Here is a 141,607-nt window from a genome sequence, read left to right as displayed (position 1 = left end):
TGCCACGGCATCTCTAGAGGAAGGTTAGCGTCTCGATAAGCTGTGACTTCTTGTCTCGTTGTCTGCTAAAAACTCTATCAGATAAGTGGAAATCCTCCCCGTAGAGGGTATTCATTCTAGATTTGAAGTTTTCATGACTGCAAGGATCCATCCTCTTTGTTTTTTTTGGTAAAGTCACGTAGGAAAAAATAAAATAAATAAAAAATAAACACTAAATTAAATCACGGCTTTCGGGCGCAACACAAGCGTCCGTCTTCAGGTGGGGACACACACAGCGAAAGAACAATTGCTTAAGTATGCCCCCCCCTCCCCGCAGCGAAATAATCCCTCGTCACAGCCATCTCTTAGGCAAATTTTTATTTTAACAAAATATATAGTGTTTATTACAAAAAAACATTACATACTTAACGTTCAGTAAATTTAAATCATAAGAATGAAAAGCCGTGTTTGAGTTAGCACGGTGTAGGCTCTCATACAAATCCTGTTCAGTATTAGTGCCCTTTCACGCTCTCCACCCTCAGCCAATGAGCGAGCGCTATCATAGTCGAGTTGGCGCGGTGTTCGCTCTCCGCCAATGAGCGCTTTCCTCTAAAACCGGGGTGGGGTGGGGGCCGTGGAAGCCAAGTCACAGATTGGACTGCACCACTGGGCGGAAGCTGCAACTCCCATCTTGTCTCCCAGCGTTGCCAAGATCACCATATCAGGGTCGCACCATGCACTGGTGAGTAGACTTTGTTATTTCGAAATTTAGTACCATTAACAGTATTTATAAGTCATGTTTATCATCCATAATATTGTTCCAATAACCCAATTAACCCCTGTGTTGGTCATAAGTGATAAATTACGATGTCGGAAACACATCTGCATAGGGTGTATGCTATAACCCCGTATATAGCCCCCATTCACCAAGCGCTTTCCAGGCACGCATCTCCCGTGCTAAACGGGGTATGCCTGTACCCCCCAGATTAATCTACCCAGCAGATCGATCAATTATATTATAAATCGTCTACTCTAATCACGCTAGATCAGGAGATTAGAAATGGGGTAAACCAATTGTTACACCTTTCTGCCTCCACCTGTGATGGGGTTTTGGACTCTCGGACCTGAGACGGAAGTCTAGGCATTATTAAACTAGAGAGTATGATCCCATCGGTTCATTTGAGGCTGCACGGTGTAAAAAAGAATCCTCGGACGAGGTCACCCGCAATATAGTGTCCGCTTAAGGTGGTGAGGATTCCAGACCCTGTGGGTATGGGCCAGGAGGAGACACAAATGCCATATCCAAATATGAGCTAAGAGGGGTGGAATTTCAAGGCACCAAAAAAACCCATTTGGTCGATACCATGCGACTGGAGGCAGCGTGAAGTTTTGAAGATGGTGTGAAAGACCAGTTGAAGGTATAGGTATTGTAAACTTTGCAGAGGATAAAGTCAGCAATGCGTGGCTTCAGAGTGCCACTACATCGCTGCATTACAACTGCGGAGTAATATATACCCAATAAGGGAGAACCTGAAGAGAGGCAGGGAAGGAGCCCTGCGGTCCTGTAGGAAATGCTCGCCCCGACTTGAATCCCTTTCACACATACTTGGACAGTGTCCAGCGGTCCAGAAAGCCAGGAATGCACTCCGCAATAAAATGTGACACCTTGGCAGTAGAAGCGGTGGAAATGGGTTGTTCGATCTACAAGGAGCCCTATTTGAGAATTGATAAAGGTGATCTACGGGAAACTTTATCTGATTGTTGCCAGAGGTGACCACACACTCGTCATTGACGTGACCGTCCAGTTCGAGCTCTCCTGTAGCTCCTTGGCTGAAGCCGCATCTGACAAAGTTGCATATTGTTGTCCTTTTCGAGAGCAGGTCATGAAGTTTACCAAAACCAAGAGCATCAATTTTGATGTATTTCCAGTGGGGGAAAGAGGAAGGTGGCTTATTGGGAACAATGGAGTTCTCACCTCCATTGGATTCACAGGCTCACGAATAACCGCGGCAAAGTTACGCCAAGGGTGCGAGGTAGGGAGAGTTTACAGTACGGGGGCATGGAGGCGGCGTCGTTGCTTTTTGCAGATGACGTCCCTTCATTTAGATATCATTTGTGTCAGCCAGGTCGCTTCTGAAAAATGTGTAAATACCAGTGGGCTTTGCCTGGTAGGATGGGGATGGTTTTGTTGTATTTGTATGTGTTTGGATGATTTGTTTACCTGTCTTGTACTTTGTACTCATATCGTGTTTGTGTGTACTGTGTATTGTTGTTGTAACGTGATGGCCCTCGTGCCCCTACTGGACATCTGGGAAAGAGAGCTTTATAGCTCATCGGATTGCTCCTGCCGTATAAATAAATGTTCGGAATCTGAGATATGATCGGTACTATGAGCCCTGACCATCCCACAGCATGGAGCACGCACAGCCTCTGACACCAATTGTATACAACTTGCCGTGTAGATAGGTTTCTTGATCCTTACATCCAAGCGGTGTAGATTTTTCACAGCCCATCTATTAACCCAGAGCTATAAGTGACTAGTAGTGCAGATAACTGGTTAGTCATTTGCAATTCATTTCGAGCCGTTGAAGATTTCTTGGTAGCGTCTTTACCCTCCCGATATATTCCTCACTGACTAACTGCTCCCCCGCATGTCTGCAAATCTCCACTGTGCGGTCATAAAGGGCACCTCTCACAAAGGGCTTGACAAATCAAACATACTCCCGATCGCGCACGCTCCCTCTCCCACGTGCATCTTCATGTGATACTTCAGGGTTGATGATTTCCTGAAGACCCTCTCGCAAACGGGGCACTTGTACGGCTTCTCCCCCGTGTGCGTCTTCATGTGGCTCGTCAGAGATGAGCGATGCACGAAGTCCTTCTCGCACACAGAGCACTTGTGTGGCCTCTCTCCCGTGTGGCTCATCACGTGGGTCCTCAGGGCTGCATACTGCTTGAAGTCCTTGCCACACGCCAAGCACTTGTGCGGCCTCTCCCCCGTGTGGTTCATCATGTGAATCTTCAGTTCCGACGGGCGGAAAAACCCTCTCTGGCACACGGAGCAGCGGTGGCTCCACTCCCCCGTGTGGCTCTTCACGTGCCTCCTGAGCTGCGTCGACTCGTTGAACCCCTTGCCGCACATGGGGCACCGGAGCGGGCTCTCGCCTGTGTGCATCGCCATGTGGCCCCTGATGTCCGAATGGCGCCTGAAGCCCTTGCCGCACACCAGGCATCGGTGCGCCCTCTCACCGGTGTGCGAGGCCGTGTGGTTCTTAAGGTGGGACAGGCGGCCGAAGCCCTTCCCGCACAAGGTGCATACGTGGGGCCTCTCGCCCGTGTGGATCATCGCGTGGGCCTTCAGATCGAACGGGCGCTCGAAGCCCTTCCCGCACACGGTGCACACGTGGGGCCACTTGCCCGTGTGGATCATCTCGTGGTTCCTCAGCTGCATCTCCTTGGCAAACCCCTTCCCGCACACCGGGCACTTGTGCGGGCTTTCGCCCCTGTGGACCATCATGTGCTTATTGAGGTTGGACACGGTGACAAATGCCCTCTGGCACACGCAGCACTTGTGCGGCCTCTCTCCCGTGTGCCTCATCGTGTGGGACCTGAGTTCCGACGGGCGGACAAAGCTTTTGCCGCACACCGAGCAGCCGTACGATCTCTTTCTGGCGCAGGTTGTCGTTGTCCCGGTGGATTTTGTCGCATGGGAGAGCGTTTCCGGGGCACCGTCCATGACCATCCCTGTCACACAAACGTTCAGACAGTTGTTGGTTTTTTTCCAACACCAATTTGGCGTCACGCCGTGAGATGGAAGAATCCGTTTGGATGCCCCCCCCCCCCCTCGCAGAGTTAACATGAGAGAAAGGCCCACGGAAGCAGTTATCACCAAACCACCTTTTGAAGAGCCTTTTAAAATTACCTCTGATCTAGCACGTGGAAAGGAGCACTTTTCCTACCTGCCCTGCCACGTGAGTGACGGTTTTATTCCTGATGGTAAAACCAATATTTACATTACCAGAGAAGTAATGTGGCCAAATTAATTGTTGTAGACCCACATTTTAACCCAATGAATTTTTGTTGTTGATGCAGTCATTGGTGAGGGGGCTGTGAACATCAACCTACGATACTTAAACTAAATTAAACCTTTTTTTATTTTTTATTTTACCAGGTAAGGCCGCAAGAAGTGACCTGCCTTTCACAAGTGGAGGGAAAAACCGGAGGACCCGACTAAAAATCCATGCAACCACAGAGAGAGACAGGCAAACTCCAAATATACAGCAGGCGTCAGTGTCGGGATCAAATCCACAACCTCATGTATATCAGGCGAGGGAGTTAACATTTCTAAGTCACCACAGCACCCCCAAACATACACATAGAGCTCCCCTGTACACTTATCACTTAAGTCCTCCAAAGCCATCTCCATCTCTCCACCACATCGACAGGTTGGAGAGGCCTCTGTACCAGACCTCACCCCTCACAGCGACCAAAATCCATCGGAATTCCCTCCCCTCCCTCACCATCGTCGTCGTCGCCCACCTCCACTTCGATCTCCGCCACGCCTGACGATCCCAAACAGTCCCCCCGCGACTCTCCAGGTCTCACAGATGAACCGTCGCCAACCAGCGGATCTTGAGGGTCGACCTCCACAATGTGCAGGTCCCTTCGTTCGACCTCCCGTGTCTCTCGTTTGACATCCCGCGTCTCTCGTTTGACCTGAAGTTCTCGGCCATCCACCTCTCCGGTACGCACGTCCGCCCCTTCGGCCAAGAGATGAAACATTGCAGGCGAACAATGAACAGGTTATATACATATGGAATACCTTTTTTTCTGCCAGTATACAAAAAAAAGAGATGAAAATAAAAAATAAGAAAATTAAAATAACTCTTTTTGGCAATAATAAAATAAAGGATTTGTGTAAAAATGTTCAAACACCGGAGGGATACCTTTTTGCAAGGCATCAAGTCTGCATTAACCATACATACTCGTGTCGATACATGTGTAGTGTAATAGCGCCGTCTGTTGTCCAGCAATGGCAACTGCGGTGGCCGAGCAGTACACACGCCGATGAGCATATACACGGGTGTGTCGCCAGGGCGGAGGAACTGGGGCAAGGGTCAGGGAGGACCCCATCTGGAAGCCCCTGGAACCCGCTAGTGAGAAGGGAGGCGTGGCCAGGGAAGAGCCAGGCTGTGCCGGGTAGCATAAACGCAGCGGAGAGCGGGAGCTCGTGGCTGCCGGTTCTGGGAAGTGGACTCGTCTCGTCATCGCTGTCGTCTTCGCCGCCTTCATCACTGCCGTCTTCGCGAGATATTGCGCGGCTGGATAGTTGTTGGCTGTCTGGGTCGGCGCCGTCGGTGAAACACGGTGAGGATTGTGTCAAGGCTAGGCTAGACGACTTGGGAGAAGCGAGGGCGAATCTGTGAACCTGAAAGTGTTGAATAAAGGTGCCTCCTCAAGAACCTTGTCTCCAGCTCCACTGACACTACACATGCAAACATGCTCTGATAATAAACGCATTGTCTTTGAAGCTGATTGGTCTACACCAGAGACAGCGAATGCCAACAGGTGAACAGTATCAATTTAAAGCTTTCGTGACTGCAGGGATTCATCTTCTTGGTTCTTTCGGTAAAGTCACGTAGAAGGGAAGTAATAAAATAATAAAAATAAAACATAATAAAATAATTCTCACGACGTTTCGGCCACAACGTAAGCAGCTGTCCTCAGGTGAAACCAGGTCTGTCGAGGCGACAGCGTCTGAATGAAACAGCACACGTGCTTGGAGCATATATATAAGCTCGGTTGGAAGGGGGGGGGGAAGGGCGACTTGACAAAAGAATTAGCATATCAAGAGGAATTTGCATATTTATGGGAAATGCAGGTATGTGATTATTACTACTTATGTCCGTGCATTATGCAGGATTAGCAGCATCCAAGGGAGGGGATATGGGAAATGCAGGTATGTGATTAGTGCTACTTTGCCCGTGCATTATGCAGGATTAGCAGCATCACAGGGAGGGGATAGGGGTAGCATTAATAAAGGGAAGAAGTGTTAATAGTATGTAGCTGCAGTAACTAAAACCACCACGTAAACAACTAAAGTATAAACTACATAGTATCATCATTATACTAAATATACTCTACAATAAGCTGAGTTACTAACAGTAAGTAATACATTACAATTCTACGTCGTAAAAATTATATAATATGCTTCCATCTAAACTTTGTTCTCTTACATCACACGAGTCTACACCGTACTATATACTGCCATAGACAAACCCAACATTAAATTATATACTGTATTGCTATAAACCACCCTTATACCATATACATTTTAATATAACACTATGTATTATTCTACCCACCCTAATGTGTATCACACTGCTATATGTTTACTATACAATTACGATACTATATATTACTTTGTACATTGTATTAAGCATATGAATGTTATACTATTTGTTATTATACACTGTACCATTGACCGTCGTGTCAATGGGCGAGTCGTGGGGGGAAACTTGCAGCGGAGCAAAGAATCCATTCCCTGCGGAGAATACAATGCCAGTGAGTGGAACGCAGTCTGAAAGTCACCGTGAACGTGAACACAATCAGTTAAGATCCGAAATGGTTTATTACGTCCTTCCAATGATTGCTAAGCCAGAATCCATCTTCTCGGTTGAAATTGTCTCTGTGTTTGTATATGTGGATCGCCTCATGAACGAATCTCTCATGATAGCCAGATGGCTTGCAGATAACCTCTGTCTTGGAGAAGTCAATGTCATGTGAGCCCAATGAGTTGTAACAGTGGTCTGCCACGGCTGAGGTGTTTGTCCTACCGTGTTTCAGGTCTGCTTTATGTTCACGGATGCGGTCCGAGACATGTCGCTTGGTTTCTCCAATGTAACTGCTACCACAGAGGCAACTTAGTTTGTAGACGCCAGGGTACTGTATGTCTGGAACCACATCTTTTACAGACGGGACCAGATCACGGATTTTATGTACTGTGTTGAATCGGACCTGGATCTTGTGTTTAATCAGGATTTTGGAGATCTTTTTTGTGACCCCAGCAATGTAGGGTAAGGTGATGGTCTTGAAAGGCTCCTCAACAGGATCCTTCTTGATGGTTGGAGTGATGGCTTTGCGGATTGTGTACTCGGAGTAACCATTAGCCTTAAGAGCTTGGCGTACGTGTTTGAGTTCACTGGCAATGTGTTCCTGGTCGGTATAGAGTCTTGATGAGGGAATTCTTCTGGGATGGATGGTTGTGGGAATCCGGTTTTAGGTAAGCATCCGTATGGGTGGCTTTCCTGTAGACAGCATATTATATTTTTTACGACATAGAATTGTAATGTATTACTTACTGTTAGTAACTCAGCTTATTGTAGAGTATATTTAGTATAATGATGCTACTATGTAGTTTATACTTTAGTTGTTTACGTGGTGGTTTTAGTTACTGCAGCTACATACTATTAACACTTCTTCCCTTTATTAATGCTACCCCTATCCCCTCCCTGTGATGCTGCTAATCCTGCATAATGCACGGGCAAAGTAGCACTAATCACATACCTGCATTTCCCATATCCCCTCCCTTGAATGCTGCTAATCCTACATAATGCACGGACATAAGGAGTACTAATCACATACCTGCATTTCCCATATCCCCTCCCTTGGATGCTGCTAATCCTGCATAATGCACGGGCATAAGTAGTACTAATCACATACCTGCATTTCCCATATCCCCTCCCTTGGATGCTGCTAATCCTGCATAATGCACGGACATAAGTAGTACTAATCACATACCTGCATTTCCCATAAATATGCTAAATTCCTCTTGATATGCAAATTCTTTTGTCAAGGCGCCCTTTCCCCCCCCCCCCCCTTCCAACCGAGCTTATATATATGCTCCAAGCACGTGTGCTGTTTCATTCAGACGCTGTCGCCTCGACAGACCTGGTATCACCTGAGGACGGCTGCTTGCGTTGTGGCCGAAACGTCGTGAGAATTATTTTATTATGTTTTATTTTTATTATTTTATTACTTCCCTTCTACGTGACTTTACCGAAAGAACCAATAAGAGGTGAACAGTACAAAGACAAAGCAAGTAGGAGAACACATATTGCTCAGCTGGAACAGTTTTATCTATAGGATACCTTTTTTGCCAGTATCCAAAAATCCTAAATTAAAACCTATTCTTATTTTTCATCACAATCAATAGATTCACGAGCACGGACACTCGTTGCACGTAACGTTGTGGGTTTACTTTCCAACACACGACAACCGGTTAGTGCTGTACTAGTGTAATAAAGGACTCTTAGGCGATGTAGCTCTCCGTCTGTCCTTTATTGGGTTCTTGTCTCGCACCCCGCGATGTCCCCGGTCAGACCCGCACCTCTTCCGTCGCGTGCCCCCGCACGCCGTTCGAATCCTCCGCTCTCTCTGCAGCCACACCGCTGCCCGTGTGCCCCGCACACTCTGCAGCCACCCCGCTGCTCCGTGTGACTCCGCACACTCTGCAGCCACTCCGCTGCTCCGTGTGCTCCCGCACACTCTGCAGCCACTCCGCTGCTCCACGTACACCGCTGGCCGACGGTGCCGTGACTCCGACCACGTGGCAATTGGTGCCACTCCTCCGCCAGCACCCCGCGTGGCTTCTCCTATCTTCACTCTCTCTCGACTCCCGATCCCCTTCCGGTTCTCACCCTATATCCTCCTCCTCACGTGACCCTGACTCCTCCTCCTTTTCACGTGACCCTGACTCCGCCCCCACTCACCCCGACGACCAGGCTCCACCTCCCCTATACTCCGGCCCGCGTGAGTGGTGCGGAGGCAGCGCCCACCCTGTCCTTACTCGCATTACATGACCCCCCCCCTCTGATGAAAAACCCAGCCGTCCCCGGCTGCAACAGAACAAAATAATGCGAGCAACAATACAACAATCAGGCATCACAAGACAAACGGAGATTATAACAACAACAATTAACGAAAGGAAATGGACTTGGAACGTGTGCGGGTCGCCGGCCCGTCCCGAACGGGGGGCGGCCCCCGCACAGATCGCGACCGTGACAGGGTTTTAGGAGCGGCGGGATCGGAACCGCCCGCCACTGTTGGAGGCCTGTCAATTCCAGAGTCCCGTTCCCCAGAGAGACCCGTCGCCGGGGTCCCCTGCAAATGCGTCCGTGGCGGGGTTGGAGGGGCAGCGGGGTCAAGTGTCCCCGTCGCCGTGGTAGGCCCACCCGGAGCAGGAATCACTGTATCCGTCTGGGTCACGGCCGGTCCGTCTGTAGAAGGCACGACAGGCGCGCTTGCAGTTTGAACAGGCAAAGTCAGTGGCGCGTCGGATGCAACAGACACCGGCAAGGCAACATTAGGAGATGACGCATCCGTCTGCGGGGCCACGTAGGGTTTCAATCGAGACGTATGGACATACCAGCGCCGCGATCCGAAACAAACACGTGCGGACTGCGGACTAGTAACCTCAATAAGCACAACCAGCCCCTGCCATGGTTTGTGCAACTTAGGGGAGGTCCCCACCCGCACCTGCGGGCAGTGCAGCCAGGCCATGTCCCCCACTCGCCAGCGGGATTCCCCATCCGAGCGCCGAGCGCAACGTTCGTTCCGGGCCTGGGTCTTGGCCGTAGCCAATCGGGCCCCCTCCCGTGCCTCTGCCACGCGACAAACAGCGTCCTGAATGTACTCCGGGAGAGGCTTAACAGGACCCTTCGCCCCCGTACCCAGCTGCACGTCCACCGGCGGCACATTCTCGCGGCCGTACATTAAAAAAAAAGGTGAGTACCCCGTCGACGCATGAGGCGTCATCCGGTATGCGGAGAGCACCCCAGGGATATGCAAATCCCAATCAGCCTGCTTTTCGCTAACCGTGTGACAGAGCATGGCCGACAGGGTCCGATTAAGCCGTTACACCATCCCATCCGTTTGCGGGTGGTAGGGAGACGTCTGAACCTTCTTGGTCCCCAGTGCAGCACACACCTCGGCCAATAATTTTGAAGAAAAATGTCGCCCTTAGTCCGTGAGCAACCTTTCCGGCGCCCCTTTGTCCATTACATATCCGAATGCGGAGAGCACCCCAGGGATATGCAAATCCCAATCAGCCTGCTTTTCGCTAACCGTGTGACAGAGCATGGCCGACAGGGTCCGATTAAGCCGTTACACCATCCCATCCGTTTGCGGGTGGTAGGGAGACGTCCGAACCTTCTTGGTCCCCAGTGCAGCACACACCTCGGCCAATAATTTTGAAGAAAAATGTCGCCCTTAGTCCGTGAGCAACCTTTCCGGCGCCCCTTTGTCCATTACATATCCGAAAAGGAACACGTCCGTGATAGACGCCGCCGACTGGTCGGGTAAGGGCCAAGCCATCGCCCAGCGGGAAAGATATTCCACCCCGACCAGCAAAAATGTATTCCCCCGAGCGGACGGCGGGAAGGGCCCCAAAATATCCAACGCCACCAACTCGTTAATCCGAGACACCTGTATGGACTGCACTGGCGGAACATATGGGTGTTTAGGCGGCTTCCGCCGGGCACAGTCGGGACACGCCCGAATGTGCCCGACGACATCAGTCGTCCTGCCGTGCCAGAAGTAGTCCCGCTGCAACGTCAACAAGGTTTTCTGCACCCCGAGATGTAACAACGTCTCGGAGTGCAGAGTCCGAACCAACTCGTACCGTAACGACGACGGCACCACCAGACGCCAGCGATCGTGCAACCCTTCCCTCCACATCAGCAACCTATCCCGGAGAGCGGCTCCCGGCGTTCCACCGGACAGCGGTCCCCCCGTCCCCTTCGCAGCCCGACCCCGCAAGGCCCCCAGCGACTCATCGAGCAATTGCTCGCGAACCCAAACCGAACGCGGCAGGTTCAAAACCCCATCAGCCGGTTCCGGGCATACGGGAGCATCGGGCTCCTCGTCAGTGGACACAACAGGCCGAGGGGGTTGCGGAACCCGCGTACACCTATTCGTGCCCGACGCGCAAGCGCAAGGGGACCGCTGCGGCAATCTGGAGAGTGCGTCCGTGTTCGCGTGACGCGACCCCTTCCGATACTGAATTTCGAACGAAAATTCCTGCAGGGTTTCCAACCATCGTGCCAACTGGCCAGACGGTTGGTCAACTCTCAGGGCATATTGCAAAGCCGCATGGTCCGTGCGCACAATAAACGTACGGCCGTACAAATACGGCCGATATTGGCGAAGAAAATGTACAATAGCCAAAAGTTTGCGGCGAGTAACGCAGTAACGGGTCTCCGCCGGAGACAACACGCGGCTACCGTAAGCTACCACACGTTCGACGCCGTCCCTAGACTGGGACAGAACAGCCCCAATCCCGGTGTCACTAGCGTCAGTATCCAGAATAAAAGGTCGAGTGAAATCTGGATAGTCTAACGTCGGTGCCGACGCCAAACGATCGCGCAGGCCTTGAAACGCCGCCTCTTCCGTCGGTCCCCAGCTGAATCTCCGGCCTTTAGCCGTAAGGAGGTGCAACGGCCTAGCGATCATGGCAAAGTTTGGAACAAACCTGCGGTAATATGAAGCAAACCCAACGAACCGACGCATGTACCCCACTGAGGCCGGAGTCGGCCAGTTACGGACGCACGCCGTCTTCTCCGGGTCCGTGGCGACCCCTTCCGAACTGACAATGTGGCCCAAATAGCGCACGGATCGTTGCAACGGGTGACACTTTTTGGGCTTAAATTTCAAATTGGCGGAACGCATTCTAGCAAACACCGCGTCCAACCTCCGCAGATGTTCCTCAAACGTGCGGCTGAAGACGATAACATCGTCTAAGTATATCAAGCACGTCTCCCACTGCAGACCCGTTAACACGAGCTCCATCAACCGCTGGAATGTCGCGGGGGCGGCGTTCAAGCCCATGGGAAGACAAATAAACTGAAACAATCCCTGCGGCGTCCGGAAAGCCGTCTTTTCCCTCGAGGACTCGTCCAGGGGAAGTTGCCAGAATCCCAATGAGAGATCAAGAGTAGAAAAAAAATTCGCCCCAGACAAGGCATCGAGAGAATCATCCATACGCGGCAGGGGGTACACGCGTCCGCAACCGACACCTTTGCGAAAATCAACACAAAACCGCAACTTCCCATCCTTTTTTTTCACAAGGACCACCGGCGCGCCCCACGGACTGTTGGACGGGGAAATGATGTCAGCGGCCAGCATCTCCTCGACTGCGCCGCGAATGTGATCCCGCTCCGGCGGACTCAACCGATGCGGGTTCATCCGAATCGGAGCGGCATCCCCTGTATCAATGTGGTGGGAAAGCAAGGAGGTGCGACCCAAATCGAAATCGTCCGCGCTAAAGACGTCGGAATACCTCCCCAACAGCACGCGAAGCGCGGACCGCTGGTCCCCAGTCAAAGACGCATTTTCCCGGCACAACTCGTCAATCCATCGATCGTCCTGTGACGTGGAGGCCGATACCCCCCCCTACAAGGCCCCGGCGGCCCTGATCGTCATGGCTCGTGAAAGCAGTCGTAGCGTGAGCCAAAACCGTTCCGGCCGGTAAAACAACATTATCCGCGCTCCCATTCAACACTTGTAAAAACTTGTAAAAACGGAGGTTGACCGGGCCGGACAATCGTCTGTGCCCCGACCAGCGTCAAGCCACCCGTTATAGCAGTGGACGGTGATAACAAAACACCCGCTGCACCCTCGATTCCAGGCACCGGTTTCCAATACCGCAGCGGAATAAGCATCTGCGAGCCAGGCGGAATATCCACCGATACCTCGGACAGCGCCTGTACCTGACGGTCAGGATCTGACTGGCCCCAGGGTGACGGCAAGAATGAAATTTGCCGACCCCCCGGCAATTCGATACAATTGTGATCCACCCTTATTTGAATGGGCATCTTGGCCAGGAAATCGGTCCCCAACAAACAGGGCACTGCGAGGGACCTGGAAATCAACACGGTCCCTGAAGCCGAAACACCCCCAACCGATATACTGGCGTCCACCTGACCCACAATGCCCATACTACCCCCGTTCGCCGCTATGCAAGAGTCGTAAACCGGCCGCACCCGCCCCGGCGGAATGGACAAGAGATGGAATATAACGTCGGAAATAATAGTCGCGGACGCACCCGAGTCCACCAAAATGCGTACGTCGAGCCCTTGGATCGAACCCGGCACGGTTGACAACCCAGTTGCGGCCGCAACCACCCGTAGTGCCAATTTCCGCCACTTGCGTCAGAGAGCGACGCGGATTACTGAACGCCCCCCCGTTAGTAATGGCACCCGGCCCGTATGGCGATGGTGATGCATGAGATGACAGGCCTTGCCGGGTGTCTGATGCGTACCGACTTGCCTGTTGTGGGTGGTCCTGCCGCGTCGCGTCCGTGACCGAGGCCTCCTGCTGGGGCGGCTGCCGAATGCGAGCCCAACATTCTCTGGCGAAGCGGCCCTTACGGCCGCAGCGGAAACACGCCAAGTCGGCTCGCCGTGCAGCACTCCCTCTATCTTGGCGCTCCCGCGCCGGCGGCCCGGAGCGCAACCCCGCTCCTCCTCGAGCAGGCCACTGGGTCGATGCCGCCGTCAACTCCTCAGGACCCCTCTCGTCCCGAACATAGACGGCCTTCGACGGTGGGGCTCCCCGTCCAAGCCGCCACCTATTTCCACCGGCGAAGGTTGAATTGGGCATCCAGGCACTTAGCCGCTATCCGGGACGTCAACTTATCGTGGCCGCACACCGGCATGGGGATGCCCAGATCCCTGGATAACTCCAACATTTTACCCAATATCAGGGGCTCCAGCAAGTTGGGCTCCGTCTCCGGATACGCGGCCATAGCTAGCTCCATCACAGCGCCCCAGAATGCCACCGGCGATTCTTCAGGTGCCCGTTGCCGCTGCACGAACCTGCGATGTGCATCGTCCGGGGGCTCATACGCCTCCGCCATTTCTTCAAACACCCCCTTTAGCGTCGTCTTCTTTGCGGCCTTGATGGAGCGGAAGAACCTGACGGACTCGTCGTCAGGAAGCGTTGGCAAGACCTCCAAGGCTTCCGCATCCGTCCATTTTGCGGATCGTACCGCCGCTTGAAAACGGCAGGCGAATGCGCTCCAATCTCCGCCAATGGAGAACTCTTTCACAGTCGTTAGACGATGGCTGCGGGTCCCCACGCCGCCGTCATCCGCCGATGGTGATCCATGCGGCAGCGACAAGATGGCGTCACTCTGCAACGTGTTAAAAATGGCGGCTCCCCGTCGTTCGTCCCCGACCACACCCAAGATGGCAGCTTCCCGCATTGGAGGCAGCAAGATGGCGGCTTCCCGCCGTTCCTCCCCGACCACGCCCAAGATGGCGGCTTCGTGCCGCGTATTGGAGAGGGCTGGAAGCGTCGGCAAGGCCCCACTCGGATGCTCCCCGCTTGGCCTCCCCGGACTCGTCGTCGGCGTCACCAGGGTGCACAACTGCGTTAAAACAGCCCTCAGTGACTCAAGTTGGGCCGCCACGTGTCGCCATCCCTCCTCGGCGCCCACCAACGCAGACGGTCCTGCTGAGCCGGTAACATCTTGCACTCCCGACATGTCGCCCGTCCCTGCGTCGCCTCCGCCTTCCATCGTCGGTAGCGCCACCACCGGAGAAAGATCGTCGTCGTCTTCAGAAGATGGTGCAGAAGATGTTGCAGGTATGTTCTTTTTCCTGAGCTGTTTCGACATGCCATCTCACTTCTGACTCTTAGGCGATGTAGGTCTCCGTCTGTCCTTTATTGGGTTCTTGTCTCGCACCCCGCGATGTCCCCGGTCGGACCCGCACCTCTTCCGTCGCGTGCCGCCGCACGCCGTTCAAGGCCTCCGCTCTCTCTGCTTCCACACCGCTGCCCGTGTGCCCCGCACACTCTGCAGCCACCCCGCTGCTCCGTGTGACTCCGCACACTCTGCAGCCACTCCGCTGCTCCGTGTGCCCTGCACACTCTGCAGCCACTCTGCTGCTCCACGTACACCGCTGGCCGACGGTGCCGTGACTCCGACCACGTGGCAATTTGTGCCACTCCTCCGCCAGCACCCCGCGTGGCTTCTCCTATCTTCACTCTCTCTCGACTCCCGATCCCCTTCCGGTTCTCACCCTATATCCTCCTCCTCACGTGACCCTAACTCCTCCTCCTACTCACGTGACCCTGACTCCGCCCCCACTCACCCCGACGACCAGGCTCCACCTCCCCTATACTCCGGCCCGCGTGAGTGGTGCGGAGGCAGCGCCCACCCTGTCCTTGCTCGCATTACACTAGTAACAAATTGGCCTCGTTTTGTTTCTGTGACAAACCCTTTACTGATTGGCTGTGTCGGGTGATGGTGAGTTTAACGACACGTTTATATTTACGTGATCTAACCCAACAACGAAAAAATAAACCCCTGTCATGGATGCCACTGTGATGTGAGCCTTGACCAGAAGGCCGTCACCCCTCCGGTTGACGTATCCTCCTCAAAATCCACCTACTGCTGCTCTTCTTCTTAAATGTCATCTAATTCTCTCAACCCGTGAAGAGATGGAAGAACAACAACAGCGCACAAAGCGTACGCAAGAGATGCATACTCGGAAGTTTTACTGAGAGACAACCGAGTCTCACGTCACCGTGATTATACCCTTTCCCGTTCAAATGACGTACGTGTACGTACGTGTACTTCATCAGTTTTTCTTCCGATTCCCTTCCGATGACTTATGTACGTATACGTCCATGTACATCGTGACGTACATCATCGGTTTTTCTTCCAAACGCGGATGACGTGTGTACACGTATGTCATGATGTACACGTATGTCATGACATACACGGAATCATACACGGAATCGGAAGAAAAACTGATGTATGTGTACGTACGTGTGTGTACGCACGTGTATATACGTGTACATCACTACGTACGAGTACGTCATGAAAACAGAGCCGGAAGAAAATCGAAAAGTGAAATAACTTTTATCGGTACCGAGGCTCCCGCCGACAAGGCCACACGGGAGGGTTGTGATGTGGCACAGCTCTTGGCGCCATCTGCCGTAGAGTGGCGGCGGTCGTGCTGCTACGGTGATCTGCGGTGAGTAAACAACTTCTTTAAAATTGCGGCACTCCTAGTACTATGCCTCTCTCTAAATGTAGACGTGTGTGTTTGTTGAACTTCTTTCGCACCACCGTACACGTAGTCAACCGTGCTATTCAAAGGTGCGGGGGACAACAAAACTAAATGCACAAACCACAAGCAGTTCTAAAGAAGTTAGTTTTCAATGTTAGCATAGTGGTGTAGTGTATATTAGTGTAGTGTATACTAGTGGAGTGTATGGTGTAGTATATAGAAGTGTAGTATTTAGGAGTGGTGTGTAGTAGTGTATCGGGTAGTAGTGTCGTATATAGTAGTCTATAGTAGTGGTGTGTAGAAGTGTAGTGTGTAGTAGGGTCAAGGATGGTGTGTAGTAGTGTAGTATGTAGTAGTGTCGTGTGTAGTATTGTAGTGTCTAAATCTTGACTTAAAGCTTTTGTGACTGCAGGAATTCATACTCTTTAGCAAAACTGCTGTATTTTTTCACCTGATGATGATTGCTTGTATTGCGATCGAAACGTCGTGATATTTTTTATTTTTTATAATTTTTCTATCTATGTGGCTTTACCGAAAGACCCAAATAGTGTAGTGTGTAGTAGTGTAGTGTATAGTAGTATAGTCTGCAGTAGTGTAGTGTGTAGTGTATAGGGAAGTAGTGTAGTATATAGTAGTGTATAGTATTGTAGTGTGTAGTCGTGTATACGGTGGTGAACGGGAACAACCCACCCACTCCACCGCACTAACCCACCCACCCAACCCACTCACCTTGCGACTTGCAGCCGCCTCAGAAACGGGGAAAAAGACGGGGCGGGGGAAGGGGGTGTTAAGACAAACATTTAATTAGATCTGTCAACAAGTGGGCTCACAGGGCACATGGGCGGTCTCTGCTGGGGTGGGGGAGACAAATTCTCACCGTGGTCGTCGTCGTCGCCGCCGCTCTCCTCCCCCTGCGTCTCCACTTTCACTGCCAGCCAGATCCTACTGCCAGCCTCTCCGTCGTCGTCATCGTCTTCTTCTCGTTTAATGAATGACTCCATGGGCGGAAAAGGGGGCTCCACCACCACCACCTCCTCTACCACCTCGTCGTCGTCCGTCCCAAGGAAGACACCGCAGTATGGGGGATTCCTGCTGCTGCTCCTGCTGCTCACCGATATGGCAGAGCGAGGGAATAAATAGCGAATCTTGACTTATAGCTTTCGTGACTGCAGAAATGTATATTCTTTGGGTCTTTCGGTAAAGTGACGTAGATAGGTTCAAAGAAAATAACAAAAAACTATGACTTTTCGATCGCAACACAAGCGGTCGTCATCAGGAAAAGGGGGTTATAGCCTCTAAAGGCAAACTGTTTATAAAGGTTTGAAATGGGCGTAGCCCAAATGTCAGCAGCATGGGTGGGGAAGCTAATGTTAATGTAAGTGATGGTACTCGTAGAGGGCAACGACGGCCCTGGTGGTGGGTTTCCACCAATTAAAGGGCTGCCAAGTAATCATTGCACCTCGCTTTACACACTCACACTGTTGACGGTGGAGGTTGCTGCTAGAGGTGATGGCACTCAGAAGGCCACGACGGCACTAGCAGTGGGCTTCCACCAATAAAGGGCTACTGCTAGTGGTGATCGTAGCAGTGGGCAGTGATGGTCCCGGTGGGGGGCTTCCACCAATTAAAGGGCTGCCAGATCTAGAATGGAAACATTATAGCCAGTTATGACTTCAACTGGTTGATAACGTCCTTCCAGTAATTACTGAGTTTGTACCCATCTTCTCGGTTGAAATTGTGTCTATGTCTGTATATATGGATGGCTTCATGAACGAATCTTTGTTGATAGCCAGTGGGTTTGCAAAGTACCTTCGTCTTAGAGAAATACATTTTGTGCGAGCCCACCGCATTAAAACAATGATCAGCCACGGCCGAGGTATTGGTCCTACCGTGTTTCAGATCTGCCTTATGTTCACGAACATGGTCCGAGACATGTCACTTAGTTTCCCCAATGTTAACTACTGCCGCAGACACAGCTCCGTTTGTAGACGCCGGGGTATTGCATGTCAGGGATCACATTCTTCACTGATGGGATCAGATCACTAATTTTATGTACCGTGCTAAATGAACCTGGATCTTGTGTTTGCTCATGATTTCGGAAATATTTTTGGTGACCCCTGCGATGCATGGCAAGGTGATGGTTTTGATTGGGTCCTCAGATGGTTCTTTCCCAACGGCTGGGGCAATAGCTTTACGAATGGTGTAGCCAGATCCACACATTAAAAAGTTAGATGTTGACAAGATTGTTATCAATCAGAGCAACAGTCTAATTTCCGAGAGCCTAAAATCAGTTCTAGCTCAAGGGTTGAACTTCACAGTCACCCCTAAACACATCCCAGTGGATGATATAATTGCCCAGGTCGATGTAGCCCTTTAAGGGTTTTGGACACATTACTGCAGCCATGATGAGATGGGAAATTGCTGCAAGCCTCAAAAATGCTAAGACGCCTATCAGCAACATCAGTAAGGATGTGCGCTGTGAGCTTTCTCAATTAAAAAAGAGAGATGACATCGTCATCCTCTCAGCTGACAAAGGTAATGCCACAGTCATCATGGACAAAAGCACATACAATAACAAAATTCAGGACCTACTTAATGATGGTAGCTATACAAAAATTCAAAGAATCCACCAACAGCCTCATTACAAAAACCAACAATATCATCACTGATTCCACATGTATAATCGAACCAACTAAGCGGTTTTCCTTAAAACCCTCTGCTGCTTGACCACCCAAATTGTATGGCTTACCAGAAATCCATGTCCTATCGTCTCCACCATTGACTCACCCACCTACAAACTGGTCGAACATGGACTGAACCCTGATGTCCCTGCGCTGGTTAGGCACTGCCTCATGAACACGTACTTCACCTGGAATGACACCTTCTACAAACAAAATTAGGGCACCCCTATGGGTTCCCCATTGTCACCAGTGATAGTCAATGTTTTCATGGAGAAATTTGAAACAGACGCCATCCAGACATCCACTCTGCGTCCTTCCCTGTGGAAGAGATACGTGGATGATACTTTCGTCATTTGGCCACATGGCCTCCCAGCATTGAACCAATTTCTAGACCACATCAACTCCATACACCCATCCATCAAATTCACCATGGAAGTGGAGAAGGCTCGCAAGCTACCAATCCTGAATGTTCTGTTTGAGAGGAGGCCCAATGGCTCTTTGGGACATTCTGTCTACAGGAAGGCCACCCACACAGATTCCTACCTGAAGCCCGATTCCCACCACCATCCGGCACAAAATAATTCCCTCATCAAAACACTATACCATAGGGCCCACTGCATCTCTGACCAACACCACCTGGTCAGTGAATTGGAACATGTACATCTGGCTCTCAGGATGAACGGATACTTGGACCGTGCTATCCACCAGGCTGTTTCTCCCACCGTGGAGAAACAACCCCCTGAGACTCCGATCAAAATCATTACATTGCCATACATAGCAGGCATCACCAAAAATATTTCCCAAATTCTAGACAAACACAAGATCCAGGTCCGATTCAGTACCGTACACAAGATCCGTGATCTGATCCCATCCGTAAAGGATGTCATTCCTGACTTACAGTACCCTGGTGTCTACAAACTGAGTTGCACCTGTGGTGATTGTTATATCGGGGAAACGAAACGACATGTATCTGACCGCATTCGCGAGCACAAGTCGGATTTAAAACACGGAAGGACAAATTATTCGGCCGTAGCTGACCATTGTTACAACACGGCGGGTTCTCATGACATTGTGTTCTCCGATACAAAGGTACTCTGCAAGCCTCCTGGATACTACCAAAGATTTGTCCATGAAGGCATCCAGATATATAAACGTAGACATAACTTCAACCGAGAGGATGGATTCAAATTGAGCAACCATTGGAAGAATGTAATTAACCAAGTAAAACTTTAGCTGATTCATAGTTTTACAGTCATATCCATATTTCCATTCATTTACTCCCAGATTTATACACAGAAATGTGACGTAGTGTTTTAATAGTGCCGCAATACTCCCCCCCTCCCCCCAATAGCATTATGCCCAGGAGCCCAGGAACCTCTATAGTATACGTATAGTGTAGTGGATAGTGTTGTGTATAGTATAGTGTATTCTGTGATGTATAGTAGTATATTGTGTAGTTTATACCAGTGTATATTGTAGTGTATAGTAGTGTATTGTGTATTAGTGTATTGTGTAGTGTATTCTATAGTATATAGTGTAGTGTATTGTGGAGTGTATACCAGTGCATAGTGTAGTGTATTATAGTATAGTGGATAGGAGTCTATAGTAGTGTTGCGGGTATAGTTGTGTAATATATAGTGTTCAGTATTGTGCAGCAAAGTTTATAATAGTGTATTGCGTAATTTATAGCAGTGTATAGTGTAGGGTATAATAGTAGAGCGTAGAATCGTGTAGTGTATAGTAGTGTATAGCAGCGTATGGTGGACTGTTTAATAGTGTCGTGTACAGTAGTCTATAGTATCGTAGTATAGAGTGTAGTGTAGAGTATAGTAGTGTATTGTGGATAATAGTGTAATGTATAGCAGTCTATAGTAGTGCAGTGTATTGTAGAGTGTAGAGTATAGTAGTGTAGTGTATTGGTGATTTAATTTAGCTGTTTTCATTTCCTAATAGCTTTCGTATTAACTCACCCTCCCCCCCCTCTCCTGCATAATGAATAGATGTTATCAATCGGCTTAACTCAGCATAGCACTTGCCCCCCCCCACCCCTCACAGCAACCCCAACCCCCACTCCCCCTACCTTGGCTCCCCCCCCCCCTTCTTACCCTATATAGTCGTGTTTCTCTATTAGCTCTCTTCACTTATTACAGTGATTTTGGCTGTAACAGTTCCACCTGAAGACGGAAGCTTGTGTTGCCTCCGAAACATCGTTATTTAATTTAGTTGTTTTTTCATTGATTTATTTTTACCAACGTGACTTTACCGAAAAAACCAAAGAGTAGGATGTTAACCAGTTTAAGTCATAAAAACGTAATCAACCAGGTAGGGTGTTGACTGTTATGTTAACCGACTCTGTGTTGTATTGCATTATATTTCTAAGTTTACTAGGTTTGTTTTTTCTCATTCATTTTTACCCGATGATTGCTTGTGTTGCAATCGAAACGTCGTATTCTATTATTTAATTTATTTTCTTTCTACGTGACTTTACCGAAAGAACCAAAAAGTAACTGGCTATGTTTCCATATTAGACCTGGCAGCCCTTTAATTGGGACCATCACTGCCCACTACTACAATCACCACTAATCGTAGTCCTCTATTGGTGGAAGCCCACTACCAGTGCCGTCCGTTGCCCTCTATGAGTACCAACACATTTACATTAGCTGCCCCACCCATGCTGATGATACTTGGGCTACGCCCATTTTTAAACCTTTATAAACAGGTTGCCTTTAGAGGCTAATCCTCTTTTTCCTGATGACCGCTTGTCTTGCGATCGAAACGTCGTAGTTTTTTGTTATTTTATTTGATCCTATCTACGTCACTTTACCGAAAGACCCAAAAAATAATAAACTGCAAATCACATTTGCATTCCACAACATAGGTGTTTTTTGGGATCGATTTAAAACTATTTTTTTTGTATTTTACCAGTCAAGGCCCCACGGAACTACGTAGCTTTTTTGTCAGAAGCGACCTCGGCCATCGCAAATGACAGCTCAACAAAGTGGCTCATGACGTCGAAATTAATAGCAGCAAAGTTAATTCTACACCCATACTCCTATAGAATCATCGTAACCCATACTCGTATAATAGAACCATTGAGACCATACTCACGTAGAACCATCAAGACCCATACTCATGTAGAACCAGAGACCCACAGAGATTCATACTCACCGAGACCCAAACAAATTTATATTTTATTTTACCAGGTGCCAACGAAGCTCTTTGTCAGAAGCGACAGAGCAATCACAAATGATAACCCAACCAAGTGGACTGATATCATCATCGAGTGGAAATTTACAGCAAGAGCCAACAACTCTAAACACGTGGTGATGTTGATTCTAAATGTGGAGGGGAAAAACCGGAGGACCCGGAAAAAAAACATCCACGTGGCCACGGGAAGAGAGACGCAGACTCCAATATACAGCAGCAGGCATCAGGGTCGGGATCTAACCCACGACCTCCTGTATACCAGGCGAGGTAGTTAACATTGCCTAGCCATCGTGGGGTCCCCAAATAGCACACATCTCTCAGTGCAGAATTATTATAAACACTCTACTATTTTCATTTCAAGATCATCTTGCTTTTAGTCAATCTATAAAACTAAACTTGATTTCATCAGGTAAGGCCCACGGAGCTGTGTAGTTCTTTTTTCAGAAGCGACCTGGCCACAAATGACAGCTCAACTTAGTGGCTCACACGCAAACTCCAAATACACAGCAGCAGGCATCTGGAACACGATCTAACCCACGACCTCCTGTACACCAGGCGAGGTAGTGAACAGCTGCACTGGCACCCCTCGAGTGACGATGCTGAGCTGTTACAATGTTTGTGTCTGCAGCTCGATTTGTGTTGTAGCAGGCAAGGGCCCAACTTGGTAGGAGCTGCTGTAGTCGGCGATGGCCCCAGGGTCGCCTCTCACAACAGAGAGGAGGCTGCACAACAGCTAAGTAGGGGGCCTTGCACCCGGTAACACAACAACACACAATAGTTTAGTTTAAGGAGCAGGAAGAGCAATGGAAGGAGCAGCAGATGGGGGGGGGGGCAGGCGAAGGAGCGCCAGGAGGAGCAGCAGCAGCAGAGCGAGAGGCTCCGGCCTCGTGAGCTCCACAGGGAGAGGCCCGACCTGGCGCAGCAGGACGAGCAGCAGCAGCAGGAGGCGGCAGCAGCAGCGGAGTCGATGAGGAAGCAAACGACGGGTGGGGACCCCGGAACCAGCATAGCGGAGTGGAGGGGTAGGGGCCCCGGAACCAGCATAGCGGAGCGGAGGGGGTGGGGCCCCGGAACCAGCATAGCGGAGTGGAGGGGTGAGGGCCCCGGAACCAGCATAGCGGAGTGCAAGGTGGGGTCCCCGGAACCAGCGGAGTGGAAGGTGGGGTCCCCGGAACCAGCGGAGTGGAGGGGTTGGGGCCCCGGAACCAGCATAGCGGAGGGGTTGGGTCCCCGGAACCAGCATAGCGGAGCGGAGGGGGTGGGGCCCCGGAACCAGCATTGCACCCGTGGTATTGGTGGGTGGGGGTGCCGAAGCGAGGCGCGGGAGGCGAGATAGAGGATGAGAAGCGTCACTTACATGATAAGGCATTGACGATGGCTAGCGAGCTGTTAACTACCTCGCCTGGTATACAGGAGGTCGTGGGTTCGATGCCCACGACCGGGTCCTCTGGTTTTTATTACACGCTTTTATTTAACTCACACTGTCTGTTGTATCCTCAAATCTTGTAACTCAATGTTTACCCACTTCCCAATGTCGTATCGACTGCAAACTTGGTATACTTATGTCATTCTGATCACAATACTATATTCTATCATTAACAATACATATTTGAAGCAATCTTTTTATATCTTATGTTTCGGCTTGGGTCTTATTGTCTACGCTCAATTCACGTTGGCTATAAACCACGACCCCTTACGTTATGGCAAGCCTCGGGACCACTTCCTAGAGTAGTGGAGTTCTGCCATTACTCGTACGTACATTTCATTAAAGCGTGTTTAAAAAAAGTACTTTTAAATATTACTTATTGCCCTCCACATTTAGAATCACGACTTTAGAGTATATTGCTGCTGATATACATTTGTAGACGAGTAGTGGATGACGGGATGTCACTCTGGGAGAGTGAGTGATGACGACATGTCATGCGGGGAGATATAAGGGGGGACCCGTGACGTAAGGGGGATCGTCGAGAGGAGCCAGGATCGGAGAGAGTCGGGACCCGGGGTCGGGAGAATTAGTACCAGGCTAGGGGGGGCTACTTCACCCGGTCGGTGCTGAGGGAAGAGCACGAATAGCCTGGGAAGCGCTAGGGACCTCCCCAGTACTTTTCCTCTGGGGAGATTCTACGTTGCGAACTGTTAGGCGTAAGCCCTTATAAGTTGCCGGCATTAGCCCTTAATAAATCCTGACATTCCGCCCCTACTAAAGAACTGCGTCTTTTGTTGCACCTCAACACATTTACGCCTGATGATGATAAATCCACTTCGTTGAGCTACCGTGTGTGATGGCCAGGTCACTTCTAACAAAGAGCTACTCTATATCTCAGTGGGTCCTTACCTTGATTTGAAGCTTTCGTGACTGCAGGAATCCATACTCTTTGGTTCTTTCGGTAAAGTCACGTAGGTAGAAAAATAAAATACAAAAAAATAATATATCATTTTTATGTATTATGTTTTATTTTATGTTTCTACCTACGTGACGTTACCGAAAGAACCAAAGAGTATGAGTCCTTACCTGGTAAAATTAAAATAAAATGAGTTTCAATTTCTCACGAGCGTGCTCAATTCAAGAAATATATGAACACGTTTCTAATTGACCTTTGATAGTAGTCGCTGGCTGCGTTTAACGACTGATATTTTAATGAGCAGAACTTTGTTTTTTGTGGCGTGAAAATGTCTGCTTTTCTGGTTATTGTGACTCACTGGAAGAACCAAGAACCATCCACCTGGAAACAATGGTACAATAGTACGCTTATGGGGCATTATGTAATGGAACAATCTAGGCCATGAACTCAAGAGAAAAAAGGAGGAATTTGAGGCCAGATGGGTCCCCCCCCCGCCCCCATTATTAGTAGGCTGGAGGGTTGGGAGACAGGAACTGAAGATAAAGGAGTGTAACCACCGCAGATTAAACGGGAGCGGAGGGGCGGAAGGCAACACATGTCCGTTCAGGTTGCATCTTGAGTTTTTATTTTCTTTGTGTCAGGCGTGTGTTTCAGTTACAGTCATACATCGGTATACGACCGCTTTGGAATACGTCGAATTTGGTATACGTCGTGTTTTGACGAGAAAAAAATGTCTTGGGATACGACGTCTTGCTTGGGATACGACGCGCTTGCAAGAACTTGTATGGATCAGGATGAGTCACCGCGTACCCGCGTATATCCCGTTCACGACTGAAACAAAGCGCCGCTCCTCAGTCTGCCTGTACAGTAGATTTCGTTCAGTGCGCAACCCTTGCTATAACTCTCTGTGAATTTTCACGTGTTTTTTGTCATTTTAACGTGAAATTTTAGCGAATTCATTCAACTCCTCTCAGCAAGGTAAAATGATGTAAAATTGTATTTTTATTTCAATTTATTTTTATTTATGTATGCATTTTAGTAATAAGTAGTGTCTAAGTTATTTTATACAACCCCATTAATGTATAATATGCCATATAAAATATAATTTCTTATACTCTGGAAAGGATTATTTTCTTTCCCTTTATTTCTTATGAGAAAAATTCGTTTGGTATACGTCATTTTCGGTATAAGCCCTACCTAGCTCAGTGGGACTTTACCTCGTAAAATAAAAAGTCTAGTTTCAGTTTAGTTACTTATTTCAATGAAATAAGTAACTACTGTAGCAGAAAACTGGTCAGTTCCTTGCAATTCATTTCGAGCTGCCGAGAGAACTGATTCACTCCTTACAGACGTCTTTCTTGAAAATCTTTGGTTTATAACTGGGCTCCCTCACCTGCGGCTACGTCTGCTGTGGGTCGCCATGTGAACCTTGAGGTTCGATGGATCAGAAAAACTCTTCGTGCACACGGAGCACTCGTGCGGCCTCTCTCCCGTGTGGGTCATCATGTGACTCTTCAGGGCTGTCGAGTGCCTGAAGTCCTTCTCGCACAGAGGGCACTTGTGCGGCCTCTCCCCCGTGTGGACCCTCATGTGATACTTCAGCGACGTCAAGTACCCGAAGCCCCTCTCGCACACAGAGCACTTGTGTGGCTTCTCTTCGTCGTGAGTGGCCATATGATGCTTGAGGTACGACGGGAGTAAGAAACTCTTCCCGCACACGCAGCACCGGTGTAGCCTCTCCCCCCCCATGTGCGTCATCACGTGGCTCTTCAGTTCTGATGGGCGGACGAAACCCTTCCAGCACACGGAGCACCTGTGGAGCCACTCCCCGGTGTGACTCCTCACGTGGCCCTTGAGTTGTGTCGACTTTCTGAACTCCTTTCCACACGTCGGGCACCGGTGCGGCCTCTCGCCTGTGTGGATCATCATGTGGCCCTTGAGTGTCGACGGGCGGGCGAACCCCTTCCCGCACACCGGGCACCGGTGCGCCTTCTCTCCGGCGTGCGTGGCGGCGTGGTTTTGAAGGGTGGACAGGCGGCCGAAGCCCTTGCCGCACAGGGAGCACACGTGGGGCCTCTCGCCCGTGTGGATCATCGCGTGGGCCTTCAGCGAGAAAGGGCGGCCGAACCCCTTCCCGCACACGGAGCACTTATGCGGCTTCTCTCCCGTGTGGCTCATCGCGTGGTTCTTAAGATCCGACGGACGAACGAAGCTCTTGCCGCACACGGAGCAGCCATGCGCTCTCTCTTCGGTGTGAGTTGTTGTCGTGGTTGTCCTGGCAGTTTTTGCATGGGAGGGCGTTTTCAGGCCACCGTTCGCGACCCTTCCTGTGACACAAACATTCGGGCGTTAACACATTTTTTTTCCCGATTGGCGTCACATCGAGAGACAAATAATCAATTTGGATGCCCTCGCAAAGCACTGCACCACTTTAAATGTTCGAGAAAGGCCCACAAAAGCAACTTCCTTCGCACCACCGTATGTAGACAACCGACCACGGTAATCGGAGGTGCGGGTGGAAGGTCAACAAACTAGACACAACAGAGAGTTCTCAAAAAATAAGTTTTCAATCTAGATGATTTAAAAGTGCATAGCTCCAGTGGCTTCCTAATATCTTATAACCCCCTTTTAGCGCCGATTTGGTTAGCGCTCACCTCTCCAGGAATGCATCTTGAGCACTAAGCATGGTCTGCCTCTATTAGGCCTATCTAAAGGGCATCGCTGGGTATAATAATCCCTAGGTTATCAGTGACATCGGTGAACGGTTTTTGCGGTTAACGTTTCACCTCCCATAGGACGCCCATGGTTTCGACTTCACGTTACTAATGTTGACTGACGGTACGTTTACGCTATGCACGTGGTGGCGCCAATTTTGGCCACTCCGAGTACTCGTAAGTGGGGGCTGAGCCGTGCCCTCAGACAATCAGCGACACTCCTTTATGAGCGGTTTAGACCTCGACTTGGCTTTGTTTAACATTATACGTTTTCTGTTTTGTCAGTGGAAACAGCCCTCTTGAAGACTATTATTTTTCAACTCATAAGTGAATTCGATTCAGCGTTATTTCTGTTAACAGTAATTTTTGTGGAATGGACTAAAAACGTTAACCGAGGGACTTCTGCACTGAGCTGTAAAAGGGTTAACAGGCCTCACTCATAATGACCCATACACATGGAGCTCCCCTCTACACTATCGGCGGTTAGATCCTCCAAAACCACCTCGATCTCCACCACGTCGACAGTTTGGAGAGGCCTCTGTACCAGACCTTACCCCTCGTACTGACCAAGACCCCACAGAGTTCCATCCCTCCCTTACCATTGTAGTGGTGATACGCGCTGGGGTAGCGATCAGGTGCCAGCGCGTTGTGATTGGATGTGTGTGTGGTGACGCGCGCTGACGGTGAGGGATCAGGGGTCAGCCCGGGATCGTGGGTTGTGTGGTGCTGATTGGCTGGGTGCCGGTGACGTGCTGGTGTGGGAGTGATCGGGTGGCAGCGCGGCGTGATTGGTTGGTGAGTGGAAACACGCGTTGGGGAAAAGAGGATCGTAGAGATAGCGCGTTGTGATTGGTTCACTAAGAAGCGATGCTCGCATCGAGGTCCGCATCCGCTCCGTCTCCCGGGAGGAGGGACTATATAAGGTGATGCGCACAGGCGCACGGGGAGAGTGTAACCAGCGAAGACTGAAGACGGGAGGAAGAGATAGGGCCCTGCGGTACCTAGTCCCGCTGTCCTGTGAGGACCGGGACTCTGTGTAACCCAGAGGCGGAGTGTAGGGTGAGCATGCAGTGTCAGCATGCAGAGTGTGTAGCCAGGGCCTAGAGTCTACACGAGACGAGTGATGTGGGTGTAGCCAGAGGCATAGGGTCTACACGAGACGAGTCTACACGAGAAGAGTCTACACGAGACGAGTGATGTGTGTGTAGCCAGAGGCATAGGGTCTACACGAGAAGAGTCTACACGAGACGAGTGATGTGTGTGTAGCCAGAGGCCTGGAGTCTACACGAGACGAGTGAAGAGTGTAGACAGAGGCGGAGGGTCTACACGAGTCAAGTACAGTGTGTTATAAGAAGAATAGAGGTTACGAGTTGTACCGGTGTCTGGTGACCGTACTCGGAAGAATTGAGACCACACGTTGTATCGAGATAAGCGAAGATTTAATAAAAGAAGTGTGTTACCCGTCAAGGAGTTTCCTGCCGTCATTTCCAATACTTCACCATCACCATCATCGTCGCCCACCTCCACTTCAATCTCCGCCACCCTTGATGATGCAGTACAGTCCCCCCGTGAGAATCGTGGCTCCCCAGATGCCACAGATGAACAATCGCCAATCAGCGGACCTTTAAGGTCAACCTCCACAATGTGCAGGTCCCTTCGATCGACCTGTCGCGTCTCTAGTTTGAGCTGAAGTTCTCGGCCATCGGCACTCGATTTCTCTTCTTTGATTGCCAGGTTACTCCCATCAGCCTGAACTTCCTCCTCTTTAATGCGAATGTCCGTTCCTTCAGCTGAGAGATGGAATATGACGGGTGAACAGTGAACAGATTTATAAGCACAAACGCATGCTACACATTAAAAAAAATCTTGCACGTAAAACAATAATTTTCACTAACCTGCTTCCGTTCCTCCCTTAAAACAATCCCCATCTCTTCTCTCTAGCCCATCCTGCTACTCCCTGCCCTCGACCCCCAGCTACGACCACACCCCAACCCCAATCACTACCCCTATCACTACCCCAACGCATATCACTACCCCAACCCCTCTATTGCGAACAGTGATGACTGTGTGGAGAACAGCTCAGCAGCTAGCAGAAGCTAGAAGCAGTTCGTAACAGCAGCATAATTCTCCCTGCGCGCCAGTGGGACAAGAGAGGCGCCCAGCCTCGCACTGTGGGCAGAGAGTCGCTGCTCTCATGATCCTGATCCTGTGATATCAGAATCCACGAGACCTACACTCTAGCCGATTGAAATCGCCATTGTGACTTTAGTCTTGACCACAAGGCTGTCATCCCTTCTAGTGAGACGTCTTGCCCAAAATCCTCTTGCTTTTCTTCAATTTATAAAACTAAACTGTTTTTATTTTGACCAGGGAAGGCCCATTGAGCTGTGTAGCTCTTTTTCAGAAGCGACCTGCCCATCACAAATTATAGCTTCAACGAATTGGCTTATCATGGGGAAATGTATAGCAGCCAAATACTCAAAACGCATGATTATAAATGTGGAGGGAAAAACCGGAGGACCCGAATAAAAAAATCCACGCGACCACGGGGAGAGAGAGAGACGTGCAAACTCCAAATATACAGGAGTCAGTCGGGATCGAACCCACGGCCTCCTGTATACCAGGCGAGGTCGTTAATATCTCGCCACCTTGGCAAAAATATGATGCTTCGAGCGTCATGTATGTTCTCGAACACATGGAAAAAATTGAACATCAGAAGAATGTACAAAGCAGTATGCAGAGATGCATGCTTGGAATTATATTGAAAGAGTCACACAGTCACATGCACGAATCTTTCAAAACGTGTTTCCAAATGTCCGAGGAGATTGCATCTCCGATTCGCACGGTTGGCTACGTACGGTGCGAAATAAGTTCAACACACATACATACATTCAAGCATCTAGAATGAAAACTAATTTCTTTAGAACTGCACTTTTTGTGTTTTAGATTGTCCTTCCCCTCAGCACCACCGATTACACTACACTATACACAACACTGCATACTACACTACACCGCACCTCCAATTTGGAAATGTGGCTAAATAAGGTGCGAAAGACGTTCAGACCATTGCCAGTCTCTATTGCAGGTGTAATAACAGCCATAGAGGGTTCACGTGGGGATTGGCTTGCCGGTCCTGCTTTGTAGCCAATAAGGGTTGAGATAGGGAGCATGGCCCCGGCGTAATCACGGCATGTCATCAGGAGTGATTGGCCTAGCCATTCGGGGCCCCAGCTAATGGGGAGCCGGATGAGAGGCGTGGTCCCGGGATTGACAGGGAACCATCGAGAATGGTCAAGGCTGTTCATGGAGGATTGGCTGGGGGGACCACGTGACGAAGGGATTAAGAGAGAGTGAGAGAGAACGATCGGGAGCAGACTGGGAAACGACAAGAGCAGGGTCACGCGTGTACGGGGGCTCTGGGTGCCACGTGCGTGGTGGGGACTTAGTGTGAAGTCTGTCCTCTCTCCGTTGTCTGCCAGCAACGGAGAGTGAGTGAGTAAAGTGTATTGTGGAAGTGGAAATAAAAAGGACTGATTCCGAAGCCGTCTCAAGAAGGATTATTACACAGGGGTGGGGAACCTTTTTTCTGCCAAGGGCCATTTGGATATTTATAACATCATTCGTGGGCCATACAAAATTATCAACTTAAAAATTAGCCTGTTATATTTGGTCAAACATTTAATTAACTCACCCCTAATGCGATGGCTGGAACTGCTTCTCTTTGGTGAGGTGTGTGATGTTAGCTGGTATTGATGATGTTGCTACTCGCAACTGCTTTTCCAGGTTTGCTCCTAGATTCATTGACTTTCGAGTCCCGCCTGCGGTTGCCTTGGCAGGCCAGACTAAATGATTTCGCGGGCCTCATATGGCCCGCGGGCCGGACGTTCCCCACCCCTGCCCTATTGGGAGATAATACTCACAGCCATTGCAGCCTTGCGTCTCCACTTTCACTGGCAGCCATATCTTACTGCCAGGCTTCTCTTCGTCTTCTTCTAGCTTAATGCACGGCTCCATGAGCACAGAAGGGGGCTCTCCACTTCCACCACCTCCTCCTCCACCACCCCCACCACGACCACCTCCTCGTCGTCTGCCCCAAGGAAGACGCGGTAGCTCCTGCTGCTGCTCACCGAGACATTGCATAGTGTGGGAAGCAACAGCAAATTGCATATCGTGTCAACCCGTACGGTTTACCCCGTATTCTTGTACAGGGACATTGAGTTTCCAAGTCCATACGGCATACAGACGTTTCAATATGGGCAGAAAAAATGTCTTTGTGTTTCTCCCTTGTGATGGTACTTTGTAGGATGAATGTTAAAATGTATAAAGGCACGCGGTGACCAATAAGATCTGAATTGGTCTGTAATAAGGTAGGCACAGATAAGGCGTTAACAGGTATGAAATCACATTTGTCGTTCACGCATAACGGAGCACGACATCTTTGCGTGCAGGATAATTACAAACTATAAACTTTTTTATTTATTTTACCAGTCAAGGCCTCACTGGGCTACATTCTCTTTCGTCAGAAGCGACCTGCCCATGCAAATGACAGCTCAACAAAGTGGCTTATGACGTGGAAGTTAGTAGCAGCAAAGTTAATTCTATTCTCACTCATATAGAACCATAGAGACCCATACTCATGTAGAACCATAGAGACCCAGTCTCATGTAGAACCATAGACCCAGTCTCATATGGAACCATAAAGACCCATACTCATGTAGAACCATAGACCCATACTCATATAGATCCATAGAGACCCATACTCATGTAGAACCATAGAGACCCAGTCTCATGTAGAACCAGAGACCCAGTCTCATATAGAACCATAAAGACCCATACTCATGTAGAACCAGAGACCCATACTCATGTAGAACCATAGAGACCCATACTCATGTAGAACCATAGAGACCCATTCTCATGTAGAACTATAGAGACCCATACTCATGTAGAACCATTGCGACCCATACTCATGTAGAACCATAGAGACCCATACTCATATAGATCCATAGAGACCCAGTCTCATATAGAACCATAGAGACCCATACTCATGTAGAACCAGAGACCTACAGAGATTCATACTCATCGAGACCCAAACTAAAATATGTTTTTATTTTACCAGATGCCAACTGATCTGTGTGGCTCTTTCGTCAGAAGCGACCCAGCAATCACAAATGATAACAGCTCAACCAAGTGGGCTGACATCATCTCCATCATCGTCACGGGGACATTCATAGCAGCAGCCAAATCCTCGAAACGCAAGTTTAGTGGAGCAGCAACAAGGAGCAGGGGGAGGGCGCAGCAGGAGGAGGCAGCAGCAGCAGCAGGAGGCAGCAGCAGCAGGAGGTAGCAGCAGGAGGTAGCAGCAGCAGCAGCAGCAGCAGGAGGCAGCAGCAGCAGGCAGCAGCAGGCAGCAGCAGGGAGCAGCAGCAGGGAGCAGCAGCAGGGAACAGCAGCAGCAGGAGTAGCAGCAGCAGGAGGAGCAGCAGCAGCAGGAGGAGGCAGCAGCAGCAGGAGGAGCAGCAGCAGGAGGAGCATCAGCAGGAGGTAGCAGCAGCAGGAGGTAGCAGCAGAAGGAGGCAGCAGCAGGCAGCAGCAGCAGCAGGAGTGGCCCCGGCCCCGTGAGCTCCACAGCGAGAAGCCCCCCGACCTGCAGGAGCAGCAGCAGGAGGAGGCGGCTCGAGGCCGAGGGGGGCGGGGACCTCCCTGCAGGAGACGGAGCGGCTCGTGGACGAGGGAGGAGCGGATGGCGCCCGGAACTAGAACAGCGGGGGCGGTAGTCGGGGTACCGATTAGTGAACCTAAGGGGCCGTCCATAAATGACGTCACGCACCTAGGGGGGAGGGGGGGTCAGACATTTGTGACGATGTGTGACGAGGGGGGGGGGGTTGAGAAATGTGACGTCATATCAAAATGCGCAACATTAAATAAAATATAGACAACACGTTCTACTTAATTAAATAGACGTGTTAATTAATGTTTTCTCCTACAACATCAGAGTGCAGCGCCACATTAAATACGCACTACAATGACAATAGTTTAAAGCGATTTGAAGCATGTTTTATTTGGGGGGGGGGGGCAGGGCTTTGTGACGTCATATTTGAGGGGGGGTCTGACTTTTTGTGACGCCGTGTGACGAGGGGGGGGGGTCAAAAATCGTCCAAAATCGCGTGACGTCATTCATGGACGGCCCCTTATGGCGTGACCCCGGGGTTTCATAAGCTCCCGGCTCTCGCATATGAACTGCATTTTGTGACGTCATTTTAAGTCCGTCGAAGGCGAACGATACGGCAATTTGTTCCTCTCGGCGAGCTCGACACGAGCTCTATCTAATCAAAGTTTCAAAAGTTTTGTTCATGACTACGGCAATTTTGGCAACGGCGCGTGCTTGGTGAGGAATCAGAGGGTTGATTTCTGGTGGGGTTTTTGTCCGAGGTGGGACGGAGTCGCCAAAAATCAATAAATTACGATTATTCGGGACCCCGGGGTCCCACGATAAGGTTCATTTGGAGGAAGCTCGACCCGGGACGCGAGATGGAGGACGAGCTGTTGCACTTTAGTAGAGCGTCTGAGTCCCTGGGTTGAGAAGATAATCCGAGTGTGTGTACTGGATGTGTGTGTGTACGTGTGTGTGGGGAGCGGTAGTGTAGTGGTTAGCGCTACGCTGCGCTACGAAGCTGGCGACCCGAGTTCGATTCCTGCTGACGGCCAACACCCAGTGACAATTATCTGAACCGGTCCTGGGCCTCTCCTAGGTCGACTCAGCCTCAAATGAGTACCTGGTGCGGAGTGTAAACATCACCACTGGGGAGACATCGGCGGTCGGGCGTGGTGCTGACCACCCACCCCCTCGTGTACCGTTCCGGCCTTCAAAGGTGCTCGCTAACAGCACTTGCCGCCAGCAGTATTTTCAGGCGACACAGGGGATCATTGTCTTCGTCTGTGTGTACGTGTGTGTCTGTATGTACGTGTGTGTCTGTGTGTACGTGTGTGTGTACGTGTGTCTGTGTGTACTGTCCGGCAAAACTACCACCTCGTTGGTGCCGGACGGTAACGCTATGATGAGCAGTGCCATGGGGGGAGGACCAATTTCAATTGGCCATTCTCCTCATGGCGTTTGCAGCCACCACAGCGGCCAAAGGGGTTCTAGACGGGTGCGAGGGGCTGGTAACCCCTCCACATTCAACCCAAATAACATCAAAACACGTGACAAAAATCTAACTAAGCTTGCGTCAAAGGCCCCGGGGGGACAGGCGTCTATGACGTCTCCTGGCAAAACCAAATTTAGTGGAGCAAGGAGACTGAACCCTTAACCTCCAGAAACAACCAAAAGCCACTGCAGGTGGCCATGTGGAATGTTTGAACGCTCACTGTGGAGGAGAGTCTGCCACTCCTGTCGGGAGCTGGACCGGTACCGCCTGGATCTCTGCGACCATGAGGGGTGGACAGTCCTCTACTAGTGGCAGGAGACTGCCAAACAATCGGGAGTGGCTTTTCTTCTGAACAAAATAATGATGAGGGCGTGGGAGCATGCCAGTGAGGTGTGGGACGCTGTAAGCCTCAGGCTACTTTGGACTCATGTTCCAATCAACCAGAGGCGAGCAGCGGTGGTAGTGGTTACTTATGCCACACCGAAGAAGAACATCAGTGGAGGGATGCAGGCAAGGCCGATGAATCAGGTGCCTTCTTTGGCCTGTCACAGGTGCTAGCTAAAGTGTCCCCTTGTGATAGAGTCATCTTGTTGGGTGAGTAATGCCCGAGTTGGTCATGATGCTGGCACCTGGGCTGGAGTGATTGGAAGGCATGGGCCAGATCAGCTCAATAACAACGGTGGGAGGCTGCTCGACTTCTGTGCAGCCCATGGGCGTGTAATTACCAACATACTGTTCCACCATCGGCGCATCCACACAACATCATGGTTGCATGCTGAGTCCAAACAAAAATGATCTGCTGGACTATATAGTGACGTAACAGCAGATGCGGGCCAGTGTCCTTGTTACCAGGATCTACCGTGGAGCTGATCTGCCCACTAACCATCAGTTTGTCATCTGTAAGACGTGCCTGCCATTCTTCCACTGGTGACGGCTGTACATCAAGGACCCCATTCAAACCCACAGTGACCTGGTCTCAGCTAGCTGATGAAAGTTTCAAGCGATAATTTCATCATTGCTTGCAGCTGGGGTTGGCATCGTCCCCCCTCCTGATGCCGAAGGAAAATGGGCGAGGTTTAGGACTGTGGCTGATGCAGCTGCAATAGCTGCTTTGGAACATAGTCCAAACCTCTCCAGAGAGCCTGGCTGACAGAGGAGGTGTTCCGGCTGGCTGAAAAAAAGCGACAGGCTCACTCCCACCATCTACAGCATCCCACATCAGAGAATGAGGCTTACTACAGCCTTTTCTCACAGGTTCAGAGAGCCGTGCGGCGCTGCAAGGATGGGTGGTGGTCGTGCGTTTTTTAGTTTAGAAATTTATTTTTTCTATCGTTCTTGGTCACCATATGGATTTACATTTTATCAGAGTTATTTTATAGTGCCAGATTCACATGTGAGCCTCTTTACAAATGGCTCTCATATTCGTTATCATTTCACACTTTTATAAATCACCTCGCGTACCCCCCTGGATCACTGCCCAAAGCTTGGGAATTGACGATGCAATTGGAGCTAATTTACTTTATTTATTTATTAAAGGGGCGCCACGGTAGCTAGGAAATATCATCTTCCTCGCCTCATGCAGGAGGTTGAGGGTTCGATCCCGACCCTGACGCCTGCTGCATATTTGGAGTTTGCATTTCTATCTCCCTGTGGTCACGTGGATTTTTTCTTGGGGTCCTCCGGTTTTTCCCTCCACATTTAGAAACATGCATTATGATTATTTAGATGTTGGTGCTCCTATAAATTAACCTTATGGCGAGACCCCGGGACCCTATAAGCCCCTGGCTCTCGCATAAACTGCATTGCGACGTCATTTTATGTCTGTTGAAAGAGAACGATGTGGCAATATATTCCTCTCGACGAGCTCTACACGATACGCTAATCAAAGTTTCAAAGTTTAGTTTCTTCTGCACATTCGTTCTAGTTGCGCTTGGGCGACATGACAACAGAATGATCCACGCCAGGTGGGTCGCGGCGTTTATGTGCGCGGTGGGACGGAGTCGCGAAAAATAGATTAATGACAATTTTGACTTACGTTTATTCTGGACCCCGGGGTCCCGCTATAAGGTTCCAATGTCCAAATGGCCCACTTTGTTGAGCTATCAGTTGTGGTCAGGTCGCTTCTAAAAAATAAGTTAACACCTCATTGGGCTTGCTTGGTAGGATGGGGATGGTTTGTATGTGTGAGGGTGATTTGTTTACCTTTCTTGTACTTTACACTCCTATAATATTTATATACTGTTTGTTGGTGTGATGTTCTTACCCTGTGCCTTGACTGGACGTCTGGGGAAAATTGCTTTATAGCTCATCGGATTCCTCCTGTAGTATAAATACATATCCTGATTTTGACCCGCATGTCTCGGACCGCGTCCGTGAACACAAGGCAGTTCTGAAACACGATAGGACCAATACCTCTGCCGTTGCCGATCATTGTTAAAAGCACGTGGATCAGGCAGCATGTTAGCTGTTCTGGTCCGATTAGTAGTTATACTGTCCAATGTATATATAGTCAGCCGTGGTGGTCACCACCCTAAGTCATTATCCTGATAATGTTAACAGTTACTCCGTGGTATTAGTTAATAAACGTGTTGCCTCCAAGATCAAGTGTGCGCCTCAATTGAACCCACTACATATGGATGATTCCGTATAGCCAGTTCCATGGCTATTTTGTAAGGGAGATCCGTGGTGCATGATCGCACGAGCAACAAAAACACTGCCGAGAACGAGCACAGGGTCTTAAGGAATATTGCACAACTAACAATCGAGATATTTAAGGGTCATCAAGAAAACACATGGATCTGAAAAGACTGCAAATGTAGTGTTGATATCAAGAGGCGTCAGAAAAAAATGTTTGGTACAGGTGCAAGTAATATCTATATTTTAATGTGATATGGACATAAACTCACGCAAAATAAATGCAGTGCAAACGTAACGTGAGAGCAAGAGGCACCAGAATACAATTAGACACAGGTGCAAGTAAGCTCAAGGGAAATGAGAGAAAGTGAAGGGATGGAAACATTCTGTGAATGGGTATTCCAGAAAGTTGAACGCAGCAACGTTAAAAGACATACCAAACAACTTTTGAGCAAATGTCTGTTTACGGAGGCCCCAAACACTAAAACACATACACACCCTCTTTTGAATGTCGGTTACTCAAACCGATTACTATCTCATGCCATATGCTGCTCATTGCCCTGTATCGACCACCTAAACCCAATGCTAATTTTCTGAGTGACTTGGCTGAATTGTTGACCCAGCTAAGCTCACTCTCCTCTGTTATTCTAATGTTTGGTGGCCTTAACGTTCATGTTGATGATCCTAATTGAAAATGTGCTCTGGACTTTTTTCTGTTGTCGACTGTCTTGATTTATCCCAACATATTGATTTCCCCGCCCATCGCTGTGGCCATATCCTAGACCTAGTGAACTCATCAGGTTCATCTAGAAGCAAACTCCATTACGCTGATCTAAGGCTTCCTGACCACACAGGTCTGTGCTTCTCACAGCCTCTATTCATCTTGCGGCTGTCAGCTATTTTATAAATCTGTAGAGAAGTAGAATGGGGACGTGATGTCATGTGTGCCATCCAGTGCGATGACGTCACAGAACGTGGAGTACTTAAGGGAGACTCCGTGACGAAAGCGGGGTCACTGTGGAAACGAGTAGAGTGAGGGAACCAGGGACGAAGTTGTGAGTCTGGAAGGACGCCGGTGGTAGCCGATAGAGGTGCTTCTCCCTCCGGTTGGTGGAGTTGCCAAAATCTCACATTACCATACAAAAACAACCAGCATTCGGCACTAAGTGGCGGTGACGTCACCACGACGCTTGTGGCAGGCTCTATGCACCTTGAGGCCACGAAGCGTCGAACGCTCGCTGGCAGGAGGTGACGGGGCAGACCCAGCTGCGACAAGTCGACTGACTGAGACGACCGAAATGACTGGCTGATGCACCACCTGTGCCCCCTACTGTGCCAACTTGCTGTGCTTTAGCCACACGGCGCTCCGCCCATTGTTGTGACGTCGCTCCTCCGCCCTCCGTTGTTGTTGGAGGACGACTGCCTCCAACTGGCCAGTAGCGTCCTTCACGAGGCTCCTCCACAGAGGCCGATCTTTATAGAACTGGTAGCAGTCATCGGCAAGTCCACTCCGCTCCACATCCTCCTGTAGCACATCACTCCATCGCTTCTCTAGGCCGTGGCGCGCCCGTTTAGCCCCAACGATACGGCCAAACAAAAGCTGTTTAGGGAAGCGGTGGCTGGGCATGCGTGCTACATGGGCCAGGCCAACGCAGCCTTGCCTTCTGGAGGAGCTCACCGATGGGATTTTGTACACATCTTTAAAGGATTTGTGAGCTCCTCACAATCCAGCATGGTTAGACCCAGGATGGATCGTAGGCAGGCCAGCCTAAATGTTTCCAACCGGCGAAGATGTTCCGTTAGGGGGGTCCACGTTTCGCAAGCGTAGAGAAGGGAGGAAATGATGTGGCCGAGAAGACCTGAAGCTTCCACACAGCGTTACGCAACCAATGAAAAGATATTGCCGCTCGACTTATTCGGAGTGAGACCTCTGCTGTTAAACTGGAGCCGGTCATAATCACACTGCCCAGGTATGGGAAACTCTCCACACTTTCCACAACTGGCCCATCACCGATAGGGAGTTGTGGGGGTGGAGTGTCCGATGGTACAAAATACCCAGGCAGGTGCTTAGTTTTGGTGGGGCTGATGGTAAGGCCCCGCCTCTTAGTGGCACGCTCCTGTCTCAGCAGCAGCATCTCCAACTCCTCCTCTGAATGAGCAGCTATTACCAAATCATCGGCATACATAACGTAGTTGACCAATAGGGAGCCATCCCTTGATCGCACCCGGGCATCGATCAGCCTCCCATTATATCTGTACCAAATGGAAATTCCCCCGGTACAGCTATTAAGGGCTTCACGAACTACGTGGTGAAAATAGATGTTAAATAATGTGGGAGCCAGAGGATATCCCTGTCGCACCCCAAGGTGTACAGAGAATGGCTCTGACTCCCGGCTACGTAGTTTAACCCGGGCCCGCTCACCATCATGAAGGTCCTTAATAAACGTGAGCAGAGGGTCAGGGACTCTGAAAGCATGAAGAACCCAGAGCCCAGGCCTACTGATGGTATCAAAGGCCTTGACCAGGTCAATAAAGCAGAGATGTAGTTCTTGTTGGAATTCGCTACACCTCTGCTGTAGCAGACGGACAGAAAATATGGCATCTGTGCAGGACCGCCCTTTCCTGAAACCGCATTGGAGCTCCGCAAGCCTCTCCTCAGCGTGCCGAGCAAGGCGATGTTGAATAATCCTTGCCAGGACCTTTCCCAGCACACTGAGGAGTGAGATGCCCCTGTAGTTGTTACAGTCTGTGCGGTCCCTCTTCTTAAAGAGGAGGACCACCAGGGCATCCTTCCAATCCTGCAGAACCCGTCCAGTGGTTCAGACTGTTGTTATGATGTCATATTGGGCAGTCTGTGCACAAATGCCACCCTCCCTCAGTATTTCGCTTAGGAGATCATCTCTGCCCGGTGCCTTTCCTGGTCTCAGACTCGCCTTCAGTACTTCCTCAACAGATGGCACCTCAGCCAGCCACTCACACGGGGTGACTTCTTCCAATATTTGAGGCACCGCAGCCTCAGCAGGGTCATCCCCACTTTGTGCCATGATGTTTTCCTGGCAGAGGGATTTCCCCTCCCCCAGGAACTCACAGAAATGCTCAGCAAATCTGCAAACCTGTTCCTGGGGGTCGGAGATTGGATCACCGTTTTGTCCCCTAATGATGGTTAATAAGTATGGCGCCGCAGGTTACTTTTTTGATGGAGTTAAATAGGGATTTGTGATCGCGGGCCACTGAGGCAGACTGCATCTCCTCAGCAACCCGCGACCACCACCCATCCTTGCAGCGCCTTACGGCTCTCCGAACCTCCGAGCAAAGGCTGCGGTAAGCCTCCTCATTCTCCGACGTGGGATGCTGTAGCCGATGAGAATGGGCCTGTCGCTTTTTCTCAACTATCCTGAACACCTCCTCTGTCAGCCAGGGTCTCTGGGGAGGTCTGGACCGCGTACCCAAAGCAGCCGTTGCAGCTGCATGAGTCACAGTCCTAAACCTCGCCCATTTACCCTCAACATCAGGAGGAGTGGGGGACGATGTCAACCCCAGCTGCAAGCGATGATGAAATTCTCGCTTGCAACTTTCATCAGCTGAGACCAGGCCACTTTAGGTTGGGAAGGGGTCCTGGGTGTACACCCACCACCGGAGTGGAAGAATGGCAGGCGCTTCTTACAGATGACTAGTCGAAGGTCAGAGGGCAGATCAGCTCCACGGTAGGTCCTGGTGTCAAAGACATGGGCTCGCATCCGCTGGTCCGTCACTATGTAGTCCAGCAAATGTTCTTGCTTGGACCCGGCATGCATCCATGATGGTGTGGATGCGCCGATGCCGGAAGAGCATGTTGGCAATTAAAAGCCTATGAGCTGCACAAAAATCTAGCAGCCTCCCACCTTTGTTATTGAGCTGATCTGGCCCATGCCTTCCAATCACTCCAGCCCAGGTGCCAGCATCATGACCAACTCGGGCATTACTCACCCAAGAAGGCATCTGATTCATCGGCTTTGCCTGCATCCCTCCACGGATGTTCGTCTTCGGTGGGAGCATAAGTAACCACGACCACCACTCCTTGCCTCCGGTTGATGGCAAGGTGAGCCCAAAGTAGCCTGGGCCTTACAGCTTCCCACACCTCACCGCCATGCTCCCACGCCCCCTTCATCCTTTTGTTTAGAAGAAGAGCCACACCCTGTTGTTTGGCAGTCTCCTGCCCCGAGTAGAGGGCTGTCCACCCCTCATGGTGGCAGGAGCCAGAACCGGTCCACCGGACCTCCTGAATGCCACAGAGATCCAAGCGGTACCGGTCCAGCTCCCGACAGAGGAGTGGCAGCCTCTCCTCCGCAGTGAGCGTTCGAACATTCCACGTGGCCACACGAAGTGGCGTTTCATTGTTTCTGGAGGAGCCGAGGGTAAAGATTTAATCTCCTGGTTCCGCCAATTCGGATTTGGCCAGGAGACGTCATAGACGCCTGTCCCCCCGGGACCTCCGGCACAAGCTTATTAGTTACATATTTACGTTGTGGTTTAGTGGTAATTAATTGAAGGTAGAGGGGTTATCAGCCCCTCGCACCTGTCCAGAGCCCCCGTTTAGCCACTGTGGTGGTCACAGACGCCATGAGGGGAGAGGCCAATCGGCATTGGCCCTCCCCCCACAGCACTGTCCACGACAGAGTTGCCCGTCCGGCACCGCGAGGAGGTAAGGGGTTGTTTTGCCAGACGACACGCACATAGAGCCACACACATGGACTGACACACACACATGGACTTACGCACACACACAACAACCGCCATTCGTCACTAAGTGGCGTTAACGTCACCACGACGCTTGTGCCAGGCTATGTGCACCTTGAGGCCACTTGAAGTGTCGAGCCCCCGCTGACAGGTCACGGGGCAAACCCAGGTGCCACGGGTCGACTGACTGAGATGACTGGCTGATGCACCACCTGTGCCCCCTACTATGGCAACTTGCTTGCTTTAGCCACCCGGCCAGTGCCGGCCCGAGCCTCTTGGGGGCCCTAAGCAGAATTTGATTTGGGGGCCCCCCTCCCACCACGCAGACTCATCTGTGCTAGAAGATTATTGACACAAATGTCACACTATAATGTTATAGCGAATATTATAAACGAATACAGTGAGGTTATGTATTAATAAAAAATAAAAACAACACTTAAAATACTTCACTCTTTTATTAAAACTTCTGAATACAAACGGTCACAAAAAACATATTAAATAAATTATTTGCAAATGTGCATTAAATGTGCAATCTTTTAAATAAAACCAAAATAGACAAACATTAATCTAATCAAAAATAGAATGTTACAAAAAAAAAGATACTTAAATAATGAAAGCAAACATAAGAACAGCAAGGGTTCAACAATGTCAACTGTACAACAATGACCTCAAAATCGTTCCTTCCTAGCTTTTCTGGAGGCAAAGTCACTAATGACATCATTGTATGGTATTGCTTGGCCAACTTTGTTGGCCAAGCAATTGTTATACGTACAATTGCGCGCACCTGCCCGCGCCCGCGCCCGCGCCCACGCGAATTGTCAATGAGCCGTGACATCCGTGAGCCGTGACAAAGCAGCAGTTGTCGACAGAATTTTCTTGTCTTGAATCATTTATTCATTCATTCATTAATTCATTTATATCACTTGTTTAAGTTATTTAATTGTAAAAAAAAAAAAACGATTCGGGGGCCCCCTGGTGGCCAGGGGGCCCCAAGCAGCCGCTTAGTTCGCTTATGCCTCGGGCCGGCCCTGCACCCGGCGCTTCGCTCGTTGATGTGAGCGTCGCTCCTCCGCCCTCCGTTGTTGGAGCGCGACTGCCTCCAACTGCCCAGTAGCGTCCTTCATGAGCCTCCTCTACAGAGGCCGATCTTGACACCGCTGGTACAAGTCATCGACATGTCCACTGAGCTCCACTTCCTCCTGTACCACATTACTCCATCTCTTCTCTAGCCTGTGCCACGCCAGTTTAGCCCTCTCGATCTGGCGGAACAAAAGCTGTTCAGGCATGCAGTGGCTGGGCATGCGGGCTACATGACCTAGCCAACGCAGCCTTGCCTGCCGGAGGAGCTCACCGATGGGACTTTGCCCAGATCTTTCAAGGATTTGTGAGCTCCTCACACAATCCAGCCTGGTAAAACCCAGGATGGATCGTTGGCAGGCCAGCCTAAATGTTTCTAACCGGCGAAGATGTTCCATTAGGGGGGTCCACATTTCACAAGCGTAAAGAAGGCAGGGAATTACCGTGGCCGAGAAGACCTGCAGCTTCATGCGGAGCGAGAGAGCAGGTTGCTTCCACACAGCGTTACGCAGCCAATGAAATTATAATGGCGCTTGACTGATTCGGAGTGAGACCTCTGCTGTTAAACCGGAGCCGGTCATGAGCACACTGGCCAGATATGGGAAACTCTCCAATCTCTCCACAACTGCCCCATCACCAATTGTGAGTAGTGGGGGTGGATTGTCCGATGGTATACAATACCCAGGCAGGTGCTTAGTTTTGGTGAGGCTATTGGTTAGGCCCCACCTCTTAGTGGCACGCTTCAGGTTCAGCAGCAGTGCCTCCAACTCCTCCTCTGAGTGAGCAGTAATCACCAGGGCATCGGCATACATAACATGGTGGAGCAATAGGAATCCATCTCTTGACCGCACCCAGGCATTGATCAGCCGCCCATTGTATCTGTACCATATGGTAATTCCTCCGGTACAGCCATTGAAGGCTTCACAAACTACGTGGTCAAAATATGTTAAATAATGTGGGAGCCAGAGGACATCCCTGTCGCACCCCAAGGTGTAGATGGAATGGCTCTGACTCACGGCCACGTAGTTTGACGCGGGGCCGCTCACCATCATCAAGGTCCTTAAGGATCGTGAGCAGAGGGTCAGGGACTCCGAAAGCATGAAGAACAACCCAGAGGCCAGGCCTACTGATGGTATCATAGGCCTTGACGAGGTCATTAAAGCACACACATGGACTCACATGCACACATGGACCTACAGACATGCAAAGAAATGGACTTAAACTGACTCACATGGATCCACGCAAACAAAGCGATTAACATACACGCATATGGACTGACACACACACATATCGACTCACACACGAACACATCGACTCACACACAAAGGTGGACTTGCACACATATTGACGTAAACACACATATGTAATTACACGCACACATATCGACTAAGACACACACACATGGACGTATACACACACATGGACCCATGCACACACATCGACTTACACACACACAGACTCACACACACATTTCCCTACACACACACATACACATATGGACTGTGACACACAAACATGTATACTCTTTGGTTTTTTCGGTAAAGTCATGTAGGTAAAAATAAAATAAATTAAAAATAAAAACTGAATTAAATCGCGATGTTTCGGGCGCAACACAAGCGTCCGTCTTCAGGTGGGGACAAACACAGCGAAAGAACAATCACTTAAGTATGACTAAGAGATGGCTGTGACGAGGGATTATATAGCTGCGGGGGGGGAGGAGCCAGGGTGAGTGTGGGGGCGGGGCGTGGGCTGGGAGGTGGGCATGGAGTTTAAACTAAAGCTTTATGATGCAGGGGGTGGACGGCGGAAGTTGAGCTGGTTAATAAGAAAGCTAAGTTAAGCCGATTAATAACACCCTTTGGTATGCTGCAGGGGAGTAAACTGAAGCTGCTGGGGGAAGTACTAAGCTCCGCAAGCTCGAAACAACGCGCGGCAAATTTCCAAGTGATGGGAGTGTAATACAAGACTCCGTCAGGCACTGCTGATCTCCATTGGTCTTTTATTCAAGTTCTTTCTCCACACCCCGCTGGTCTCCTCCGCGGACCAGCGTCGTCTCGCGCACGCCCCACACGCGCTTCCTCCTCAGCTCCTCCACTCTTCCTCACACCCCGCTGGTCCTGACAAGGGACCAGCGTCTCCTCTCGCGTGCCGCGCACGCTCCTCTCGCGTGCCGCGCATGCTCCTCCGTTAGCTCCGACCAGCGTCTCCTCTCGCGTGCCGTGCACGCTCCTCTAGCGTGCCGCGCACGCTCCTCCGTTAGCTCCAACCAGCGTCTCCTCTCGCGTGCCGCGCACGCTCTTCCGTTAGCTCCTCCTCGCGCGTGCCCTGCACGCGCTCTCCCGTCAGCTCCTTCTCGCGCGCGCCCCGCACGCGCTCTCCCATCAGTCGCTCTGCTCCTCCCCGCTCCGCACACCGCTGGCCGACGGTGTGCCGAAGCCTCATCAGCCACGTGGCTGATGGTGCGGCGGCCACCCAACGTGGTCCCGCTTCTTCACTCCAACAACTGACCCCGATCTCTTCCGGGCTCCCACTTATATCCTCTCCCCCACGTGAACCTGACTCCTCCCCTTCCGGATCATCAAATCCGGCCTTCCCATACTGCCCTGCTGGCTCTACCCCCATTCACCTCGCTTCCAATTGGAGCCGAGGTGAACGGCGGCCCCTCCCACACGCCCCCCAATACCCCTGTCCGTGTGATTGGGCCAGAGCCCAGCAGCGATCCCATTTACGCTCGCATTACAGGAGTAAACAGGGCTTGGAGTCAAATTTCTTAGTGATGGTATTGTGTAAAGCTGGGAGTAAAAGACTGGGAATATAGCTAAAGTTTAACTTGGTTAATGACATCCTTCCAATGATTGCTCAATTTGAATCCATCTTCTCGGTTGAAGTTATGTCTATGTTTGTATATTGGGATGGCTTCATGGACAAATCTTTGGAAGTATCCAGATGGCTTGCAGAGTATTTTGGTATCGGAGAACACAATATCATGAGAACCCGCCGTGTTGTAACAATGGTCAGCTACGGCCGAAGAATTCGTCCTACCGTGTTTCAAATCTGACTTGTGCCCGCGAATGTGGTCAGATACATGTCGTTTCGTTTCCCCGATATAACAATCACCACAGGTGCAACTCAATTTGTAGACACCAGAGTACTGTAAGTCAGGAATTACATCCTTTACAGATGGGATCAGATCACGGATTTTGTGTACTGTACTGAATCGGACCTGGATCTTGTGTTTATTTAGAATTTTGGAAATCTTTTTGGTAACGCCTGCTATGTATGGCAACATAATACTTTTGATCAGAGTCTCAGGGGGTTGTTTCTCCACGGTAGGAGAAACAGCTTTGCGGATAGTACGGTCCGAGTATCCATTCATATTAAGGGCCAGGTGTACATGTTCTAATTCACTGGCCAGGTGGTGTTGGTCAGAGATGCAGTGGGCCCCACGGTATAGTGTTTTGATGAGGGAATTATTTTGTGCCGGATGGTGGTGGGAATCAGACTTCAGATATGAATCTGTGTGGGTGGCCTTCCTGTAGACAGAATGTCCCAAAGAGCCATTTGACCTCCTCTCAAACAGAACATCCAAGAATGGTAGCTTGCCATCCTTCTCCACTTCCATGGTGAATTTGATGGATGGGCGTATGGAGTTGATGTGGTCGAGAAATTGGTTCAATGCTGGGAGGCCATGTGGCCAAATAACGAAAGTGTCATCCACATATCTCTTCCACAGGGAAGGACGCAGGGTGGATGTCTGGATGGCGTCTGTTTTAAATTTCTCCATGAAAACATTGGCTATCACTGGTAACAAGGGGGAACCCATAGCAGTACCCTCATTTTGTTTGTAGAAGGTACCATTCCAGGTGAAGTACGTGTTGGTGAGGCAGTGCCTAACCAGCGCAGAGACATCAGGGTTCAGTCCATGTTGGACATAGTCTTCAATTATTGTTATGGTGTCAGGCACTGGAACCTTGGTGAATAGAGAGACCACATCAAAGCTGACGAGGACATCAACAGGAGACAGGAAAAATGTCCTTGACTAGAGAGACCAAGTGAGTTGCGTTAAGTACTGCTGAAGTGGTCTTGCGAGTGAAGGGAAGCAGAGTATCCGATAGAAGACGGGCTAGTTTGTAGGTAGGCAAGTTTCACGTGGACACGATGGGCCGTAGATGGGGTACCTTCTTTATGGATCTAGGGAAGACCATAGAATCTGGGAGGTCTCGCAGCCGAGGGTTTTAGGGAGAGCCGTTTGATTGGTTCGATTAGGGAAGTCGAACTGGTGATGATCTTGTTGGTTTTAGTAGTTCGACTGTTAGTCGGATCTCTATTGATTTTGGAGTAGCTGCCATCATTGCGTAGGTCCTGGATTTTGTTGTTGTATGTGTTTTTATCCATGATGACAGTGGACTTGCCCTTGTCAGCCGAGAGGATGACTATGTCATCCCTCTTTTTCAAATTTGCGAGTTCAGAGCGCTCGTTTTTGCTGATGTTGCTAATGGATTTCTTAGCATTCTTGAGGATAGTGGCTATTTTAGCTCTAGCAACGTCCGTTTGGATGTGTCCTAAGCCTTTGAGGGCTACATCGACTTGGGAGATTAGGGGTAACTGCGAAATTCAGCCCTTTAGCTAGTACCGTTTTTAGATTGTCAGAAATTGGGATGTTACTCTGATTAATAACAATCTTGTTGACATCTAGCTTTGTAATGTGTGGTTCTGGCTTATTCTTTGATAGGTTGAATTTAGCAATCCGGTTAGCTTTACATGTAGTTGACAATGAATCAGCAGAGGAGGCTGTCATGTTGTCAACACAGTCCCAATCGGAAGGGGACATTTTTTGTATTAACATTAAATGTGATTGTAAGAGAATCTTGTCTAAATTATCGAGTTCAAATCGGAGCAATCTTATTCTCTCTGATATTAGTGATAGGCTAGCTTTGAACAAAATCTGTTTAGCATTCGGTGAAGACAGCAGCAGATGTGAGTGTGAAAGTGATGGGTATGACCTTATTGCCGCAGCATCTCTTGAGGAAGGTTAGCGTCTCGATAAGCTGTGACTTCTTGTCTCGTTGTCTGTTAAAAACTCTATCAGATAAGTGGAAATCCTCCCCGTAGAGGGTATTAATTCTAGATTTCAAGTTTTCATGACTGCAAGGATCCATCCTCTTTGTTTTTTTTGGTAAAGTCACGTAGGTAAAAATAAAATAAATAATAAATAACTCAATTAAATCACGACGTTTCTGGCGCAACACAAGCGTCCGTCTTCAGGTGGGGACTAACACAGCAAAAGAACAATCGCTTAAGTATGCCCCCCCCCTCCCGTAGCAAAATAATCCCTCGTCACAGCCATCTCTTAGGCAAATTTTTATTTTAACAAAATATATAGTGTTTATTACACAAAAAACATTACATACTTAACGTTCAATAAATTTAAATCATAAGAATGAAAAGCCGTGTTTGAGTTAGCACGGTGTAGACTCTCATACATATCCTGTTCAGTATTAGTGCCCTTTCACGCTCTCCACCCTCAGCCAATGAGCGAGCGCTATCATAGTCGAGTTGGCGCGGTGTTCGCTCTCCGCCAATGAGCGCATTCCTCTAAAACCGGGGTGGGGTGGGGGCCGTGGAAGCCAAGTCACAGATTGGACTGCGCCACTGGGCGGAAGCTGCAACTCCCATCTTGTCTCCCAGCGCTGCCAAGAACACCATATCAGTGTCGCACCATGCACTGGTGACTAGACTTTGTTATTTCGAAATTTAGTACCATTAACAGTATTTATAAGTCATTTTTATCATCCATAATATTGTTCCAATAACCCAATTAACCCCTGTGTTGGTCATAGGTGATAAATTACGATGTCGGAAACACATCTGCATAGGGTGTATGCTATAACCCCGTATATAGCCCCCATTCACCAAGCGCTTTCCAGGCACGCATCTCCCGTGCTAAACGGGGTATGCCTGTAGCCCCCCCCCAGATTAATCTACCCAGCAGATCGATTAATTATATTAAAAATCGTCTACTCTAATCATGCTAGATCAGGAGATTAGAAATGGGGTAAACCAATTGTTACACCTTTCTGCATCCACCTGTGATGGGGTTTTGGACTCTCGGACCTGAGACGGAGGTCTAGGCATTATTAAACTAGAGAGTATGATCCCATCGGTTCATTTGAGGCTGCACGGTGTAAAAAAGAATCCTCGGACGAGGTCACCTGCAATATAGTGTCCGCTTAAGGTGGTGACGATTCCAGACCCTGTGGGTATGGGCCAGGAGGAGACAAATGCCATATCCAAATATAAGCTAAGAGGGGTGGAATTTCAAGGCACCAAAAAAACTCATTTGGTCGATACCATGCGACTGGAGGCAGTTGAAGGTATAGGTATTGTGAACTTTGCAGAGGATAAAGTCAGCAATGCGTGGCTTCAGAGTGCCACTACATCGCTGCATTACAACTGCGGAGTAATGTATACCCAATAAGGGAGAACCTAAAGAGAGGCAGGGAAGGAGCACTGCGGTCCTGTAGGAAATGCTCACCCCGACTTGAATCCCTTTCACACATACTTGGACAGTGTCCAGCGGTCCAGAAAGCCAGGAATGCACTCCAGAATAAAATGTGACACCTTGGCAGAAGTAGCGGTGGAAATGGGTTGGTCGATCTACAAGGATCCCTATTGGAGAGCTCTCCTATAGCTCCTTGGCTGAAGCCGCATCTGACAAAGTTGCATATTGTTGTCCTTTTCGAGAGCAGGTCATGGAGCTTACCAAAACCAAAAGCATCAATTTTGATGTATTTCCAGTGGGGGAAAGAGGGAGGTGGCTTCTTGGGAACAATGGAGTTCTCACCTCCATTGGATTCACAGGCTCAAGAATAACCGCGGCAAAGTTACGCCAAGGGTGCGTCTCATCTCCACCCCGGTTTGTGATTTTCATGGGGAGGATATCAAGGTGCAGCCGAGGTAGGGAGAGTTTCCAGTACGGGGGCATGGAGGCGGCGTCGTTGCTTTTTGCAGATGACGTCACTTTGTTTAGATATCATTTGTGTTAGCCAGGTCGCTTCTGAAAAATTTGTAAATACCAGTGGGGTTTTGCTTGGTAGGATGGGGATGGCTTCGTTTTATTTGTATGTGTTTGGGTGATTTATTTACCTGTCTTGTACTTTGTACTCATATCGTGTTTGTGTGTACTGTGTATTGTTCTTCTTCTTGGTTCTTTCGGTAAAGTCACGTAGAATGTCTTCTCGACAGACCTGTTCTCCACCTGAGGACGGCTGCTTGCGTTGTGGCCGAAACGTCGTGAGAATTATTATATTATGTTACATTTTTTTATTATTTTTTTTATTTCCATTCTACGTGACTTTACCGAAAGAACCAAGAAGATGAATCCCTGCAGTCACGAAAGCTTTAAATCTAAACTGTGTATTGTTGTTGTAACGTGATGGCCCTCGTGCCCCTACTGGACATCTGTGAAAGAGAGCTTTATAACTCATCGGATTCCTCCTGCCGTATAAATAAATGTTCGGATTCTGAGATATGATCGGTACTATGATCCCTGACCATCCCACAGCATGGAGCACGCACAGCCTCTGACACCAATTGCATACAACTTGCCGTGTAGATAGGTTTCTTGATCCTTACATCCAAGCGGTGTAGATATTTTCACAGCCTATCTATTAACCCAGAGCTATAAGTGACTAGTAGTGCAGATAACTGGTTAGTAATTTGCAATTCATTTCGAGCCATTGAAGATTTCTTGGTAGCGTCTTTAACCTCCCGATATATTCCTCACTGACTAACTGCTCCCCCGCATGTCTGCCAATCTCCACTGTGCGGTCACAAAGGGCACCTCTCACAAAGGGCTTGACAAATCAAACACTCCCGATCGCGCACGCTCCCTCTCCCACGTGCATCTTCATGTGATTCTTCAGGGTCGATGATTTCCTGAAGACCCTCTCGCACACAGGGCACTTGTACGGCTTCTCTCCCGTGTGCGTCTTCATGTGGCTCGTCAGGGATGAGCGATGCACAAAGTCCTTCTCGCACAAAGAGCACTTGTGTGGCCTCTCTCCCGTGTGGCTCATCATGTGGGTCCTCAGGGCTGCGTACTGCTTGAAGTCCTTGCCGCACGCCAAGCACTTGTGCGGCCTCTCTCCCGTGTGGCTCATCATGTGAATCTTCAGTTCCGACGGGCGGAAGAACCCTCTCTGGCACACGGAGCAGTGGTGGCTCCACTCCCCTGTGTGGCTCTTCACGTGCCTCCTGAGCTGCGTCGACTCGTTGAACCCCTTGCCGCACACGGGGCACCGGAGCGGGCTCTCGCCTGTGTGCATCGCCATGTGGCCCCTGATGGCCGACGGGCGACTGAAGCCCTTGCCGCACACCAGGCATCGGTGCGCCCTCTCACCGGTGTGCGAGGCCGTGTGGTTCTTAAGGTGGGACAGGCGCTCGAAGCCCTTCCCGCACACGGTGCACACGTGGGGCCACTTGCCCGTGTGGATCATCTCGTGGTTCCTCAGCTGCGTCTCCTTGGCAAACCCCTTACCGCACACCGGGCACTTGTGCGGGCTTTCGCCCCTGTGGACCATCATGTGCGTATTGAGGTTGGACACGGTGACAAATGCCCTCTGGCACACGCAGCACTTGTGCGGCCTCTCTCCCGTGTGCCTCATCGTGTGGGACCTGAGTTCCGACGGGCGGACGAAGCTCTTGCCGCACACCGAGCAGCCGTACGATTTCTTTCTGGTGCAGGTTGACGTTGTCCCGGTGGATTTTTTCGCATGGGAGAGCATTTCCGGGGCACCGTCCACGACCATCCCTGTCACACAAACATTCAGACCGTTGTTTTTTTTCCCCACACCTATTTATCGTCATGCCGTGAGACGGAAGAATCCGTTTGGATGCCCCCCCCCTTGCAGAGTTAACATGAGAGAAAGGCCCACGGAAGCAGTTATCACCAAACCACCTTTTGAAGAGCCTTTTAAAATTACCTCTGATCTAGCACGTGGAAAGGAGAAGCACTCTCTCCACCTGCCCTGCCACGTGAGAGTAACGGTTTTTATCCTGATGGTAAAACCAATATTTACAATACCAGAGATGTAGTGTGGCCAAATTAATTGTTGTAGAACCACATTTTACGTGATTAATTTTTGTTGTTGATGCAGTCATTGGTGAGGGGATTGTGAACATCAACCTACGACACTTAAACTAAATTAAACCATTTTTTTTATTTTACCAGGTAAGGCCGCAAGAAGTGACCTGCCTATCACAAGTGGAGGGAAAAACCGGAGGACCCGGCTAAAAATCTATGCAACCACAGAGAGAGACAGGCAAACTCCAAATATATAGCAGGCGGCAGTGTCGGGATCAAACCCATAACCTCATGTATATCAGGCGAGGGAGTTAACATTTCTAAGTCGCCACAGCACCCCATAACATACACATGCAGCTCCCCTGTACACTTATCACTTAAGTCCTCCAAAGCCATCTCCATCTCTCCACCACATCGACAGCTTGGAGAAGCCTCTGTACCAGACCTCACCGCTCACAGCGACCAAAATCCATCGGAATTCCCTCCCCTCCCCTCCCTCACCGTCACCATCGTCGTCGTCGCCCACCTCCACTTCGATCTCCGCCACGCCTGACGATCCCAAACAATCCCTCCGCGACTCTCCAGGTCTCACAGATGAACCGTCGCCAACCAGCGGATCTTGAGGGTCGACCTCCACAATGTGCAGGTCCCTTCGTTCGACCTCCCGCGTCTCTCGTTTGACCTCCCGCGTCTCTCGTTTGACCTCCCGCGTCTCTCGTTTGACCTCCCGCGTCTCTCGTTTGACCTCCCGCGTCTCTCGTTTGACATGAAGTTCTCGGCCATCCTCCTCTCCGGCACGCACGTCCGCCCCTTCGGCCGAGATATGAAACATCGCAGGTGAACAATGTATAGGTTAAATACCTACGGGATACCTTTTTTTCTGCCAGTATACAAAAAAAGATGAAAATAAAAATCAAGAAAATAAAAAATAAGAAAATAAAAATAACCTTTTCTGCCAATAATAAATTTGGCGTTGTGTAAAGATGTTCAAACACCGGAGAGATACCTTTTTGCAAGGCATCAAGTCTGCATTAACCATACATACTCGTGTCGATACGTGTAGTGTAATAGCGCCGTCTGTTGTCCAGCAATGGCAACTGCGGTGTCCGAGCAGTACACACGCCGCATATACGCGGGTGTGTCGCCAGGGCAGAGGAACTGGGGCAAGGGTCAGGGAGGACCCCATCTGGAAGCCCCTGGAACCCGCTAGTGAGTTTGAGAAGGGATGCGTGGCCAGGGCAGAGCCAGGCTGTGCCGGGTAGCATAAACGCAGTGGAGAGCGGGAGCTCGTGGCTGCCGGTTCTGGGAAGTGGACTCGTCTCGTTGTCGCTGTCGTTTTTGCCGCCTCGTCACTGCCGTCTTCGCGAGATTTTGCGTGGCTAGATAATTGTTGGCTATCTGGGTCGGCGCTGTCGGTGTAACATGATGAGGATTGTGTCAAGGCTAGGCTAGACGACTTGGGAGAAGCGAGGGCGAATCTGTGAACCTGAAAGTGTTGAATAAAGGTGCCTCCTCAAGAACCTTGTCTCCCGCTCCGCTGACACTACACGTGCAAACATGCTCTGATAATATACGCATTGTCTTTGAAGCTGATTGGTCTATACCAGAGACAGCGAATGCCAACAGGTGAATACTACAAATACAAAGCAAGTAGGAGAACACATATTGCTCGGCTGGAGCAGTTATATCTATAGGATACCTTTTTTGCCAGTATCCAAAATTGTATCCAAAATAGTATCCAAAATTAAAACCTATTCTTATTTTTCATCACAATCAGATTCACGAGCACGGACACTCGTTGCACGTAACGTTGTGGGTTTACTCTCCAACACACAACAACCGGTTAGTGCTGTACTAGTGTAATGCGAGCGTAAATGGGGTTGTTGCTGGGCTCTGGTCCAATCTCACGGCCCGGGGTATTGGGGGGCGGAGGCTGGTCTGCAGGGCGTGTGGTAGGGGCCACCGTTCACCTCGGCTCCAATGGGAGGCGAGGTGAATGGGGGCGGAGCCAGCGGGGTAGTATGGGAAGGCCGGATCTGACGATCCGGAAGGGGAGGAGTCAGGGTCACGTGGGGGGAATGGATATAAGTGGGAGCCCGGAAGAGATCGGGGCAATCGGGGAAGTTAAGAGTTTGAACCACGTTGGATGGTGAGGAAAGATCCGCGCCATTGGCCACGTGGCCGAAGGACCTCAGCACGCCGTCGGCCAGCGGTGTACAGAGTGCGGGAGTAGAGGAGCTAACAGAGGGAGCGTGTGTGGCACGCAAGAGGGAGCGTGCGCGGCACGCGGGAGGAGACGACGCTGGTCCGAGGAGGAGACCAGCGGGGTGCGGAGAAGAACCTAAATAAAAGACAAGCGGAGACCAGCAGTGCCTGACGGAGTCTTTTATTACACTAGTAACAAATTGGCCTCGTTTTGTTAACGTGACAAACCCCTTACTGATTGGCTGTGTCGGGTGGTGGTGAGTTTAACGGCATATTTACGTAATCTAACCCATCTGTCATCATCATCATCCACGGTCAATCCACTGTTGGGTGATAGTCCTTCCAAAGCCGCCACCACCTCTCATGATCCTGCGATGTCAAAATCCATCCGACACCAACACGTGCTGAGCCGATTCAAATTACTCCTTCTCCACGGTTAGCATGACCACTCTCACGGGCGTTGTTGGCTGTCACCGTAACAGTTTTAACATGTAGTTATACAGTTTTGGTCATTAAGCGAATATAGGAAATACACGTTAAAGGCTTAATTAGTTCCGATACCCTTTTTCACCCAAAAAAACGTACTTTTATAATATTGACATTAAGACATAAAGACATAATATTAAAATAAACATGGTTAATCAATGCATTAATTGATATTGACTGTACATACAACTGCCCATCGTTAACAGGGGCATGTTCGGCAAGCGAACACATTGGGCTCCATGGAGCCCCGTCATTAAGTGATTAGTTGTTAACAGGAGTGGTCGTTAAGAGAGGTTCGACTGTAGTAGTAGTAGGCTTTCGCGATCCATATTATCCATCACTGGAAGAAGCTGGTTGTTGTAATTACTAGCGAAATGTCACGGCTACTCGAATTGTAAATGTTGTGATGTGGGTTTACTCTCCAACATGCAACAACCACGTTTTGTTTACGTGACAAATCCCCTTCCTGATTGCCTGTGTCGGGTGGTGGCGGTGGCGGGTTTAACGATACGTTTATATTTACGCAATATAACCCAACAACGAAAAAATAAACCCCTGTCATGGATGCCACTGTAATGTGAGCCTTGACCAGAAGGCCGTCATCCCTCCGGTTGACGTGTCCTACTCAAAATACACCTATTGCTGCTTCTTCTTAAATGTCTTCTAATTCTCTCAACCCGTGAAGAGATGGACGAACAACAACAGCGCACAAAGCGTACGCAAGAGATGCATACTCGGGAGTTTTACTGAGAGATAACAGAGTCTCACGTCGCCGTGATTATACCCTTTCCCGTTCAAATGATATACGTGTACGTACGTGTAATTCATCAGTTTTTCTTCCGATTCCGTTCCGATGACTTACGTACGTGTACGTCCACGTACATCGTGGCGTACATCATCGGTTTTTCTTCCAAACGCGGGTGACGTGTGTGTGTACACGTATGTCATGACATACACGGAATCGTACACGGAATCGGAAGAAAAACCGATGACTTTTGTAAGTGCACATATGTATGTGTACGTACGTGTGTGTACGCACGTGTATATATGTGTACATCACTACGTACGAGTACGTCATGAAAACAGAGCCGGAAGAAAATCGAAAAGTTAAATAACTTTTATCGGTACCGAGGCTCCCGCCGACAAGGCCACACGGGAGGGTTGTGGTGTGGCACAGCTTTTGGCGCCATCTGCCGTAGAGTGGTCATGTCGCTACGATTATCTGCGGTGAGTAAACAACTTCTTTAAAATTGCACAATGGCACTCCTAGCACTATGCCTTTCTCTAAGTGTAGATGTGTGTGTGTGTGTTTGTTGAACTTCTTTCGCACCACCGTACGTAGTCAATCGTGCTATTAGAAGGTGCGGGGGACAACAAAACTAAATGCACAAACCACAAGCAGTTCGAAAGAAGTTAGTTTTCAATGTTAGCATAGTGGTGTAGTGTATATTAGTGTAGTGTATACTAGTGTAGTGTATGGTGTGGTGTATAGAAGTGTAGTATTTATGAGTGGTGTGTAGTAGTGTATAGGGTAGTAGTTTATTGTATCGTATATAGTGTAATATATTGCAGTGTATTGTAGTGTAGTATATAGTAGTTTATTATATAGTAGTGTAGTGTGTAGTAGTGTATCGGGTAGTAGTGTCGTATATAGTAGTCTATAGTAGTGGTGTGTAAAAGTGTAGTGTGTAGTAGGGTCAAGGATAGTGTATAGTAGTGGTGTGTAGTAGTGTAGTATGTAGTAGTGTAGTGTGTAGTAGTGTAGTGTCTAAATCTTGACTTAAAGCTTTTGTGACTGCAGGAATTCATACTCTATAGCAGGAAAACTGCTGAGGCAGGAAAAATATATATATATTTTATATATTTTTTCACCTGATGATTGTTTGTGTTGCGATCGAAACGTCGTGATATTTTTTATTATGTGGCTTTACCGAAAGACCCAAAGAGTAGTGTAATGTAAAGTAGTACAGTCTGCAGTAGTGTAGTGCGTAGTAGTGTATAGGGAAGTAGTGTAGTATATAGTAGTGTATAGTATTGTAGTGTGTAGTCGTGTATACGGTGGTGAACGGGGACAAACCACCCACTCCACCGCACTATCTCACCCACCCAACCCACCCACCCTCACCCTGCGACTTGCAGTCGTATCAGAAACGGGGAAAAAGACGGGGCAGGGGAGGGGGGTGTTAAGACAAACGTTTAATGTCGATCTGTCAATGAGTGGGCTCACAGGGCACATGGGCGGTCTCTGCTGGGGTGGGGGAGACAAATTCTCACCGTGGCCGTCATCGTCGCCGCTGCTCTCCTCCCCCTGCGTCTCCACTTTTACTGCCAGCCAGATCCTACTGCCAGCCTCTCTGTCGTCGTCATCGTCTTCTCGTTTAATGAATGACTCCATGGGCGGAAAAGGGGGCTCCACCACCAGCACCTCCTTTACCACCTCGTCATCGTCCGTCCCAAGGAAGACGTGGCAGTATGGGGGATTCCTGCTGCTGCTCCTGTTGCTCACCGAGAGATGGCAAAGCGAGGGAATAAACAGCAAATCTTGACTTGGAGCTTTCGTGACTGCAGAAATTTATATTCTTTGAGTGTTTCGGTAAAGTGACGTAGATAGGTTCAAAGAAAATAACAAAAAACTACGACGTTTCGATCGCAACACAAGCGGTCGTCATCAGGAAAAGGGGGTTAGCCTCTAAAGGCAAACTGTTTATAAAGGTTTGAAAATGAGCGTAGCCCAAATGTCAGCAGCATGGGTGGAGCAGCTAATGTTAATGTAAGTGATGGTACTCGTTGAGGGCAACGACGGCCCTGGTGGTGGGTTTCCACCAATTAAAGGGCTGCCAAGTAATCATTGCACCTCGCTTTACACACTCACACTGTTGACGGTGGAGGTTGCTGCTAGAGGTGATGGCACTCAGAGGGCCACGACGGCACTAGCAGTGGGCTTCCACCAATAAAGGGCTACTGCTAGTGGTGATCGTAGCAGTGGGCAGTGATGGTCCTGGTGAGGGGCGTCCACCAATTAAAGGGCTGCCAGATCTAGAATGGAAACATTATAGCCAGTTATGACTTAAACTGGTTGATAACGTCCTTCCAGTAATTACTGAGTTTGTACCCATCTTCTCGGTTGAAATTGTGTCTATGTCTGTATATATGGATGGCTTCATGAACGAATCTTTATTGATAGCCGATGGGTTTGCAAAGTACGTTCGTCTTAGAGAAATACATTTTGTGCGAGCCCACCGCATTAAAACAATGATCAGCCACGGCTGAGGTATTGGTCCTACCGTGTTTCAGATCTGCCTTATGTTCACGAACATGGTCTGAGACATGTCACTTTGTTTCCGCAATGTTAACTACTGCCGCAGACACAGCTCCGTTTGTAGACGCCGGGGTATTGCATGTCAGGGATCACATCCTTCACTGATGGGATCAGATCACAAATTTTATGTACCGTGCTAAATGAACCTGGATCTTGTGTTTGCTCATGATTTTGGAAATATTTTTGGTGACCCCTGCGATGCATGGCAAGGTGATGGTTTTGATTGGGTCCTCAGATGGTTCTTTCCCAACGGCTGGGGCAATAGCTTTACGAATTGTGTAGCCAGATCCACACATTAAAAAGTTAGATGTTGACAAGATTGTTATCAATCAGAGCAATAGCCTAATTTCCGAGAGCCTAAAATCAGTTCTAGCTCAAGGGTTGAACTTCGCATTCACCCCTAAACACATCCCAGTGGATGATATAATTGCCCAGGTCGATGTAGCCCTTTAAGGGTTTTGGACACATTACTGCAGCCATGGTGAGATGGGAAATTGCTGCAAGCCTCAAAAATGCTAAGACGCCTATCAGCAACATCAGTAAGGATGTGCGCTGTGAGCTTTCTCAATTAAAAAAGAGATATGACATCGTCATCCTCTCAGCTGACAAAGGCAATGCCACAGCCATCATGGACAAAAGCACATACAATAACACAATTCAGGACCTACTTAATGATGGTAGCTATACAAAAATTCAAAGAATCCACAAACAGCCTAATTACAAAAACCAACAACATCATCACTGATTTCACATGTATAATTGAACCAACCAAGCGGTTTTCTTAAAACCCTCTGCTGCTTGACCACCCAAATTGTATGGCTTACCAGAAATCCATGTCCTATCGTCTCCACCATTGACTCACCCACCTACAACCTGGTCGAACATGGACTGAACCCTGATGTCCCTGCGCTGGTTAGGCACTGCCTCATGAACACGTACTTCACCTGGAATGACACCTTCTACAAACAAAATTATGGCACCCCTAATGGGTTCCCCATTGTCACCAGTGATAGTCAATGTTTTCATGGAGAAATTTGAAACAGACGCCATCCAGACATTCACTCTGCGTCCTTCCCCTGTGGAAAAGATAAGTGGATGATACTTTCGTCATTTGGCCACATGGCCTCCCAGCATTGAACCAATTTCTAGACCACATCAACTCCATACACCCATCCATCAAATTCACCATGGAAGTGGAGAAGGATCGCAAGCTACCAATCCTGGATGTTCTGTTTGAGAGAAGGCCCAATGGCTCTTTGGGACATTCTGTCTACAGGAAGGCGATCCACACAGATTCCTACCTGAAGCCTGATTCCCACCACCATCTGGCACAAAATAATTCCCTCATCAAAACACTATACAATAGGGCCCACTGCATCTCTGACCAACACCACCTGGTCAGTGAATTGGAACATGTACATCTGGCCCTCAGGATGAACGGATACTTGGACCGTGCTATCCGCCAGGCTGTTTCTCCCACCGTGGAGAAACAACCCCCTGAGACTCCGATCAAAATCATTACATTGCCATACATAGCAGGCATCACCAAAAAGATTTCCCAAATTCTAGACAAACACAAGATCCAGGTCCGATTCAGGACAGTACACAAGATCCGTGATCTGATCCCATCCGTAAAGGATGTCATTCCTGACTTACAGTACCCTGGTGTCTACAAACTGAGTTGCACCTGTGGTGATTGATATATCCGGGAAACGAAACGACATGTATCTGACCGCATTCGCGATCACAAGTCGGATTTAAAACACGGAAGGACAAATTATTCGGCCATAGCTGACCATTGTTACAACACGGCGGGTTCTCATGACATTGTGTTCTCCGATACCAAGGTACTCTGCAAGCCTCCTGGATACTACCAAAGATTTGTCCATGAAGGCATCCAGATATATAAACGTAGACATAACTTCAACCGAGAGGATGGATTCAAATTGAGCAACCATTGGAAGGATGTAATTAACCAAGTAAAACTTTAGCTGCTTCATAGTTTTACAGTCATATCCATATTTCCATTCATTTACTCCCAGATTTATACACTATCACTCAGAAATGTGACGTACAGTGTTTTAATAGTGCCCCAATACTCCCCCCCTCCCCCCCATAGCATTATGCCCAGGAGCCCAGGAACCTCTATAGTATACGCATAGTGAGTGGATAGTGTATTTTATAGTAGTGTTTTGTATAGTAGTGTATAGTATAGTGTATTCTGTGATGTATAGTAGTATATTGTGTAGTTTATACCAGTGTATATTGTAGTGTATAGTAGTGTATTAGTGTATTGTGTAGTGTATTCTATATTATATAGTGTAGTGTATTGTGGAGTGTATACCAGTGCATAGTGTAGTGTATTATAGTATAGTGGATAGGAGTCTATAGTAGTGTTTTGGGTATAGTTGTGCAATATATAGTGTTCAGTATTGTGCAGCAAAGTTTATAATAGTGTATTGCGTAGTTTATAGCAGTGTATAGTGTAGGGTATAATATTAGAGCGTAGAATCGTGTAGTGTATAGTAGTGTATAGCAGCGTATGGTGGACTGTTTAATAGTGTCGTGTACAGTCGTCTATAGTATCGTAGTATAGAGTGTAGTGTAGAGTATAGCAGTGTATTGTGGATAATAGTGTAATGTATAGCATACTCTTAGTTATTTCGGTAAAGTCACGTAGGTAAAAAATGAAATTAAAATTAATAAAAATAAAACAATAAAAATCACGACGTTTCAGAGGCAACACAAGTCTCCGTCATCAGGTGGGACCGTCACAGCCAGATTTGCTGCATCAAGTGAAGGAGGGATTCAAGATGTAAGCTCTTAAGTACCAGTTAAGGGGGGAGGGAGGGGAGGGGCTTATCAGAATATGTGGTAGGCAATGAATGGAATGTATCGGGAGGGGGGGGCAGGGCTAACAGAGGGACGGGGTACCCGTGGTCGTGGTCAACGACGTGTTTATGCGCAAGTCCCTGTGGATGTACATAATAGAAAAGGAAAACGAAAATGCCTATGTTTATACCAGTGTTGGCTGACAATAAAAATAGTACTATTAAACGTTAGGGATGTAAATACTCGGTAAAGTAAAATAGTGCCTGTCAGAAAAGATGGTCCAAAAATGTGTAATTAAATCTTTTTTGTATGGTTGATAACATCTTTCCAATGATTACTAAGTTAGTACCCATCATCACGGTTGAAATTATGTCTGACTTGAATCTTATATATCCAAGTCCAATTCAGTACAGTACATAAAATCCGTGATCTAATTCCATCTGTGAAGGATGTCATCCCTGACTTGCAATACCCTGGAGTCTATAAACTGAGTTATGTACTGTACTGAATCGGACTTGGATATAAGATCCAAGTCCGATTTAGTACAGTACATAAAATCCGTGATCTAATTCCATCTGTGAAGGATGTCATCCCTGACTTGCAATACCCTGGAGTCTATAAACTGAGTTGCAGCTGTGGTGACTGTTACATTAGGGAAACGAAACGTCATGTCTCTGATCGTGTCCGCGAGCACAAATCAGATTTGAAACACGGCAAAATTGAGTCTTCCGCCGTTGCCGATCATTGCTACAACGCGGTGGGCTCTCATGAGATTGTTTTTTCCGAGACTAAGGTGCTCTGCAAACCCTCTGGCTACCATCAAAGGTTTGTACACGAAGCCATTCAGATATATAAACACAGACATAATTTCAACCGTGATGATGGGTACAAACTTAGTAATCATTGGAAAGATGTTATCAACCATACAAAAAAGATTTAATTACACATTTTTGGACCATCTTATCTGACAGGCACTATTTTACTTTACCGAGTATTTACATCCCTAACGTTTAATAGTACTCTCTTTATTGTCAGCCAACACTGGTATAAACATAGGCCTTTTCGTTTTCCTTTTATATTATGTACATCCACAGGGACTTGCGCATAAACACGTCGTTGACCACGACCACGAGTACCCCGTCCCTCTGTTAGCCCCCCCCTCCCGATACGTTCCATTCATTGGCTACCACATTCTGATAAGCCCCTCCCCTCCCCTCCCTCCACCCTTAACTGGTACTTAAGAGCTTACATCTTGAATCCCTCCTTCACTTGATGCAGCAAATCTGGCTGTGACGGTCCCACCTGATGACGGAGACTTGTGTTGCCTCCGAAACGTCGTGATTTTTATCTTTTTATTGTTTTATTTTAATTAATTTTAATTTAATTTTTTACCTACGTGACTTTACCGAAAGAACTAAGAGTATGAATCATTGCAGTCACGAAAGCTTCAAATCTAGAATTAATGTATAGCAGTCTATAGTAGTGCAGTGTATTGTAGAGTGTAGAGTATAGTAGTGTAGTGTATTGGTGACTTAATTTATCTGTTTTCATTTCCTAATAGCTTTCGTATTAACTCACCCTCCCCCCCTCTCCTGCATAATGAATAGATGTTATCAATCGGCTTAACTCAGCATAGCACTTGCCCCCCCACCCGACCCCTCACAGCAACCCCCCCTCCCCCTACCTTGGCTCCTCCCCCCCCTTCTTACCCTATATAGTCGCGTTTCTCTATTAGCTCTCTTCACTTATTACAATGATTTTGGCTGTAACAGTTCCACCTGAAGACGGAAGCTTGTGTTGCCTCCGAAACATCGTTATTTAATTTAGTTGTTTTTTAATTTATTTATTTTTACCAACGTGACTTTACCTAAAAAACCAAAGAGTAGGACATTAACCAGTTTAAGTCATAAGAAAGTAATCAACCAGGTAGGGTGTTGACTGTTATGTTAACCAACTCTGTGTTGTATTGCATTATATTTCTAAGTTTACTAGGTTTGTTTGTTCTCATTCATTTTTACCCCATGATTGCTTGTGTTGCAATCGAAACGTCGTATTCTATTATTTAATTTATTTTCTTTCTACGTGACTTTACCGAAAAAACCAAAAAGTAACTGGCTATGTTTCCATATTAGACCTGGCAGTCCTTTAATTGGGACCATCACTGCCCACTACTACAATCACCACTAATCGTAGCCCTCTATTGGTGGAAGCCCACTACCAGTGCCGTCCGTTGCCCTCTATGAGTACCAACACATTTACATTAGCTGCCCCACCCATGCTGATGATACTTGGGCTACGCCCATTTTTAAACCTTTATAAACAGTTTGCCTTTAGAGGCTAATCCTCTTTTTCCTGATGACCGCTTGTCTTGCGATCGAAACGTCGTAGTTTTTTGTTATTTTATTTGATCCTATCTACGTCACTTTACCGAAAGATCCAAAAAATAATGAACTGCAAATCACATTTGCATTCCACAACATAGGTGTTTTTTGGGATCGATTTAAAACTATTTTTTTGGTATTTTACCAGTCAAGGCCCCACGGAACTACGTAGCTCTTTTGTCAGAAGCGACCTCGGCCATCGCAAATGACAGCTCAACAAAGTGGCTCATGACGTCGAAATTAATAGCAGCAAAGTTAATTCTACACCCATACTCATATAGAATCATCGAGACCCATACTCGTATAATAGAACCATTGAGACGATACTCACGTAGAACCATCGAGACCCATACTCATATAGAACCAGAGACCCACAGAGATTCACTCACCGAGACCCAAACAAATTTTTATTTTATTTTACCAGGTGCCAACGAAGCTCTTTGTCAGAAGCGACAGAGCAATCACAAATGATAACCCAACCAAGTGGACTGATATCATCGAGTGGAAATTTACAGCAAGAGCCAACAACTCTAAACACGTGGTGATGTTGATTCTAAATGTGGAGGGGAAAAACTGGAGGACCCGGAAAAAAACACGTTCCTTCGGAGTGGGCAGGTAGGAACTTGGTTGGACAGCGCATTCGTGCACGACAGACAAATAATCCCTGGTGGGCAAGTGTGGAACGTGTTGTTCCTACCTGTATGTATAACTTGACTTTAGGTAGCCAGGCAGACAGCCCCCCCCCTCCCTTAGGCCCCTCCCCTGACCCCCCTTCCCTTAGGCCCCTCCCCTGACCCTCCTCCCTTAGGCACCTCCCCTCTCCGTACCAGGCAGTAGGTCTCCACCAATCAAAGAGCTGTTTGTTATATATTTATTTATGCACGACAGACAGACAAAAAATCCCTGGTGGGCAGTGTGGAACATTGTTCCTACCTGTAAAACATCCACGTGGCCACGGGGAGAGAGACGCAGACTCCAATATACAGCAGCAGGCATCAGAGTCGGGATTTAACCCACGACCTCCTGTATACCAGGCGAGGTAGTTAACATTAATTCTAGATTTGAACCTTTCGTGACTGCAAGGATTCATAATCTTAGTTTTTTTCCGGTAAAGTCACGTAGGTAAAAAAATAAAATTAATACAAGTAAAATAAAAATAAAATAAAAATCACGACGTTTCGGAGGCAACACAAGCTTCCGTCTACAGCTGTCGTGCTGTGACGGTTCCACCTGAAGACGGAAGCTTGTGTTGCCTCCGAAACGTCGTGATTTTTATTTTACTTTTATTAATTTTATTTTTTTACCTACGTGACTTTACCGAAAAAACCTAAGATTAGTAGTTAGCATTGCCTAGCCACCGTGGGGTCCCCAAATAGCACACATCTCTCAGTGCAGAATTATTATAAACACTCTATTTTCATTTCAAGATCATCTTGCTTTTAGTCAATCTATAAAACTAAACTTGATTTCATCAGGTAAGGCCCACTCAGCTGTGTAGTTCTTTTTTCAGAAGCGACCTGGCCACAAATGACAGCTCAACGAAGTGACTCACGCGCAAACTCCAAATACACAGCAGCAGGCGTCTGGAACAGGATCGAACCCACGACCTCCTGTACACCAGGCGAGGTAGTGAACAGCTGCACTGGCACCCCTCGAGTGACGATGCTGAGCTGTTACAATGTTTGTTTGCAGCTCGATTTGTGTTGTAGCAGGTAAGGGCCCACCTTGGTCGGAGCTGCTGTAGTCGGCGATGGCCCCAGGGTCTCCTCTCACAACAGAGAGGAGGCTGCACAACAGCTAAGTAGGGGGCCTTGCACCCGGTGACACAACAACACACAATAGTTTAGTTGAAGGAGCAGGAAGAGCAATGGAAGGAGCAGCAGGGGGGGGGGGGAGCAGGCGAAGGAGCGCCAGGAGGAGCAGCAGCAGCAGCAGAGCGAGAGGCTCCGGCCTCGTGAGCTCCACAGGGAGAGGCCCGACCTGGCGCAGCAGGACGAGCAGCAGCAGCAGGAGGCGGCAGCAGCAGCGAAGTCGATGAGAAAGCAAGCGACGGGTGGGGGCCCCGGAACCAGCATAGCGGAGAGGAGGGGTAGGGGCCCCGAAACCTGCATAGCGAAGTGGAGGGGTGAGGGCCCCGGAACCAGCATAGCGGAGTGGAGGGGTTGGGGCCCCGGAACCAGCATAGCGGAGTGGAGGGGTGGGGGGCCCGGAACCAGCATAGCAGAGTGGAGGGGTTGGGGCCCCGGAACCAGAATAGCGGTGTGGAGGGTGGGGTCCCCGGAACCAGCATAGGAGAGTGAAGGGTGGGGTCCCCGGAACCAGCATAGCACCCCGTGTTATTGGTGGGTGGGGGTGCCGAAGCGAGGCGCGGGAGGCGAGATAGAGGATGAGAAGCGTCACTTAAATGGTTAGGCTTTGACGGTGGCTAGCGAGATGTTAACTACCTCACTTGGTATGCAGGAGGTCGTGGGTTCGATGCCCACGACCGGGTCCTCCGCTTTTTATTACACGCTTTTATTTAACTCACTCTGGCTGTTGTATCCTCAAATCTTGTAACTCAATGTTTATCCACTTCCCAATGTCGTATCGACTGCAAACTTGGTATACTTATGTCATACTGATCACAAGACTATATTCTATCATTAACAATACATATTTTAAGCAATCTTTTTTATATCTTATGTTTCGGCTTGGGTCTTATTGTCCACGACCCCTTACGTTATGGCAAGCCTCGGGGCCACTTCCTGGAGTAGTGGAGTTCTACCATTACTCGTACGTACATTTCATTAAAGCGTGTTTAAAAAAGTACTTTTCAATATTACTTATTGCCCTCCACATTTATAATCACGAGTTTAGAGTATATTGCTGCTGATATACATTTGTAGACGAGTAGTGGATGACGGGATGTCACTCTGGGAGAGTGAGTGATGACGACATGTCATGCGGGGAGATATAAGGGGGGACATTAAGGCTTCCCATGGCCACAAGACACTAACACACTCTCCTCCAAACCTTCAATATATCATACCCATGAAGGTTATTGCGACTCACCGGAAGAACAAAGAACCACCCACCTGGAAACAATGGTACAATAGTACACTTATGGGGCATTATGTAATGGAACAATCTAGGCCATGAACTCAAGAGAAAAAAGGAGGAATTTGAGGCCAGATGGGTTCCCCGCCCCCATTATACAACATTTGAAATAAGTTAGTAGGCTGGAGGGTTGGGAGACAGGGACCGAAGATAAAGGGGTGTAACCACCGCAGATTAAACGGGAGCGGAGGGGCGTAAGGCAACACATGTCCGTTCAGGTCGCATCTTGAGTTTTTATTTTCTTTGTGTCAGGCGTGTGTTTCAGTTACAGTCATACATCAGTATACGACCGCTTTGGAATACGTCGAATTTGGTATACGTCCGCTTTGGAATACGTCGAATTTGGTATACGTCGTGTTTTGACGAGAAAAAAATGTCTTGGGATACGACGTCTTGCTTGGGATACGACGCGCTTGCAAGAACTTGTATGGATCGGGATGAGTCACCGCGTACCCGCGTATATCCCGTTCACGACTGAAACAAAGCGCCGCTCCTCAGTCTGCCTGTACAGTAGATTTTGTTCAGTGCACAACCCTTGCTATAACTCTCTGTGAATTTTCACGTGTTTTTTGTCATTTTAACGTGAAATGTTTGCGAATTCATTCAACTCCTCTCAGCAAGGTAAAATTACGTAAAATTGTATTTTTATTTCAATTTATTTTTATTTATGTATGCATTTTAGTAATAAGTAGTGTCTAAGTTATTTTATACAACCCCATTAATGTATAATATGCCATATAAAATATAATTTCTTATACTCTGGAATGGATTATTTTCTTTCCCTTTATTTATTATGAGAAAAATTCGTTTGGTATACGTCATTTTCGGTATAAGCCCTACCTAGCTCAGTGGGACTTTACCTCGTAAAATAAAAAGTCTAGTTTCAGTTTAGTTAATTATTTCAATGCAATAAGTAACTACTGTAGCAGCAAACTGGTTAGTTCCTTGCAATTCATTTCGAGCTGCCGAGAGAACTGATTCACTCCTTACAGACGTCTTTCTTGAAAATCTTTTGTTTATAACTGGGCTCCCTCACCTGCGGCTACGTCTGCTGTGGGTCGCCATGTGAACCTTGAGGTTCGATGGATCAGAAAAACTCTTCGTGCACACGGAGCACTCGTGCGGCCTCTCTCCCGTGTGGGTCATCATGTGACTCTTCAGGGCTGTCGAGTGCCTGAAGTCCTTCTCGCACAGAGGGCACTTGTGAGGCCTCTCCCCCGTGTGGACCCTCATGTGATACTTCAGCGACGTCAAGTACCCGAAGCCCCTCTCGCACACAGAGCACTTGTGTGGCTTCTCTTCGTCGTGAGTGGCCATATGATGCTTGAGGTACGACGGGAGTAAGAAACTCTTCCCGCACACGCAGCACCGGTGTAGCCTCTCACCCCCCATGTGCGTCATCACGTGGCTCTTCAGTTCCGATGGGCGGACGAAACCCTTCCGGCACACGGAGCACCTGTGGAGCCACTCCCCGGTGTGACTCCTCACGTGGCCCTTGAGTTGCGTCGACTTTCTGAACTCATTTCCACACGTCAGGCACCGGTGCGGCCTCTCGCCCGTGTGGATCATCATGTGGCCCTTGAGTGTCGACGGGCGGGCGAACCCCTTCCCACACACCGGGCACCGGTGCGCCTTCTCTCCGGCGTGCGTGGCGGCGTGGTTTTGAAGGGTGGACAGGCGGCCGAAGCCCTTGCCGCACACGGAGCACACGTGAGGCCTCGCCCGTGTGGATCATCCCGTGGGCCTTCAGCGAGAAAGGGCGGCCAAACCCCTTCCCGCACACGGAGCACTTATGCGGCTTCTCTCCCGTGTGGCTCATCGCGTGGTTTTTAAGATCCGACGGACGAACGAAGCTCTTGCCGCACACGGAGCAGTCATGCGCTCTCTCTTCGGTGTGAGTTGTTGTCGTGGTTGTCCTGGCAGTTTTTGCATGGGAGGGCGTTTTCAGGCCACCGTTCACGACCCTTCCTGTGACACAAACATTCGGGCGTTAACACGTTTTTTTTTCCCGATTGGCGTCACATCTTCTTGGTTCTTTCGGTAAAGTCACGTAGAAGGGAAGTAATAAAGTAATAAAAATAAAACATAATAAAATAATTCTCACGACGTTTCGGCCACAACGCAAGCAGCCGTCCTCAGGTGAAGAATGAAACACCACCAAGCTTGGAGCGTATATTTAAGCTGGGTTGGAGGGGGGGAGGTGGGAAGAAGAGCGCCTAGACAAAATAATTTGCAAATCAAGAGGAATTTAGCATATGGAAAATGCGTAGGAGGTGGGCGGGGGGGTTTCAAATTAATATTATGCCCGTGCATTATGCAGGATTAGCAGCATCAAAGGGAGGGGGAAGGGGGGTAGCATTAACAAAGGAAATTAATAGTATGTAGCTGCAGTTGCTAAACAACCACGTAAAAAAACGAAAGTATAAACTACATAAACAACTAAAGTATAAACTACATAGCATCATCAGTATACTTACTATACTCTACAATAGGCTGAGTTACTAACAGTAAGTAATACATTACAATTCTACGTCGTAAAAATTATATAATTTGCTTCCATCTAAACTTTGTTCTCTTACATCACACGAGTCTACACCGTACTATATACTGCCATAGACAAAGCCAACATTAAATTATATACTGTATTGCTATAAACCACCCTTATACCATATACATTTTAATATAACACTATGTATTATTCTACCCACCCTAATGTGTATCACACTGCTATATGTTTACTATACAATTACGATACTATATATTACTTTGTACATTGTATTAAGCATATAATTGTTATACTATTTGTTATTTTACACTGTACTATTGACCGTCGTGTCAATGGGTGAGTCGTGGGGAGAAACTTGCAGCGGAGCAAAGAATCCATTCCCTGCGGAGAATACAATGCCAGTGAGTGGAACGCGGTCTGAAAGTCACTGTAAACGTGAACACAATCAGTTAAGATCCGAAATGGTTTATTACGTCCTTCCAATGTTTGCTAAGCCAGAATCCATCTTCTCGGTTGAAATTGTCTCTGTGTTTGTATATGTGGATCGCCTCATGAACGAATCTCTCATGATAGCCAGATGGCTTGCAGAGAACCTCTGTCTTGGAGAAGTCAATGTCATGTGAGCCCACTGAGTTGTAACAGTGGTCTGCCACGGCTGAGGTGTTTGTCCTACCGTGTTTCAGGTCTGCTTTATGTTCACGGATGCGGTCCGAGACATGTCGTTTGGTTTCTCCAATGTAACTGCTACCACAGAGACAACTTAGTTTGTAGACGCCAGGGTACTGTATGTCTGGAACCACATCTTTTACAGACGGGACCAGATCACGGATTTTATGTACTGTGTTGAATCGGACCTGGATCTTGTGTTTAATCAGGATTTTGGAGATCTTTTTGTGACCCCAGCAATGTAGGGTAAGGTGATGGTCTTGAAAGGCTCCTCAACAGGATCCTTCTTTATGGTTGGAGTGATGGCTTTGCGGATTGTGTAGTCGGAGTAACCATTAGCCTTAAGAGCTTGGCGTACGTGTTTAAGTTCACTGGCAATGTGTTCCTGGTCGGAGATACATTGGGCTCTATGGTATAGAGTCTTGATGAGGGAATTCTTCTGGGATGGATGGTGGTGGGAATCCGGTTTTAGATAAGCATCCATATGGGTGGCTTTCCTGTAGACAGAGTGGCTCATTGAACCATCAGGTCTCCTTTTAATTAGGACATCCAAAAAGGGTAGCTTGCCATCTTTTTCGACTTCCATGGTGAATCTGATGGCTGGGTGTATGGAATTGATGTGGTCGAGAAATTGGTCTAGAGCAGGCCGGCCATGTGGCCAGATGACAAAAGTGTCGTCTACGTACCTCTTCCATATGGTCGGGCGTAGAGTGGCCGTCTGGATGGCGTCAGTCTCAAATTTCTCCGTGAAGATGTTAAATCGAAATATGGCGTCACATCGTGAGACAAATAATCAATTTGGATGCCCTCGCAAAGCACTGCACCACTTTAAATGTTCGAGAAAGGCCCACAAAAGCAACTTCCTTTGCACCACCGTACGTAGACAACCGACCACGGTAATCGGAGGTGCGGGTGGAAGGTCAACAAACTAGACACAACAGAGAGTTCTCAAAAAATAAGTTTTCAATCTAGATGATTTAAAAGTGCATAGCTCCAGTGGCTTCCTAATATCTTATAACCCCCTTTTAGCGCCGATTTGGTTAGCGCTCACCTCTCCAGGAATGCATCTTGAGCACTAAGCATGGTCTGCCTCTATTAGGCCTATCTAAAGGGCATCGCTGGGTATAATAATCCCTCGGTTATCAGTGACATCGGTGAACGGTTTTTGCGGTTAACGTTTCACCTCCCATAGGACGCCCATGGTTTCGACTTCATGTTACTAATGTTGACTGACGATACGTTTACGCTATGCACGTGGTGGCGCCAATTTTGGCCAATCCGAGTATTCGTAAGTGGGGGCTGAGCCGTGCCCTCAGACAATCAGCGACACTCCTTTATGAGCGGTTTAGACCTCGACTTGGCTTTGTTTAACATTGTACGTTTTCTGTTTTGTCAGTGGAAACAGCCCTCTTGCAGACTATTATTTTTCAACTCATAAGTGAATTCGATTCAGCGTTATTTCTGTTAACAGTATTTTTTGTGGAATGGACTAAAAACGTTAACCGAGGGACTTCTGCACTGAGCTGTAAAAGGGTTAACAGGCCTCACTCATAATGACCCATACACATGGAGCTCCCCTCGACACTATCGGCGGTTAGATCCTCCAAAACCACCTCGATCTCCACCACGTCGACAGTTTGGAGAGGCCTCTGTACCAGACCTTACCCCTCGTACTGACCAAGACCCCACAGAGTTCCATCCCTCCCTTACCATCACCATCATCGTCGCCCACCTCCACTTCAATCTCCGCCACCCTTGATGATGCAGTACAGTCCCCCCGTGAGAATCGTGGCTCCCCAGATGCCACAGATGAACAATCGCCAATCAGCGGACCTTTAAGGTCAACCTCCACAATGTGCAGGTCCCTTCGATCGACCTGTCGCGTCTCTAGTTTGAGCTGAAGTTCTCGGCCATCGGCACTCGGTTTCTCTTCTTTGATTGCCAGGTTACTCCCATCAGCCTGAACTTCCTCCTCTTTAATGCGAATGTCCATTCCTTCAGCTGAGATATGGAATATGACGGGTGAACAGTGAACAGATTTATAAGCACAAACGCATGCTACACATAAAAACAAATCTTGCACGTAAAACAATAATTTTCACTAACCTGCTTCCGTTCCTCCCTTAAAACAATCCCCATCTCTTCTCTCTAGCCCATCCTGCTACTCCCTGCCCTCGACCCCCAGCTACGACCACACCCCAACCCCAATCACTACCCCTATCACTACCCCAACGTATATCACTACCCCAACCCCTCTATCGCGAACAGCGATGACTGTGTGGATAACAGCTCAGCAGCTAGCAGAAGCTAGAAGCAGTTCGCAACAGCAGCATCATTCTCCCTGCGCGCCAGTGGGACAAGAGAGGCGCCCAGCCTCGCACTGTGGGCAGAGAGTCGCTGCTCTCATGATCCTGATCCTGTGATATCAGAATCCACGAGACCTACACTCTAGCCGACTGAAATCGCCATTGTGACTTTAGTCTTGACCACAAGGCTGTCATCCCTTCTAGTGAGACGTCTTGCCCAAAATCCTCTTGCTTTTCCTCAATTTATAAAACTAAACTGTTTTTATTTTGACCAGGGAAGGCCCATTGAGCTGTGTAGCTCTTTTTCAGAAGAGACCTGCCCATCACAAATTATAGCTTCAACGAATTGGCTTATTATGGGGAAATGTATAGTAGCCAAATACTCAAAACACATGATTCTGAATGTGGAGGGAAAAACCGGAGGACCCGAATAAAAAAATCCACGCGACCACGGGGAGAGAGAGAGACGTGCAAACTCCAAATATACAGGAGTCAGTCGGGATCGAACCCACGGCCTCCTGTATACCAGGCGAGGTCGTTAATATCTCGCCACCTTGGCAAAAATATGATACGTCGAGCGTCATGTATGTTCTCGAACACATGGAAAAAATTGAACATCAGAAGAATGTACAAAGCAGTATGCAGAGATGCATGCTTGGAATTATATTGAGTCACACAGTCACATGCACGAATCTTTCAAAACGTGTTTCCAAATGTCCGAGGAGATTGCATCTCCGATTCGCACGGTTGGCTACGTACGGTGCGAAATAAGTTCAACACACATACATACATTCAAGCATCTAGAATGAAAACTAATTTCTTTAGAACTGCACTTTTTGTGTTTTAGATTGTCCTTCCCCTCAGCACCACCGATTACACTACACTATACACAACACTGCATACTACACTACACCGCACCTCCAATTTGGAAATGTGACTAAGTAAGGTGCGAAAGACGTTCAGACCATCGCCAGTCTCTATTGCAGGGGTGGGGAACCTTTTTTCTGCCAAGGGCCATTTGGATATTTATAACATCATTCGTGGGCCATACAAAATTATCAACTTAAAAATTGGCCTGTTATATTTGGTCAAACATTTAATTAACTCACCCCTAATGCGATGGCTGGAACTGGTTCTCTTTGGTGAGGCGTGTGATGTTAGCTGGTATTGATGATGTTGCTACTCGCAACTGCTTTTCCAGGTTTGCTCCTAGATTCATTGACTTTCGAGTCCCGCCTACGGTTGCCTTGGCAGGCCAGACTAAATGATTTCGCGGGCCTCATATGGCCCACGGGCCGGACGTTCCCCACCCCTGCCCTATTGGGAGATAATACTCACAGCCATTGCAGCCTTCGGTCTCCACTTTCACTGGCAGCCATATCTTACTGCCAGGCTTCTCTTCGTCTTCTTCTAGCTTAATGCATGGCTCCATTAGCACAGAAGGGGGCTCTCCACTTCCACCACTTCCTCCTCCACCACCCCCACCACGACCACCTCCTCGTCGTCTGCCCCAAGGAAGACGCGGTAGCTCCTGCTGCTGCTCACCGAGACATTGCATAGTGTGGGAAGCAACAGCAAATTGCATACCGTGTCAACCCGTACGGTTTACCCCGTATTCTTGTACAGGGACATTGAGTTTCCAGGTCCATACGGCATACAGACGTTTCAATATGGGCAGAAAAAATGTCTTTGTGTTTCTCCCTTGTGATGGTACTTTGTAGGATGAATGTTGAGATTTATAAAGGCACGCGGTGACCAATAAGGTCTGAATTGGTATGTAATAAGGTAGGCACAGATAAGGGGTTAACAGGTATGAAATCACATTTGTCGTGCACGCATAACGGAGCACGACATCTTTGCGTGCAGGATAATTACAAACTATAAACTTTTTTATTTATTTTACCAGTCAAGGCCTCACTGGGCTACATTCTATTTCGTCAGAAGTGACCTGCCCATGCAAATGACAGCTCAACAAAGTGGCTTATGACGTGGAAGTTAATAGCAGCAAAGTTAATTCTATACTCATATAGAACCATAGAGACCCATACTCACGTAGAACCAGAGACCCATACTCATATAGATCCATAGAGACCCATACTCATGTAGAACCAGAGACCCATACTCATGGAGAACCATAGAGACCTAGTCTCATGTTGAACCAGAGACCCAGTCTCATATAGAACCATAAAGATCCATACTCATGTAGAACCATAGAGACCCATACTCATATAGAACCATAGAGCCCCATACTCATGTAGAACCATAGAGACCCATACTCATGTAGAACCATAGAGACCCATACTCATGTAGAACCATAGAGACCCATACTCATGTAGAACCATAGAGACCCATACTCATGTAGAACCATAGAGACCCAGTCTCATATATAACCATAGAGACCCAGTCTCATATAGAACCAGAGACCCATACTCATGTAGAACCAGAGACCTACAGAGATTCATACTCATCGAGACCCAAACTAAAATATGTTTTATTTTACCAGATGGCAACTGATCTGTGTGGCTCTTTCGTCAGAAGCGACTGAGCAATCACAAATGATAACAGCTCAACCAAGTGGGCTGACATCATCTCCATCATTGTCACGGGGACATTCATAGCAGCAGCCATATCCTCGAAACGCGAGTTTAGTGGAGCAGCAACAAGGAGCAGGGGGAGGGCGCAGCAGGAGGCAGCAGCTGGAGGAGGCGGCAGTAACAGGAGGCGGCAGCGCAGCAGGAGGAGCAGCAGCAACAGCAGGAGGCAGCAGCAGCAGGAGGAGCTGGAGGCAGCAGCAGGAGGAGGAGGAGCAGCAGCAGCAGGAGGTGGAGTAGCAGCAGCAGGAGCAGCAGGCAGCAACAGCAGGCAGCAGCATTAGGCAGCAGGAGGCTGCAGCAGGAGGAGCAGCAGGCAGCAGCAGGAGGAGGAGGCAGCAGCAGGAGGAGTGTGATGCCGCCGCCACGAAGCCGCTCGGCGGGCGCCCCATTCCCGACCTCGCCACCACCAAGTGACGGAGCCGACCCCCGCGTCCCCCCACCTCACCTCACATAAACACACCCGCACGCATTTCCCCCCCCCATAGAGTTCCGAGGGGAAGTCACCTGACTGACCGGTTTTAATCCGAGAAGCCCTTATCGGGATAACTTTCACGGTTTCCGGTGACCAGGGAATTGGACGACCTCCCCCGATGCTACTTCGCGGCGCTGCGACCGGCATTAAGATTGCAAGGTCGCGGCGAGGGGCCACTCGGCCACTGCGGTTGAAACGCACCCCCACACCCACGCACGTATCGACGAGGCAGGCAGGGGAGGGACGGGACGGCATGATTAGCATGACCGCTGGGGCTCTTGCGCGTAGTCGCTGATGGTTAAGATAATTACGCTTGAGCGCATAGGCACCATTATTAGGGTTAGTTAAAGAGTAAAGGCTGGAAGTACGAATAAGCGGAGGTATGCGGAGGTCCGTGCATAAATTCCCACGGCAAGCCTTTGTGATGGACGCCACCGCATAATTTGCATAACCAAGGCACCATGCATGAGAAAGGGATTGATTAGCATATGCGCCGCGCATGAACGGGGGAGGGTTCGAAGAGTGCTCGGGGAGGCGGAGGCTTGAGTCCGGGAGATAGGATAAAAGGGATCGTAGCAAGGTAGAGGGGATCTCACTCCAAGAAGCCAGCGATCAAGGCGGCTCCCAGCTCTGCCCTCCGGACGTCCGTGCGACGTGCCCAGACAAGGAGCGAGGAGAATCCACGGGACACCGAATACTTCGAACCGTGAGTAGCAAGGTGAAATAGTATCGTAAGCCAATAAATAGGGAATAGGTCCAGGGGTAGCAGAATAGGCCAGCCTCGTCGATTCATACTGATTTAACATCAATTCCCAGGTAGCCGAAAATAAATCAATTATAGCTGATCGTGGCCTCGTGTGATCTCGTTGAGAAGTGTGAGCGCGTGTGGTGCTGTGTATACAGCGGCTCGCCTCGTGGGAGCGCTGTGCAGAGCAGCGCAAGAAAGGGGGTCGCGTTTGGAGTGCACGGAGCTGCGTGTGTGTGTGTGCGTACAATCACTACGTGTCTGATACAGGTGTGCATTGATAACGTGGTTATTCGACGTGGAGGCGAGTGCTGCACAGGGCTGTAGACAGGCACATGCTCGCAGCGTGCGAGAGCTGTACGTAGCGGTGTAGAAAGGGGGAGTATGGCGTTTGATTGATGATGCTGTGCGTACGTACGCTCGCAGCGTGGGAGCGCTGCGCGAGGCTGCATGAGAAGGGGGCGTCGCGTTCGAATGCCGGCGAAACCCTAGCGGGTATTAGGGCGGTGCGGTAACGCAAACAGAATAGGGGATGCAGGCGGGGGAGACCCCGGGGGCCAACGGCCCCTACAGGAGCAGCAGCAGCAGCCAGCAGCAGCAGGAGGAGGTAGCAGCAGCAGCCGGCAGCAGGAGGAGCAGCAGCAGGCAGCAGCAGCAGCAGGAGGAGGCGGCAGCAGCAGGAGGAGCAGCAGCAGCAGCAGACCGAGTGGTCCCGGCCCCGTGAGCTCCACAGCGAGAAGCCCCCCGACCTGCAGGAGCAGCAGCAGGAGGAGGCGGCTGGAGGCCGAGGGGGGCGGGGACCTACCTGCAGGAGACGGAGCGGCTCGTGGACGAGAGAGGAGTGGATGGCGCCCGGAGCCAGAACAGCGGGGGCGGTAGTCGGGGTACCGATTAGTGAACCTTAGGGGCCGTCCATAAATGACGTCACGCACCTAGGGGGGAGGGGGGGTCAGACATTTGTGACGATGTGTGACGAGGGGGGGGGGGTTGAGAAATGTTACGTCATATCAAAATGCGCAACTTTAAATTAATATAGACAACACATTCTACTTAATTAAATAGACTTGTTAATTAATGTTTTCTCCTACAACATCAGAGTGCAGCGCCACATTAAATACGCACTACAATGACAATAGTTTAAAGCGATTTGAAGCATGTTTTATTTTTTTTGGGGGGGGGGGGGGCAGGGCTTTGTGACGTCATATTTGAGGGGGGGTCTGACTTTTTGTGACGCCGTGTGACGAGGGGAGGGGGCTCAAAAATCGTCCAAAATCGCGTGACGTCATTCATGGACGGCCCCTTATGGCGTGACCCCGGGGTTTCATAAGCTCCCGGCTCTCGCATATGAACTGCGTTTTGCGACGTCATTTTAAGTCCGTCGAAGGCGAACGATACGGCAATAGAGCTGGACACGACGAGCTCTATCTAATCAAAGTTTCAAAAGTTTTGTTCATGACTACGGCAATTTTGGCAACGGCGCGTGCTTGGTGAGGAACGAGAGGGTTAATTTCCGGTTGGGGTCGCGGCGTTTTTTGTCCGAGGTGGGACAGAGTCGCCAAAAATCAATAAATTACGATTATTCGGGACCCCGGGGTCCCGCCATAAGGTTCATTTGGAGGAAGCTTGACTCGGGACGCGAGATGGAGGACGAGCTGTTGCAGCGTCTGAGTCCCTGGGTTGAGAAGACAATCCGAGTGTGTGTACTGTCTGTGTGTCCATGTGTGTGTGTGTGTACGTGTGTGTGTGTGTGTGGTGAGCGGTAGTGTAGTGGTTAGCGCTACGCTGCGCTACGAAGCTGGCGACCCGAGATCGATTCCTGCTGACGGCCAACACCCAGTGACAATTATCTGAACCGGTCCTGGGCCTCTCCTAGGTCGATTCAGCCTCAAATGAGTACCTGGTGCGGAGTGTAAGCATCACCACTGGGGAGACATCGGCGGTCGGGCGTGGTGCTGGCCACCCAACCCATCGTGTACCGTTCCGGCCTTCAAAGGTGCTCGCTAACAGCACTTGCCGCCAGCAGTATTTTCAGGCGACACAGGGGATCATTGTCTTCGTCTGTGTGTACGTGTGTGTCTGTGTGTACGTGTGTGTCTGTGTGTACGTGTGTGTGTACGTGTGTCTGTGTGTACTGTCCGGCAAAACTACCACCTCGTTGGTGCCGGACGGTAACGCTATGATGAGCAGTGCCATGGGGGGAGGACCAATTTCAATTGGCCATTCTCCTCATGGCGTTTGCAGCCACCACAGCGGCCAAAGGGGTTCTAGACGGGTGCGAGGGGCTGGTAACCCCTCCACATTCAACCCAAATAACATCAAAACACGTGAAAAAAATCTAAGCTTGCGTCAAAGGCCCCGGGGGGACAGGCGTCTTTGACGTCTCCTGGCAAAACCAAATTTAGTGGAGCAAGGAGACTGAACCCTTAACCTCCAGAAACAACCAAAAGCCACTGCAGGTGGCCATGTGGAATGTTTGAACGCTCACTGTGGAGGAGAGTCTGCCACTCCTGTCGGGAGCTGGACCGGTACCACCTGGATCTCTGCGACCATGAGGGGTGGACAGTCCTCTACTGGTGGCAGGAGACTGCCAAACAATCGGGAGTGGCTTTTCTTCTGAACAAAATAATGATGAGGGCGTGGGAGCATGCCAGTGAGGTGTGGGACGCTGTAAGCCTCAGGCTACTTTGGACTCATGTTCCAATCAACCAGAGGCGAGCAGTGGTGGTAGTGGTTACTTATGCCACACCGAAGAAGAACATCAGTGGAGGGATGCAGGCAAGGCCAATGAATCAGATGCCTTCTTTGGCCTGTCACAGGTGCAAGCTAAAGTGTCCCCTTGTGATAGTCATCTTGTTGGGTGAGTAATGCCCGAGTTGGTCATGATGCTGGCACCTGGGCTGGAGTGATTGGAAGGCATGGGCCAGATCAGCTCAATAACAACGGTGGGAGGCTGCTCGACTTCTGTGCAGCCCATGGGCGTGTAATTACCAACATACTGTTCCACCATCGGCGCATCCACACAACATCATGGTTGCATGCTGAGTCCAAACAAAAATGATCTGCTGGACTATATAGTGACTTAACAGCAGATGCGGGCCAGTGTCCTTGTCACCAGGACCTACCGTGGAGCTGATCTGCCCACTAACCATCAGTTTGTCATCTGTAAGACGTGCCTGCCATTCTTCCACTGGTGATGGCTGTACATCAAAGACCCCATTCAAACCCACAGTGACCTGGTCTCAGTTAGCTGATGAAAGTTTCAAGCGATAATTCCATCATTGCTTGCAGCTGGGGTTGGCATCGTCCCCCCTCCTGATGCAATGGCTGCTTTGGGTTTGGACTATGTACCCAAAGCAGCCATTGCAGCTGCATCAGCCACAGTCCTAAACCTCTCCAGAGAGCCTGGCTGACAGAGGAGGTGTTCCGGCTGGCTGAAAAAAAGCGACAGGCTCACACCCACCATCTACAGCATCCCACATCAGAGAATGAGGCTTACTACAGCCTTTGCTCACAGGTTCAGAGAGCCGTGCGGCGCTGCAAGGATGGGTGGTGGTCGTGCGTTTTTCAGTTTAGAAATTTATTTTTTCTATCGTTCTTGGTCACCATATGGATTTATATTTTATCAGAGTTATTTTATAGTGCCAGATTCACATGTGTGCCTCTTCACCAATGGCTCTCATGTTCGTTATCATTTCACACTTTTATAAATCACCTCGCGTACTCCCCTGGATCACTGCCCAAAGCTTGGGAATTGACGATGCAATTGGAACTAATGATCTTTATTTATTTATTAAAGGGGCGCCACGGTGGCTAGGAAATATCATCTTCCTCGCCTCATGCAGGAGGTTGAGGGTTCGATCCCGACCCTGACGCCTGCTGCATATTTGGAGTTTGCATTTCTATCTCCCTGTGGTCACGTGGATTTTTTCTTGGGGTCCTCCGGTTTTTCCCTCCACATTTAGAAACATGCATTATGATTATTTAGATGTTGGTGCTCCTATAAATTAACCTTATGGCGAGACCCCGGGGCCCTATAAGCCCCTGGCTCTCGCATAAACTGCATTGCGACGTCATTTTATGTCTGTTGAAAGAGAACGACGTGGCGTTCTATTCCTCTCGACGAGCTCTACACGATGCGCTAATCAAAGTTTCAAAGTTTAGTTTCTTCTGCACATTCGTTCTCGTTGTGCTTGGGCGACATGACAACAGAATGATCCACGCCAGGTGGGTCGCGGCGTTTATGTGCGCGGTGGGACGGAGTCGCGAAAAATAGATTAATGACAATTTTGACTTACGTTTATTCTGGACCCCGGGGTCCCGCTATAAGGTTCCAATGTCCAAATGGCCCACTTTGTTGAGCTATCAGTTGTGGTCAGGTCGCTTCTAAAAAATAAGTTAATACCTCATTGGGCTTGCTTGGTAGGATGGGGATGGTTTGTATGTGTGAGGGTGATTTGTTTACCTTTCTCGTACTTTGCACTCCTATAATATTTATATACTGTGTTTGTTGGTGTGATGTTCTTACCCTGTGCCTTGACTGGACGTCTGGGGAAAATTGCTTTATAGCTCATCGGATTCCTTCTGTAGTATAAATACATATCCTGATTTTGACCCGCATGTCTCGGACCGCGTCCGTGAACACAAGGCAGTTCTGAAACACGATAGGACCAATACCTCTGCCGTTGCCGATCATTGTTTAAAGCACGTGGACCAGGCAGCGTGTTAGCTGTTCTGGTCCGATTAGTAGTTATACTGTCCAATGTATATATAGTCAGCCGTGGTGGTCACCACCCTAAGTCATTATCCTGATAATGTTAACAGTTACCCCGTGGTATTAGTTAATAAACGTGTTGCCTCCAAGATCAAGTGTGCGCCTCAATTGAACCCACTACATATGGATGATTCCGTGTAGCCAGTTCCATGGCTATTTTGTAAGGGAGATCCGTGGTGCGTGATCGCACGAGCAACAAAAACATACTGCCTAGAACGAGCACAGGGTCTTAAGGAATATTGCACAACTAACAATCGAGATATTTAAGGGTCATCAAGAAAACACATGGATCTGAAAAGACTGCAAATGTAGTGTTGATATCAAGAGGCGTCAGAAAAAAACGTTTGGTACAGGTGCAAGTAATATCTATATTTTAATGTGATATGGACATAAACTCACGCAAAAGAAATGCAGTGCAAACGTAACGTGAGAGCAAGAGGCACCAGAATACAATTAGGCACAGGTGCAAGTAAGCTCAAGGGAAATGAGGGAAAGTGAAGGGATGGAAACATTCTGTGAATGGGTATTCCAGAAACTTGAACGCAGCAACGTTAAAAGACATACCAAACAACTTTTGAGCAAATGTCTGTTTACGGAAGCCCCAAACACTAAAACACATAGACACCCGCTTTTGAATGTCAGTTACTCAAACCAATTACTATCTCATGCCATATGCTGCTCATTGCCCTGTATCGACCACCTAAACCCAATGCTAATTTTCTGAGTGACTTGGCTGAATTGTTGACCCAGCTAAACTCACTCTCCTCTGTTATTCTAATGTTTGGTTGCCTTAACGTTCATGTTGATGATCCTAATTGAAAATCTGCTCTGGACTTTTTTTCTGTTGTCGACTGTCTTGATTTATCCCAACATATTGATTTCCCCGCCCATCGCTGTGGCCATATCCTAGACCTAGTGAACTCATCAGGTTCATCTAGAAGCAAACTCCATTGCGTTAATCTAAGGCTACCTGACCACACAGGTCTGTGCTTCTCACAGCCTCTATTCATCTTGCGGCTGTCAGCTATTTTATAAATCTGTAGAGAAGTAGAATGGGGACGTGATGTCATGTGTGCCATCCAGTGCGATGACGTCACAGAACGTGGAGTACTTAAGGGAGACCCCGGTGACGAAAGCGGGGTCACTGTGGAAACGAGTAGAGTGAGGGAACCAGGGACGAAGTTGTGAGTCTGGAAGGACGCCGGTGGTAGCCGATAGAGGTGCTTCTCCCTCCGGTTGGTGGAGTTGGCAGAGTCCCCAATCCGACACGGAGAGAGAGACCGGAGCTAGCCGGGCAGGGACCAGGACTCAGCATAGGACCCCTAACCCCTGGGAGTTGTGTACCCTTATGTGTTAAGTTGTAAAGTCTGTAATAAACCTTTAGCGAAAGCCCCTCAACTTACCTCCGTCTCCGAGTGCATCCTGGGAACTCCTCAATAAATCTAAAAAACATCAACCCGAGCTGATGCCATGACTGTTGACCCCTTTCTCCCTCCTCAGCCCGCCACTGTTCAAGACTTAGTGACGCACTACAATTCAACTGTTTACTAAGAACTTAATGAACTAGCCCCACTGAAAACGAGAGTAGTCTCTTTCAAATGCTCTGCACGATGGTACAATGATACTGTGCGCTCATTGAAAGCAGAAGGCCAGTGTGTAGAGCGGCCTTGGAGGAAAACTGGCCTCACTATTCATGCTCAGGCTCTGGTCAGCCATCATTGTGCATACAGATCTGCACTGACCACAGATAATCACACCTACTTCAGCAATGTCATTTAGAGAGGTCACAGTAACTCAAAAGTCATCTTCTCAGTTGTCAACAATCTCATTCGTTTCGCTATCATCTCCACTATCGAGGATTGCAACACACATCTAAATTTATGCCATCAGAAAATTAAGTACTGTACATCAACGACACTCTCCCTCCTATTCTGAATCTTATCTACCTCCCTCTTTGCTACGCCCTGCTAGCATATTTCACACGAATTCCACGGCCATTTATGATCTGATTTCTGTAATGAAACCCATTACCCGTCGACTGAACCCTATTCCCACTTCACTACTCAAATCATGCCCCCTGTTTTCAGCCCTGCTCTTGCAACAATTTTAACACATCCCTTAACATAGCTACTGTTCCTGTTTCGCTGAAAATGCCTCAGTTACCCCTTCCCTCAATAAAGCTGGTCTTCACCCTAAACGTCTTAATAATGTCAGACCAATCTCCAAATTGCCCTCTCTGCCCAAAGTACTTGTCTCCACCCAGCTCCAAAACTATCTGGTCACTAATGACATGCTTGAACCTTTTCAATCTGGGTTCAGAGCCTGTTATAGCTGTGAAACAGCCCTCGTCCGTGTCAATAATGACCTCATAGCTGCCGATTCTGGCTTCATAAGTATTCTGATCCTCCTCGATCTAAGTGCTGCGTTTCACACTGTTAATCAGACACTTCTTCTGTCTAGAATGGAGAACATTCTTGGCATCTCTGGTTCTGCCCTCCTATCTCGGCCTCGCTGTGCGCTGCGTTGCACCGCTAGTCGAGTAGATAACCTTGCGTTCAATAAACCCTCGGAGCCAGGATGAACGTCCAACTCCAATCGTCATTTATTGATTGTAACAAGGTAAAACTGGTGAGAAAACACAGATACAGCATCTGTTATAATCCGGAAACACCAACACAATGAACACCACAGCATTAGAACATTGTCTTAGATAACAATAGATCCTGGACGGACCAGGCCCCTACATTACCACTGAACTAGACAAAAGCACAAGCCGGTGCGTTGCATACAGGCACATCGTGTATTCATCCCACTGCACCCCAAATGTACAGCATTACACATAACACTAAACTGTGGATGAGATACTTCGTCATCTTTACTCTCAGGATCGCAACATAGGCACAAGTCTGACTCGACCTACTAAATCACAAGTAACATCCACAATAAGGAAAGTCGCAGGCTTCGTTACTAACTAGGCCTCGTATTTACTACAACAACTTAACGGCACCATAAAGGCATTTACATCACTATAACGGTCATTCCAACATTACAACAGCATTGCCAATATTATAGGAATATAAACAAATTTACAGATAATGCTTCTTAAGCTTCCACAATGGACAAGTGCGGCTGTGGTCTCACTGAGATGCGATGCGTGCCGCCATCTTGACTTATCTGTGTAATGGCCGACGCCCGCGTGGTACAGTGGAAATCTAAAATCATCACTTCCTGGTCACGTGACCAAAATTAGCATAAAAAACAGGAACTTCCTGTGAACGCACGCTCCACATCTGCCGTGAGGCAAGACACCTCCATTGGTTCAAGTTGTATCTCAGCGATAGGCATGAGCTTGTCTGAGCTTAATAAATTAATTCTCACGACGTTTCGGCCACAACGCAAGCAGCCGTCCTCAGGTGAAAACCAGGTCTGTCGGGGAGACACCTGAGGTCGGCTGCTTGCGTTGTGGCCGAAACGTCGTGAGAATTATTTTATTATGTTTTATTTTTATTATTTTATTACTTCCCTTCTACGTGACTTTACCGAAAGAACCAAGAAGATGAATCCCTGCAGTCACGAAAGCTTTAAATCGAAATTTGTCTGAGCTTATTTTAGTTGGGACGAAGGCCCTTCTATGGAAGGTCGTCTCATTTTCACTCACCCTAGGCGACAACACCATTTTAACCTCACCCACTGTCAGAAATATTGGCATCATCTTCGATTCCTCCCTCAACTATGAGTCCCACATTTACCACATCAAAAAAATGTGTCATTATGCCATCTCCACATCATCTCCCGCATCCGATCACTTCTGTCCCTCTCTGATGCTGAGAAGCTTATCCACTCCTTCAATACATCGCGCCTTGATGACTGTAACTCATCACTTGCCGTTGCTCCCGCCAATCTCCTCTCACAGCTTCAACTCATTCAAAATGCCGCAGCCAGAGTCCTCACCCGCACAGACAGCAAAGAACACATCACCTCCTGTTATATGCATCCTACGCTGGCGCCGCATAAAATCTAGGATTGACTACAGTCGACCCTTCTGCATCGCGACTTTCCCCATCGCGGTTTCGATATATCGCGGGGTCGGCACAAGAAATTAAATGGGAATTTTTTGGGAGTTTTTGGGAGTTTTTCGAAAGCCGCAGACGACACGCGAAGGCCAGCAGATGACACACAAAAAGTTTAGAAACTCATAAATGCAGAATATATTTGCACAGCACTGTATAATATTATTGTATTTTATCTTTTAATAATATGCACCAATCTTTTTTAAAGCAAATTTTTGTAAAAAGTTAAAGTTTGCCAAAAGAACACGAAAGCCAGCAGACGACACGCAAAGGCTAGAAATGTCGAGATAACTTAAACAGTTTAGAAACTCAGAAATGCTGAAAATATATGTATTTTATTGTTTAATACCATAAATATACGCAATTTTTTTCAAGAACATTTTTAGACTCTTTGGTTCTTTCGGTAAAGTCACATAGATAGAAAATGAATAGATCACGACGTTTCGATCGCAACACAAGCAACCGTCATCAGGTGAGATAAACACAGCAGCAGAACTGCTGACGCAGGAGTCCGGCATCAATTCTCTTTCTTTCCTTTATCAGCAGTTCTCCTGCTGTGTTTGTCTCACCTGATGACGGTTGCTTGTGTTGCGATCGAAACGTCGTGATCTCTTCATTTTCTATCTACGTGACTTTACCGAAAGAACCAAAAAGTATGGATTCCTGCAGTCACGAAAGCTTCAAATCAAGTAAAATTTTGTCAAAAGTTAGTTTGCGAAAAGAACTGCGGTTCTACGCGCTCACAGCCCCCCCCCAAACCCCCCGGCTGGAGGTGCTCACTTCGCTTGCCAAGGGGACCAAGGCGACCAAAAACTTTGACGCGGTTTTATCAGATCACGGGGGGCCTGTACCCCTAACCCCCGCGATGTGGAAGGGTCGACTGTACGTGGCTTTGCACCTGGCTACATCCTCCAACTCCTTAACTGTTACACTCCGGCCCGCGCCCTACTATCCTCTGACACCCATAAACTTGTTGTGCCTTTCACCAACCTCTGCTCCCTGGTTGATAGGGGGCCTCAGTTGCCGCTAGGCTATGGAACACACTGCCCATTGAGATGAGATCCGCTGAGTCAATCTCCACCTTCAAAACTCAATTAAAAGCGCATCTATTTAGAATCTTGTTTGAATCCCCTCCTCTACTCACCCACCATATTCCGTCCCTTGAATGCTCTCTGTGATGCTGTTCTTATGTTCTATACGTACGCCTTTTGTTTTTTTTCATACAATAGTTATATCTTTTTGAGCATGTGTAATATTGAATAGGGGTTACTGTTCCGTGCTTTGAGCACGGGAAAAGCGCTATATAAATAAAACAAGGCAATGTATACATTTTCAATTTTAAATAATGATTTAGTCATTATCTGGCGTATTTGAACGTCCAGTGACCCTTCCCCCCGAAGTCGCCGGACAATCGACGATCTACCGTAATTTAAGTTGTGAACCTGCTCACGAAGGTGCGCTTTGGGGCGGCCGATTACAGCGATCCCTCGCCAACCACAGGGGTTTGACAACCACGCATTTGAGTACCCACGCGTAATATCGCATCCCGTGCACCGTGTGGCCAACCACGGTATCCGGTCTCGCGTAACCGCGGTCTCAAATCTCAAGCATCCACGCCACCAGCGGCGCATCAAGCGCGTGTTGTGCAGCAGTTGAGAGACCCTGGATGATGATGTCGATGGTGCATTAGATGGGGGGGGGGGGAGGCTGGGGTATTGAGGCATTCATCCAGCAGTTGAGAGACCCTGGCTGATGATGCCAATGGATGGCGTTTCCCAGCAGAAATTTACTTGTTAACTCACTGGAAGTTGCCTTGTTACCCCCCCTCCCCCCACCGGAAGTAGCCTCGTTACCCCCCCCCCCCCCACCGGAAGTCGCCTAGTTACCTCACCGGACGTTGCCTAGTTATCCCACCGGACGTTGCCTAGTTACCCCCCCCCACCGGAAGTTGTCTCGTTACTTCACTGGAAGTTGACTCGTTATCCCCCCCTCACCGGAAGTCGCCCCATCGGACGTTGCTTAGTTACCCCCCACCCCACCGGAAGTTGCCTCGTTACCCCCCCCCCCACCGGAAGTCGCCCCACCGGACGTTGCCTAGTTACCCCCCACCGGAAGTTGTCTTCAGAGTTGGGCGACTGCTGCGCCACCCCCCCTCTCAGTTCAGAAGCGGCGGAGTGGATTCGGTTCCCTCTCTCTCTCTGTGTGGCTCTCTCACCTCGCTCCCTCTCGCTATCTCCCCCCACCCACTCTCTCTGTGGCTCTCTCCTCTCGCTCTCTAAGCTCCCTCTCCTCTCGCTCCCCCCACACGCACACTCTCTCTGTGGCTCTCTCTCTCTCTGTGGCTCTCTCCTCTCGCTGGCTCGCAGTTCAAGTGTTCAAAGTTTCCACAGTCGGGAAGTCTTCTAGCTTTCGAACCGAACACAGCAACAACCACCACCACCCACATCTCCCAATGGACGCGAGAAAGACGGCGATTCCCGGGAGCGTCCTCAACGATTTGTGCAGGCGAGACTCGCACACTGTACTACATACACTGCACTATACACACTGTATACTGCACTATACATACTGTACTATAAACACTGCATATTGTGTGTTTAACACGTAGGCTTTCGCGACCACTGTTATTCATAATCAACGTTTTTGGGTTTAGATCGCGTTATTTATAAATGTGTCGTAACCCTCCACCACCCGACACGGCCAATCAGTAAAAATGTGTCACGTTGACAAAAGACAAATAGTTCACTGCTTTAGCCCACCGGTGTGTTGAAGCCACAACATTTACAATTTGAGTACGACGTTTCGCTGGTAATTGCATCCAGCATCATCGGGCAATTCGCCCGATGATGCTGATTGGCCGTATCGGGTGGTGGAGGGTTACGCCACATTTATAAATAACGCGATCTAAACCCAAAAACGTTGATTATGGACTGCATATTGTACTATACACACTGTACTATATACACTGGATACTGCACTATACATACTGTACTATAAACACTGCATATTGTACTATACACACTGTACTATATACACTGTATACTGTACTATACACACTACATACTGCACTATATATACTGTATACTGTACTATACACACTGCAGATACTATACCACACTGCATTACTACACACATGTACCACACTGCAGATACTACGCATACTACACACACACATAAGTGTACCACACTGCAGACTGTACTATATACAGTGAGGGAAAAAAGCATTTGATCCCCTGCTGATTTTGTACGTTTGCCGACTGACAAAGAAATGTTCAGTCTATAATTTTAATGGTAGGTTTATTTGAACAGTGAGAGACAGAATAACAACAACAACATCCAGAAAAACGCATGTCAAAAATGTTATAAATTGATTTGCATTTTAATGAGGGAAATAAGTATTTGATCCCCTCTCAATCAGAGAGATTTCTGGCTCCCAGGTGTCTTTTATACAGGTGTAGTGTTGTAAAGTACGGACTTCTAAACTTCTTTATGGCACACACTGTTTATTGTCTTAATACACAGTCCCTATCACACAAAGGGGTATACAGTCCCCTCACCCGTTACCCTGAGGAGGTACAGCCTCCGGACCTTATACAACTCCACACTCACGCTTAGCTCCTATTCTAAGGAGGTACGCTGACCCAGCGCTGGCCCGGCGGGTCCCCGACCTCTGGTCGCTCAGGACCTTCCCCCTCACAAGGGCGGGAAGGCTGGGAGCCAGGGTCCTTGCTATCTAGGACCTAATCTCTCCCCGACCACTGGTTACACTGAGCCCTAGCCCTGATAAGGGCTGCAGGGCTTGGTCCAGGGTCCTAGATGTCTTTGGCCAACTTGGGTCTTCATGTAGCAGAACTGGCCCAGAGCTTCTCAGCGCTCTGGCTTTTATACCGTTTCGTGGCCGGGTTGTCCAATCCCCGGCCACCTTGTGGAACTTTCCGATTGGTCCTTCCCAATCTGGCGTTTGGATCCCACCTTACCTTATATGACCCTGACCGTTCGAACGAGCGGGAAAACCCTGTTTATGATTCGCTCTCTCACAGCTTGCGAACAGCGAGTAGTTATCACCACTACACAGGTAACGAGCTGAGATTAGGAGCACACTCTTAAAGGGAGTGCTCCTAATCTCAGCTTGTTACCTGTATAAAAGACACCTGTTCACAGAAGCAATCAATCAATCAGATTCCAAACTCTCCACCATGGCCAAGACCATAGAGCTCTCCAAGGATGTCGGGGACAAGATTGTAGACCTGCACAAGGCTGGAATGGGCTACAAGACCATCGCCAAGCAGCTTGGCGATAAGGTGACAACAGTTGGTGTGATTATTCGCAAATGGAAGAAACACAAAAGAACTGTCAATCTCCCTCGGCCTGGGGCTCCATGCAAGATCTCACCTCGTGGAGTTGAAATGATCATGAGAACGGTGAGGAATCGGCCCAGAACTACACGGGAGGATCTTGTCAATGATCTCAAGGCAGCTGGGACCATAGTCACCAAGAAAACAATTGGTAACACACTACGCCGTGAAGGACTGAAATCCTGCAGCGCCTGCAAGGTCCCCCTGCTCAAGAAAGCACATATACATGCCCGTCTGCCAATGAACATCTGAATGATTCAGAGGACAACTGGGTGAAAGTGTTGTGATCAGATGAGACAAAAATGGAGCTCTTTAGCATCAACTCAACTCGCCGTGTTTGTAGGAGGAGAAAGGCTGCCTATCACCCCAAGAACACCATCCCCACCGTCAAACATGGAGGTGGAAACATTATTCTTTGCGGGTGTTTTTCTGCTAAGGGGACAGGACAACTTCACCGCATCAAAGGGATGATGGACGGGGCCATGTACCTTCAAATCTTGGGTGAGAACCTCCTTCCCTCAGCCAGGGCATTGAAAATGGGTCGTGGATGGATATTCCAGCATGACAATGACCCTAAACACACGGCCAAGGCAACAAAGGAGTGGCTCAAGAAGAAGCACATTAAGGTCCTGGAGTGGCCTAGCCAGTCTCCAGACCTTAATCCCATGGAAAATCTGTGGAGGGAGCTGAAGGTTCGAGTTTCCAAACGTCAGCCTCGAAACCTTAATGACTTGGAGAAGATCTGCAAAGAGGAGTGGGTCAAAATCTCTCCTGAGATGTGGGCAAACCTGGTGGCCAACTACAAGAAACGTCTGGCCTCTGTGATTGCCAACAAGGGTTTTGCCACCAAATACTAAGTCATGTTTTGCAGAGGGGTCAAATACTTATTTCCCTCATTAAAATGGATTTTGTTGTTGTTATTCTGTCTCTCACTCTTCAAATAAACCTACCATTAAAATTATAGACTGATAATTTCTTTGTCAGTGGGCAACTGTACAAAATCAGCAGGGAATCAAATACTTTTTTCTCTCACTGTACACGTGTACCACACTGCAGATACACGCTGAATACTAAACATACACGTGTACCACACTGCATACTATACACACACGTGTACTACACTGCATACCATACACACACGTGTACTACACTGCAGATACACGCTGAATACTAAACATACACGTGTACTACACTGCATACCATACACACTGCATACTATACACACACGTGTACTACACTGCATACCATACACACTGCATACTATACACACACGTGTACTACACTGCATATACACACTGCATACTATACACACTTGTACTACACTGCATACCATACACACTGCATACTATACACACACATGTACTATACTGCATATACACACTGCAGAATACACACACGTGTACCACTACAGACTATACACACACGTGCACTACTGCAGACTACACGTGTACCACGCTGCAGATACACTCTCCTGACATTTGGAAAACCGGTAACCGATTGTGAAGACCGTTATCAACTTACACCAGCTACCCTTTAACAATCCTGGATATCCCGCACTTTATCCACACAAGCACCTATCTGACCTCCGCTGCTACACCCGCGCATGTGAGCTTGTGTCTAATGTCTCGTGTGTACGTGCGTGTGTGCGTGTTTGTATGTGTGTGTGTGTGTACGTGTGTGTGTGTGTACGTGTGTGTACGTGTGTGTGTGTGTACGTGTGTGTGTGTACGTGTGTGTGTACGTGTGTGTGTGCGCGCGCTGCGTTTTTCCCTGCAGCCGCTTTATCCTGCACGTGCCGAGTGAGGAGCGAGAGGCCCCGGTGCGACTCTGCTTTCAGGTCAGTGTGAATCCCTTGTGGTCGAACCCCTCCGGTGGAATCCCTCCGGTCGAATCCCTCCGGTTGAGTCCCTACGGTTAGATCCCTATGGTGGAATCCCTATGGTGGAATCCCTCCGGTTGAGTCCCTACGGTTAGATCCCTACGGTCGAATTCCTACAGTTGAATTCCTACGGTCAATTCCCTACGGTTGCGTGCAACCGAATACCGCCCGGGTGGCGATATTTAAGCAGCACACGAGGTACTCATTTGAGGCCGAGTCGACCTTGGGGAGGCCTACAACCGGGTTCACTCTTTACCATGCGGATGGCTGAGGTTTCCCTCTCGCGTGAAGTCCAAGTAAAACCAGTGGGCCAGTTCGACCTACACACGGCACGCGCGCACGCCCAGGTAGGCAGATATCGTACGTAGAATACTCAGGCAGCAAAGACACAGTGTGTAAACACACAGTGTATACAGGTAGTCCTCTACTTACGATGGAGATGCGTTACGACGACTCCATCGTAAGTCAAAGATATCGTAAGTCGAAGATGGCCTAGCCTACCCAGGAGTCTTAAAGAATGGTGATAATTTGGCAAAACGGAGCAATTTTCAGTACCGTACTGTATAAACTATATACTGTATGTATTTATTAATTACAATACTGTATTGCACAGTAAAATGTAAAGTAAAAAAACAAGGTAAATTCTTAGCCAACCTATATGAGCTGCAATTTAATAGAAAGGCGGGAGATGTGTACATCCCGGCAGCGTCCCAACGTGCAGTATCGTACCTCGTACGCTGCTGCGTTTGCCTGTCGCGGGAAGTTTAAAATATTTTACAATTTTGTCGTATCGCTATCGCCATCATAAGATCGAAATATTGTAAGTCGGACCATCGTAACTTGGGGACTATCTGCACACACAAATAACAATGTATACACACAGTGTATACACACGGGTGGGAGCGGCGGTGCACACGTTTTTTCGTCGCCGCGATCCACCAACCCCCCCCCCCTCGCTGCCTCCACACGGCTGGGTCACAGGCCTCGTGCGTGGCGTGTGGACATCTCGGCAACCGATTGTGCGCGGTTGCGCAACCGGTTTGCTCACTAGTACGTGCGTGTGTGTCTGCGTTGGACTTCTGTCGCACCGTACGTAGCCAACTGCGCTAATTGGAGGTGCGGGTGGAAGGACAACAAACTAAGCACAGCAACAAGTAGTTCTCAATGTAATATCATGGTGTGGTGTATAGTGTAGTGTATAGTAGTGTGGTGTATAGTATAGTGTATAGTAGTGTGGTGTATAGTGTAGTGTATAGTAGTGTGGTGTTTCGTAGTGTAGTGTATAGTAGTGTGGTGTATAGTAGTGTATAGTGTAGTGTATAGTAGTGTAGTGTTTCGTAGTGTAGTATATAGTAGTTTTGTGTATAGTATAGCGTATAGTAGTGTAGTGTATAGTAGTGTATAGTAGTGTGGTGTTTCGTAGTGTAGTGTATAGTAGTGTGGTGTATAGTAGTGTTGTGTATCGTCCTGTTGTGTATAGTAGTGTGGTGTATAGTAGTGTTGTGTGTAGTGTAGTGTGTAGTGTAGTGTATAGCTGCTGCTGCGGGGATGAGTGGAGTTAGCGTGATGATGGTTTAACGCCCCTTGGCAAGATCAGCAGCAAAGGTGTTGCTGTGGCGGTTCATTTGTGGTGGGCGCTTTGTGTGTGTCTTTAATGAGAGCGACCTTATGACGCCGCATTCGTTCGGGCAAACAAGACGCCAACGTGGCTGGGCGAGCACTGGGATGGATGGCGGGTGTCGGAAGGGTTTGCGGACGATTTGAGCCGCACAAGACCTCGTGGCAATTTGGTGGCGGAGCCGCTTGTGTAGTGTTTCGGGGGTGAGTGCGGCTGACGCTAAGGAAGCCGGCGATCCAAGACCGAAGCAGGAGCAGCAGGAGGAGGATTTATCCACAATTCCGGCCGTCGCCTGACGAGGCGTAACGTCACGGTTTACTCAGGTTGTAAATGTGTGCTTGGGCTACACCCGTTTCAAACCTTTTAAAACAGTCTGCCTCAGCAGCAGACTGTGCTTTCCCACCTGATGACGGACGCTTGTGTTGTGCCGAAACGTCGTGATTTATTTTATTTTGTACCTACGTGACTTTACCGAAAGAACCAAAGATTATGGATTCCTGCAGTCACGAAAGCTTCAAATCAAGATTGTGTGCTGTGCGTTTACTCTCCAAAAAACAAACAACCGGATAGTTCTCACTAATTGGCATGTCTCAAATAACATAACAAAAACTTGACTATTGGCTGCGTCTGGTGGTGGTGACAGATTTAATGACGCATTTATATTTACGCGATCTACCCCACTTAAACCTCTGTTGTGGCTAGGAGATGTTAACTACCTCGCCTGGTATACAGGAGGGCGTGAGTTCGATCCTGACCCCGATGACGCCTGCCTGCTGTATATTTGAAATTTGCGCGTTCTGCCTGTGGTTGCGTGCTGATTTAAGCACTGGAGTCCATGCATTGCGATTTATGGCTGGGTCCGGAGTTTCGTTCGGACCAGTTACAGTTGACACAATTCAAAGCTAAATTATTAACTGTTTGTATTTTACCAGGTAATGCCCCCACTATGCTTCGTAGCTTTTTTTAGAAGCGACAACGGAGGGCAGAGGAGCGACGCTCACAACAATGAGCGGAGCGTCGGGCGGCTAAAATGCAGCAAGTTGGCATAGTCGGGGCACAGCTGGTACATCTGCCAGTCGTCTCAGTCAGTCGACCCATGGGACCGCATGTGATAGCCTCAAAGTGCACCTGGCCTGGCACAAGCGCCTCGGTCACCACCAGTTAGTGGCAAATGGCGGCTATTGTTGTTGTGTGTGTGTGTATACACTGCATATATGCACTGTTTATGCACTGTGTTTGTGTGTATAGTGAGGGAAAAAAGTATTTGATCCCCTGCTGATTTTGAACGTTTGCCCACTGACAAAGAAATGATCAGTCTATAATTTTAATGGTAGGTTTATTTGAACAGTGAGAGACAGAATAACAACAACAAAATCCAGAAAAACGCATGTCAAAAATGTTATAAATTGATTTGCATTTTAATGAGGGAAATAAGTATTTGACCCCCTCTCAATCAGAAAGATTTCTGGCTCCCAGGTGTCTTTTATACAGGTGTAGGGGTGTTACAGAGAGCCCGTTATGCATGGCAGCCTATGGTAAACAAGCACAGTGGGCGGGGCTACGTCAGTGCATGGGCAGGTGCCCTCTACGACGTCCGCGCTTCGGACGTTACGATCCCCCGGGGCCCCACCCTTCAGGGAGGGGGGTGTATAAAAGGGGAATGTATCGGGGGGCTCGGGAGTGATGTTTAGCTAAAGAAGAGGAGGCGGAAGACGTCTGAGATAGAGCCCTGGACTCCCCCTGGTACGCCGTCCTTATCAGGACCGCGCAGGCTCGAGCCAGTGGCGTGGTACCAGAGCCAGAGCCAGTGCTGGTCTGGACTCTGGGTACCGGGCCCGACTGACCAGTGTCGGGCCAAGATAGCCTCCCCTAGCCCATTAGTGGAGGACTCAGAGGCAGGCTAAGGTTAGCCTAGAGGTGTGTCCTCAGATAGACGGGTGAGGGGGCCGATACCCCCTCAATTGTGTATGTCACAAAGTTGGTATTCAAATAAACAAGTGTGCCTCCAACTCCGGTGTCAACGAGTCGTAAGCGTTACTACATCTGGCGTCAGAAGTGAAACAAAGTACGAACATGGATACACGCCGGACGACTCGAGTCGGAGTACCAGGGGCGGAGGACACCGCTGCAGTTGGAGAGCCCGAGACGGCTGAAGATGCCATCGAGCAGCCGGGGCTGGGTGCATCCACGCCACAGCAGCTGGAGGAAGGGGAGCCGTCGACGGAGGGGCTGAGGCAGGCGCACGCGAAGCTGGCCGAGCTGCTGTACGCCGCAGCCGCCATGCTCGATAACATCACACGGCTGGGGGCTGCGGGACCGCCACGAGGCGACAGCAGCCAACGACCACAGCGCCTTCCCGCCATTTCAACGGAGCAACATTTTGAAACTCCCGCCATCGCCGCAGCTGCTGTTGAGGGCGTGGCCGCTCTAAGCATCGCGTCCAACGGCGGGAGTACAGTACCTGCCGCGTCACCACGGGTGCGACCGGCGATGCCATCGCTGCTTCGGGCCGACGCTGAGTCGAGTGAGGGAGACGAGGGAGCGCGATCGTCCTCTGCAGCCGCTGCCTTACATCAGCGACTGCCGCCGCTCAAAGAATTTGTGGGCGAGGAGGGCGACTGGGGCGGCTTCCAGCGGCGCTTCCTCGCTCACCAGGAGATGGCACAGTGGACAGACGCCGAGGCTCTCCGAGCACTGCCAGCACTCCTCGACAGCGACGCCCTCGCCACACTAACATCGGCAACGAAGGAGAGGCGTTCCACGCTGCGGAAGGCGATGCAAGTGCTGTCCGCTGTGTATGGGCCACCATCGGACTGTCGTCAACTTTTTTACGATCGCCAGCGGGGGACGAAGGAGTCGCCCCTGGCGTACCGTACAAGCCTCCTGGCGCTGGCAAAGGAAGCCTTTCCACGAATGGACGACGAGGGGATCGACGCCATGGTGACAGAAAAGATACTTTTGCTGGCGGACGACTTAGACATCGTCATTGTCGCACAGGACGATGCAGAAATGTGCTCCCTCCAAGCGGCCCGTCTCCTCCACGCAAACCTGTCCTCTCAACGACGGAAGGCCAGCAAGGCGGCGAGCGGGCGCGCCGTCGCTGCGGCCACCCTCCCGGCGGAAGAGGTTTGCGCCATCAACCATCGACGGCAGCACGGAGCGGGAGCGCGGGAGGACCGGGCCGGTTCAAGCCGTCTACAACATCCATCGTCGCCACCAGCGCTTCCACGCTGTTATAACTGCGGCATCCGGGGCCACGTCGCCTCGGGGTGCCGCTCTCCTCGGCAGCGCGGGACGACACCTCAACGGGACGCCGGCCCTCGTCACAAGCTCCACCATCATAATCCGGCGAGTCGCGGCACCCCTCATGTTTGGCCCACGCACACGCCCGTCACACACTCGAACACCGCAGCGAAGGGGGGGCCAATATCGCGTACCATGACACCAACACGCACCGCTCTGGGTACTCACATTGAACCCAGCCAGTGGTCCGTGTTGGCCCATCGGGTTGTAGCCGCGTCGTCGGGGTCGTCGGCCGTTGTGGGTCACATCGATGGGGTCGAGGTGCGCATCCTGGTCGATACAGGGGCATCGGCGACCATTATTTCGGAGTTGATTTATAACATTCTCCCTGCCCAGAGCCGTCCTTTGATGCCTGTTAATGTACCATTCTTTGCTGCTAACGGGGGTTCACTTGGCATCATCGGACAAATTCGAGCCCAGATTTGTGTCGGGGATATTAAATTATCTGGGCCCATTTTTGTTTCCTCCTCGCTGGCGGTTCCGTGCCTGCTGGGGACGGACTTCCTGGCCAAAATGCCGATTAGGATATTAATCGACCAGGGATGCATTGAGCTCCCATCGGGCCGACGCATGGCGTTTCTGCCATCCCCCGCTACGAGCCGGACGGCGTGCGCGACGGTGCCGGCGTTCGTAGATAGAACGGTGCGCGTTCCTCCGGGGGCGCAAATGTTGATCCCCTTGAAACTTCGGCGGCCCTTCGCTAAGGGCATTGGGGCTCAAGGGGTTCTGTTGGGACCGTCTAGGGCCGGGGTCAGTGGACCTAATTTACTCCCGGCCCAGACCATAGTGAGAGGGGAAGGAGAACCCTTCATCGCGGTCCTCAATGTGGGCTCGCAGACGGTGGTGGTCCCACAGGGGACCGTGCTTGCTCACGCAACGCCGGTGCCCTGTGAGGAACCCGTCGCGAGTCATGTTGGCGCTGTCCCTGCACCGCGGCCACATTCGGACAGCGATGAAGGGTGGCTCGAGGCGCTTTGCGCGGGATCGACGGACCTCTCAAATTTAGAGCGCCAACGTCTTAAGACACTACTGCGGGAATTTTCCGACGTTTTCAGTCGGGATAAATACGATTTGGGCTGCACTCATCTGCTGCGTCACCACATTGATACGGGTGACAGCACGCCAATACGCCAGAATCCTTTTCGGTTGAGTCCCGCCGAAAAGGACCATGTCAAATCGGCTGTTGATGACATGCTAGCCGCCGACATCATTTCTCCCTCCAACAGCCCTTGGGGAGCGCCGATCGTCCTGGTTAAGAAGCAGGACGGTTCGTTGCGGTTTTGCGTTGACTTTCGGCGCCTTAATAAAATTACGGTTGCCGACGCATACCCGCTCCCACGGATGGACGAATCGCTTGACGCCTTGGCGGGCGCGCGATTCTTCTCCACATTGGACTTACTTTCGGGATTCTGGCAGCTTCCTCTGGACGATGATTCAAAGCCTAAAACTGCTTTCCGTACTCCGCACGGCCTGTTTCAATTCAACGGGTTGCCGATGGGCTTACACTCAGCGCCGGCAACTTTCCAGCGGTTGATGGAATTGGTTTTGGCTGGGTTGCAATGGGAGTCGTGCCTGATTTATTTGGATGACGTCATTGTCTTTGGCAAAACTTTTGATGAACATCTCCAGAGGTTGCGGGCGGTTTTCCTAAAGATGCGGGCTGCTAATTTGAAATTTAAGCCCCAAAAATGCCATTTGTTACGCGAGTCGGTGCGTTATTTGGGGCACATCGTGGGGCGCTCAGGTATTTCTACCGATCCCGCCAAAACGCAGTGTGTAAGCTCCTGGCCGACTCCCACCTCAGTGGGAGAGGTTAGGAGTTTTATTGGGTTTGCGTCGTATTATAGACGCTTCGTCGCTAATTTTGCGACTATCGCCAAACCCCTACATGCTTTGACATCTAAAGGGGTTCGGTTCTGCTGGGGTCAGGAGGAGGAAGCTGCTTTTTGCTCCCTTCGGGACGCTTTGGTAAACGCTCCTCCCCTGATTTACCCTGATTTTTCAAAACCGTTCTTGCTCGACACCGATGCGAGCAACACGGGTATTGGGGGCGTGCTCTCCCAGGTGGTTGACGGCGTGGAACGTGTGGTTGCGTACGGCAGTCGGGTGTTGTCTCCAGCGGAGCAACGGTATTGTGTCACCCGTAGGGAACTGTTGGCAATTGTCCATTTCGTCCAACAATATCGCCCATATCTGTACGGTCGGCATTTCACCGTCCGCACAGATCATGCGGCACTGCAGTATGCCCTGAGGGTTCAACAGCCATCGGGACAATTGTCCCGATGGTTGGAGGTCCTCCAGGATTACGATTTCCAAACCACATACCGTAAGGGCGTTCGCCACACCAACGCGGACGCTCTGTCACGCTTGCCAACCACCTCCGAGTGTGCATGCCTCCTGGGGTCTGGACGTTGCAGGCCTCCAGGGGACACATCGGTACCTGTCTTGGCGGCCGCCAACGACGACGATGCAATGGTTCCTAATTCGATCGAACAACAGGGCAAAGATTCCCTGTTGGGGTTGCCCGTCATTGAATGGGGGCGCCTCCAGATGGAGGATGTCTCCCTCCTCGGGTGGCGACGTCGCGTTGGCGGTGCGGCGGGGGGAAAAAGAGGTGCTTCCGACGCATGGGAAATGTGCCAAGGTCTGCTAATGCATTGGGACGGGAAGTCACGTCGACATCGGCTGGTTGTCCCTACTGGGTTGCGGGGTAGGGTGGTATGGGCCGCTCATGAGCGCCTCCTACACCTGGGGACCCAAAAGACTCTCGCCTTGCTGCAACTTGATTTTTACTGGCCTGGCATGACGAGGGATGTTGGGGATTTGTTGGGATCGTGCCCTCAATGTGCACAACGCAAACCGCCGGCACGGGAGTCTAACCCGCCCTTGCAATCGATCAAAGTGTCCAGGATAAACGAGCTGGTCGCTCTGGACATTTTGGGACCATTCCCCGCCACCCCCAGAGGGAATAGATATTTGTTGACGGGTGTCGAGTATTTTACACGCTGGCCTATGGCCTGGCCTCTGGCCAACCAGTCGGCAGCAGCCATCGTGGAGGCCTTTGTTCAGGGTTATGTCCTGGACAAAGGTGCTCCGGAGAGGCTGCTGACTGACCAGGGCAGAAATTTTTCCGGTAAACTACTCAGACAAGTCTGCGATCTCCTGGGCACAAAGAAAATTCGGACCTCCCCATATCACCCACAAACTGACGGGATGGTCGAACGTTTGCATCGCACCATCTCGTCCATGTTATCACAACAAGTTTCGGACTCGCAAACGGATTGGGACCTACAAATTCAGGGGGTCTTGGCGGCGTACCGGATGGCACCCCATGCGGCTACGGGGTTTTCTCCCTTTTACCTCATGTACGGCCGAGAACCAGACCCGCCTGTTCGTGCCCAGTTGCGGATCCCTGTGCCGCAGGGAAAAACTAATCTGGCTGACCATGTTAAATTTAATCTGGACAAATTGACCGAGGCACGGGATGCTGCAAGGCAAAACTCTGACCTCCGTCAGAAGGCAAATGAGCGCCTCAGATTGAGTCGAGCGCACATGCTGCAGTGGATGCCGGGGGACAAGGCATGGTTGCACTGCCCCCAGGTGCCACTGGCAACCTCCTCTAAACTGGTGCGGCCGTGGCGGGGCCCTGTGGAAGTGGTGGAGGTGTTACGTCCGCAGTGCGTGCGCATCAAGTGGGGGAAGCGGCGATGGTTCGTGCACCCCTCCAGATTAAAACCCTTCGCTGCGGTACACAACCCCACTTCACACACGCGTGGCCAAACATGTGGGGGGTCGGCCGACTTGCTGGGTCCGTCTCCGTCGCTCTCACCTAATGCCTTGCCGGCTGTGCCACCTTCAGGAGCATCAGGAGTGACGGGCTCACGCCCGATCACCCCTCCTGCGGATGCCGAGGGTCACGCGGAGTCAGAGGAATGCTCACCTCAAGACGGACAGTCGCCACCTGATGGTCCGCCACGCGGGGTTACCCCGTGTGAGGGGCCCGCTGCAAGGACGCGCGCTAAAATGCGCAAACTGTTGTGAGGCCGGAAAATGTGTACATAGCTGTTGTGTTTATTGGGTGTTGTGTGGATGGTGTGTTTCCCGCTCCTCGGATGTACATATGTTGGGTTCACCGTTTGTTGTGTGTGCGGGGTGGGTTCCCTGCTGGTTGTATATAAGCTGTTTTTTTTTTACGGAATTCGTATTTATTCGGGGGGGTGCGACGGGTTGTTTCTCATCTTGTTGTTGTGTCTTGTTCTGGTTCCTGTTATGGTTCAAAAATAGTGAGGCACAAGTCAGGGGGTGAAGGCACCTTTATTTTCAAATTTTTGTATGTTGGCAGCCGGGACGGCTGCATGCTATGTGGGGGGGGGTGATGTAGGGGTGTTACAGAGAGCCCGTTATGCATGGCAGCCTATGGTAAACAAGCACAGTGGGCGGGGCTACGTCAGTGCATGGGCAGGTGCCCTCTACGACGTCCGCGCTTCGGACGTTACGATCCCCCGGGGCCCCACCCCTCAGGGAGGGGGGTGTATAAAAGGGGAATGTATCGGGGGGCTCGGGAGTGATGTTTAGCTAAAGAAGAGGAGGCGGAAGACGTCTGAGATAGAGCCCTGGACTCCCCCTGGTACGCCGTCCTTATCAGGACCGCGCAGGCTCGAGCCAGTGGCGTGGTACCAGAGCCAGAGCCAGTGCTGGTCTGGACTCTGGGTACCGGGCCCGACTGACCAGTGTCGGGCCAAGATAGCCTCCCCTAGCCCATTAGTGGAGGACTCAGAGGCAGGCTAAGGTTAGCCTAGAGGTGTGTCCTCAGATAGACGGGTGAGGGGGCCGATACCCCCTCAATTGTGTATGTCACAAAGTTGGTATTCAAATAAACAAGTGTGCCTCCAACTCCGGTGTCAACGAGTCGTAAGCGTTACTACACAGGTAACGAGCTGAGATTAGGAGCACACTCTTAAAGGAAGTGCTCCTAATCTCAGCTTGTTACCTGTATAAAGGGAGTGCTCCTAATCTCAGCTTGTTACCTGTATAAAAGACACCTGTTCACAAAAGCAATCAATCAATCAGATTCCAAACTCTCCACCATGGCCAAGACCAAAGAGCTCTCCAAGGATGTCAGAGACAAGATTGTAGACCTAGACAAGGCTGGAATGGGCTACAAGACTATCGCCAAGCTGCTTGGTGAAAAGGTGACAACAGTTGGTGCGATTATTCGCAAATTGAAGAAATACAAAATAACTGTCAATCTCCCTCGGCCTGGGGCTACATGCAAGATCTCACCTCGTGGAGATGCAATGATCATGAGAACGGTGAGGAATCAGCCCAGAACTACACGGGAGGATCTTGTCAATGATCTCAAGGCAGCTGGGACCATAGTCACCAAGGAAACAGTTGGTAACACACTACGCCGTGAAGGACTGAAATCCTGCAGCGCCCGCAAGGTCCCCCTGCTCAAGAAAGCACATATACATGCCCGTCTGAAGTTTGCCAATGAACATCTGAATGATTCAGAGGACAACTGGGTGAAAGTGTTGTGGTCAGATGAGACAAAAATGGAGCTCTTTGGCATCAACTCAACTCGCCGTGTTTGGAGGAGGAGGAATGCTGCCTATGACCCCAAGAACACCATCCCCACCGTCAAACATGGAGGTGGAAACATTATGCTTTGGGGGTGTTTTTCTGCTAAGGGGACAGGACAACTTCACCGCATCAAAGGGACGATGGATGGGGCCATGTACCATCAAATCTTTGGTGAGAACCTCCTTCCCTCAGCCAGGGCATTGAAAATGGGTCGTGGATGGGTATTCCAGCATGACAATGACCCACAACACATGGCCAAGGTAACAAAGGAGTGGCTCAAGAAGAAGCACATTAAGGTCTTGGAGTAGCCTATCCAGTTTCCAGACCTTAATCCCATAGAAAATCTGCGTAGGGAGCTGAAGGTTCGAGTTGCCAAACGTCAGCCTCGAAACCTTAATGACTTGGAGAAGATCTGCAAAGAGGAGTGGGAAAAATCCCTCCTGAGATGTGTACAAACCTGGTGGCCAACTACAAGAAACGTCTGACCTCTGTGATTGCCAACAAGGGTTTTGCCACCAAGTTCTAAGTCATGTTTTACAGAGGGGTCAAATACTTATTTCCCTCATTAAAATGCAAATCAATTCATAAAATTTTGACATGCGTTTTTTTTATTTTGTTGTTGTTATTCTGTCTCTCACTGTTCAAATAAACCTACCATTAACATTATAGACTGATAATTTCGTTGTCAGTGGGCAAACGTACAAAATCAGCAGGGGATCAAATACTTTTTTCCCTCACTGTATATACTGTGTGTATGTTTACACTGTGTGTGTGTATATATACTCTGCGTTTGTGTGTATATACTGTGTGTGTATACACGTATGTTATCTGTGTACTTGCGCGTTCGTGCGTGCTGTGTGTAGATCGAACTGGCCCACTGGTTTTACTTGGACTTCACGCAAGAGGGAGACCCCAGCCTACCGCTGCTCAGCCTCACAGACTTCGCCCGCGCTGATATCCTCTCGCTGCCGTCACCACGCAGTCGCTCACAGTAACTAGACAGAACGAGTGTCTCACACGGTCACTCACAGTCACTACACAGAGCGATTGTGAGTGTCTCACACGGTCGCAGTTTGTGGTGACGTGGCCCAGCGACAGCTCGTTTAGCCGCTCGTGGCAGGGGTTCGCTGTTCAAGCCCAGCGGCCGCCCTGGTTAAGCCTCTCCCATTTCGATGCCATACGCTGGCGATGGCTGCTGTCATGACAGTGTTGCTGATGCCGCTGATAATGTTATTGCCGTTATGAGAGCGCTGCTCTTGCTGGTGCGTGTGTTGGCGATGATTCTGCTGCTGTTGAGAGTGTCGCCGATGCGCCACCGTTCTGCCGCTGCTGCGGCTGCTGCGGATGCTGCGTCTGCTTAGGCTGCTGCGGCTGCTGCGCCATTGACGGTGTCACCACCGCCGTCGTCGTTCCCGTTGCTCTCCGGCCTCTCCTCCGTATTTCTGTCTCCGTGTCGTCGTTGTCTCCTTGACGCTCCGGCCCCCCCCCGCCCCGCCGCCCCCTCCACTCTTCGCCCACTGCCCCTTCCTGCTGGGCGGCAACGAGGACGTCGCCTCGGTGCTGCAGGACTGGAAGGAGTACAAGATGGGGGTGCCCACCTACGGCGCCATCATCCTGGACCCCAGCCTGCAGCACGTGAGAGGGGGGCGGCAAGCAAGCACACGCACGCACGCATACACGCACGCATACACGCACGCATACACGCACGCATACACGCACTCATGCACGCACCCATGCACACAAGCACGCATACACACATACACGCACGCATACACGCACACATACACGCACACATGCACGCACACACGCACGCATACACGCACGCATCAATGCACACATACACTCATACACGCACGCATACATGCACGCACGCATGCACGCATACACGCACGCATACACGCATGTACGCACGCACGCATGCACGCACGCATGCACGCACGCATCAACACACGCACGCATACACGCACGCATCAACACACGCACGCATACACGCACACATGCACATACACTCACGCATGCACGTGCGCACTCATGCCTGTCAACCCATACGGGTTAACTCCATATTCTTCTTCTTGGTTCTTTCGGTAAAGTCACGTAGAAGGGAAGTAATAAAATAATAAAATGAAATAATTCTCACGACGTTTCGGCTACAACGCAAGCAGCCGTCTTCAGGTGAAGAATGAGACACTACCAAGCTAGGAGCTTATATATAAACTGGGTTGGAGGTGGAAGAGCGCCTTAACAAAAAGAATGTGCATATGAAGAGGAATTTAGCATATTCATGGAAAATGCGTAGGAGGTGGGCGGGCGGGTTTCAAAGTCATATTATGCCCATGCATTATGCAGGATCAGCAGCACCAAGGGGTGGTGCAGGGAGTAGCATTAACAAAGGAAAGGAATGTTAATGATATGTAGCTGCAGTTACTAAACAACCACGTAGAAAACTAAAGTATAAACTACATAAAAACTAAAGTATAAACTGCATAGCACCATCAGTATACTTACTATACAATAAGCTGAGTTACTAACAGCAAGTAATACATTACAATTCTACGTCGTAAAAATTATATAATATGCTTCCATCTAAACTTTATTCTCTTACATCACACGAGCATATACCGTACTATATACTGCCATAGATAAACCCAACATTAAATTATATACTGTATTACTATAAACCACCCTATACCTTATACATTTCAACATAACACTATGTATTATTTTACCCACCCTAATGTGTATCGAAATGGTTTATTACGTCCTTCCAATGATTGCTAAGCCAGAATCCATATTCTTGTTCAGGGAAATTGAGTTTTCAGGTCCACACGGCGTTCGGCCGTTTCAATACGGGCAAAAACATTTAGTTTTGTCTATTTGTGTGGGTTTTTCCCTTGTGATGGGACTTTTTAGGATGAACGTTGAGATTTATAAGGGGCACGGAGGTGACCAGTAAGGTCTGAATTGGTCTGTGATAAGGTAGGCACTGATAGGGGAATGACATGTATGTAGTTGTGTAGTGTATAGTGTCGTGTATAGTAGCATACCTGTCAACCCATACGTGTATACACCGTGTGTGTGTGTGTGTATACACCGTGCGCGTGTGTGTATATGTACACCGTATGTGTGTGTATATGTACACCGTGTGTGTGTATGTATACACCGTGCGTGTGTGTGTATAGACCGTGCGTGTCTGTGTATATGTTCACCGTGTGTGTGTTTGTATACACCGTGCATGTGTGTGTGTGTAAATGTACACCGTGTGTGTGTGTATACAGTGACAAAGAAATTATCAGTCTATCATTTTAATGGTAGGTTTATTTGAACAGTGAGAGACAGAATACCAACAACAAAATCCAGAAAAACGCATGTCAAAAATGTTATAAATTGATTTGCATTTTAATGAGGGAAATAAGTATTTGACCCCTCTGCAAAACATGACTTAGTACTTGGTGGCAAAACCCTTGTTGGCAATCACAGAGGTCAGACGTTTCTTGTAGTTGGCCACCAGGTTTGCACACATCTCAGGAGAGATTTTGACCCACTCCTCTTTGCAGATCCTCTCCAAGTCTATGCAAACATGTGGTTTATGCAAACATGACTCCTTGTAAAAAAGGTGTCAGTTTTGTTGCCAGATAAAAGGGTAAAAAAACTATTATCATATTTTTTATTCTGGCAAATGAGGTTCCAATGGTGTAAATGCTTACCCCGAGCTCTCATACTCTGATGGTGCATTGTCTTTGAGTTGTGCGCCTTTTGGCGTCATCTGGTCCAACACCATGTGAGACTAGGCTCTAAGGAAAGCTATCTCGGGTGTGGACCAATCAACTTCAAGGACAGTGCATGCATTATCAGAGTTATGTTTTTTGTTTGCATTATGACTGCAGGTATTATGGTCTATGCAAACATGACTCCTTGTAAAAAAGGTGTCAGTTTTGTTGCCATATAAAAGGGTAAAACACCAATTATCATATTTTTTTTCTGGCAAATGAGGTTCCAATGGTGTAAATGCTTGCCCCGAGCTCTCATACTCTGATGGTGCATTATCTTTGAGTTGTGCGCCTTTTGGCGTCATCTGGTCCAACATCATGTGAGACTAGGCTCTAAGCAAAGCTATCTCGGGTGTGGACCAATCAACTTCAAGGACAGTGCATACATTATCAGAGTTATGTTTTTTATTTGCATTATGACTGCAGGTATTGTGGTTTATGCAAACCTGACTCCTTGTAAAAGAGGTGTCAGTTTTGTTGCCAGATAAAAGGGTAAAAAACCAATTATCGAACTTCTCCAAGTCATTAAGGTTTCGAGGCTGGCATTTGGCAACTCGAACCTTTAGCTCCCTCCGCAGATTTTCTATGGGATTAAGGTCTGGAGACTGGCTAGGCCACTCCAGGACCTTAATGTGCTTCTTCTTGAGCCACTCTTTTGTTGCCTTGGCCGTGTGTTTTGGGTCATTGTCATGCTAGAATACCCATCCACGACCAATTTTCAATGCCCTGGCTGAGGGAAGGAGGTTCTCACCAAAGATTTGACGGTACATGGCCCCATCCATCGTCCCTTTGATGCAGTGAAGTTGTCCTGTCCCCTTAGCAGAAAAACACCCCCAAAGCATAATGTTTCCACCTCCATGGGGATGGTGTTCTTGGGGGTCATAGGCAGCATTCCTCCTCCTCCAAACACGGCGAGTTTAGTTGATGCCAAAGAGCTCCATTTTTGTCTCATCTGACCACAACACTTTCACCCAGTTGTCCTCTAAATCATTCAGATGTTCATTGGCAAACTTCAGACGGGCATGTATATGTGCTTTCTTGAGCAGGGGGACCTTGCGGGTGCTGCAGGATTTCAGTCCTTCACGGCGTAGTGTGTTACCAACTGTTTCCTTGGTGACTATGGTCCCAGCTGCCTTGAGATCATTGACAAGATCCTCCCGTGTAGTTCTGGGCTGATTCCTCACCGTTCTCATGATCATTGCAACTCCACGAGGTGAGATCTTGCATGGAGCCCCAGGCCGAGGGAGATTGACAGTTCTTTTGTATTTCTTCCATTTGCAAATAATCGCACCAACTCTTGTCACCTTCTCACCAAGCTGCTTGGTGATGGTCTTGTAGCCCATTCCAGCCTTGTCTAGGTCTACAATCTTGTCCCTGACATCCTTGGAGAGCCCTTTGGTCTTGGCCATGGTGGAGAGTTTGGAATCTGATTGATTGATTGCTTCTGTGAACAGGTGTCTTTTATACAGGTAACAAGCTGAGATTAGGAGCACTCCCTTTAAGAGTGTGCTGCTAATCTCAGCTCGTTACCTGTATAAAAGACACCTGGGAGCCAGAAATCTTTCTGATTGAGAGGGGGTCAAATACTTATTTCCCTCATTAAAATGCAAATCAATTTATAACATTTTTGACATGCGTTTTTCTGGATTTCGTTGTTGTTATTTTGTATCTGTTCAAATAAACCTACCATTAAAATTATAGACTGATCATTTATTTGTCAGTGGGCAAACGTACAAAATCAGCAGGGGATCAAATACTTTTTTCCCTCACTGTACACCATGTGTGTGTGTGTAAATGTACACCGTGTGTGTGTAAATGTACACCGTGTGTGTGTGTGTATACACTGTGTGTGTGTGTAAATCAGGTGCTGCTGGTGCAGGGCTATCTGGCCAAGTCTACGTGGGGTTTCCCCAAGGGGAAGGTGAACGAGGATGAAGCTCCTCACGACTGCGCCGTGCGAGAGGTACCCCAATACACATCGACGCTACTTTTGATGGCCACAGTCATCATCATCATCATCGGTGTAAGCAAAGATCAATTCCATAGCTGTCAACCCATACGGTTTACCCCATATTCTTGTACATGAAAATTGAGTTTTCAGGTCCATACAGCGTACAGCCGTTTGTGATGGGACTTTGTAGAATGAACGTTGAGATTTATAAGGGGCACGGGGTGATGGATAAGGTCTGAATTGGTCTGTAATACGGTAGGGAACTGATTAGGGGTTAAGAGATGTGAAGTCCGCTGCTGGATGAAGGCCTTCCAAAGGCGCCGCTATCTCTAAACTAAAACTAAACTTTTTTTATTATTATACCAAGGTAAGGCCCCACTGAGCTCTGTAGCTATTTTGTCAGAAGCGAACCTGGCCATCGAAAATGACGATAGCTCAACGAAGTGGGGCTGATATGATCATCGCCGTGTGGAAATTTATAGCAGCGGCAAAATACAGGGAGGGAAGAACCGGAGGAACCGGAGATACATTTGCACAACCACGAGCAGAGAGAGAGACACAGCAACTCCAAATATACAGCCAGGCGTCAAAGTTGGGATTGAAGCCACAACCTCCTGCATACCTGGCGAGGGAGTTAACATCTCCTAGCCACCATGGCGCCCAGTTATAGAAAGACACACGCATCAATACTTAACCCCTTATACACTCACATCTCTAGATATGAATACTTTTGTACACATCTCAATGCTCACGACTACGCACACTTGTATGGGGTGCGGTGGTGTGGCGGTTAGCGTGCTCCACTACAAACCCAGTGACCCGAGTTCGATTCCAGTTCACGGCCAACACCAGTGATGGCGATTATCTAAACTGGTCCTGGGCCTCCCTTAGGTCGACTCAACCTCAAATTAGTCCCCGGTGCGGTGTGTAGTAAACAACGACAGTGGGGAGACAAAGGCGGCCGGGCGTGGTGTTGGCGACCCACCCCTTGTGCTACTAATGCTGCTACTTGTGCTACTGCTGCTGCCACTACTACTTGTGGTACTGCTACAACTTGTTCTACTGCTGCTACTTGTGCTACTGCTGCTACTGCTGCTACTTGTGCTACTGCTGCTGCCACTACTACTTGTGCTGCTGCCACTACTACTTGTGGTACTGCTACTACTTGTGCTACTGCTGCTACTTGTGCTACTGCTGCTGCCACTACTACTTGTGGTACTGCTACTACTTGTGCTACTGCTGCTACTTGTGCTACTGCTGCTGCCACTACTATTTGTGCTGCTGCTCCCTCAGTTGAGCGGCTGCACTCAGCCGCCTGCCGCCCTCCGTTGCGTTGCTCAGGTGCTGGAGGAGACCGACTTCGACATCCGCGACCGCATCGACCTGCGGGAGTTCATCGAACTGCGCGTCAACGAGCAGCTGGTGCGCCTCTACATCATCCCCGGGGTGCCCAGGGACACCGTCTTCACCCCGCGCACGCGCAAGGAGATCCGGGTGAGGGACCGGGGAACGAAGCCTGCGGATTGACTGACAGGACTGGAGAGCTGTAAACTAAATCGTCACCAGCTACTGCAGTTGTTAGATGCATCGCTGTGTGCGCTGTGCTGTATTTGTTGGTTTTTTATCCTCTCCCAGCGCACGGTTTAGTGCGCTGAATGCATGAACTAAGTGCGGCACGCTTTTGATTCACGTGACAGAACCTTGACGAATTGGTCGTGTCGGGTGGTGGTGGGTTTAACGACATACGTTCATATTTTATGCGATCTAACCCCCCCCCCAAAGAAATAAACCTCTGTTATGGATAATATTGGCCGCGAAATCCTACCTACTACGTGTTCAACTAGAACTATTTTTTTGTTTACCAGCTTAAGGCCCACTGAGCATTAGCACAAATCAGTTTTTTCCCCTCCACATTTAGAATCGACATAATTCGTTTAGATTATTTTATTATCTTACTGCTATAAATGTCCGCACGACGACGATGATGAACCCACTTGTGTTGAGCTATGATTTGTGATTCCCAGGCCACTTCTGACATAAAAATCTACATAGCTCAGTGGGCTTTACATGGTACGATAAAAACGAGTTTAGTTGTATTTGTATATACTTTCTAAAGTGATTTGTTTCCCTTTCCTAAACGTTGCTCTCCTATCGTGTTTGTGAGTATTGCGTTTGTTGTTGTTGCAACGTTCTGACTCCCGTGCCTACCCCTTACTGGAAATCTGTGAGCAAAGAGCTTTATAGCTGATCGGGTTCCGCCTCCTGCAGTCTAAATACAAGATTCGGATTCAGGGCAACATAGCTCTGTCTCTAGGAGGGGGCCTTGGATAACACAGACGATAAGGCTCAACGAAATGACTCATCATCATCATCATTCCCCCGTGGAAATCAACCAAAGACTGCCAAAAGTGGAGCGGTGTGTCACCCTGCCCAGTATGCGTAGCTCTTCTTTGGCTGCGATCTTCATCGAGCACATTGGGGCATGGTTAACATCAAATGCAATTTATTTTTTAGGTAATACTCGTTTGTTGTCTTAAAACTATAAACTAAACTATTAACATTATTTTTTCTATTTTACCAGGTTAAGCCCCACTGAGGTTTATATTCTTAGGTTTTTTCGGTAAAGTCACGTAGGTAAAAAATTAAAATTAATAAAAGTAAAATAAAATAAAAATAAAATAAAAATCACGACGTTTCGGAGGCAACACAAGCTTCCGTCTTCAGGTGGAACCGTCACAGCCCGACAGCTGTATCAAGTAAAATGCTTCAAATCTAGAACCCCACTGAGGTATTAGCTTATTTTTGAGAAGCGACCTGGCTATCACAGATTATAAGTTTAACGGAGTGGCAGATATCATCATCATGTAGACATTTATAGCAGCCAAATACTCTTTAAACGCGCGGTGACTTTGATTATAAATGTGGAGGGAAAAACAGGAGGACCCGGAGACATATCCACGCGGCCACAGGGAGAGAAACGTGCAAACTCCAAATATACAGCAGCAGGCATCGTCAGGGTCGGCATTGAACCCACAACCTCCTGCACACCAGGCGAGGAAGTTAACATCTCCCAAGCCACCGTCACGCCCCAGAGCCTTCAACAGCCCCAGCAGTAGCAGCAGCAGTAGCCATTCTCCTCCTCATCAGTGGTCAGCCACAGTAGCTGTATTACACATGCAGTAATTATGTGGAACCGGTCGTGGGCCTCCCCTAGGTCGACTCAGGCTCAAATGAGTACCTAGTGCGGTGTGGAGTAAATGTCACCACTTACGGAGATGAAGGCGGCCGGTTGTGGTGCAGGCCACCCACCCCCTCGTGTGCCGCAGTGCCGGCCTTCATAGGTGCTGCTACTCGCTACTAACAGCACCTGCCGCTACATGGGGGATCTTTGTCTTTGGGAGAATTATCCACTTTCCTAGGTCTGAAAAATCAGAATAGGTTTTTACCCTTTCTGGAAATAAAACAGGAATTGTGTTAAGATGTTTAAACACCGAATAGATACCCTTTTGCACGGAATCAAGTCTGCATTAACCACACATTACCTGTAGCAAAACATGTAAACAAACATGCTCTGATAATACACGCATCGTCTTTGAAACTGATTGGCCTAAGCCAGAGACAGCCGTCTTTATGGCAAGTGTTCGACCAGAGAACGCCAAAAGGAAAACAGCACAAAAGTAATGCAGGTATCTGAGCGCTTATACCTCTGGTCGAGCGGTTGTATCTATGGGATACTTTTTTGCCAGTAATAAAAAATGATGGAAAAATATGGTTAAAAACCAGTTTATATTTTTCCTCAGCAGCTAGCCACAATTACTCACGGCATTAAACTCAGCCTTGCATCTCTCGCGGCATTTGGTATGAATGAAGCATTAAGGTTGTGGGGGGCAGGGGAGAAGGGGAAGCTCGCAGTCGGTTTACTCTTCGACCAGGTCCAGCGTTTGAAGCACGTCCCTCTACAATAGGGGTGGGGAATGTTCGGCCCGCGGGCCGTGTAAGGCTCGCGAAATCATTTGGTCTGGCCCTGCCAAGGCCACCGCAGGCGGGACTCGAAATTCAATAAATCTTGGAGCAAACCTGGAAAAGCAGTTGCGAGTAGCAACATCATCAATACCAGCTAACATCACACGCCTCACCAAAGAGAAGCAGTTCCAGCCATCAAATTAGGGGTGAGTTAATGAAATGTTTGACCAAATATAACAGGCTAATTTTTAAGTTGATAATGTTATAAATATCCAAATGGCTCTTGGCAGAAAAAAGGTTACCCACCCTTGCTCTACAATCTCAAACTCGCCTGTACGGCGGCGGCGTTTTCTCAAAACTCGCTCGGCCGATGGGAACGTTTTGAGTCCACCCAGCTGACTAATACGCATTCAGCGATCTTTCTCACAACCAGCAGCCGGTGAGGTCCACTCGGTTTAACGTTTGTAATCCGAACCCACACGAAAAACCAACGTTATCCGAAGTAACATCTTCATCTAATTCACTTATAAAGTAAAAAAATTAGTAAAATAAGTAACAAAACAAAGTAACAAAAATCAATGAGGTCTGCACAACAAGAGAGAGCTATTTTCACCGCCCAAATACAGAAAAGGTATAATGTTAAACAAAGCCAAGTCGAGGGCGAAACCCGCTCGTAAATGGGACTTCGTTGATTGGCTGAGGGCGTGGCTCAGCCCCCCACTTACGAGCAGCTCTGATTGACCGAAATTGGCGCCACTGCGTGCACGCATATAACGTTGACACATTAACCGTTGTTCAGTCGAAACCAGGGGCGGCGGGTCACTATGTGAGGCGAAAACGTTAACCGCAAAAACTGTTAAGCGATGATGTCACTGTTAACCGTGGGACTGACGATTATTTGAACCAGTCCCGGGCCTACCCTAGTCTGACTCTGCTTCAGATGAGTACCTGGTACGGTGTGTAAATGTCGCCCCTGGGTAGACAAAGGTGGCTGGGCGTGATGCTGGCTTGTCATCTGTAAGATGCACCTGCCATTCTTCCACTCTGGTGGTGGGTGTCCATCAAGGACCCCATTCAAACCCACAGTGGCCTGGTCTCAGCTAGCTGATGAAAGTTGCAAGCAAGAATTTCATCATCGCTTGCAGCTGAGGTTGGCATCGTTCCCCACCCCCCCCCCCTCTTCTTGATGCCGAGGGAAAATGAGCGAGGTTTAGGACTGGGGCTCATGCAGCTGCAGTGGCTGCTTTTTGGGTACACGGTCCAAACCTCCCCTGGACCCTGGCTGATGGCGGAGTTGTTGCGGCTGGATGAGAAACAGCGACATGCTCATTTCCACCGTCTACAGAATCCCACGTCGGAAAATGAGGAGGCTTACCACAGCCTTCGCTCGAAGGTTCGAAGAGGCATGCGGCGCTGCAAAGATGTGTGGTAGTCGCGGATTGTTGAGGAGATGGAGTCTTTCTCAGTAGCCTGTGATCACAAATCACTCTTTAACTCCATAAAAAAGTACCTTGCAACACCACACCTATCACCATCATGAGGGGAAAGAAAGCTGATCCGATCTCCAACCCCCAGGAACAGGTTTGCAGATCTGAGAATTTCTGTGAGGTCTTGGGGGTGGGAAAATTCATCAGCCTGGAAAACATCGTGGGGCAAAGTGGGGATGACCCTAGTGAGGCTGCGGTGCCTCAAATATTGGAAGAAGTCACCCCGTGTGAGTGGCTGGCTGAAGTGCCATTTGTTGAGGAATTACAGAAGGTGATCCAGAGTCTGAGACCAGCAAAAGCGGTGGGCAGAGATTATCTCCCAAGCGAATGCTGAGGGAGGGTGGCGTTTGTGGGCAGACTGCCCTACATCACATCATAACAACTCTCTGGAGCACTGGACAGGTTCCGCAGGACTGGAAGGATGCCCTGGTGGTCCCCATCTTTAAGAAGGGGGACCGCACAGACTTTGACAACTACAATGGCATCTCACTCCTCAGTGTGTTGGGAATGGTACTGGAAAGGATTATTCAACATCGCCTTGCCAGGCACGCTGAGGAGATGCTTGTGGAGACCCATTGTAGTTTCAGACCAGGGCGGTCCATCACAGATACCATATTTTCTGTTTGTCTGCTTCAGCAGAGGTGTAGGGAATTCCCACATGACCTACAACTCTGCTTTATTGACCTGGTCCAGACCTAGGATACCATCAATAGGCCTGGGATCTGGGTTGTTCTTGGTGCTTTCAGAGTGCCTGAATCTCTGCTCACAATCATTAAGGACTTTCATGATGGTGGGCAGGCCCAGGTAAAACTACGTGGCCAGGAGTCCGAGCCATTCCCTGTTAACCTTGGGGTGCGACAGGGATTTTTTCTGGCTCCCACATTATTTAACATTTTTCGACCACATAGTTCGTGAATCCCTTCTATGGCTGTACCGGAGGAATCTCCATCTGGTACAGATACAATGGGAGGCTAATCGATGCCTGGATGTGGTCAAGGGATGGCTCCCTCTTGGTCAACCATGTAATGTCTATATTCTTGGGTAAAGTCGCATAGATAGGTTCAAAGATAATAACAAAAAATAACAAAAAACTACTGTAGTTTTTTGTTATTTTTACGTGACTTTACGTGACTTTTCCGAAAGACCCAAGAATATGAATTCTTGCAGTCACGAAAGCTTTAAGTCAACATGTAATGTCTGCTGATGATGGTGATTGCTGCTCACTAAGTGGAGGAGTTGGAGGTGCTGCTGCTGAACCTGGAACATGCCACTAAGAGGTGGGGCCTTACCATCAGCCCCTCCAAAACTAAGCACTCCTCCGCCTCAACTCCCCATTGGTGATGGGGCGGTTGTGGAGAGAGTGTAGAGTTTTCCATACCTGGGCAGTGGGCTTATGACCAACTCCGGTTTTACAGCAGAGGTCTCACTCTGAATCTGTCGAGCGACATATTTTCTTCAGCTGCGTAACGCTGTGTAGAAGCTACCTCGTCTCTCGCTCCACACGAAGCATTGGGTCTTCTTGGCCACGGTCGTGCAGCACGGGCTAGAGAAGAGATGGAGTGATGTGGTGCAAGATGATGTGGAGCTGTGTGGACTTGCCGATGACTGGTACCAGCGGTGTCAAGATCGGCCTCTGTGGAGGAGGCTCGTGAAGGATGCTAATGGGCAGTCAGAGGCAGTCGCCCTCCAGCAACAACGGAGAGCAGAGGAGCGACACTCACAACAACGAGCGAAGCGCTGGGTGGCTAAAACACAGCAAGTTGGCACAGTAGGGGGCACAGGTGTTGCATCGGCCAGTCATCTCAGTCAGTCAACCCATGGCACCTGGGTCTGTCCCGTGACCTGTCAGCGGGCGTTTGACATTTCACGTGGCCTTGAAGTGCACTTAGCCTGGCACAAGCACTGTGGTGACGTCACCGCCACTTCCTGGCGAATGGTTGTTGTGTGTCTGTGTACGTTTGTCGCATATCTCATCTCATGCGCTACGCTCCGTGTGGTGTCGTCACATCGTGTCTCTCTCCTCCCTCCCCCTGCTATCCCCTCTCTCTCCCCATACACACGCACACTTATACACGCACACACCGATCCACATTGATACACACTCACACACCGATACGCACACACACACACCGATATATATTTCGCACTGATACACGCAGAGCATCGAGTGGTTCCTCATCGAGGACCTCCCCTCGCACCGGAACGACGTGATGGCCAAGACACGCATCGGCTTTGGCCCCAACAAGTTCTTCATGACCATCCCCTTCATGAAGTCGGTGCACACGCAGCGCACACGCAGCGCACACGCACACACACGCAGCGAACACGCACACATACATGCAGGCAGCGCACACACACACAAGCAGGCAGCGCACACGCATGCACACACACGTTGTACACACTAGCGCAGCACGCACACATAGCGCACACGCACGTGTAACACTCACTCGTATATCGTACACGCATAGCACGCATGGATGCATAGCGTGCACACACATAGCACACACACAGCACACACACAGAACTTGCACATATAGCACACGCACATGCGTAGCACGCACACACATAGCACACACACACATATACCACACGCGCAAGTATAGCACACACACCTAGCACACACACCTAGCACACACACGCAAGTGTAGGGGTGTTAGAGAGAGCCCGTTATGCATGGCAGCCTATGGTAAACAAGCACAGTGGGCGGGGCTACGTGAGTGCACGGGCAGGTGCCCTCTACGACGTCCGCGCTTCGGACGTTACGATCCCCCGGGGCCCCACCCCTCAGGGAGGGGGGAGTATAAAAGGGGAATGTATCGGGGGGCTCGGGAGTGATGTGTTAGCTAAGAAGAGAAGACGGAAGACGTCTTAGATAGAGCCCTGGTCTCCCCCTGGTACGCCGTCCTTATCAGGACCGCGCAGGCTCGAGCCAGTGGCGTGGTACCAGAGCCAGAGCCAGTGCTGGTCTGGACTCTGGGTACCGGGCCCGACTGGCCAGTGTCGGGCCAAGATAGCCTCCCCTAGCCCATTAGCGGAGGACTCAGAGGCAGGCTAGGGTTAGCTAAGAGGTGTGTCCTCAGATAGACGGGTGAGGGGGCCGATACCCCCTCAAGTGTGTATGTCACAACGTGTGGTGTTAAATAAACCAGTGTGCCTCCAACTATCCGGTGTGAACGAGTCGTGAGCGTTACTACATCTGGCGTCAGAAGTGAAACAAAGTACGAACATGGATACACGCCGGACGACTCGAGTCGGGGTACCAGAGGCAGAAGACACCACTGCAGTCGGAGGGCCCGACACGGCTGAAGATGCCATCGACCAGCTGGGGCTGGGCGCATCCACGCCACAGCAGCTGGAGGAAGGGGAGCCGTCGACGGAGGGGCTGAGGCAGGCGCACGCGAAGCTGGCCGAGCTGCTGTACGCCGCAGCCGCCATGCTCGACAACATCACACGGCTGGGGGCTGCGGGACCGCCACGGGGCGACAGCAGCCAACGACCACAGCGCCTTCCCGCCATTTCAACGGGGCAACATTTTGAAATTCCCGCCATCGCCGCAGCTGCTGTTGAGGGCGTGGCCGCTCTAAGCATCGCGTCCAACGGCGGGAGTACAGTACCTGCCGCGTCACCAACCTACGGGCGGAACGTCACCACGGGTGCGACCGGCGATGCCATCGCTGCTTCGGGCCGACGCTGAGTCAAGTGAGGGTGACGAGGGAGCGCGATCGTCCTCTGCAGCCGCTGCCTTACATCAGCGACTGCCCCCGCTCAAGGAATTTGTGGGCGAGGATGGCGACTGGGGCGGCTTCCAGCGGCGCTTCCTCGCTCACCAGGAGATGGCACAGTGGACAGACGCCGAGGCTCTCCGCGCGCTGCCAGCACTCCTCGACAGCGACGCCCTCGCCACTCTAACGTCGGCTCCGAAGGAGAGGCGCTCGACGCTGCGGAAGGCGATGCAGGTGCTATCTGCAGTATATGGTCCACCATCGGACTGTCGCCAACTCTTTTACGATCGCCAGCGGGGGACGAAGGAGTCGCCCCTGGCGTACCGCACAAGCCTCCTGGCACTGGCGAAGGAGGCCTTTCCACGAATGGACGACGAGGGTGTCGACGCCATGGTGACAGAGAAGATACTTTTGCTGGCGGACGACTTAGACATCGTCATTGTCGCACAGGACGATGCAGAGATGTGCTCCCTCCAAGCGGCCCGTCTTCTCCACGCAAACCTGTCCTCTCAACGACATAAGGCCAGCAAGGCAGCGAGCGGGCGTGCCGTCGCTGCGGCCACCCTCCCGGTGGAAGCGGTTTGCGCCATCGACCATCAACGGCAGCACGGAGCGGGAGTGCGGGAGGACCGGGCCGGTTCAAGCCGTCTACAACATCCATCGTCGCCACCAGCGCTTCCACGCTGTTACAACTGCGGCATCCGGGGCCACGTCGCCTCGGGGTGCCGCTCTCCTCGGCAGCGCGGGACGACACCTCAACGGGACGCCGGCCCTCGTCACAAGCTCTACCATCATAATCCGGCGAGTCGCGGCACCCCTCATGTTTGGCCCACGCACACGCCCGTCACACACTCAAACACCGCAGCGTATGGGGGGCCAATATCGCGTACCATGGCACCAACACGCACCGCTCTGGGTACTCACATTGAACCCAGCCAGTGGTCCGTGTTGGCCCATCGGGTTGTAGCCGCGTCGTCGGGGTCGTCGGCCGTTGTGGGTCACATCGATGGGGTCGAGGTGCGCATCCTGGTCGATACAGGGGCATCGGCGACCATTATTTCGGAGTTGATTTATAACATTCTCCCTGCCCAGAGCCGTCCTTTGATGCCTGTTAATGTACCATTCTTTGCTGCTAACGGGGGTTCACTTGGCATCATCGGACAAATTCGAGCCCAGATTTGTGTCGGGGATATTAAATTATCTGGGCCGATTTTTGTTTCCTCCTCGCTGGCGGTTCCGTGCCTGCTGGGGACGGACTTCCTGGCCAAAATGCCGATTAGGATATTAATCGACCAGGGATGCATTGAGCTCCCATCGGGCCGACGCATGGCGTTTCTGCCATCCCCCGCTACGAGCCGGACGGCGTTCGCGACGGTGCCGGCGTTCGTAGATAGAACGGTGCGCGTTCCTCCGGGGGCGCAAATGTTGATTCCCTTGAAACTTCGGCGGCCCTTCGCTAAGGGCATTGGGGCTCAAGGGGTTCTGCTGGGACCGTCTAGGGCCGGGGTCAGTGGACCTAATTTACTCCCGGCCCAGACCATAGTGAGAGGGGAAGGAGAACCCTTCATCGCGGTCCTCAATGTGGGCTCGCAGACGGTGGTGGTCCCACAGGGGACCGTGCTTGCTCACGCAACGCCGGTGCCCTGTGAGGAACCCGTCGCGAGTCATGTCGGCGCTGTCCCTGCACCGCGACCACATTCGGACAGCGATGAAGGGTGGCTCGAGGCGCTTTGCGCGGGATCGACGGACCTGTCAAATTTAGAGCGCCAACGTCTTAAGACACTACTGAGGGAATTTTCCGACGTTTTCAGTCGGGATAAATACGATTTGGGCTGCACTCATCTGCTGCGTCACCATATTGATACGGGTGACAGCGCGCCAATACGCCAGAATCTTTTTCGGTTGAGTCCCGCCGAAAAGGACCATGTCAAATCGGCTGTTGATGACATGTTAGCCGCCGACATCATTTCTCCCTCCAACAGCCCTTGGGGAGCGCCGATCGTCCTGGTTAAGAAGCAGGACGGTTCGATGCGGTTTTGCGTTGACTTTCGGCGCCTTAATAAAATTACGGTTGCCGACGCATACCCGCTTCCACGGATGGACGAATCGCTTGACGCCTTGGCGGGAGCGCGATTCTTCTCCACATTGGACTTACTTTCGGGATTCTGGCAGCTTCCTCTGGACGATGATTCAAAGCCTAAAACTGCTTTCCGTACTCCGCACGGCCTGTTTCAATTCAACCGGTTGCCGATGGGCTTACACTCAGCGCCGGCAACTTTCCAGCGGTTGATGGAATTGGTTTTGGCTGGATTGCAATGGGAGTCGTGCCTGATTTATTTGGATGACGTCATTGTCTTTGGCAAAACTTTTGAGGAACATCTCCAGAGGTTGCGGGCGGTTTTCCTAAAGATGCGGGCTGCTAATTTGAAATTTAAGCCCCAAAAATGCCATTTGTTACGCGAGTCGGTGCGTTATTTGGGGCACATCGTGGGGCGCTCAGGTATTTCTACCGATCCCGCCAAAACGCAGTGTGTAAGCTCCTGGCCGACTCCCACCTCAGTGGGAGAGGTTAGGAGTTTTATTGGGTTTGCGTCGTATTATAGACGCTTCGTCGCTAATTTTGCGACTATCGCCAAACCCCTACATGCTTTAACATCTAAAGGGGTTCGGTTCTGCTGGGGTCAGGAGGAGGAAGCTGCTTTTTGCTCCCTTCGGGACGCTTTGGTAAACGCTCCTCCCCTGATTTACCCTGATTTTTCAAAACCGTTCTTGCTCGACACCGATGCGAGCAACACGGGTATTGGGGGCGTGCTCTCCCAGGTGGTTGACGGCGTGGAACGTGTGGTTGCGTACGGCAGTCGGGTGTTGTCTCCAGCGGAGCAACGATATTGTGTCACCCGTAGGGAACTGTTGGCAATTGTCCATTTCATCCAACAGTATCGCCCATATCTGTACGGTCGGCATTTCGCCGTCCGCACAGATCATGCGGCACTGCAGTACGCCCTGAGGGTTCAACAGCCATCGGGACAATTGTCCCGATGGTTGGAGGTCCTCCAGGATTACGATTTCCAAACCACATACCGTAAGGGCGTTCGCCACACCAACGCGGACGCTCTGTCACGCTTGCCAACCACCTCCGAGTGTGCATGCCTCCTGGGGTCTGGACGTTGCAGGCCTCCAGGGGACACATCGGTACCTGTCTTGGCGGCCGCCAACGACGACGATACAGTGGTTCCTAATTCGATCGAACAACAGGGCAAAGATTCCCTGTTGGGGTTGCCCATCATTGAATGGGGGCGCCTCCAGATGGAGGATGTCTCCCTCCTCGGGTGGCGACGTCGCGTTGGCGGTGCGGCGGGGGGAAAAAGAGGTGGTTCCGACGCATGGGAAATGTGCCAAGGTCTGCTGATGCATTGGGACGGGAAGTCACGTCGACATCGGCTGGTGGTCCCTACTGGGTTGCGGGGTAGGGTGGTATGGGCCGCTCATGAGCGCCTCCTACACCTGGGGACCCAAAAGACTCTCGCCTTACTGCAGCTTGATTTTTATTGGCCTGGCATGACGAGGGATGTTGGGGATTTGTTGGGATCATGCCCTCAATGTGCACAACGCAAACCGCCGGCACGGGAGTCTAACCCGCCCTTGCAATCGATCAAAGTGTCCAGGATAAACGAGCTGGTCGCTCTGGACATTTTGGGACCATTCCCCACCACCCCCAGGGGGAATAGATATTTGTTGACTGGTGTCGAGTATTTTACACGCTGGCCTATGGCCTGGCCTCTGGCCAACCAGTCGGAAGCAGCCATCGTGGAGGCCTTTGTTCAGGGTTATGTCCTGGACAAAGGTGCTCCGGAGAGGCTGCTGACCGACCAGGGCAGAAATTTTTCCGGTAAACTACTCAGACAAGTCTGCGATCTCCTGGGCACAAAGAAAATTCGGACCTCCCCATATCACCCACAAACTGACGGGATGGTCGAACGTTTGCATCGCACCATCTCGTCCATGTTATCACAACAAGTTTCGGACTCGCAAACGGATTGGGACCTACAAATTCAGGGGGTCTTGGCGGCGTACCGGATGGCACCCCATGCGGCTACGGGGTTTTCTCCCTTTTACCTCATGTACGGCCGAGAACCAGACCCGCCTGTTCGTGCCCAGTTGCGGATCCCCGTGCCGCAGGGAAAAACTAATCTGGCTGACCACGTTAAATTTAATCTGGACAAATTGACCGAGGCACGGGATGCTGCAATGCAAAACTCTGACCTCCGTCAGAAGGCGAATGAGCGCCTCAGATTGAGTCGAGCGCACATGCTGCAGTGGAAGCCGGGGGACAAGGCATGGTTGCACTGCCCCCAGGTGCCACTGGCAACCTCCTCTAAACTGGTGCGGCCGTGGCGGGGCCCTGTGGAAGTGGTGGAGGTGTTACGTCCGCAGTGCGTGCGCATCAAGTGGGGGAAGCGGCGATGGTTCGTGCACCCCTCCAGATTAAAACCCTTCGCTGCGGTACACAACCCCACTTCACACGCGCGTGGCCAAACATGTGGGGGGTCGGCCGACTTGCTGGGTCCGTCTCCGTCGCTCTCACCTAATGCCTTGCCGGCTGTGCCACCTTCAGGAGCATCAGGAGTGACGGGCTCACGCCCGATCACCCCTCCTGCGGATACCGAGGGTCACGCGGAGTCGGATGAATGCTCACCCCAAGACGGACAGTCGCCACCTGATGGTCCGCCACGCGCGGTTACCCCGTGTGAGGGGCCCGCTGCAAGGACGCGCGCTAAAATGCGCAAACTGTTGTGAGGCCGGAAAATGTGTACATAGCTGTTGTGTTTATTGGGTGTTGTGTGGGTGGTGTGTTCCCCGCTCCTCGGATGTACATATGTTGGGTTCACCGTGTGTTGTGTGTGCGTGGTGGGTTCCCTGCTGATTGTATATAGGCTGTTTTTTTTACGGAATTCGTATTTATTCGGGGGGGGTGCGACGGGTTGTTTCTCATCTTGTTGTTGCGTTCTTGTTCTGGTTCCTGTTATTGTTCAAAAATAGTGAGGCACACGCGCGGTCAGGGGGTGAAGGCACCTTTATTGTCAAATTTTTGTATGTTGGCAGCCGGGACGGCTGCATGCTATGCGGGGGGGAGTGATGTAGGGGTGTTAGAGAGAGCCCGTTATGCATGGCAGCCTATGGTAAACAAGCACAGTGGGCGGGGCTACGTGAGTGCACGGGCAGGTGCCCTCTACGACGTCCGCGCTTCGGACGTTACGATCCCCCGGGGCCCCACCCCTCAGGGAGGGGGGAGTATAAAAGGGGAATGTATCGGGGGGCTCGGGAGTGATGTGTTAGCTAAGAAGAGAAGACGGAAGACGTCTTAGATAGAGCCCTGGTCTCCCCCTGGTACGCCGTCCTTATCAGGACCGCGCAGGCTCGAGCCAGTGGCGTGGTACCAGAGCCAGAGCCAGTGCTGGTCTGGACTCTGGGTACCGGGCCCGACTGGCCAGTGTCGGGCCAAGATAGCCTCCCCTAGCCCATTAGCGGAGGACTCAGAGGCAGGCTAGGGTTAGCTAAGAGGTGTGTCCTCAGATAGACGGGTGAGGGGGCCGATACCCCCTCAAGTGTGTATGTCACAACGTGTGGTGTTAAATAAACCAGTGTGCCTCCAACTATCCGGTGTGAACGAGTCGTGAGCGTTACTACACAAGTATAGCACACATGCACGTAGCGCACATGTGTATAGCACATATGCACGCATAGCACACACGCATAGCACACACACAAGTAGCGCACACAGACAGCACACACAAACACAGCACACGCGTAGGGCACATGTAGCACAGACGCACACACAAGCGTAGCAACACAGCGCACATGCACTGGTGTTGACGGTGAGCAGCAATCGAACTCGGGGTTGATGGGTTCACAACAGGGCGCGCGTGCCTGTGCTCGCAGCGTGCGAACCACTACGCTACCGCTCCCCACCCACACACGCGCATGCCTGTCAATCCCTTGTCAGACTTTTTTGGTCACCCCGTGTCCCTTATAAATCTCAACGTTCATCCTTCAAAGTCTCATCACAAGGGAGAAACAAACACATCGACACAAATAAGATGTTTTTTTTGCCCGTATTGAAACAGCTGTACGCTGTATGGACCTGAAAAGCTCAATTTCCCTGATCAAGAATACGGGTTAAACCGTATGGGTTGACACCTATGCACGTGTAGCAACAGCAAAGACAACAACAACCTCCATTCGCCACTAAGTGGCGGTGACATCACCATGACGCTTGTGCCAGGCCATGTGCACCTTGAGAGTGTCGAAAGCCCGCTGGCAGGTCACGGGGCTGACCCAGGTGCCACGGGTCGACTGACTGAGATGACTGGCTGATGCACCACCTGTGCCCCCTACTGTGCCAACTTGCTGTGCTTTAGCCACCTGGCGCTCTGCTCGTTGTTGTGAGCGTCGCTCTTCCGCCCTCCGTTGTTGTTGGAGGGTGACTGCCTCCAGTAGTGTCCTTCACGAGCCTCCTCTACAGAGGCCGACCTTGACACCGCTGGTACCAGTCATCGGCAAGTCCACTCAGCTCCACGTCCTCCTATACCACATCACTCCATCTCTTCTCTAGCCCGTGCCGCGCCCGTTTAGCCCCCTCGATCCGGTCGAACAAAAGCTATGAGACATCTCCTTTACCAGTGGCAAAATATAGTAATAGGTTTTTACCCTTTCAACTGGTACAAAAACTGACACCTTTATACAAGGCATCATGTTTGCAATAACCACAACACAAGCAGTCAAAATGCAAACAAAAAGAAACAACTCTGATAATGATATGCACTGTCCTTGAAGTTGATTGCTCCACACCCGAGACAGCTTTTCTTAGAGCCTAGTCTCCATTGGTGTTGAACCAGATGACGCCAAAAGGCGTACAACTCAAAAACAGTGCACTATCAGAGTATTGAGAGCTCGGGGTAAGCAATTACACTGAGACATCTCCTTTACCAGTGGCAAAATATTTCGTTAAAGTCACGTATCGCAACATAAGCAACCATCATCAACATCGCGCGTTTCGAGTGTTTGGCTGCTATACATTTCCACACGATGATAAGCTCCCTTTTGAGGTGCTATTGCTTGTGATAGCCAGGGTCGCTTCTGGAAAAGAGCTACTTAGCTCAGTGGGGTCTTACACCTGAGCTAAGTGGTGTGGGTATGCGTAACATGGTGTGTGTGCGCAGTCACGGAGAAGGGAAATAATAAAATAATAAAATAAAACAATACAATTCTCACGACGTTTCGATTGCAACACAGGCAATCATCATCAGTCGCTGCCCGTGGTGCTAACGTAAAAAAAAACGCCACTTTTTTCAAAAAAATTATTGCTGTGGTTTTCACACCTGATGATGATTGCTTGTGTTGCAATCGGAACGTCGTGAGAATTTAATTGTTTTATTTATTTCATTTTATTATTTCCCTTCTACGTGACTTTACCGACAGAACCAAGAATATAGTGTAGCGGTTAGTACGCTGCGCTACGAACCCAGCGACCCGAGTTCGACTCCCGCTCATGGTCACCAACACCAGTGACGATTATCTGAACCGGTCCTGGACCTTCCCTAGGTCGACTCAGCCTCAAATGAGTATCTGGTGCTGTGTGTAAGCATCGCCGCTGGAGAGACAAAGGCGGTCGGGTGTGGTGCTGGCCACCCACCCCCTCGTGTGCCGTTCCGGCCTTCATAGGTGCTCGCTAACAGCACTTGCCCCAATAGTCTGTTTAGGCTATACGAGGGATCTTTGTGTGTGTATGTGTGTGTGTGCATGTGTGTGTGTGCATGTGTGTGTGCATGTGTGTGTGCTCCCCAGGCATCTGCGAGAATGGATCGCTTCTCACTCTCCATCTCCGGCAGACAGCGGTTGGCTCAAGCAGCCCTCACACAGCAGCAGCAGCAGCAGCACCACGTGAGTACACACAGCACCACGTGAGTACACACAGCACCACGTGACGACACACATCATCACCACGTGACTACACACATCACCATGTGGGTACACACAGCACCACGTGGGTACACACAGCAGCACCACGTGGGTACACACAACATCACCACGTGACTGCACACAGCAGCACCACGTGAGTGCACACAGCAGCACCACGTGAGTGCACACAGCATCACCACGTGACTACACACAGCACCACCACGTGACTACACACAGCACCACCACGTGACTACACACAGCACCATGTGAGTACACACAGCATCACCACGTAGGTACACACAGCACCACGTGACTACACACAGCAGCACCACGTGGGTACACACAGCATCACCACGGTGGTACACACAGCATCACCACGTGAGTACACACAGCAGCACCACGTGGGTATACACAGCAGCACCACGTGACTACACACAGCAGCACCACGTGACTACACACAGCACCACGTGACTACACACAGCATCACCACGTGAGTACACACAGCAGCACCACGTGGGTACACACAACATCACCACGTAACTACACACAGCAGCACCACGTGACTACACACAGCAGCACCACGTGACTACACACATCATCACTACGTGAGTACACACAGCATCACCACGTGGGTACACACAGCAGCACCATGTGACTACACAGCATCACCACGTGGGTACACACAGCAGCACCACGTGGGTACACACAGCAGCACCACGTGACTACACACAGCAGCACGTGAGAACACACAGCACCACGTGACTACACACAGCATCACCACGTGGGTACACACAACAGCACCACGTGGGTACACACAGCATCACCACGTGACTACACACAGCATCACCACGTGAGTACACGCAGCATCACCACGTGAGTACACGCAGCATCACCACGTGACTACACACAGCATCACCACGTGACTACACACACAGCACCACGTGAGTACACACAGCAGCACCACGTGAGTACACACAGCAGCACCACGTGAGTACACACAGCACCACGTGAGTACACACAGCAGCACCACGTGAGTACACACAGCACCACGTGAGTACACACAGCAGCACCACGTGAGTACACACAGCAGCACCACGTGAGTACACACAGCACCACGTGAGTACACAGCAGCATCACGTGACTACACACAGCAGCACCACGTGACTACACACAGCATCACCACGTGACTACACACAACAGCACCACGTGAGTACACACAGCATCACCACGTGACTACACACATCACCACCACGTGACTACACATAGCAGCACCACGTGACTACACACAGCAGCACCACGTGACTACACACAGCAGCACCACGTGAGTACACACAGCACCACGTGAGTACACACAGCAGCACCACGTGAGTACACACAGCACCACGTGGGTACACACAGCAGCACCACGTGACTACACGCAGCATCACCACGTGAGTACACACACAGCACCACGTGAGTACACACAGCACCACGTGGGTACAAACAGCATCACCACGTGACTACACACAGCATCACCACGTGACTACACACACAGCACCACGTGAGTACACACAGCACCACGTGGGTACACACAGCAGCACCACGTGACTACACACAGCAGCACCACGTGACTACATACAGCAGCACCACGTGGGTACACACAGCAGCACCACGTGACTACACACAGCAGCACCACGTGGGTACACACAGCAGCACCACGTGGGTACACACAGCAGCACCACGTGACTACACACAGCAGCACCACGTGACTACACACATCAGCACCACGTGACTACACACAGCAGCACCACGTGACTACACACAGCAGCACCACGTGACTACACACAGCAGCACCACGTGGGTACACACAGCAGCACCACGTGACTACACACAGCAGCACCACGTGGGTACACACAGCAGCACCACGTGGGTACACACAGCAGCACCACGTGACTACACACAGCAGCACCACGTGACTACACACAGCAGCACCACGTGACTACACACAGCAGCACCACGTGACTACACACAGCATCACCACGTGGGTACACACAGCAGCACCACGTGACTACACACAGCAGCACCTCGTGAGTACACACAGCACCACGTGACTACACACAGCATCAGCAGCAGAATCATGGCATTCAGAATGAGAACCTGTATTTATACTGCAGGAGGAGGAATCCGATGAGCTATAAAGCTCTTTGCTCACAGATGTCCAATAGGGGATCACTGGGTCAGAACGTTACCACAACGACAAGCACAATGCTCACAATCACAATAGGAGGGTAAAGTATAGGAAACGTAAACAAATCACTTCCATCTAAAATATACAAACACAATTAAACTTTGTTTAAATATTGCCAGGTTTAAATCTCCCACTCGCTATTTAGTGACCTGGCCATCACAAACGATAGCTCAACGAAAGTTGGTGCTTATCGTGGCCATCAATCTATGGTCTGGAGTAGGCGGTGGTGTCTCTGGCGCATTATGAGCCAAAGTTCAGACCTTGTGGTGATATCACCGCCACTCGGTCAATCATGAATGGCGGCGTGTGTGTGTCTGTGCAGGGAGCTGTAATGTAGCGGTTAGCGCTACGCCGCGCTACGAACCCAGCAACCCAAGTTTGATTCCCGCTCATGGCCAACACCGGTGATAACAATTATCTGAAGCGGTTCTGGGCCTCCCTAGGTCGACTCAGCCTTAAACTAGTACCTGGTACAGTGGTGTGTAGTAAACGTTGTCACTAGAGGGAGACAAAGGCGGCCGGGTGTGGTTACTGGCCACTCGCCCACCCACCCCCTCGTGCACCACAGTGCTATACGGGGGGAGGGGAATCTTTGTCTCTGTTGTCTTGTTGTGTCCCCACGTCTCTCAGGCGGCAGTGGGAACCCAAGCTGATGTCGAAGCAGAGGCAGCAGAGATATTTCATTCAACAAACCCAGAATGAGTTCAACGAGATCTTGAAGGTGAAGGTGAGAGCTCGATGCTCGCGCAGTCGAACGTCTCCACTGAGCTGATCGGCGCCGGCTGCCTCCGTACGGCGCAAAAGAAGTTCAACGTGCATACATAGACACATACGGGATCTTTTGCCAGTGTCAAAGTATGAAAGATAATAGGTTTCATTACCCTTTCTGGCAATAATAAAACAGGAGTTGTGTGAAGATGTTCAAACACCAAATGAGATACCTTTTGCAAGGCATGAAGGTTGTGACGATAATCATCGCTGAGTTATCGTTTATCGTTGCCCTGTTGTAAATTCTCATCGACAGGGTCAGCCCCGACCTCGCAACCAAAATTCACCCATCCACAAAAAGAGACACAGCCAGGTAAGGGCCGCTTGAATCACGGGGTGACGCAGGGAGACACGGGAAGAAACGGGGGGGGGGAGACACGGGGAGACACGGGGGAGAGGCGGGGAGACACGGGGGGGACACGGGGGAGACACGGGGAAACATGGGGGGGGCACGGGGGAGACACGGGGGAGACACGAGAGACATGGCAGAGAAACGGTGAGACACGGGGAGACACGGGGGAGAAACGGGCGACAGCGAGATATACGGGACACAGTGAGACACGGGCGAGACACGGGACACATCACTAAACTATGTTTATTTGACCAGGTAAGGCCCCACTGAGCTGTCTGGCTCGTTTTCAGAAGCGACCTGGCTCTCACGTAATGATAGCTCAACGAAGTGGGCTTGTCATCTGGTGGAGGGGAAACACGTCCATGAGGGACGGAGGGAGAGGGAGCGATGGAATCCATCTCGCACGCCATGGCATAGATGGATTGTGACATCACACAGATTGGTGATGGCCTTGGGCAGCCTCCATCCAGTAGTGGATAGATTATGGTTGATGATGATGATTGTGAAGCGATGTTGACGCTTCTCTCTCTGTGTGTGTTGTATCGTTGATGTTGATGTTCTCTCTCTCTGTGTGTTGTATCGTTGATGTTGATGTTCTCTCTGTGTGTTGTACCGTTGATGTTGATGTTCTCTCTGTGTGTGTGTTGTATCATTGTTGTTGACGTTCTCTCTCTGTGTGTGTGTTGTATCGTTGTTGTTGATGTTCTCTCTCTGTGTGTGTTGTATCGTTGATGTCGATGCTCTGCTCTTACTTAGGTTCCTCCGAGGCTTCAGGCGAAGAATTCTTCTACTGTCGCAGCCGCCTCCAGCGTTGGTGAGCCGGACATTAACGGCAGCAGACCCTCGATGATTATTCGGGCTAATAACGGGGAGGACGGCCGCGGATAATTAAAAATTGCGGATAATCCAAAAATGTAATCATTTTCCACGGACCTCTTTGCCAAAAAACTCTAAAAGAGGTACGCATTATTTCCCCTCTGTCTGGTTCTTTCCATTTTTCTGAACAACAACAACACTTTGTTTTTCTCCTGTTCATCCTGCTACACGTGTGTGTGTGTTCATCCTACGACACGCGTGTGTCCATCCTACACACGCGTGTGTGTCCATCTGGATCTCTGCGGTATTCAGGAGGTCCGGTGGACCGGCTCTGGCCCCTGCCACCATGAGGGGCGGACAGTCCTCTACTGTGGGCAGGAGACTGCCAAACAACAGAGAATAGATCTTCTAAACAAAAGAATGAAGGGGGAGTGGGAAGCTGTCAGCCCCAGGCTACTTTGGGCTCGTCTTCCCATCAACCAGAGGTGGGGAGTAGTGGTCATGGTTACTTATGCCCCCACCGAAGATGAACATCAGTGGAGAGATGCAGGCAAGGCCGACGAGTCAGATGCCTTCTATGACCTGTCACAGGTGCTAGCTAAAGTGGCCCCTCGGGATAGAGTCATCTTGTTGGGTGACTTTAATGCCCGAGTTGGTCATGATGCTGGCAGCTGGTCTGGAGTGACTAGAAGGCATGGGCCAGATCAGCTCAATAACAACAGTAGGAGGCTGCTAGACTTCTGTGCAGCCTATGAGCTTGTAATTACCAACACGCTGTTCCAGCATCGGCGCGTCCACACAACATCATGGATGAATGCCGGGTCCAAGCAAGAACATTTGCTGGACTACATAGTGACGGAACAGCGGATACGGGTCCATGTCCTTGACACCAGCACCCACCATGGAGCTGATCTGCCCACTGACCGCCGGCTTGTCATATGTAAGATGCGCCTTCCATTCTTCCGCTCCGGTTGTGGTTGTCAATTCTAGTATGCCATTCAAACCCACAGTGGCCTGGTCTTAGCTAGCTGATGAAAGTTGTAAGCGAGAATTTCGTCATCGCTTGCAGCTGGGGTTGGCATTGTCCCACACTCCTCCTGATGCCAAGGGGAAATGGGTGAGGTTTAGGACTGTGACTCATGCAGCTGCAATGACTGCTTTGGGTACATGGTCCAGACTGCCCTAGAGACCCTGGCTGACAGAGGAGGTGTTCAGGTTGGCTGAGAAAAAGTGAAAGGCCCACTCTCACCGTCTCCAGCATCCCACATCAGAGGCTTACCGCAGCCTTCGTTCGGAAGTTCGGAGAGCTGTGAGGCGCTGGAAGGATGAGTGTTGGTCGCGGGTTTCTGAGGAGATGGAGTCTGCATCATTAGCCTGCGATCACAAATCACTTTTTAACTCCCTCAAAAGAGTTACTTACAGTGTCACACCTATCACCATCATTGGGAGAAAGAAAGGTGATCCGATCTCCAACCCCCAGGAACAGGTTTACAGATTTGCTGAGCATTTCTGTGAGGTCTTGGAGGAGGGGAAATCCCTAAGCCTGGAAAACATCATGGGGCAAATTGGAGATGACCCTGCTTAGGCTGCTATGCCTCAAATAATGGAAGAAGTTGTCACCCCCTGTGAGTGGCTGGCTGAAGTGCCATCTATTGAGGAAGTACAGAAGGCAATCCAGAGTCTTATATCAGGAAAACCCGCCGGGCAGAGATAATCTCTCAAGCAAAATGCTGAGGGAGGGTGTCATTTGTGCTCATAATAATAGTCTGGACCACTGGATGGTTTCCGCAGGATTGGAAGGATGCCCTCGTGGTCCCCCTCTTTAAGAAGGGGGGCCGCACACACTGTAACAACTACAGGGGCATCTCACTCCTCAGTGTGCCGGGAAAGGTCCTGGCAAGGATTATTCAACATCGCCTTGCCAGTCATGCTGAGGAGAGGCTTGCGGAGCCCCAATGCAGTTTCAGGCCAGGGCGGTCCTGCACAGATGCCATATTTTCTGTCCGTCTGCTACAGCAGAGGTGTAGGGAATTACAACAAGATCTACATCTCTGCTTTATTGACCTGGCCAAGGCCTATGATACTATCTGTCGGCCTAAGTTCTGGGTTGTTCTTTGTGTTTTCGGAGTCCATGACTATCTGCTCATAATCATTAAGGATCTTCACGATGGTGGACAGGCCCGGGTAAAACTACGTGGCAGGAAGTCGGAATCATTTCCTGCTCACCTTGGGGTGTGACAGGGATGTCCTCTGGCTCCCACATTATTTAACATCTATTTCGACCATGTAGTTCATGAAGCCTTTGATGGCTGTACTGGAGGAATTTCAATTTAGTACAAATACAATGGGAGGAGGGATGGCTCCGTATTGGTCAACCAAGTTATGTAATGCGATGATCTGTTGATTGCTGCCCACTCAGAGGAGGAGTTGGAGGCCATGCTGCTGAACCTAGAGCGTGCCACTAAGAGGTGTGGCCTTCCCATCAGCCCCACGAAAACTAAGCATCTGCCTGGGTATTTTGTGCCATCAAACACTCCACCACCACAACTCCCAATTGGTGATGGGGCAGTTGTGGAGAGTGGAGAGTTTTCCATACCTGGGCAGTATGCTCATGACCGGCTCTGATTTGACAGCATAGGTCTCACTCTGAATCAGCCCAGCAGCATTCCACAGGGTGTTTCAAATAGATGGACCCAATTTCAAAGCAGTACTGCTTTGAAATTGGGTATATCTTTTAAAACACCCTGTATTTTCATCGGTTGCGTAATGCTGTGTGGAAGCTAACCTGGCTTGTCGCTCCACAGGAAGCATCCGGTCTTCTCGGCCATGGTCATGCCCTCCCTTGTCTATGCTTGCAAAACATGGACCCCCCCTAATGGAACATCTTCGCCAGTTAGAAAAATCTAGGCTGGCCTGCCAACGATTCATCCTGGGTTAAACCAGCCTGGATTGTGTGAGGAGCTCTCAAAACCCTATTATTATATTTTGGTACTAGCAAAGGAGGTCTAATGATGTAGATGCTCACCCGAGCCATCATTACTTTGATAGTGCATTGTCTTTGAGCTGTACGCCTTTTGGCGTCCTCTGGTTGAGCACCAATTGGGTCGACGCTCAAAAGAAAGCCGTCCCTTGGTGTGGACCAATCAGTTTCAAGGACAATGCATATATTATCATAGTATGTTTTTTTGTTTGCGTTTTGACTGCAAGTATTGTGGTTAATGCAGACATGTATCCTTGTAAAAAGGTTTAAGTTTTGTTGCCAGAAAAAAGGGGAAAACCCTATTATTATAGCTCTCAAATCCTTGAAAGTCTCATTGGTGAGCTGCTCTGGCAGGCAAGGCTGCATTGGCTGGGTCATGCAGCCCGCATACCCGGCCACCGCATGCCTAAACAGCTTTTGTTCGGCCGAATTGAGGGGGCTAAACGGGCGCGCAAGAGAAGAGATGGATAACACGTAGGCTTTCGTGACCAATATTATTCATAATCAACGTTTTTGGGTTTAAATCGCGTTATTTATAAATGTGTCGTAACCCTCCACCACCCGACACGGCCAATCAGTAAAAAAGTGTCACGTTGACAAAAGACAAATAGTTCACTGCTTTAGCCCACCGGTGTGTTGAAGCGTGAAACCACAACATTTACAATTTGAGTATGACGTTTCGCTGGTAATTGCATCCAGCATCATCGGGTAATTCGCCAGAATGGTGAGGCTCTGCTGTGTCTCCCGTTCTTATATAGAGCAGCAGCAGGGTGACGTCATCATTAACTCATTAACGATTTTCTAAATCATCTCAATGCACAAAACCCGGCCATTCAGTTCACTCCCGTTCCTGGATATTTTACTTGAGCATGGCCTAAATGGTAAAATAACACACAGCGTTTACAGAAAGCAAACGCACACTGATGCCTATCTGAATGCAGATTCGCATCATCACCCAGCTCAGAAATCCTCTCTTATCAAGACGCTCATACATCGGGCTAAAACAGTGTCAGATGGTGAAAGTCTAGTGAGAGAGATTAAACATGTTAAAGAAGCACTAAGACAGAATGGCTACAATAATGCTCAAATTAACAGAGCACTAAATGCCAAATCACGATCGCAAAGCAACACTGCTGAAAGCGATCAGATTATTAAAACAATAAAAATACCATTTATCTCAGGAGTAACTGACAAATTAGCCCGTGTTTTGCAAAAGCAAAACATTACAGTAAGATTTGGTACAGTACACAAAATTCAACAACTAGTAACGTGCACTAAAGACGAATTACCTAAATTATCAACAGAAGGTGTATATCGGATTAATTGTGTATGTGGCAGATGCTATATTGGACAGACAGGGCGTAACATTAGTGTAAGACTAAAAGAACACCAGAGAAATATTAAACTATCACAAACACAACTGTCGGCAGTGGCAGAACATGCATGCCAACAGGGACACTCAATTGATTTTGACAACGTTGAAGTGTTGTGTAAAACTAGTTACTACTGGCAAAGACTAATTAGAGAATCGATTGAAATTGAGAGAAACAGAAATAACTTTAATCGCTCAGACAGCTACAGGCTTAGTGCGGCCTGGAAGCGTATTATTAAATAAGATACATTACAATTCCTTATAAGGGAAACAAACACTAACTGATTACTAATGTAGCATAATCACAATAAAACACATTCCAAATGATTACTAATCTACAACTCGCATCGTAACAATAGCCTGATTACTAATCTAGTATATAATTACAATAACTCCCCCCTCGAATCTTTGCACCTGATGAGTTAATGAGTTAATGATGACGTCACCCTGCTGCTGCTCTATATAAGAACGGGAGACACAGCAGAGCCTCACCATTCTGGCGAATTGCCTGATGATGCTGAATGCAATTACCAGCGAAACGTCGTACTCAAATTGTAAATGTTGTGGTTTCACGCTTCAACACACCGGTGGGCTAAAGCAGTGAACTATTTGTCTTTTGTCAACGTGACACTTTTTTACTGATTGGCCGTGTCGGGTGGTGAAGGGTTGCGACACATTTATAAATAACGCGATCTAAACCCAAAAACGTTGATTATGAAGAAGAGATGGAATTAGGTGGCACAGGAGAATGTAAAGCTTGAGTAGACTTGCCGATGAATAGTACCAGCGGTGTCAAGATCGGCCTCTGTCGAGGAGGCTCATGAAGGATGCTACTTGGCAGTTGGAGGCAGTCGCCCTCCATCAACAGCGGAGAGTAGGGGAACAATGCTCACAACAATGAGCAAAGCGCCGGGTGGCTAAAGCACAGCAAGTTGGCACATTAGGGGGCACAGGTGGTGCATCAGCCAGTCATCACTGTCAGGCAACCTGGATCTGTCCTGCGACCTCCTGCCTTAAAGGGCACATAGCCTGGCACAAGCGCCGTGGTGACGTCACCGCCACTTCGGGACGAATGGCGGTTGTTGTGTATGTGTCCATTCTACTACACGTGTCTATCCTACACACACGTGTGTGCGTGTGTCCATCCTACTACACGTGTGTGTCAAAATTAGCGGCCAGTTTCGACCTCATCACCGCCCCATCACCGGGTCATCTTCTTTCTACGCACAACCCTTTTTCTCACTGCCTACGTTTATTCAGCCCTTTGGGTCTAGTAATAAAAAGTATTCCTACTGGGTAGATGTAGTCGTAGTGAAAAGTTTGAAAAATAATAGGTGTTACCCTTTCTGGCAATAAAACTAGGAGTTTTGTTAAGATGTGCAAACACCCAAAAGATACATTTTGCAAGGCATAAAGTCTGCATTAACCATACGCACTTGAGGCAAAACTTGCATTGCCTTTGTGCTGTTCGCCTTTTGGCGTTCTCTGGTCTGACACCGGTGGTGAGACAAGACCATAAAGAAGGCTGTCTCTGGTGTTTGCCAATCGGTTTCAAAGACAACGCGTACACTATTATCAGAGCATGTTTGTTCGCCTGTTTTGCTACAAGTTATGTGTAGTTAATGCAGACTTGATGCCTTGCAAAAGGGGATCTCATTGGTGTTTAAGCATCTTAACACAACTCCTGTTCTATTGCCATGAAGGGTAATGAAGCCTATTGTTATTGTTTCATAATTATGACATAGATAATAAAAAGTTATTACCACAGAGAAATTCAACTGAAACATGTCCGTGTGTGTGTGTGTGTGTGCGCGCGCGGGTTTCTCTCTAAAGATGCTGCTCCGGAACCGTTGCCCTCCTCCTCTTGGAGCTTGACACAGTCCCAGGGCATCCCAGGGAGCCTGCCGATGGCCACCACCACCACCGCCACAACCACCACCACTGCAGTTGCCACCACCGCGGCACCACCACGCATCTTCTTTTCTTCTAGCATGGCGACGTTCTGCTTCGACTGGGCTCCCGTGATGCACTGCTTCGACTCGTAGCGAGTGATGAAAGGGGAGAGTCAGGAGAGAGGGAGGGGAGAGGAGAGGGACAGGAGAGGAAGGGGAGAGAGAGTGGAGAGAGAGGTGAGGGAGAGTGGAGGGATGGGAGAGAGACAGAGGAGAGGGGGGGGGAGAGAGGAAAGGGAGGGAAGAGATGGGGGGAGAGGATTCCAGTGATCAGCTCGCCGCAGTTTCATCGGCATTGGGGTTTCCGTTTTTTACAGCAGCGACAGAAGACGTTTGTTGGCGAAGAGTTTTGGTTTGTTCTTTTCATTCAGCGGTGGCCAAGTCGATGGAAAAATCATTGAGCGCGACGACGATGGTGGCTACGATCGCTGGCCGCCAGGAACCGCAGACAGCGCGACAGTCTGTGACGAGACAGAGCTCAGTGGTGTCCTGATGAAGAAGTGGACCGAGATACAATACTCTCCACGTTGACGTCGCAGCGTATAAATGCAACCGCATCTACGGACGCTTCACGGGAAGAAAACAATATTCGCAGTGTGCACGTCAAAACAAAGAAGGGCAGCGGAATCTCGGCTATACAAAGTTCAAGAGGAGGAGAATTCCAGACCTTGCGGAGCAGATGCCGAGAAGGAGCGAATCTTATCGGTGAAATAATTTAGTGTGTGTGCGTGTGTACGTTGAACTTTGCTGATCGGAAGTGCGGGGGGAAGGACAACAAACTGAACACAAAAATCCATTGAGGTTTTTTTGGGTTAGATCGCATAAATATAAATGCATCGTTTAAGCTAGAATTGTCTGTCGCCTGATGATGCTCACTGTTGTAATTACCAGAAAAACGTCACGGTACTCAAATTGTAAATGTTGTCGTGGGTTTTACTCTCCAACACAGCGGTGTGCTGAACTATGAACTAATTGGCATGTTTTGTTTATGTGACAAACCCCTCACTAATTGGTTGTGTCAGGTGGTGGTGGTGGTTTTAATGGCACATTTATAATTACGCGATTCAACTGAACAAACCTCGATTATGGATGAGGTCCGTTTGCCGAACGCGGTTTTGCCCCAACGCGGATATTTTTCCAGAAACTCAACCGCCCCCCCTCCCCCACAAGCATTCGTTGAAGTCTGCCTTGCATTTAGTCGTTCTCTTAAATCTAGTTCATCCAAGCAGTCAATAATTTAATCAACGTTCTGAGTCATAGAAAGAAAGAAAAAACTTTTTTTTTACTTGGTGAGGCCACACCGAGCTGTGTGCAGTAGAACCCCTCTTAACGACCACCCCCTTGTGGACGACTGATCGCTTAACGACGCGCCTCCATAGAGCCCCATGTGCGGCAGGTTTAACGACCCATTTATATTTATGCCATCAACCCAAAAAACTTCAATTGTGGATAATAATATTGGTTGAGAAAGCCTCCCACGGGTTAAACTAAAAAATAGATCTAGCGGGGAAACCAGGTTTGGCATTCCTGAGTCTGAAATGATCACACCCTGAGTTTGTTTAACTAATACTACATGATGCCCCCACCCCCTCCCCCTCTTGCCATTTTACTATCCATACGAAAGGAGAAGAATCTTTAATTAAACGATGCCGAGTCACTCTCTGTGTCTCGTGTGTGGACACTCGGTCGGTCAACCCATGGCACCAACTGGGTCTGTCCCGTGACCTGCCAGCGGGCGTTCGACACTTCACGTGGCCTTAAAAAGTGTTCACAGCCTGGCACGCAAGCGCCATGGTGACATCACCGCGGCTTAGTGGCGAATGGTGGTTGTTGTCGAGCACTCCTTTTCAATTACGCTTCAACACAAATAATAAGTAATATATAAAAAAAAAACTTTTTTTTAAACACGCTTTTTAAAATATATTATTTTGTACTTTTTAGTGTCATCAAATATTGTGTCGAAATTTATTTTATCCAGAAGTAGATCGATCGTCACATCGTAAACATGAATGTACTGTAGTACAGTAGAACCTCTGGTCACGAACGCTTCTGACCACGACCAAATCGGATTCCAACCAAAAAATTCACAAAAAATTTAATCTGGTCACGAACAAAAACTCGAGTGGTGATCAAACACGGCAGCGGCCGATTTCCCCTTCCGCGCCATTTTTTTTGTAAGCGGCAAATGTCCTCTTGTTTGTTTACAAACAACACAAAGCGTAACAGTTATGTATTTAACTTTTGTTATATAAAATTCCTAGTAAGATATTAATTTTGTGAGTGTAGTCATACCCCTCCCTCATTTAAGCCGTAATTTAGAGAGCGAAAGCGCTGAGTACGTAAATCGCTAACATAGGAACCCGTTAATCTCTTCTCGCATCATTCATACGATGATGCGGTGAAGTAAACGTTCATACGATATTACGGTGAATGCTTCCAAAACAATACTGTACCCAAATATTACTTTTAACTTACTTTCAATAGAAACATGAATTGCTCATGCGAATATTCTCTCTCTCAGAATCGACCGACTGATGTAGCAGACGAAACAATCATCTTGTTGAACGATTCTAAACCTTGACGCGACAATGTTAGTTTTCTCTGTTGTTCAAGGTTTTCTCAGTGTTATTAAATGTTTTTACATTTAGTTTACTATTACACTATGCATTCTACGGCATAATTAACTATTTTTGTGCTTAAAAATCTTTAAAAAACAATATTTATATACAGTTCGTAGGAGTCTGGAACGGATTAATCGTATTTACATACAATCCAATGGGGAAATTAGGTTCGAGTCACGACCAAATCGGTTGTGACCAAAGTTATGGAACGAATTATGGTCGTGACCAGAGGTTCTACTGTAATGGAACAACTCCACGACTCCAGGAAGTGACCCCCGAAGCTTGCCATAACATAAGGGACCGTGGCCAATTACAGCCAATGTTTGTTGACCGTGGACAATTAAATACAAGCCGAAACATTACATATAAAAAATAATGTTTAAAAATATATTTTTATGTTAGAATATAGTATTGTCACCAGTATGACATAAGTATACCAAGTTTGCAGTCGATACCACATTGGGAAGTGGGTTAAAATTGAGTTACAAGATTTGAGGATACAACAACAACAGAGTGAGTTAAATGAAAGCGGGTAATAATAATAACGCGTCTACCCCTCTTTTTGCACGGCGGCACTCGCGGCCAACCCATGGTCCCTGACGCTGTCACCTGAACCTTTACAATTCTGAAATCGAGGCATCCGTGTGATTTGACGTCCTCCCAACGGCTTGACGGCCAGATGCGCGCAGCAACGTGAAACGTTTTACAATGTTCCATTGTGCGTGAGTGGAGATGAGAATCTTAAGCTGTGGCTATCCGTGTGCAGTTAAAACATCACCCCCTGTGTTTCTGAAAAGAGACCTCATCAGATACAACCGTGTTTCGTTGTAACACGCGTTCGTACATTGGGATTTGTGCTGTGATTCTCGTAGCGCCATGCCTGGGGCCATCATCATGAAGGAGGGCGCCACTGTGGTGAATTGACACGGGCTGCGCTAGTTTCACAGTACAGGTTCCAGAGGTCTGTATGTAAGTCAACTTTACTCCTGTCGATTCAAAACATGTACGGCATGTACACTAAACACGAGGAATGGCTTTAAACAATATATAATCTCCTGTAGATGTAGATGCCACTTTATTCACGGTCTGCAGGTAGAGATCCCACTGCTCCTTCAGGTTCTACAGATGTAGATGCCACTGGTTCTTCACGTTCTGCAGATGTAGATGCCACTGGTTTTTCACGTTCTGTAGATGTAGATGCCACTGGTTCTTCACGTTCTGCAGATGTAAGATGCCACTGGTTCATCACATTCTGCAGATGTAGATGCCACCGCTTCACGTTCTGCAGATGTAGATTCCACTGGTTCTTCACGTTCTGCAGATGTAGATGCCACTGGTTCTTCACGTTCTGCAGATGTAGATGCCACCGCTTCTTAACGATCTGCAGATGTAGATTCCGCTGGTTCTTCACGTTCTGCAGATGTAGATGCCACTGGTTCTTCACATTCTGTAGATGTAGATACCTCTGGTTCCTCACGTTCTGCAGATGTAATTGCCGCTGCTTCTTCATGTTCTGTAGCTGTAGATGCCACTGGTTCTTCACATTCTGTAGATGTAGATACCTCTGGTTCCTCACGTTCTGCAGATGTAGATTCCGCTGGTTCTTCACGTTCTGTAGATGTAGATGCCACTGGTTCTTCACGTTCTGCAGATGTAGATGCCGCTGCTTCACGTTCTGTTAATGTAGATGCCACTGGTTCTTCACGTTCTGCAGATGTAGATGCCGCTGCTTCACGTTCTGCAGATGTAGATGCCATCACCACTGTCTATTGCACGGCTTTTGAACTCATGACTCTCGGTCCGAACAGGCAACTGGACATACGGGCGACAGGTTTATTCGTGTCTTTGAAAGTTCGAAAGTCGAACATGGGTAAGTAGAGGAGTCTGTACAGTCGATCATCGCGTGGGGCCCGACGTCCACCCCACCGCCATCGCTAGGCAGGTGGGGCGCGACGCCCACCCATTCCGCTCCCTCCTCCACCGCGTCGGTTGTCTCCCGCCGGGCCCCTGTCGACTGAGTGATCAGGCCTCCTACGCTAGCGCCCTCTCTGAGGAACATACTCGTGCTGCTGGCTCGTAGATGGTTCGGGATCGGGTCGTGCGTCGGTTCGGGGGGGGGGGCGGCATGTGCTCGGGAGGACTGGCCACTCCAACCGGGTCAGTGGTCGGAGTTGGTCCACAGGGTGGTCGCCACGACCATGGGGTCGTCGGTCATTGTGGGATCCATCGAATGCTCGTCGACACTGGTGTGTCGGCGACCATTATTTCGGAACTTATTTATAATATACTGGCGGACAAATGTCGTTCCCTGCGCCCCTTCGAGGTGCCATGCTTTGCCGCCAATGGGGGATCATTCGGTATTATCGGCCAAATCACCGCTCAAATTTTTATTCACGATGTCAAATTGGCAGGGCCGATCCTGGTCTCATCGTCCCTCGCCGTCCCATGCTTATTAGGAGTTGCCATCGGGCCGTCGGTTGGCGTTCCTGCCATCTCCCACCCGTTTGTATGCGGCCAACGCCACAGTGCAGGCACTTGCATCCGAAACGGTTCGGATTCCCCCAGGCGCGCAAATGTTAATTCCCCTGCGATTGCGCAAGCCGCTTGATCCTGCGGCAACGGCTGGAGGGATCCTGTTGGACCCCTCTAATATGGCCGTACAGGGATTGCAACTCGTGGGTGCGCAGACCCTGGTGTCTGCTGATAGGGAACCGTTTATCCAGGTTTTAAACGCCAGGTTGACGACATCTGTCATCTCGCAGGGTATGGTCCTTGCTCACGCATCGCCCGCGCTTCGTGATGCGTGTGTCCTGGGCAGCGTTGAGGCCGGGTCACGTCCGACGCCGCGTTCCGGACCGGATGTCCGCTGGATTGAATCCCTATGCTCACAAGCGGCAGATTTGTCCGAGTCCCAACGTCGTAAATTAAAGTCTCTTTTACGACATTTTGCTGATGTCTTTAGTACCGGTAAATTCGCTATTGGCCGCACCACCCTGCCAAGTCATCATATCGACACAGGAGGCCGCTCCCGTTCACCAAAACCCTTACAGGCTGAGTCCTGCAGAAAAGGAACATGTTCGGCTGGCCGTTGATGAGATGTTGGCTGCCGACATTTCACCATCCACTAGCCCATGGGGAGCACCTATTGTTCTCGTTAAAAAACATGATGGAAGCTTGCGCTTCTATTTGATTTTCGAAAACTAAACAAAATTTCAGTTGCCGATGCATACCCGCTCCCGCGGATGAATGACTCTCTAGACGCCCTAGCGGGCGCCCAATACTTTTCCACGCTCGACCTTCTGTCAGGGTTTTGGCAATTGAACCTGCGGCATGCTTTCCGCATGCCGCAGGTTCTTTTTTAATTCAATTTTTTAATTCAATCGGTTCCCGATGGGACTCCACTCCATGCCGGCGACGTTCCAATGATTGATGGAACTAGTCCTGGCGGGACTTCAATGGGACTCTTGTATAATTTACCTAGATGACGTCATCATCTGTAGCCGCACCTTCGTTGAACATCTCGACCGGTTAGGTGCCGTTTTTACGAAAATGCGGGCCGATAATCTGAAATTTATACTGCAGAAATGCCATCTCCTGCAGAAATCTGTGCGTTATCTTGGGCATATCATCAGCAAGTCCGGCATTGCTACGGACCCCGAGAAAACTAAGTGCTTCTGGACGTGGCCTACCCCTAAGTCGGTGGGAGAGGTGCGAAGCTTTATTGACTCCGCATCCTACTACCGCAGCTTTGTGGCCGGATTCGCTACCATCGCGAAGCCGCTCCACGCGCTGATGGCCAAGGGCCAGGAATTCCATTGTGGGGAGGAGGAGACCTCGTTTCTAGCGGTCCAAGAGGCCTTAGTTAACGCGCCTCCCCTCCGCTACCCCGATTTTTCTGTGCCGTTTACACTGGACACATGCAAGCAACACCGGTATTGGTGCGGTCTTCTTGCAGGTCATCAACGGGGTAGAGTGTGTTATCGCGTATGGTAGCAGGGTACTCTCCCCGGCCGAACAACGGTATTGGGTCATGCGCCGCGAACTCCTGGCGATCGTGTTCTTTGTATGGATGTACCACCCGTATTTATACGGCAGGCGCTCCGACCACGCTGCGCTGCAATATGCGCTGCGGGTCGACCAGCCATCCGGCCAGCTGTCACGATGGCTTGAGGTCCTTCAGGACTTCTCCTTTACCGTGTCCTACAGGAAGGGCGCCCAGAACGCAACTGCCAATGCCCTGTCATGCTTGCCGCCACGCGCAGAAAGCGCTTGCCTTTCAGGCTCTGGGCGCTGCAAGCTGCCTCTGGACAATTCGGTCCTGCCCCTTGCAGCTTCAGCTGAGGTGGCCACCCGGAGGTGATGAACGATCCTGTGTCACGTGACACCATCCTCAATCTTGCCCTGGCCGAATGGGGACGTCTCCAAATTGAGGATGCTTCCTTGGTCGGGATGCGCCACCGCGTCATGCGTTCTGACGGGGAGGAAGGCCGTAGGGGCTTGGCCCTGGTAGTCCTGCGACACGGCTTATTGATGTGCCGGGACAAGGGTGCACGCCACTACATTGTTGTCGTACCCACAGCCCGGCGAGGGAGAGTTGTGTGCGCCGTGCATGAAAGGCTTATGCACTTGGGCGTGCACAAGACCCTGGCCACGATCCAGCGGGACTTTTTCTGGCCGGGCATGGCCAGGGATGTGGCTGACTTACTGAAGGCTTGTGTGCAGTGCGCACGGCGGAATCGGCCTGCTAAGCCCTGTTGTCCGCCCTTACAATCAATTCAAGTCTCCCGCATCAATGAGCTCATCGCTCTGGACATCTTGGGTCCC

General features: G+C 49.6%; 4 protein-coding genes across 7 annotated transcripts; 1 reads left to right on the top strand and 3 right to left on the bottom strand.

Annotated features, from left to right (window-relative positions):
• Positions 1–342: 342 nt before the first annotated feature.
• On the bottom strand, positions 343–23,173 carry LOC144737652 (uncharacterized). Its single transcript, XM_078620436.1, has 4 exons — positions 22,860–23,173; positions 16,936–17,162; positions 4,500–4,739; positions 343–3,723 (listed from the first exon to the last, which is right to left on the bottom strand). The coding sequence occupies exons 1-4, from the start codon at positions 23,156–23,158 to the stop codon at positions 2,672–2,674; spliced, it is 1,818 nt and encodes a 605-aa protein (XP_078476562.1). The 5' UTR covers positions 23,159–23,173; the 3' UTR covers positions 343–2,671.
• Positions 23,174–24,890: 1,717 nt separating this feature from the next.
• LOC144737659 (uncharacterized) lies at positions 24,891–41,747 on the bottom strand. Of its 2 annotated transcripts, XM_078620459.1 has the most exons (4): positions 32,647–41,747; positions 30,923–31,121; positions 28,463–28,792; positions 24,891–26,615 (listed from the first exon to the last, which is right to left on the bottom strand). In XM_078620459.1, the coding sequence occupies exons 2-4, from the start codon at positions 31,014–31,016 to the stop codon at positions 25,678–25,680; spliced, it is 1,362 nt and encodes a 453-aa protein (XP_078476585.1). In that variant the 5' UTR covers positions 31,017–31,121; positions 32,647–41,747; the 3' UTR covers positions 24,891–25,677. The 2 variants fall into 2 exon arrangements, with proteins under 2 accessions (XP_078476585.1, XP_078476584.1); XM_078620458.1 differs by lacking the exon at positions 32,647–41,747 and having other exon boundaries at positions 30,923–32,301.
• A 6,175-nt stretch (positions 41,748–47,922) lies between these two features.
• On the bottom strand, positions 47,923–64,957 carry LOC144737660 (uncharacterized). 3 transcript variants are annotated; one of them, XM_078620461.1, is made up of 5 exons: positions 64,607–64,934; positions 63,816–63,905; positions 56,625–56,845; positions 52,161–52,469; positions 47,923–51,386 (listed from the first exon to the last, which is right to left on the bottom strand). In XM_078620461.1, exons 2-5 carry the CDS (start codon positions 63,824–63,826, stop codon positions 50,440–50,442), a joined length of 1,488 nt encoding a protein of 495 aa, XP_078476587.1. In that variant the 5' UTR covers positions 63,827–63,905; positions 64,607–64,934; the 3' UTR covers positions 47,923–50,439. The 3 variants fall into 3 exon arrangements, with proteins under 3 accessions (XP_078476587.1, XP_078476588.1, XP_078476589.1); XM_078620462.1 differs by lacking the exon at positions 63,816–63,905 and having other exon boundaries at positions 64,607–64,957; XM_078620463.1 differs by lacking the exon at positions 52,161–52,469.
• A 21,265-nt stretch (positions 64,958–86,222) lies between these two features.
• DCP2 (decapping mRNA 2) lies at positions 86,223–139,727 on the top strand. Its single transcript, XM_078620492.1, has 12 exons — positions 86,223–86,613; positions 90,240–90,300; positions 101,710–101,800; positions 102,354–102,481; positions 106,478–106,576; positions 107,906–108,058; positions 114,174–114,286; positions 123,582–123,677; positions 126,553–126,649; positions 126,947–127,003; positions 127,799–127,856; positions 134,044–139,727. The coding sequence occupies exons 1-12, from the start codon at positions 86,561–86,563 to the stop codon at positions 134,253–134,255; spliced, it is 1,218 nt and encodes a 405-aa protein (XP_078476618.1). The 5' UTR covers positions 86,223–86,560; the 3' UTR covers positions 134,256–139,727.
• Positions 139,728–141,607: the final 1,880 nt, after the last annotated feature.

The sequence above is a fragment of the Lampetra planeri genome, chromosome 72, assembly GCF_965212315.1.
Source record: "Lampetra planeri chromosome 72, kcLamPlan1.2.h2, whole genome shotgun sequence".
Taxonomy (NCBI): domain Eukaryota; kingdom Metazoa; phylum Chordata; class Hyperoartia; order Petromyzontiformes; family Petromyzontidae; genus Lampetra; species Lampetra planeri.
This window is presented reverse-complemented; position numbering and strand designations above follow the sequence as displayed.

Bases quoted from the DNA above. Each gene is read 5' to 3' on its own strand.
- LOC144737652 (XM_078620436.1), bottom strand. From the start codon at position 23,158: ATGCTGGTTCCGGGGCCCCAACCCCTCCACTCCGCTGGTTCCGGGGAC. The intron at 4,740-16,935 runs GTGAGAATTTGT...TCTTGGCCGAAG, and splicing joins CGGCGACGACGACGACCACG to GGGCGGACGTGCGTACCGGA. The intron at 3,724-4,499 runs GTGAGGGAGGGG...TTTGTGTGACAG, and splicing joins GGTGGGCGACGACGACGATG to GGATGGTCATGGACGGTGCC.
- LOC144737659 (XM_078620458.1), bottom strand. From the start codon at position 31,169: ATGCAATTTGCTGTTGCTTCCCACACTATGCAATGTCTCGGTGAGCAG. The intron at 28,793-30,922 runs GTGAGTATTATC...TCCATCTCTCAG, and splicing joins GACGCAAGGCTGCAATGGCT to CTGAAGGAACGGACATTCGC. The intron at 26,616-28,462 runs GTAACACACTTC...TTTGTGTCACAG, and splicing joins GGCAGGAAACTCCTTGACGG to GAAGGGTCGCGAACGGTGGC.
- LOC144737660 (XM_078620461.1), bottom strand. The intron at 52,470-56,624 runs GTGAGAATTTGT...TCTCGGCCGAAG, and splicing joins CGGCGACGATGACGGCCACG to GGGCGGACGTGCGTGCCGGA. The intron at 51,387-52,160 runs GTGAGGGAGGGG...TTTGTGTGACAG, and splicing joins CGACGACGACGATGGTGACG to GGATGGTCGTGGACGGTGCC.
- DCP2 (XM_078620492.1), top strand. From the start codon at position 86,561: ATGGACGCGAGAAAGACGGCGATTCCCGGGAGCGTCCTCAACGATTTG. The intron at 106,577-107,905 runs GTACCCCAATAC...TGCGTTGCTCAG, and splicing joins ACGACTGCGCCGTGCGAGAG to GTGCTGGAGGAGACCGACTT. The intron at 123,678-126,552 runs GTGAGTACACAC...CACGTCTCTCAG, and splicing joins AGCAGCAGCAGCAGCACCAC to GCGGCAGTGGGAACCCAAGC.